This window comes from Notamacropus eugenii, chromosome 6 (genome assembly GCF_028372415.1).
Source record: "Notamacropus eugenii isolate mMacEug1 chromosome 6, mMacEug1.pri_v2, whole genome shotgun sequence".
Lineage (NCBI taxonomy): Eukaryota > Metazoa > Chordata > Mammalia > Diprotodontia > Macropodidae > Notamacropus > Notamacropus eugenii.
Genome location: NC_092877.1, coordinates 386,118,338 through 386,260,987, shown reverse-complemented (window position 1 = coordinate 386,260,987; position 142,650 = coordinate 386,118,338). Strand labels below are relative to the sequence as shown.

The window sequence follows — 142,650 nt, the reverse complement described above, 5'->3', positions numbered from 1 at the left end:
GGCTCCTTTCCCCATCAATGAGCTATGACTTTGTCCTAGTCCCTCCTCCTCTTTGGGCCTCAGTGTCCCCATCTGTAAGAGAAGGGAAATGGACTATGGCATCTCAGAGGTTCCTTCCGGATTGAGAGAGAGAAGGATTTGTCCAGTGCATCCCATGTGCCAGGCACTAACTGGGTTAAGGATGTGGAAACCAGTTTTCTCTGCCCTAAAGGAACTTATATTCTGCTGGGAGAAGACTGTGCAGGAAGGAGCAGAGGGAGGAAGGGCAGTGTGCCAAGAACGGGCATTCCTATAGCCTGTATGGCTAGCAAAGTGATCTATATGCATGTAATATACACGTATACACACATGTATTATCCATGTATACGTACACGCGCACAAGCATATAGGTACTACCTATGTGCGTATACACATGGAAGCATATATTATCTATGCCTCTGCATGCATACTATATGTACACACTATCTATGTGTGTAAATATATACACATTATTTACATGTATGTACATATGTACAAGCATAGATGTATTACCTATGTGTGTATGTGCACATGTATGCACACATGCATCATCTACATGTGGATGTGTGCGCACAGATATACACCTGGGTGTCCATCTAGATGTACCAACTGGCCCTCATGATAGCAGCCACTAGCACACATTTTGCAGATGAGTAGCCCAAGGTTCAGAGAGCCCAAGTCAGCCATCTGGGCTCAGCAGCTGCCATGTCCAATGTACCCTCCCAGTGCAGGCTTTGTGCTTCATTCAGTTTTGGGTTCTGAGTGGCGCCAAGTACAGAGTCCAAAAGCTGAGCACAGTGAGGGCGCTTGCTGCTGGTGGAAGGGAGGCAGGCCTTCTGTACTTCTCCTGCCCCCTCCAAAGAGGTTGCCCAATCTAGGCCCGGTGTCTGGCCTCCAGGCCCAGCTCCTGCCCTCCTCTGCGGGCCTGGATTTGAGGCTCCAGGGAGCTGGCTGAAAGGTCACTTTCCACGGTGCAGAAAGGAGGAGGGGCAGGTGCAGGCGGATGTTTGCTTTCTCCAGCACCTGGAATTCTCTGGCCAGGCTCCTGGGCTGTAGCTGTCTGCCCATGGCTATCGTGGGGATGGTGCCACTGAGGGGCCAGAGCCCTGGACCAGGAAGCACAGCTCAGGGGCCTCCTCCTCCACATGGCCTCTCCTGACCCCCCCTTCCCTTCCCCAACAGCTGTCAGGGCCTGGCCAACAGCCTTTGGTTTGCTTGTCTTCTGGGTGTAGCCTTGGCCCCCAGAGGGTAAGCTTCTTGTAGGCAGGCACTTACGAGCCAATCAGTGAAAGCTTGCAGAAGCCTGGATTTGGGGAGAGTGAGAGTTTATTTTCAGATCTAAAGACAACAAAGATTGTCCCTGGGAGAAGGAGAGTCTGCAATCTCTGAATAGCATTTATGGTAAGGTAAGGTAAGGCTGTTGTCCTCCAAGATGTATCACCATAATAAAGAGAAGTGTCAGTGTGTCCGACTGTGGCTGGCCAGACCAATACGAGCTCTCAATGCTCTACCACAGGTTGGGCACAGATAGTCCGTGTGAATATTTGGGGTTGATATCTCAAATTTGTGCATCCTGCATTTACCCTGTGCTATCTCAACTCTGCTTTGCTCAAAGAGCACAGCACCTTTTCTTATGTGGGCACACCATGCTGAGAAGTCCTGTGCCAGTGTCTCCCATGTTGCACAGTCAAGTCCAAAGTTCTTGAGAGAGACCTTGAGAGTGTCCTTGTATCGTTTCTTCTGGCCACCATGTGATTGCCTGCCCCATGAGAGCTCTCCATAAAACATACATTTGGCATTTGAACAACATGGCCAGCCCATCAGAGTTGCACTCTCTGAAGCATAGTTTGAATACTTGGCAGTTCAGCTCGAGCAAGGACTTCAGTGTCTGGTACCTTATCCTGCCAGGTGATCCTCAGAATCTTCCTAAGACAGTTCAAGTGGAAGCGATTCAGTTTCCTGGCATGGCGCTGGTAGACTGTCCACGTTTCACAAGTATATAACAATGAGGTCAGTACAATGGCTCCGTAGACCTTCAGTTTGGTAGTCACTCTAATACCTCTTCTCTCCTAAACTTCGGAGCATCCCAAACACTGAGCTAGCTCTGGCAATGCGTGCATCTACCTCATTGTCAATGTGAACATCCCTGGAAAGTACACTGCCAAGGTAAGTGAACTTATCCACTGCATTCAGAACTTCTCCATTTGTTGTATGTACAAGATAGATATAATGAAAATGGAAACCGATGCGGAGGCGGGGCAGCCACATGAAGTAAGGTCCCTGAGAAGGTGAAGCTTTGAACTGAGTCCTGAAAGAAGCCAGGAAGCCAAGTTTCCAAGCATGGTGGACAGCAACCGCAGGGGCCAGCCAAGGAGAAAGAATCAGTTTGGGGAATGGGATGTTAGATGTGAGCATCAGCAAGTGGGGGCAGTCAGATATGAGAAGCCTGAGGGTGGGGAGGGGGGGCAGGTGAGGAAGGCACTGGAGGCCGAACTGAGAGTTTTGTATTTTCTCCTGGAAGTCATTGGGAGAGTAGGGAGTGACATGGTCAGACCTGAGCTTTAGAAAACTCACTTTGGTGGCTGAATGGAGGCTGGCCTCGAGTGGGGAGGGCAGGGGGAGGGCGCACCTCAGGCTGGCAGAGCCCCTAGCAGCTACTGCGATGATTTGGGGGAGAGGTGATGAGGGTCTGCACCAGGGTAGGGGCAGGGTCAGAGGAGGTGTGTTCAAGAGATGTGGTGAAGGTAGAAAGGCCAGGTTTGACAATAAATTGGACTTGTAGGGTGATTTCAGGTGAGAAGTCCAGGATGATGTCTGTAAATTAGACACATATGGAGCAAGTTGGAGGCGTAGATGTTGGGGAAACAGACATCAGCTTCATCATGTCCTCCCCCTTCCCCACAAACTTGTTAGGAGACAAACTCATCACAGAGAAGCTCATCACTAGAAATCCCACAGTGTCTGTCCAGGCCCGCCACCTCCCGGGGCCCTCAGTGGCCTCTGCCCTCTGATCTCCTCCCACAGCCTTGCCTTGTGGAAGACCCCAACCCCAGCCCTCTGTTCATTTGCCACCTTCATTCTTTCCTCTGCTGCCATCATCATCATGACACCCCCAGATGGGGTCCCTTTCCTCTTCCTCCTGCCCTTTGGTTTCCTCTTCTGGACTGCCTTTACATGATGAAGCCCTTGAGGGCAAGAACGCTTTCTCATTCTCGTGTATCCTGAGCACTTAGGATAGTGGGCAGCACAGAATTTAAGCTAGTTTCTGCCCTCAAAGAACTTATATTCTATAGCTTTTAAAAAACATGAGGTAATTTCTTCTCTTTTTTGAGGTGGGGGGAAGTTGTACTAGCAGCTGGACCGGGTGGGGGTCAGGAAAGGCTTCATGTCAAAGATGGTGGAAACGAGCAGTTCTAAGAGATGAGGAAGGCATTTCTTCTAAGAGCAGCTCCTCGAATCTTTATCCCCTGGCAAAGGTGGGGGGCGCCTCATGGGAGAGTGTGATGGGCCTGGGGTCAGGAAAACTTGAGTTCAGATCTGACCTCAGACACTTCTCAGCTTTGTGACCCTGGGCAAGTCACTTCACTGCTGCCTGCCTCTGCTTCTCCATCTGCAAAAGGGGGATAACAGCCCCCACCTCCCAGAACTGTTTGCAAGGAGCAAATGAGATATTATAAAAAGTCTTAGCACAGAGCCTTGTGTGTGGTAGGTGCTGTAGACTTGTTTCTGTCACTTCTCCTTTTTCCCAAGCCTGGCACAGTTCTTAAAACAGAGTAGGTATTAAATACATACAGGTAGCTAGCTACATGACACAGTGGATAGAATGTTGGCCCTCAGGACCCAAGTTCAAGTCCAGCCTTAGACACTTCCTAGTCAGGTGACGCTACACAAATCACTTAGCACTGCTTGCCTCAGTTTCCTCATCTGTAAAATGAGCTGGAGAAGAAACGGTAAACCTCCAGTATAAGAAAACCCCAAATGGGGTCACGAAGAGTCAGAAACAACTGAATAACAACAAAATACATGCTGGGTGTGGTGCTGTGGCTTTTTACAAATATGATCTCATCTGGTCCTCACACAAGGGGGATGCTATTAATACCCCCATTTTACTGATAAGGAACTGAGGCAGGCAGTAGTGAAATGACTTGCCCAAGGTCACCCAACCAGGAAGTGACTGAGGCTGAATTTGAACTCAGGTCTTCTGGACTCCAGGTCTCACTGTCTTTCTACTGCCCTACCAGTTGCCAAGCAGAGCAAGGCTGATCCCTCTTTCACGAGGCAGCCCTTCATCCTTTTGATGTCTGTTATGTTCCATCCCAAATCTCTCCTTCTCTCCTTATTCTGAGAATGTCGCTGTGCTCTCAGACATGGAGCCAACATTTCTCTAAGATGTGGTGCTTCTTTCTGAGGCTGGGGCCTGGCTCCCATGGGCAACTTTGGGCCATGGCAAACTTATCTTTCCTCCCATCATGATAGGCACTCTGTGGATCTCCTTCGTTCATACTGGTTGAGAGAAAGAGAAAATGCAGAGTTTGTCAAACTCCAAATAGATTTTTAGTCACCTGAGGGGCAGCTCCTGTCCTGTCTGCCTGGGTGTGTCCCTTGGTCCCTTTATGCCAGATGAATAGCTGCCCTAGGACAGGGCCTTGCCCCCGTGACTAAACTTCCCTATTTCCGGATCATGTCAAATGTTGTGTTTTACCCCAGGACAGAGAGGAATCAGGAGCTTAGAGAACATGGGCCAGGTTTCCCTGACCTCCTCCCATTCCCATCTTCTCTAAGGAGGAAGTCTGGGGGGAAGGGGGCGAGGAAACTAGGGCAGTGGAAAAAGTTCTAGAAGGACTCACAAGACCTACCTGTGAGTTCTAACTGTGTCTCTTTGTGGCATGGGACAAGTGGTTCAGCCTCTGTGAGCTTAATGGAGATTTCTCTCATCAACTGGGTTACTACCCATCCCTACTATGAATGACTTAGTTGATGAGGCTGAGCTTGGACTGACTTGGACTGACTCCTGACTTGGAGGCTCATTCTCTATGGACTTGGCCCCACGGCCTCTTAGAGAGAGTATATAATACAGTGAAAAACAGGAGAAGGTGTCCCAGCCTCAGAAGGGAGGGAACCTCCTTTCTCTCTGTCAGCTTCCCCCAGGCCTACAGGGTGGGCCTGAGCTTGGCCCCAGAAAGTTCCCGATTTCATCCGAGCTGAAGTAAAAGGGGATCTCTGACATAGGGCAGCTCTGATGACGTATATGGCAGGGCAGTCATCTTGATATTGAGCATCTGGCTGCTTCTGATACTTGGGCCCCATGGAGGGAAGGTCAGAGCACGGTGCTTTACACCTAGCAAGGTTTAATGAAGTTTTCCTTCATTCACTGATGACAAACTCGAGGCCTAATGGCTCAATCCTTGTGATTGGAGCAGAATCTGGGTGTGGCAAAATCTGAGCCAGTTGGACTCTGAAGAAAGGTTTTAATGGAGAGTGAAGAGATTTAATTAGGTATTGATTAGGTGCTCCCAAAGTAAAGGATTGTCACTCACAAAAGGGGGGGGTGGAGGAGGGGATTAAAAGGAGTGGACCCCCAAGGGAGAGGTGCCCTGGCCCCAGAGAGATCCTTGGAAAGCCCTGTGGAACCTGGAACTGCCTGCACACCAAGAGATTCTCCACCAACAGCTTGGACCACTTTGAGGCACTCAGACCATGACAAGAGTGACTTTCCTCTTTCTTCTGTGTTCAGGTGAGGAGGCAGCCCCAAGCTGTAGAAAGGTTTTGGAGAAAGAAGCCTCACTGCTTCATATAGCCCCAGGCAAATGGGCCTCACTATCCTAGTCAGGTAGGCAAAGAAACTAACCTCCTAACCTCTGAGGTCCCTTCTGCTGCAGGACCAGGTGCCTCTGAATAAAGCTGCTTCTACAGTAACATGAGGCTGTGCCCCCTGGGCTGGGCTCCCCCTTCCCAAATGGCCACCTGGCTGACCCAGAGGAGCCCAGCCTGAGAATCCACATCCAACCCAACTACAGAGACCTGTTCTAATTTGTTGACATTAATTCTTCTGGTGGTCATTTTGCCTTGGGAGTGGTGCTTTTGATGAATGGAAATATTTAACTTGGAAAAGATAAATCTATGATCAGTCCAGCACTCTGCACCACACATTGCCTTTGTCACTCTCACATCTTGTCTGTCTTTTCTCCTTACAATCACATAGTCTATTAGATGCCAGTGTTTGCTGTGAGGGTGCATCCATGAAGTTTTATTGCATTTAGATAAACGGAAGACAGTGTTGGTGATGAGAAGGTCATGAGATGCACAAGTCTTCAGCAGTAAATGACTATTACTGTTGTTGTTTCCAACTCCATTCCTCCCTAGGACTCCCTGCCAAGTCTGGTAGTCTGAGCCTACTCTAGCGTTGAAGTCACCCAGAGTTATAAGCTTGTCCTCTTTTGGCACATTGACGATAAGAGTCTCTAGGTCTTCATAAAATTTGTCTTTGCCCTCATCAGGGTTCATCATGGTGGGAGCACAGGCACTGATGATGGTGGCATTGTCATGAGCCTGTCATTCACTCCTTTTGGCAGGCATACCAGCTTGCTGATGAGATTACTTTTGATTGCAAAACCCATGCCAGCTTCTGTACTGTGCCCACTCCAGGAAAAGGGATATCCAGCTCCAACTTCAGTAAGCTGGCCTTCATTTGTTCACCTTGTTTCATTCAGGGCTGCTATTTGGATGTGATAATTGTGGAGTTCTCTTGCAACAAGAGCAGTTCTTTCAGGTCTACTGGATTTTGTGTTGTCTATTGGTGCACTCATGTTCCATGTATCGATGGTGAGTGGAATCATCTTTGCAGATGTTTTTGTACATTCTGTACATTTTTGTGCGTGTTTTGACTGCATAGTGGGATTCCCTGCCTGCAGCAGTAATCAGGCCAGGTTTGGGTAAGCAGGCAATGTTTAGGGCACCTTTTCTAGCCCCCTTCCTCACACCAGGAGTGAGCAGTGCTATCCTTAAAAGGCTGCTCAGACACCCAGAGGGCTGCCCAGTCCCACTGCTGCTTCCAGTGAGAAACAACCCTATGGCCTGGGCCCCCTGTGTGCAGGGTTGTGACTACAGCTCCAAGTGTAGCTGCACCTGCTGCTTCATCACCTGCCTGTTGCCACAGGACTTTGAGGCATAATAGTGAAATGGCATGGGTGATGTCTTTTGATTCATGCGTACATTGGATTTAAGTGAGACAGAGTTGCATGAAGCTGTCAACCTCACTCCCTCCTTGAGATTCATCGTAGTCCAGTGGCAGGACAGAGTCAAGATGGCTGACGATGGCTCAGGATGCAGTGGATGACCTTAGTGTCTTCAGTGTCTAACCAAACTCTTCCATAGTGTTCTCAACAGCCCATCATCAATCAATGCTGAGGCCATTGACTGTTTACATCAGGTTGAAGTCAGTCCCTCCTTAGCTGAATTTCCAACTGAAGAAGAGGTTTTGAGGCCATTAGGCTCCTTTCATGTGGCAAAGCACCTGGTGCTGATTCTATTTCAGCTGAGATTTACAAGATAGGAACTTGTCCATCTATCATCTGCCAATCAATCTGTTTGTGATTGACCCATCCGTCATCTGTCTCCCACTGCATACAAGGCCATCATCGGTCATCCTGATCTGTGTCTGGCCAGTGGACATAGATGGCTGTGGAGGAGAAAGTGAAGCTGGTGAATCCGTAAGATGAGCTGGAGAAAGAAATGGCAAACTACTCTAGTATCTTTGCCAAGAAAGCCTCATTTGAGGCTTCTTAGCTCAGAAGGTGGAGTTCTTGGGGATAATGATAGGCTATTAAGTTCAATAGTTTCTATGTGTTATGTGCCTGATCTGTTTCGTTGATCAGCTTTTGCACTTTCTAAATCAGTAATAAACACTTTTTATTATTTCTGCTTTGTATTATAGTTTTGAGATCTGATGCTTGTAGACCTCCTTACTTCCCATTTTTTTCATTATTTCCCTTGAGATTCTTGACTTTTTATTTCTCCTCATGAATTTTACTTTGTCTAGTTCTATAGAATAATAATACCTTCATAGTTTGAGTTAAATGGCACTGAATCTATAAATTTATTTAGGTAATATTGACATTTTTATTATATCAGCATGGCCTAACCATAAACAATAAATAATCCATCTATTTAGATCTTTATTTTTATCGAGTATTTTGTACAACCAAGAGTAGGAGTAAAGTACAAAAATAAGTGTTCCTTTAACTAGAAACAGTATATGTATTTGTATTGTTAATTATTCTAATGTGATTAAAGATCTTTTCTACCCATTGATGGGCCTGGGAAGATTTGTAGGAAGGTGCACATCCTTTGTTAATGAAGCACTGGTCCTCAAGGGTTGTGATACCTTCTGGCTCTAAAAAATGTATAAATACTCTGAGGGTGAGGTTTTACTTTGGAGTTTACTGACTGGAAGTGTTTGTTTGGCCACAGGAGACTCTGGGAAGCTGCTAAAGAGCCCCGTGGCTTTGAAAACCCAGATGTTGGTGCTTTCCTCTCGGTAACTATGGTCAGAGAGCTGGATTTGTCTGTTATTCTGTGATGCATGTATTGCTTATGTCAGATGTTTAGAAGCTTGTCTGTTGATTTTTGATTTCTCTGTATTTTCTCTGAAGTTTAAGGTGCTTACTTTTCCCCTTAACTAAGTGAATGATACTTGTCCTTAATTAAAGTGATTGTTGAACACTCCAAAAAAAAGGAGTATTTTGTATTTATATAGTCATGTAAGTCCTATGTCTTGGTAGCTGGACTCCCAGATATTTTCACATTTCAATGTTATTGTGAATAGAATTTGTTTTTATCTCTTCCTGTTGCTTTTTTTGTAGTAATAGGCAACAACACTGACTTTTGTTGGTTTATGACTTTCCATGTTACTGATGCCACTAATTATTTCCATTCCTTTTAATTGAATCTTTAAGTAAACCATCATGCCTTCTGTAAATGGCAATAATTTTGTTTCCTGTTTGCCTATGCTTATTATATCTTCAATTTCTTTTACTTGTTTGTGTGTGTGTATGTGACCATCCTTCGTTGCCGAAGAAGACCACACCATCAAAGAAATAACGACATGACTTTCACTTGACTTTGATTTGAGTGAGGGAGGGCTGTGCAGGTCACCAGCCTCACTTCTCCTCCAGAGCCATCTGGATCCAGTGACCAGATATTCATCAGGATGACTGGAGATGGCCCAGGATGGGGCAATTGAGGTTAAGTGACTTGCCCAAGGTCACATAGCTAGTGAGTGTCAAGTGTCTGAGGTGAGATTTGAACTCAGGTCCTCCTGACTCCCGGAATCACAAAGACCTAAATTCAAATCCAGCCTCAGATACTTACTTAGTTGTGTGACCCTGGGCGATTCACTTAATATCTTTTGGACTTAGTTTCTTCTTGTGTAAAACGAGGATAATAGTAGCACTTACATCCCAGGGTTGTTGTGAGGATCAAGGGAGAGGATATTTATAAAGAGTTTTTTAACCCTTAAAGTGCCATGTGAAAGTAAGCTTCTATTGTTGATGTATTGCGATAGCTTAGGACTATATCAAATAATAAAGATGACAGGGGACATTTTTACTTTACCCCTAAACTTATTAGAAAAGCCTCTGCATTTCTCCGTTATAGGTATCCTTGGCTGGTCTTCACGGCTTTTCGTTTTAGGATTATGATGGTCAAGATGATAGCAGATATCTATTTAGTATTTTGCTTAAGGTTGAAGTCACGGTATATATTACTTCTGTGGTAGATGCTGGGCTATCTATCCAAATTTAATTTAGGGGTGGGTAGGGCTAGGACAGACCAGAAAATTCTAAAGGTAGATATTCCCTCTGCCAAGGCAAAGTTGGGTTCTGAAGACCTTAGAAGTGAGATTGTCTTTATAGGATCCCATGTCCAATGGACCATGTTAGAGAATTGCCTGGAGCACTGAGAGTATCTACAAAGCAGGAAAGGAGTTAAGGAATGGTTCCCTGGAAGTTGGAGGTTTAGTGGGTTTGAGCCCCTTGGCTTTCTTTTGCCTCAAGACCTTATCCATTTTGGGTCTAGAGGTAAATCACACTTGAAGACTCAACAAACGACCCATAGCTGCCCCGTCTCCAATCTGCTTTAATGACTGTAATGACTTTCTAGCTGTTGCATCAGGCCTTTGTGTCCTTTAATTCCAGCAAGTTAAAGATGGCACACAGGCAGCTCCAAACCCTGTACTGAAAAGCACCACTAAGATATCTTTAAATGAACAATTTGCTAATATGTGAATGTGCAAATAGCTGAAGCCAGGGAATATTTGGGTTCTAATTCAGCAGCAGCTAGGCAGCGTCTAGTTTGTGCTGCCTAATTTTGACTAGAGCAGAAGGTTGGCCCAGGGGATGAAGACCACCCTGTGTCCAGGTAGCACTGAAGCTTAAGCTGAAAAGTCGAGGTAAGAGTAAGAACCAGCCAGCTCAGACTGGTCTGTTGGGCATCTGACCACAGGAGCAGATGGAGGAAGGAGTTTTCTCATGGTCCTCTAGATAAGCTTGCCATGAGGAGGACATGTTGTTACCACGGAAGGAATGTCCTTTCTAGGTCCAAATCTGCTCCAAAGTTGATGAGATTGAGCTGACCAAATGAGCTCAAGAAGTCGTTTTTGAGGTCATGAAGGTCCCGGGAAAGGGAATCTAGAGGAAAGAGCAGAGAGCCAAGGAGGAACCAGCAGCAGAGCTGCAAATGTGGTAGTTTGAGGATAGGAGGTTTCAGTGGCAGAAGAAGGGCTTCTGGAGACAGAGCTGGATGTGTATATGGCTCAAACATCCACTGAGCCCCCGGACTGAGGCCAGTTCTCCTGCTAGGGATGGTGTTGGAGTACACACCATCTGTGCAGGAAGGGCCTGTTGCTATAAATTATGTGTTCCCTTTCCCCTTTTGATTTGCAGTTGTATGAAAAGTGGTTGTTTGTTACATTCCCACACTTAACTTTGAACTTGACTATTACTACCTGGTGCCAGGAATTTACCTCCTCCCTTATCTCACCCAAACTCAAGCTCAAAAGTTAATCTCTCCCCCATTCAGCCTCATGGCCCCATACTGATTCCAGAGACAGCTGTGACACAGACCATACATTCTGTGCTCCTTCGTTAATTCTGAGGTTTTGAAGGGAAGTTGGAAAAGAGCTGTTAGAGATGTGATCTAAGCCTCATTGCTGGCCTTGTCAAAAGGATGCTAGAAAATATGGGATAGGGTGGCTCATTCCAGCACAGACTCAGTGTTGGGTGCCTATGAGGTCAGGGGAAAGTGCTATATACATAGACGAGCTGGTACCGGGGAAGCTCCCACCTCATAGAGGTCAATCTAGAGTGCTGAGCCATGTTAACTTTTTGGAGGCAAAATCTTTCCTCTGGGCTTTGTATAGTGTACAAAGTGGACAACATTGGGTCCTTACTGCAGCAAAGGAGAGAAGGCTTTTGGTTTGGCCTTTGGCCGATTCTGCAAATGGGAGAAGAATGAGAGGACCAGGGGAGGCTAACTGCCTCTGGGCTCTGAAGACCTGGGAAATGAGATTGTCTTTATAGGACAGCATGTCTAGGGCTTGGCCAATCTCTTCTTCTTTCCCTCGATGTCTTGGAGTCAGCTCCACTGGATAGAATCTTGTATTTCTGGTTGATTATAACAAAGAAGAAACTGTTCTCAAATCTTCCTTCAAAAAACCAAAACCAAAGTCAATAAACTTGAACTTGTCTGGGGGGTGATTCTGAGGCACTTTCCCTGGGTTTGGGGCATCACTTCCTCTTCTTTTATTTCATTTATTACATTTCATTTCAATTATTACAGCCTTGCTATAGCAGATGAGATCCAAGCCTCTCCTAGAATCTTTGCCCATGCCAACATTATTCACACCAAAGGAGGTATTAGTGGCCACCAAATTGCATTTTGTATGAAGGGAAAGATAAAAAGACGCCAATGGACAGGGCTAAAGGGTGGGACAGAGAAGGGGGTGGTTGCTTGGAGCTGGAAGAAGTCGTAGTCTGTCCACGGAATTAGCTTCTCCTCCAGAGTTAGTCCCTCTGAAAGGGAGGAGAAATCACCTCTAAGCTTCACGACCATTACCTCTAGAGCTGGAAAGAATCTGAGAGGACATCTCGTCCAACTCTTTATCTCACAGTTGAGGAATCCGGGGCCCCAAACATTCACTGACTTGTCCAAGATTCCTCAGAGTGTCAGAGGCAGAATTTGAACTCAGGCCTTCTGTCTCTGGCCATGAAAGTGAGCTGATTTCTCATAGGCAAGTGAGTCTGAGCTCATCTGCTGATTCATTATGTGCCGTCATTCCCTTGAGAGTGTATCAGGAAGCTTATGATTCCCTTTGTTTGCAACTGGAGCTCCTGGGATTATGGAGGCAGGGGGGCAGAGGAGCAAATGCTCAGAGTGAGCATCCCCTTCAATCTTGTCCCCTTCCCCTCTACCCTTAGGTTCTGGCTTTGAACCTCTCACTCCAAGACTTCTCCCAAACCACCAGAAATCCATCATCCAAGGACCAACCACACCAGATACTGGAGATACTGGAGTCACTCTTCTCCCCAACAGCTCTATCTGGGCAAGGAGCCCAAGAAATCAGGACTCTGGCTGGGGTGGTCACAGCAGTAGGAGAGAGAAAGAATTTAAGAATATAAGCTTCCCGAGGGGATGAGTCAGTTCCTTTTTATCTTCAGGGTTTAGTTCTGCTTTTTCTTCCAGTGGACCTGGCTTGGATCTCTGCCCTCCCACCTATCCCTTTTGGCTGACTTTTGTCCTTGGCCTCCTATACCTTTGTCACAAGGACTCACAATGCCAGGAGCTTTCCTCCAGTTCTCTGGACATCAGTTGGGTACAGCCTAGGCTGGTCAATGGTTAGTGTCTTGTATTCCCATTCTCTTTCTTACATTGTGTGACACTCTGTTTGTCAGGTTCCTTGCCATAGGCTCTTTTAAAAAATAGATTTTTATTCTCTCGTGTTCAGGAAGAACCAGTACCTTTGGTGTGATGGCTGCCGAGCCCTTTTCAGGGCTGCTTTCCACCTCTGGTGTCCACCTGTTCCACCGAAGTCTCACCTGGCTCCAAGAAGCTGCAGCATGCACAGCGGCCACATCCCTGTAAACCATTTCAGCATATGGTTCAAATCAGGTTGAGGATAACCAAGGGGTACCAAACCCATTGGTGAGTTAGGGGGGTGTCTACCCCAAGCACGTGAAGACTTCTTCTGATGGAATGGGCAGATGAGAACAATTTGTTCCAATGGCCATGAAGGCAGCTGAAGCAGGTGATCTGGAGCGTTTAAGAGCTTGGTTAGACACCAAAGACACCACCGACATCCACTGCATCCTGATCCATCGTCAGCCATCTTGACTCTGTCCTGCCACTGGACTACGATGACTCTGGAGGAGGGAGTGAGGCTGACAGCTTCATGCAACTCTGTCTCACTTAAATCCGATGTACGCATGAATCAAAAGACATCACCCATGCCATTTCACTATTATACCTCAAAGTCATGTGGCGACAGGCAAATGATGAAGCAGCAGGTGCAGCTACACTTGGAGCTGTAGTCACAACCCTGCACACAGGGGGCCCAGGCCATAGGGTTGTTTCTCACTGGAAGCAGCAGTGGGACTGGGCAGCCCTCTGGGTGTCTGAGCAGCCTTTTAAGGATAGCACTGCTCACTCCTGGTGTGAGGAAGGGGGCTAGAAAAGGTGCCCTAAACATTGCCTGCTTACCCAAACCTGGCCTGATTACTGCTGCAGGCAGGGAATCCCACTATGCAGTCAAAACACGCACAAAAATGTACAGAATGTACAAAAACATCTGCAAAGATGATTCCACTCACCATCGATACATGGAACATGAGTGCACCAATAGACAACACAAAATCCAGTAGACCTGAAAGAACTGCTCTTGTTGCAAGAGAACTCCACAATTATCACATCCAAATAGCAGCCCTGAATGAAACAAGGTGAACAAATGAAGGCCAGCTTACTGAAGTTGCTGCTGGATAGACCTTTTTCTGGAGTGGCTGCACTGAAGGGGAGCACTGTGAAGAAGCTGGTATGGGTTTTGCAATCAAAACTAATCTCATCAGCAAGCTCGTATGCCTGCCAAAAGAAGGGAATGACATTCTCATGACAATGCGATTGCCAGTTGCAGGCAAGGGTGCCATGCCACCACCATCAGTGCCTATGCTCCCACCATGATGAACCCTGATGAGGTCAAAGAAAAATAATTTTATTCTCTCTTGCCTCCATTTCCCCACTATATCTCCCCCCTCCCCCCAGAAGTTCATGCTGATAATATTGTTTTTTAAGCAGAAGAAAAGAGAAAAACTAAGCAAAACCAATCAACACACTTTAAAAAAGTAACTTTACATAGAATGTTCTAGACCAGTACGGGGGGGACCCCCCAACTTTGCAAGGGAGCAGAGGGAGACTAGGAGATATTTTATCGTCTCCCTTCTACAGGGCCACACTTGGTCTTTGTAATTATCTAACACTCAGTTTCATTTGGTTTTTTTTTTTTGTTATTCTTTCTAGTTATTTTTTTTGTTGTGGTGGTTTGCTTACTTTAAAATTTTTAAATTAAGTTTTTATTGATTTATTTTGGCATCACCATAATTTCTCCCAATTTCTCTCCCTGTCCCAGAAAGGCATCCTCTCTAGCAAATTTTTTTTGTGTGTGCCCCTCCTTCATTGTCGAAGAAGACCATGCCATCACAGAAATGATGACATGACTTGCCCTTGACTTTGTTTTGAGTGAGGGAGGGCTGTGCAGGTCACCAGCCTCACTTCTCCTCCAGAGCCATCTGAATCCAGTGACTAGATATTCATCAGGATGACTGGAGATGACCCAGGATGAGGCAATTGGGGTTAAATGACCTGCCCAAGGTCACATAGCTAGTGAGCGTCAAAGTGTCTGAGGTGAGGTTTGAACTCAGGTCCTCCTCACTCCTGCACTGGTGCTCTATCCACTGTACCACCAAACTGCCCTGTCTCTAACAAATAATAGTTTTTTAAAAGAGAAAAGAAAAAGATAAGAAACAGATCAACATTATTGACCAATACATAGAAAAAATATCTGAAAATATGTGTAAACACTCTTGCAGACCCAGCACCTCTACAAAGAGGACGGGCTGGGAACGTTTTCCAATGTCTTCCTAGAAGCCAGGCTTGCATGTTGTCATTTTGCAGTATTTCCTTTGGATTCTCTTTTTGTCTGGTTCTTTCTCTTTACACTGCTGCCATCACTGGCACATTGTTTTCCTGGCTCTGCTTACCTCACTTTGCATCATCGGTTCATATAAGTCTTCCTATGCTTCCTCATTCCTTATGTTTATTATTTCTTACAGCACCAATAATCAGTGGAGGCAGCTAGGTGACGCCACATGGGACAGAGCGTTGAACATGGAATCACAAAGACCTAAATTCAAATTCAGCCTCGGATACTTACTAGTTGTGTGACCCTGGGCAAGTCACTTAATCTCTTTTGGACTTAGTTTCCTCGTGTAAAGTGAGGATAATAATAGCACTTACATCCCAGGATTGTTGTAAGGATCAAATGAGAGGATATTTATAAAGAATTTTGCCAGCCTTAAAGAGCTATGTAAATGCAAGCTTCTATTGCTGGTGTATCGTATTATATTCATGTACAATGTGTTTGGCCATTCCCTAATTGACGGGCATCCATTTTGCTTCTAATTCCCAAAAGGTGCTCTTATAAATATTTTGGGATATAGGGAGCTCTTCTTTTTGTTAGTAACCTCCTTGGTGTATATGCCAGCAGTGGAATCTCTGGGGCAAAAGGAATGACTGTTTTAGTTCCTTTATTTGCATAAATTCAGATTGCTCAGAGTGGTTGTACTAATTCACAACCTCCCCTTTCCATCAGCGTGCCTATCTTTCCAAAGGCACTTTTTCGTCTTTGTCAATGAGTGGATGTGAGTTGAAATCACAGGCTTGTTTTGATTTGAATATTTCTTATTAGTGATTTGGAACATGCTTTCATGTGCTTGTTAATAATCTTCAGTTCTTCTTTTGAGAATTGTTTTTTTCCTTTGATCATTTTTACATGGCTTGGCTTCTGGTCACATATATTTGCTTAGTTCTCCAGGTATCTTGGCTATCAATTCAGTGATTATCCAGAGATATTTTTAAAAAATATTTCTTCTTATTCAACCTCTTTTTTCTCATTTAGACATGCTAATTTTGTTGGTGCTGAGGCTTTTCAATTTCACGTCATCAAATGAGCCGTTTTGCTTTTGTAATTCTCCTTATTGCTAAGAATTAATCTCCTCATACCTGTGGAAAGTGTGTGTTTTGCTTCTCTTCTAAAATTATTTTATGTTATGATCTTTAACAGTCAAGTCATGTACATATTTTGAATTTATTTTGAAATATGGTGTAAGATGTTGGTCTAAGTCTACTTCCTTCTTTCGGACTTCTTTCCATTTCCCCTGGCAGTTATCAAATAAGGGATTCTTTTCTAGGTGACGTGTGTGTGTATGTGTGTGTGTGTTTCTACGATTGCTGCTTTATAAAATAGTTTGCTCTTCCCCTTTCGTTCCTACCTTGTTTGTTATTTTCCTTGATATTTCATATCTTTTATTTCTCCAGTGTATTTTATCCAGTTCTGTAAAGTGGCCCTTTCATAGTTTAAATGGTATAGTGCTAAATCAGTAAATTAACTTTGATCATCTTATCATTTTTATCTTTTAGCACAGTTTAGCCACAAACAGTTAATCATTGCTATTATATACCTCCCTCCCTCCATATCTAGACATACAAACACATACATATATGGTATGTATGTATTTAATATGCTTTGGTAAATGGACTTGCACATATTTTATGCAAATTGCAATTACTGTGAAAGGGACTTCCCCTTCTATGATCACTTCCTGGGTTTTGTTTTCATTGTATAGAAATGTTGTCGCTTTTTGTCAGTTTGCTTTGTAGCCTGCAACTTGAGGAAGCCATTCATTGACTCAATCAGTTTCTTTGTTGGTTTCCTAGGATTTTCTAAGTAATCTGTTATGTCACCCACAAATAGGGAGAGTTTGGGTCCTTTTTTGCCTGTGTTCATGTAATTAATTTCTTTTACTCGTCCTATTGCTTTTAGATCTCCTATGGCTGTACTTTGTAGATTTTTTTTTTTAAGCATAACTGAAGATTGTTCTTTGTCAAAGACTTTTTCTGCATCTATTAGGATAATGTGGTTTTGGATGTTTTTATTTCAATGTGATTTTTGTGTTTATTGTTTTTCTTCACAGACTCAAATGTTAAACTGAACTGAGGGAATCTGGCTGTTTTTCCTGACCTCTTCTTTTCTCAGTACTTAATGGAAAGGCTCACTCTATCTTAAAAAAACCCAAACAAACCAACAACCACTCTTTACTAAGCAATTCTTCTTCATCTTTCCAATTGGAAGGTAACCTTTGCATTAACCTTAAGATAATAAATATTTATTGCACATTTTTTTCTGCTTAATGGTATTTTATTTTTTCCAATTACGTGTAAAGATAGTTTTCAACATTCACTTTTATAAGATTTTAAGTTCCAGATTTTTCCCCTCCCCTCCATCCTTTCCACGATGGCAAGCAATCTAATATAGGCTCTATATGTACAACCGTATTATACATATTTCCATGTTAATTATGTTGTGAAAGTAGAATAAGAATAAAAGGGAAAAACCACAAGAAAGCACAAACAAGAAAAGAAAAATATTCTCCTCTTTCTCTGGATGTGGACAGCATTTTCCATCATGAGTCTGGGAGCTTTCTTAGATACCTGCACTTCAGAGAAGAGCTAAGTCTATCAAAGTTGGTCGTGGCACCCTGCGGCTGTTGTCATGTACAATGTCAGCATCAGTTCATGTAAGCCTTTCCAGGTTTTTCCAAAATCCAACTGCTCATCACCTCTTACAGAACAATAGTATTCCATTACGCTCATATATCACAATTTGTTCAGCCATCCTCCAATTGCTAGACATCTCCTCAACGTCCAATTCTTTGCCACCACAAACAGAGCTACTATACATATTTTTGTACGAGTCCTTTTTCCTTTTTAATGATCTCTTTGGGATACAGACCTAATAGTGGAATTACTGGGTCAAAGGGTATGCACAGTTTTATAGCCCTTTGGGCATAGTTCCAAATTGCTCTCTAGAATGGTTGGATCAGTTCACAACTCCACCTATTTATCGCACATTGTATGTTAACCAGTAACTCACATTTTAAAGGAGATTTTACAGTGTAGTTCATAAAGGACAGACCTCCAACAACTCTGTGGCAGTGCAAATATGATCATCCTCTGCCTCTGTGCCCATAGGCAGCTCATGTCTTTGTCTGAACTCCAATTTCCCCATCTGTAAAATGGGGGTGACAAGGCTTGCCCTGCAGGTCCCAGCCTGAAGGAAGGTGCTTTGTAGACCTTAGTGTGCTCTAGAAATGGGAGCTAAGATTCTCTTCATTTTCAAACAACTTTGCTGGGAGTTGTCCCTCCTTGCTCGCTGTGACTGCTGCAGCTGCTCTGCTCTATCCTGTCCCAGAGGGCTTTGGACTCTCATCTCAGCCTGGTAGAGATCCTTTGCAAAGCAGGAATTCTTTTTTGGAAGGTTTCTGGGCTTGTGGCTTAGTCAGAAGACGTTGGAGCTCTGGAATCTCCAGGAAGGAGATTTTAAGTCCTCCTTCTCTAAAGTGAGTTCTTTACCAGGTCCTCAGGGAAGGGAGGGAAGCGTCTCTTCAAAGGAGGATTTGTCTTTGAAAGGGCAGTGGTCAGTGGACACATACTTGTTTGTGTCCCTGCCCTCAAACAAGCTGAGGGCCAAGTTATTCTCAGGGTCCCTCGCCATCTTGGGAGATCTGTCAAAAGATACACAGCCAGCTTCCAGAGGTTAGGGCAACTGCAATGTGAAAGCTCTATGGGGTCAGAGAGAGAGAGAGAGAGAGAGAGAGAGAGAGAGAGAGCTATACAGGAGCCTGATAGAATCGACTTTGGGGGAAAACCTTGGAGAGGTTGCCAACCATAGTCACGGCCAGATCCTAGACATGGGAAGAGAGATGCCTATCCTCAATGTCTGACAGGGGACCAATGGCCCCATTAGATTTCTACTGGGAGCTTAAAATGCTCATTGGACAGAAGCTAACATGAGCCTCCAGACCTGTCATTCAGGACACATCTTAGAGCAGGTAGCTCAGCGGGTGTTCATGTCATGCTGTTTCTCCCTGACTGGCTCCATGGAGGTTCACTAGATGCTTCAGTCCCTGACTTAGGGGACTCTCCACATTTTCCTCCTGGAGGCTCCAGGCTCTGCCCTGGAAACATGGCTGGCTTCTCCTGCTATCTTCTTTCATCCCTTCAGGCTCCCATCTCTTCTTGTCTGTAAGTCATAGGGTTAAGATAGGGCAACCAGCTTTTCTCTGCTCTGGACCCCATCCTTTGGGGTCCTTTGAGCCCTGACAGACTCAGCGACCAAGCAGAGCCCACCCCAAGCTCCTCCCATGTGATGATAGCCCTTGCCAACATGAGGTCACACAAAAATGGACTGATGTTCTCCAGACTTTGCCTCTCAGACTACCATCTCTGGCTCTGCTCCCTCAGGCACCCTTTGTTCTCCCTCCCAGGGTCTCTTCTTCTAGGTGGAGCTGCCAGCCAAGGCGTTTGCTGGGGAACCAGAAGGATCCAAGTATTCCCACTGGGCATTGCCCTAAGAGAACATTTCCAGATTGTGGTAATATTTACTGCATTTGCTGGCCAAAACAAGGGACTTGGATGTTCACTCTGGGTAGGTCTTTAGCTTTGCTTAGAGGAGAAAACCAGCAAGTAGCAAGAGGGCAGACAGAGGTCCTGAGATGGTGGAAGGTGGCACGCTCTGGCCAAAGTGCAGCCGGTGATCCTTGGAATGAGCTCTTGGGGGAGGTTTTGTAGGGAAAGAAATCAGAGAATTCACACTTGTTGGAGGGAAGATTAATATGGGGGTAATAAAGAAAGAGAGAAACTTGGCATTTGGGGCATCAGAGTGGAAAAGAGCCAAGCCCAGTTTAGTTTTTAAAATCAGTGACCAAAGGTTTGATCCAGAAATGGAAACTCTAAGGTCTCTTTTCCAAACGATGTCCATACTCCTCTGAAGTGTGGGAAGGCAATGGCGGTCAGGCCTCTGCTGAAGAGCTTGTGAATGGGGGTCAGTTCTGGGGAAATGTGCTGCCACTGTGGGCCTGACCACCTTGAGGGGTATGCTAAATAGTCTACACTGGTACATTTCATGGGTCCTGCACTGCCTAATCACTACCAGTTCATCAAAGTAAGGTGTGTGTGTGTGTGTGTGTGTGTGTGTGTGTGTGTGTGTGTGTGTGTGTGTGTGTGTGTGTGTGTGTGTGTGTGTGAGCACACCCATGTCCGGGCTCCCTCTCTTTCCCCAATGCTTCCCAGAGCTTCCCTTTTTGCAAGTTCCCCCAAGACTTCCTGTCTTACAACTAACTCAGTGACCTACTGGAGGAGTCTTGGCCTCCCCGGTCTGAGGGCGCTGCCCAAGTGCCCAGGTCCAGCCCCTCCTGTCACAAGAGGGAGCTGGCAGCAGGTGGAGATGAAGCCCGGCACCGCCAGAGTGCGAGCCTTCGCTATGTCAGACTGTGCCCTAAGCTTGGCGTGACAGTCATCCTCTGCGGTCACTCTCTAGCGAAATCCCATGGTTACTGTATCACCTTGACCAGCCCGGGGCCTCTGGGCTCTGGGCACCAAGTGCTGCCGAGTCAAGCTTGTCCCACGGGCGCAGCCGCCTCGGCCGGCTGTCGGGGCCCCCTCGGCCGGCTGTCGGGGCCCCCCTCGGCCGCCTCTCGGGGGCCCCCTCGGCCGCCTCTCGGGGTCCCCCTCGGCCGGCTGTCGGGGCCCCCTCGGCCGCCTCTCGGGGTCCCCCTCGGCCGGCTGTCGGGGCCCCCCCTCGGCCGGCTGTCGGGGCCCCCCTCGGCCGCCTCTCGGGGGCCCCCTCGGCCGCCTCTCGGGGTCCCCTCGGCCGCCTCTCGGGGCCCCCTCGGCCGCCTCTCGGGGTCCCCCTCGGCCGGCTGTCGGGGCTGCAGCTCCCTGGGCGGCCCCGGGGTAAGTGCTGGGCCCTCCCCGCACGGCCTGGGGTCCCCCCACGGGGGCAGCCCCCCTCCTCCCTCGCACACGTTGGGTTCCCGATGCGGCTCAGACCCCCGGGGTTAGACCCCGGCCGGGGGCTCGGGACTCCCCTTTTCAGTGACGCTGCCGGCCTCCCCGACTGGGGTCTCTGTGTGGTGTTAGAGTGGAAGCTCCCTGGGGGCAGAGCTTTGTCCTTTCACCTCGCCACTGGGGCGGCTCAGTGCGCATGCCCGCCCTCGGTCCGCTCCGACCTCCCCCCCACCCCAGCCACGCGCCCGCGCACTCCCTCGCTCCGTCCCTCTCGCGCTCGCTCTCGCGCGCGCGCCGAGGCCTCGGAGGGGCGGGGCCCAGAAGGGGCGGAGCTCCAGGCCACGCCCCCAGCGGCGCCTGCCGCTTCCGCTCCCGCCCCCGCTCTCTGCCCTCGGGGGCTCGGGATGAGTCAATCACGTGACCTCACATCCGGCGCGGGATTCCCGAGCTCGCGCTCGCGCCCTCGTTGCCGCCGCGCCGCCGCCGCCGCTGCGTGAGCCTCCTCCGGCCCCGGCCGGGTCCCCGCCGCCGCGTCCTTGTCCCCGCCCAGCCGGGCCGGGCCCGCTGCGGCCGGATCCCGCGCCCCCGGACCCAGGGCCCGACGGACGCCCGGACGCCCGGACCGACGGCCGGACCGAGGCCCTGAGGGACGGAGCGCGCGCCCCCGCGGCCCCCGCGCGGCCCGGGGAGCCCCCGGCCCAGCGAGCCCGCCCAGGGCCCCGGGGGCGGCGGGGCGGCGGGCCCGGGCCATGGCGCTGAGCTGAGCGCGGCGGCGGGAGACGACGAGGGGGAGGAGGACGAGGAGGACGACAGGGAGGGCGAGGAGGAGGAGGAGGAGGCCGGTGAGTGAGGAGGGCGGGGGGCGCCCGGGACTACCCGAAAGGTCGTGGGGTGCGCGTGGGGGCACGCGTGGGCGCGCTGCCCGGGCCGGGGCCCTCCCCTCCTCCCCTGGCCCGTGTGTCCGGAGCCCAGAGCTCGTCCTTAGAGGACTCGGCCCGGGACGGATGTCACCCGCCTGAGCACCACGTGGCCCGGGCGGACTTCGGCTCCGGGGAAAAGGACCCCGCGGTGTCAGTGGACCCCTTAGCCGGAGCAGCCCGGTGCGTGAGCTGGGCGTTGGGGGTCGGCCCGCCGGGGGCTTCTCGCGTGATACATTGTGACTAATGAGGTTTGTCCCAGTGTTGCCGCTTGTGCCGGTCCTGAAGACGTTCCTCTCTAAGGGTTACAAAGTATCCAGCATCCCCAGAACTGGAGTGTATCACCTTCAGTGTGTGTTACGAACGTGGGGTCTGTGTGTGTGGCGGGGGGCCGGAGGCTTTAACGCCCATTGATAAACATTTGAAGAAAGCTGGTCGGTTTTTGGTCAATTTTCATTTGTTCCGTTGAGGTGTGGTCATGCCTGAAAGAAACAAGGAGTCCCTGCTAGCTCAGTAATTCATTGACTTCTGTAAAATGAGAGTCATCTTGGGACAGTCAGGGAAAGTACAGGTTAGAGAGAAAAGACTGAAGAAAATGGCCAGTGGACTCTTCGGGTCCCCGAGAGCTGTGCTCTCTGAATGACACTGGTCCTGAGGAGGAAGGGTTTTGTGGGTTATTGAATCAGGACGAGATACAGGGAAAGGGAGCCTTCGTCGGAGCTGAAGTCATCATCTCAGTACTGGGTGTAAAGAAGGAAAGGAATCGCTATATTTTAAAGATTACAAAGCATCTCCTGGGATGTTGGCTTGTTTTCCTTTGTTTATTATTAATTATTAAATTTATTTATTTAACTTTTAACATTCATTTTCACAAAATTTTGGGTTACAAATTTTCTCCCCTTTTATCCCCTCCCCCCCCAAACACCAAGCATTCTAATTGCCCTTATGACCAATCTGCTCTCTCTTCTATCATCCCTCTCTGCCCTTGTCTCCATCTTCTCTTTTGTCCTGTAGGGCCAGATAGCTTTCTATACCCCTTTACCTGTTTTTCTTATTTCCTAGTGGCAAGAACATTACCCGACAGTTGATCCTAACACTTTGAGTTCCAACTTCTCTTCCTCCCTCCCTCCCCACCCCTTCCCTTTGGAAGGCAAGTAATTCAATATAGGCCATATCTGTGTAGTTTTGCAAATGACTTCCATAATAGTTGTGTTGTATAGGACTAACTATATTTCCCTCCATCCTATCCTGTCCCCCATTACTTCTATTCTCTTTTGATCCTATCCCTCCCCATGAGTGTCGACCTCGAATTGCACTCTCCTCCTCATGCCCTGCCTTCTATCATCCCCCCCACCCTGCTTGTCCCCTTATTTTCCTTTGTCTTAAAATGTTCAAGATTGTGCTGAATGATCCACCAGCATTTTGGAGTAGAGGCTTGGGAAGGATATTGCTGGGATTTTTATGAATGGAATAGAAAAGCAAATTGACAAGTGCCCTTTGACTTTTCCTCCAAATTCTAACCTTTAGAGAGAAAAACAATGTGGACTCAACTTTTTTTTTCAACCTAAAAGGTTGTGAATTGTGAATGGAGCTGTGGGATTGATGGGGAGGATTTTAGGGATGATTTGTTTAAAAAGAAAAAAAAATTCAGTAGGTCCTTTGCCTTTTATTTAAATAAAAAACATTTTATTGATGTGCTGTTTTTATATCAAACTCATCCCTTCTAGCAGTTTAAGAAAGAAAGCGCTTTTCAGCCAAACCAGCCAACACGGCCTCTTTCTGACTGGCTGTGCAGTGCACCGTTCTGTGCCCCAGTGCAGAAGGGAGAGAGGTCGGGTCTGGGTCTTCCTCACTCTTCTCCAGGCCATTCTGGGCCATTACTCCTAGATTCAGCAGTGATGGTAGAGGAGGAGGCTGAGAACCCAAGTGGTTCTTCTTCTGCATGACTTCTTTGCAGCTTTTGACACTGTGACAGCCTCATGGGCAGAGCCTTCCCCCTTCACATCGTATCCCTGCCGTCTCTTGGTTCATCTCCTATACTCTCTAATATCACCCAGCTGCCAGCGCCTCCCCCTTTGGGCTGCCTTTATCTGCTTCTCTTGTGTCTGACTGCCTCTATATTGTGCATGGTAGAATGGAAGCTCCTTCAGGGCAGACACTTTCATTTCTAGCTTTGTCCTCCTGGAATCTAGCCTTGTACCTGACACACAGTAGGAGTTTCCGAAATCCTTGCCTCCCTGCTCTTATATTCCTTCCTATTTTCTCTGCTGGATCATCCTTTTCTTCCAGATAACTGAGAGTGATTGTTTCCCAAGGTTGGCAGGAAGCAGTTAAAGATGATTTTTCTTCAGGTATTCAGAGTCTGAGTGATCCATAGACTTGTGACTCTGTATTTCTTAATCTCGAACCCTTGTTTCCACTCGATGCTATCCTTTCCCGTTGAGATCTCCTAATTCTGAGGTAGATGCCGATTTGACTTGAAGGGATTTGGAAGATTCTGCTCATATTTCTTTCTTTTAGTCCATGGGCGTAGTTAGTTTTATGCCACTTTATGAATATTTATCTTACCAAGTAATCATCAGCTTCCAGTTGAGGGGCCCCAGATGTGTTTTCCTGAGCTCGGCCCAGATACCTTCTTTACCCTCTCTCCTGGAGAAGTTCTTTATGATTTTTTTCATTTATAGCAATGTCAACATTGATGTCAGTCAGCCAGTGAGCATTAAATGCCTACTGTGTGCTAGACACTGAGGACACAAGTACCAAGTGAGATGGTCACTTTCTTCGGGGAATGAATGAGAAAGCATTTTCTAAGTGCTTCCATGGTGCACGTGCTGGTGACCGACAGAGGCAGTCCCTGCTTCCAGAGGAAGCTGAGTCTGAACTAGTGTGGTTCAGATGCTTTGAACAGTCACCTCGCTGGTCGTTGGACCCCAGCTTCTCCCACTTAGCAGCCATTAAATATTTATTGACTGTCTAAAAATTCTTTGATTCTGTGGCTGTCTGTACCTTTCCCTGTCCCTGCTACAACCAGTTTGAAAGGGGAGGGAGAGATACGGGCGACTGAAGGGCATTTGGTAGAGCCTGGTCTCCTGGCCAGGGATGAGTCTCTTGTGCCCAGTAAGGCTGGTACTTGGCCAGTACCAGGAAGGAGTCTTTACAGGACCATGCTCCAAGCCCATCTCAATCCATAAGAGCTGCTGGAACATTTGCTCTGCTGGCATAGCCTTTGGGAAGCCTGGGTTACCTGCCCCATCTGCCGGGAAGAAGCCCAAAGTCTGACCTGAGAGTGGGGGCTAGTGAGGGAGCCAGCAGGCCCATCATTGGAGACCTCCTCCTTCTGGCCATCCATCCAGCTTTGCTGCTCACCTGGCCTCGCTCCTCCCTCACCTTCAGGGGGGCTTGGAGCTTTCTGGCTGACATCCTTTGCCTCCAGTCTCTCTGCTTGGCGCCCTCCCCTTCCTCTTCCCCCTTCTGTTTCCTTTTGTGTATTGTTGCTCCCTTAGACTCTGAGCTCTTCGAGGGTTCTCGTATCCCCAGCCCTTAGTCTAGAGCCTGGCACAGAGAGGGTGACTGGTAAATGTCTGACTGTTAATTGATGGACCAGACCATCCATATGCTGCAGGACGGGAGGAGAATATGTCACCCTCCTTTCTGTGGTGTTTCTGGTCCTGTTTCCAGAACCTCATGATAGTCTGGGGATGGGGAGGCTTTCTGCTATAGTCATCACCTCCATTTAAAAGTCCTTTCATGTTTTGACCATAATGATTTTATTACTGTTACTGTTTTTTGCTTCATAATGTTAGAGATAGAAGAGATCTTTGGAATCATTTGGTCCGAAGGTTCTTAATCAACATTAAGCACCTACTGTGTGCCAAGTAATGTGCTCAGCCCCAGGGATACAAAAAGAGGCAGAAGAGAATCCCTGCTCTCGAGGAGCTTACAGATTAACGGGAGGGACAGTATGCAAAGAACCACGACAAACTGTAGACGGGGTCAGTTGGGAATAACTATGGTTAAAGAAGACTGGGAAAAATGTCTTGGAGAAAATGAGACCTGAAGGAAGCCAGAAGGTGGGGATTCTGGGCACCCCTCCTCAGCCAGGAAGAAGAGGATTCTGGGCATGCTAAAAGTGCCCAGAATCAGGAGATGATGAAGTGTCTTGTTCCAGCAAGACAGCCAGTGTCACTGGATCCCAGAGTCCATGGAGGAGAGAAAGGCGTAAAAATGGAAAAGGTGGGGGGAGGAGGGGTGCAGGTTATGGAGGCCTTTAATAGCCAGAGTATTTTCTCTTTGATCCTTCAGGGCATAGGGAGCCCTGGAGTAGGGCTCAGTGAGTGATGTGTGCACACCTCTGCTTGAGGAGGAGCATTTTGACAGCTGAGTGTAGAATGGTCCGGAGTGGGCAGAGACGTGGCAGAGAGGGGAGGCTGAAAGCCTGCCACCAGGGAAGTGGCAGGGTCAGAGGAGAGAGGGAAGCGTAGCCAAGAGGGGTTCTGAAGGTAAAATCACACAGTAATAAGGAAGGAGGGAGGAGGAGGGGAGAGGGCTTTTTTGGGGAAAGATAATGAGGGTTTTGTAATTTAAATACTGAGTTTAAGATGTGTGTGGAACAGCCAGTTAGAAATATCCAGTGGGCAGTTGGGGTCAGCAGAGAGGTTAGGATCATCGAAGTACATTTGAGAATCATCAGCGTAGTGATAATTGAGTCCTTGGGAACTAATGATCAGCAAGTGAAATAGGATGGAGAGGGACGAGGACCCAAGAAAAAACCCTGGGGAGCCCCTGTGCCAAGGCCCAAAGCTAGCAGGAAAAGAAGGGGTGTGAGCTGGATGATGATCCAGCAAAGAAGACTTAGAAGTGTAGTGTCAGATAGGGAGGGGTGTCTAGAACCCTGGAGAAGAAATAAGATCTAGGAGGAGAGAGTGAGGATCAGAGAGGTGAAGGAGCAGGAGAATTGAGAAGAGCCATTGGGTTTGGTGATGAAGCTGATTCTAACCCTAAGTCTTTAGAAACTTTGGGAGAGATCACTTTTGTTGGAATGCTAAGATTTGAAGCCAGGCTGTGGAAAGTTAAGAGAGTGATCAGAAAGGAAGCAGAGATGCCTGTTAGACAACCTTCTGTGAAGGTCAGCCACAAAAGGGAGTGGAGACCAAAGCTAGCTGAGAAAGATGAGCAGGTGAGAACATGGACATGCTTGTAGCTAGAAGCAAAGCAGCCAGATAGAGAGGAAAGATAAGTGAGATAGTAGGGAGGATAGAGGAGAGGAGAGGATGGGATCACTTGAACAGGGAGAGAGCTTGGACTTGTTTAGGAGTAGGGTCACCTCTTTATGTGAGACCAGGGTGAAGGAATAGATGGTATGGCAGAAGGCCTCTGAGGGATATGAGATGAGGAGAAGGTAGGAGGACGTAGGGTTCCACTAGCTCTAGCCAGGCCAGGTTCTCAGCTGAGGGGGTGGACTTTGGGGAACTTTGGGAGGAGGAAAGGATAGCTAGATCTCTGTGGAAGGTTGATAAGGGAAGCAGGGTAGGATTGCCTTGAAACAGTGAGGGCCCAACTGAAGTTATGCAACAATCAGCCAGCATTTCTGTTTATTAAGCCGTACTTGTGTAGGAGCAAAAATGGTGAGCTGATGGGGGAGTGATCGTAGGTTTGGCAGGACAAGATCATTGATGTATGATAAGGAGGCAAGGGACTGAATAGAGAGCATTCATCATTGGTTTGCCAAGGGGTCACAGTGGGGAAGGGGGAATTGAAGAATTGGGAAGGGATTGAAGGATTAGGGGTCATAATGTGGACAGTGGACAGGGTTTGGGGTTTCCAGGCAGAGAGGGTAATTTGTGATCAGCTAGGGGAATTTCAAAGTTCTTCTACTTGGGAGGAGTGCACTTTTGGGTGATGGCAGGATCTTTGTGTGTGGCTGAAGTAGTTTGGAGGAGTAGGGCATGGGAAATGGTAGGGTGAAGAACTGGGAGGTTGGGATTTTTGCAGGTGTTTCAGTGTGTATGCTGAAAAGGCCCCTATTAGGAAGGCAGGAGCTGAGGAGGAGAGGCAGGCTGAGCTGGGCCTGAACTCAGTGTGGAAAGAAGGAGGCAAACAGCTACCAGTGTTTTGTTGAGGGAAAGAATCTCATAGGGGCCCTTCAGAATAATGTTTGTAGATGGAGAAGATATGAAGGATTGCAAAGGAAGCCAAGGATAGTGAAATCTTGAAAATATTTAAAAGGGAAGTCATGGACCCCAAGATGAGATCCCCTTATTTACACAGTCCAACTCCCTTGTTTTATAGATGTGGCTATTGAGATCTGAAGGAGCAATGAGTTTGCTGTTCTGGACAGTCTGAGACTTTATTTTGTCTCAGATCAACACAACGAGAGCACAGATACATAGAATGAATGCCCAGACTGACAATCTTGTTTTCACTTTTTCCCTTTCTGTGCAAACTCATAGACCCCTGGCTAATCCTGCTCAGTTCACATGTCATTTGACCATCCTAGAACACGTGGCCTTTCTTCTTTTCCTTTGCTTTCTGGGGGACAGATTTCTGCTGTTTAATGATTGGAGACCAACAGTCTGTTGGGTAAGTCGTTGCCTACAGTCTGACAGATGTTAGCACTCTGCGCTGATCTTTGGTGGCTTAGGCACCCTTGGGCAGGTGCAGCTGATGGTCTGTGCCAGGCCGTGGGGGATTATCCTGTTGAAGTTGGTGAGCAGGTTGCAGCTGGGACTACTTTTCTTGGAAGTCGAAAGGAGCATTTGCAGCCAGATGACCACAACAGCAAAGGAGCTCAAGATCTGCCTGCCTTCACTAGCCAGCCATTGAATGGAGGTGGGCAGGTGATGAAGGCTGGCACCCTGTTTGGATATCCTGCCTTGGGCTAGGGAAGGAGAGGAGACTTTGCCTTCTTTCCTGTTTCCCAAAACCAGTTCATTATGAAATTTCTAGTTCGGCAGCATTGTGGGTAAAATGAAGCAGCACTGTTGAAAGTTGTGGAACCTACCTCAACTTCTATTTAAAACATCACTTCTCTGGGAATATGTTTCTAACTCTAAATGAGCAGTTTGTAGGTGTGGGCCCAGCTCCCTGGAAATTGGGGATTATCCTCAGGTGATAGGACTTTGAATGTGGAAAATGTGCTTACCTCCTTGCTGAGGGTACTAGGTAAGGGCTCCTTGAGAGTGATAAGTGCTCCCAGGAATGTTCTGATCGTTTGTATTTCTGTCTCCACTTGGTTACGCTGGCTGGCACAGATTAGACATTGACTCTAGTAAGTCCTTGTAGATTGGTGACTCACAGTCTTTATTTCCAGTCAGTCCCTGAGCATTTATTAAACACTTACTCTGAGCCAGGTGCTAGGCTAAGGCCCCAACAGCCTGGGGCCTCTCTCCTTAGCTTCAGACCCCTATATTCAACTGGTTCTTAGAATCTTGGAGTGGAAGAACTGGCTAAGACACGGAGCTCATTCAGTCCAGCCTGGATTTGATGGGTAACCTTCCTTGGCCTCCCTCCACCCCCAGTGGGCCATCCGTCCAGCCTTTTTGTCTAGACAGGTTTCCTGGGAGGGAGAGTCCTGCTCACTGGCTAGGAAGTGGACAGTGAGTCTTCCCACATGGCTTATGCTTTCTGGGCCCCTCACCTAGCTCCCCCTAGCTCTCCTATGGGCCCTGTTGTGAGCGCTTTCTGCAGAGGTTTCTGTTGAGTTTCCTCATGGCTGTCCACTTCTTCTGGAGCCTTTCTGTGACTTGGCTAATAGCAGGCACAGACTGGGCCCAGGGCCTTCTGCCTTGCTGGGCCCTGGCCAGGCCTGAACACCATAGGGTGCTGGACCCCAGGTTCTTTGATTTTTAAAAATATTATGAATTAAATAGTTCAGTACACAGAGAACAAGGAAGAGGCTTCTGTGTGAAGGTGCTGGCTTTTACTGTGTTTTAGAAGAGTGTATTCAGTTAAACAAGGTGTCTACCAAAAAAGGGCTTGTTTTGTATGTTTTGTGACTAGATCCCTGGTTCTTTTCTTTTCCCTGGGCTTTTTCCTTGGTGGCCCCACCCCCATTCCTGTTCAGAGCAGTAGTATCACCTCAGCTGGGTTTCTCTCAGTGGCCTCATTTCTGGTGGACTGCTTAGTTATGTCTCTACTGACTTCTCATTATTTCTTACATCTGGGAAAGGAATGAGCATTTATTAACCACCTACTGTGTGTCAAGCACTAAGTTCAGGAAGTAACTGCTGTTACGGTCTCCATTTTACAGTTGAGGAAACTGAGGCAAGCAGAAATGACATGATTTGTCTGAGGTCAGATTTGAACTGAGTCCTTCCTGCCTCCAGGGCCAGGGCTCTGTCCCACTGGGCCACTTCTTGAGAGGGGAAATGCTTTGATCATTTGTATTTCTTTCCCCGCTTAGTCTCTTAGGTGCCTGAATCTAGTAAGTCCTTGTGGACTGGTGACGTAGCCGTTCTTTTCAGTCAGTCCCCAAGCCTTTATCAAACACTTACTCTGAGCCAGGTGCTGGAGCGCTAGGACATCTAGCCCACCATGGATTTAGTGACTTAGGACAGACAGGCTTCCAGCTTCTCTGCTGTCGAACTTCATGGGAGTTTCTCTTGGAGATGGGTAAAAAGCAGCTAGCATTTTCTGCTGCTGTTGTACATTTCTGTGTGTTTACATTTATCATACGGTTTGAGCCTCACAGGCGGTATTTCCTCAGCCTGCTCCCTGTTCAGCACGCGTTGTTCTTCCCCTTTGGAGCAGGCCGGGTCAGGGCTTGTCTGCGAGTTCCCAAAGAATTCAGTCCCGCTCTTACTTCCATCTGTCACTGCCAGCCTCAGCTCCTTTTGCCTCTGGAGCTGCTTTTATGGGGTGGCCACGTGTTTGCATCTCTTGTCTGACATCTGCTGTCCCGCCTGTGTGCCTCAGTGGTGGCCAGAACGGTGTCCAGAGAGCCAGCGGGGAGCCTCTCGCTCTCCCTTAATTCTAGGGCCTTTCCTCCCTCCATCGTTTTCTATCCAGCCTTCTTAGAACTTCCTTGAATTTGTTCGCTTCTTGTCTTCCCCGCCTGCACCTAGGGCTCTGTCTGAGCTCCTCTTTGGCCTTTCCCTGTATCCTGAGCACTTTGTATGGTGCTGGGCACACAGTAGGTGCTTCATGATGCATCTTGCCTAACTGTGTGAACTAGGCCTATGCAGAGGGGATAGACCCTACAGATGAGTCGCTTTTGGAGGAGATGAACACCTGCCCTGGTGAGCTGAGGCCACTGAACCTTGGGAGTTTTGAAGGATTGCCTGGCCAGGCTTCTCACATCTGTGTCTTTTAAACATGTGAGTTGGAGAGTTGCTTGTGTGGCGCCACGCACATTTCTTTAGACAGTTTCTTTTTGCTTATATGAATTTGTCCTTTGAGCTTTCAGAATTTAATTTACAAAATAGTTTTATTGATGCTTTTGGCTTTAAAAAAAAAAACCCAAACCCAGTCATTTCTCGCTATGTCCCCTGTCCCCAACCCTTCCAACTCCCTCTGCCTTCTACCAAAGGAAAATAGCCAGGCAAAACCAACTGCCAAAATGACCCTAACATTCCACACCCTTAGCTCCCCATCTCTGTTGAAGGAGGGAGGTGCATCTTTTCTTTTCTCCAGGGCCAAGTCAGAGCATGTTTGTAAAGAGCTTAGCCTAGTTTCTGGCACATAGTAGGTGCTCTGTAACTGCTAGCTACTAATTAGCTGTTAAGTTTGATGTGACTATGAAACATCCACTTGGAAATGAACAAAAGACAGTTGGTGATGTGGAACTGGAGCTCAGGAGGGAGTCTAGAGGGCTGCATCTCCTAATCGGGAGTCCTCTGAAGGGGCTGCTAAATTGGTACCTCCTGGGAGTGCTCTCAGGCTCGTGTGATTCCACTGCCCTAAGGCAGCATGTCCTTTAGACAAAGTAAACAAATATCCACTGGACTGGTGGTAAAGGTAAGTGGCTTTGCAGCTGATTGAAAAACTGCTCCAAGAATTTTCATTAGTGCAGTGATGACAACTTGAAGGGGTGGGGGGAGTATCCAGTAACATGGGGGACAGGGCTGCCTCTGCCCTTCGTCTGTTTACTAGAATTGGTAGGCAGTGGCCAGGGCAAGGTGGCGCATGCCTTTGGCACCAAGATGGTGAGCTTTTGAGAGGTGGTGGAGCCTGGGCAGGACAGGGAGGCCCAGTGTCGTAAAGAATTAGTGGGCAGTGAAGAACCAGGAAAGGTTTCTGAGCAGTGGAGTAAGGTAAACAGTTCAGATCTTGGCTTCCCAAAACAAAGACCTGACCGTATGTTTCAGGCTGGGGGGGAGCTGCAGAGTCCCTGATAGGAGGCTGTAAAATATTTTCCAAATGAGTAAGTTAGGAGAGAGTTTTTGTTTTTGTTTTTTGGTCTAGAGGACCAAAGGGTGGGTGAGGGCCTTGTTCTGCTAGGCCGTGGCTGGGACGGGGGCTGCAGCAGAGGAGAGACAGCTGGAGGGCAGAGGCCAGACACCTCTTGCTCATCTGAGGTCCTAAAGCAAAGATTCTTTTTCACATGTTGGTTGGACTAGATAGAGGCCCCCTGCAGTCCCTTCCAGCTCTGGAATCCTGTGATTCTGTGTTGGTAGCCTGGAAGTGCTCTGGCCACAATCCCTTGAGTTTGTCAGCAAGTAGATTGACTGCCTTGGAGTCCCAGAAGAGGGCACTGGTTGTCAGAATGGCATCTAGCACAGTGCCACCTAGTATATGGTAGGTAGTAGACACTGAATAGATGCTTATTGACTGATTCATCCACCCCTGGCTTCTGGTGTAAACAAGGAGTCCAGAGGATGAGGGTCGAGAGATTCAAAAGACCATAAATCTGAGGTCATCTGGGCACAGGGTGATAATGGGGGTAACTGAGCATAGCTGCTGTGCTTCCTGGGTAACAGAGGGGCCCCGTTTCTCCCTCTGGGGTGGGAGTGTTCAGAAGAGAAACAGAATGGGCAAACAAGTGTCATTGGGGTTTGCATCAGCTTTAAAAAATATCTGAAGGGCTATTTCAGTGATTTCCAGCAAATGCCAACATTTTGAATCACAGGATTTTGAGTTGATTTGGATCTTGGAGATCATTGAGTGAAAGCCCTTCATTTTGCAGGAAGGGACATGGAAGTCTTGAGAAGTTACTGGACTTGTCCAAGGTTTCTGAGGTGATGAGTATCAGATTGGAGATTGGAGCTGTGTTCTGACTCCCCAGAGAGAGAATGCTGGCTGGCCCAGTGTGGGCTGTGTTGGCTTCTGATTGGCAGGCCACAACCTTTACTGTGTGCATGTGCATGACTCTGGGAGCCTTGGGTGCCTTACTTGACCTTCCCAGCTCTCAGGTTTTTCATCTATAAAATAAAACAAGGGGCAGTTGCCCTTTCCCAGTTCTAAATTTATGATCCTTCAATGAAAAAATTTGTTAATTGGAAATAGCTGTACACACTCAGGTTCCTTATATTGTAAAATGAGGGCCTCACCTATTTCTCAGGGCTCAGATGGGAGTTGTGCTTACTTGGTGCTTGTTGTCAGTTTGCTTCTGCAAGGTCAGTTTTCCCCACAAGGACAGAAGACCTGACCATAGGTAGGGCCTGTAACTTGCATAAACCTTCTAAAAGTGCCTTGTAGCCTCCACAGGCTCACCTTAACATTGTTAACTCCTTCCTCTCTGACCACTCCTTCTCTGTCTCCTTTGCTGGACTCTTCTCCTGATCCCACCCTCTAGCCCTAGGTAACCCTTCAGCTTCTGTCCCTCTAGGCTATTTTACTTGGGGATTTATCAGCCCCCAGGAATTTAACGACTTTCTCTGTGCTGATGATTTCCAAATCTCCCTATCGTACCCTGAACCCTCTGCTGATCCCCAATCTCACATCTCCAACTGGATGTCCAGTAGACATCTTAAAATGTCCAAAACAGAGCTCACATCTGTAGATATGATGTGATCTATAGATATAGATATGACGCAGAACTCACAACTTTCCCCTAAGCCCTTAACCACTGTCTTCACTTCCTCCTCATTTTCCTGTCCCTCAGGCTCCCAACTTGGGTCTCATCCTGGATTCCTCACTATCTCTCACTCTCCATATTCAGTATGGTGCCAATATGCCCCCTTTTCTCTTTGGACTGCCCCCACTCTGATGGTAGACCCTTGTCACCTCACACCAGAACTGTCACAGTAGCTGCTGGCTAGAGTGGAGATGTGGGGAGGGGTCTTCCTAGTCATCCTCCATTCATTCACCAGAGTGATTTTCTTGAAGTGCAGATCTGACCGTGTCATCCTACCCCTTCCCCACAAGATCTAGTGGCTCCCTATTGCTGTCAGGAGCAAATACAAAATGCTGGTTGACATTCAAGACCCTTCGTAATCTACTTCCTTCCTCCTTTTCCAGTCATCTTTTCGTCTCACTCCCCTGCATGTCCTCTTCTGACCTTGGCCTCCTGGATGGTCCTCAAAGAAGACCTTCAGTCTCTTGGCTCTGAGCATTTTCTCTGGCCATCCTCCACACTTGGAATGCTCTCCCTTCTCCTCTGTTTCCCTCCTACTAGCATACTGATGGCAAGTTCTTCAATTTGAAAAGGCTCCAAGCCAAGACCAAAGTGGAGGGAGTGTTGGTGCATGATTTTCTGTTTGCAGATGATTGTGCACTCAATGCAGCCTCTGAAGCTGAGGCGCAACAAAGTATGGATCAGTTCTCTGCTGCCTGTGCTAGTTTTGGCCTAATAATTAACACCAAGAAAACACAGGTTCTCCATCAGCCACCAGCACACCATCCACACGTGGAACCATCAGTTACAAGAAATGGAGAAGTTCTGAATGCTGTGGATAAGCTCCCTTACCTTGGTAGTGCACTTTCCAGGGATGTGCACACTGACAACAAGGTTGAAGCACGCACTGCCAGAGCTAGCTCATTGTTTGGGAGGCTCCGAAGAAAAGTTTGGGAGAGAAAAGCACCAAACTGAAGGTCTACGGAGCTGTTGTGCTGACCTCATTGTTGCATGCCTGTGAAACCTGGACAGCCTACCAGCGCCATGGCAGGAAACTGAACCGCTTCCACTTGAACTGTCTTGGGAAGATTCTGAGGATCACCTGGCAGGATAAAGGACCAGACACTGAAGTCCTTGCTCGAGCTGAACTGCCAAGCATTCAAACTATGCTTCAGAGAGTGCAGCTCTGATGGGCTGGCCATGTTGTTCAAATGCCAAATGTATGTTTTATGGAGAGCTCTCATGGGGCAGGCGATCACATGGTGGCCAGAAGAAACGATACAAGGACACTCTCAAGGTCTCTCTCAAGAACTTTGGACTTGACTATGCAACATGGGAGACACTGGCGCAGGCCTGCTCAGCATGGCGTGCCCGCATCAGAAAAGGTGCTGTGCTCCATGAGCAAAGCAGTATTGAGACAGCGCAAAGTAAACGCAGGATGCCCAAATTTGGGATATCCACCCCAAAGGTTCACGTGGACTTTCTGTGCCCACCCTGTGGTAGAGCATTCTGGGCTCATATTGGTCTGGCCAGCCACAGTCGAACACACTGACATTTCACTTTATTGTGGTGATGTCATTTCGGTCCTCTTTGAGAACGAAGGACAACAGCCATCCAGCCATCTCCCTCCTCTGACTATTGACCTCCCTTGGCTTTCTTCAGATCCTATTAGAGGAAGCCTCAGTAGTCTCTCTTCATTGAAAGGAAGGTAACTTTTGATGGCTGAAAGCTGCCTTGTTCATTTGGGCTTTACTGGCTAGATCTCTTTCTCCAAGATCAAACCTTAAGCCCATTTCACTTTGGAATGCGTAGATTGGACCACAATAGCTCCACTTAATGGATGTTTTTTGGACCCTCCTGGCTCAGAGTGAATGTCAGTAGTAACTGTTTTTCTCTTGCCTAGCAACCCTGAGGGTCTTCCCCTCCCAGTTTGACCTTTTTTTCTCCCTTTATTAAAAGGGGGCCATCCCTTGACTCACTTCTTAAAGAAGCCTATTCACAGAATGGGCCTTACCGCACTCAAAGTGAGAATCTGATAGAGACCTTAGTCTAAAGGGGCATCCTGGGCCATCTCCAGTCATATCCTGATGGATATCTGGCCACTGGACCCAGGTGGCTCTGGGGGAGAAGTGAGGCTGGTGACCTGCACAGCCCTCCCTCCCTCAAATGAAAGTCAAGTGCCAGCCATGTCATCATTTCTCAGGTGTCACGGTCCTCTTGGAGAATGAAGGACAAACAGCAGTATTTCCTGTTTGCATGTAGATCTCTGTGTGTGTTGGTTAGACTGTGAGCTCCTTGGGGGCAGGGCCTTCTCTCGTTGACCCGGGGGCACTGCGCGCTGGGCCTGACACCTGGCACATACTTGATGATGGATCCCCATCGGGCTCCCAGACTTTACTAGAGGATGGCATGTGGAAGACTGAAGCTCCTTGCAAACTTCCCAGGCTAATTTTTGTGTTCTTGCGCTGGGCCTCCACGTGGTTCTCTGTCCTGGTGCGCCCTCTGATGGAGGAAGAGGAGGTAGCAGTAAAGCACTGAACTACTGCTCTATCACATTTTTCTCCTAAAGCTTTGTGCTGGTGTCTCCATGGCAGGGCCCATTGTGGTTTTGTCTGTGTGCCCTCAGCACCCAGTAGCACAGAGGCTTTCATACAGGAGGGGCCTGTGTTGGATTCCTGTTGGACCAGACACTTGGGCACATTTGAAATCAGTGCAGTGGGGAGTGTCTGCCGGTGCGAAGTCCACCTGGACTTGAAATGCCAGGGGTGATTGTTCTGACTACAAACTGGGTCAGCCTTCTCTCAGCGGTGGCAGTCTTACAAAGTATAAGATCTTGGCATAATGTGGCAGTCGAGTTGTATGATTAAACCCTTGAGGATGCTGCTGGTGGAAAGTTGTCATCTTAACTCTTAGAACCATGCTTCTCATTTTGAGAGGATCATTTAAGTATCTTTCCTAATTATAGCTTATTTTATTAGCACCATCGAATTGTTTGACCGCATACAAAAAGTCTACTTATGCAAAGAATGTATGTTCCAAATGTAAATACAATGTTGGTTTGGGCTGTGCTGTGTACAATGGTCTTCCTCAAGCCTAAACACAGGAACAAAAGGCTGTATTATAAGAGACAGCCTGAGATGGGAAGTGATAAAATGGCCATTCACTAAAGCTTTGTTGAGACTTTGCTGGTAGACTTGTAAAATTTCCATGTATTCATGAAATTTTATTATGTCATTCTCATTGTTAGGGTCTTGGGACTGGCCTCAGCCTGGTAATGGTTGTTTTATATATTTAAAAAGCTGTCAGTTCAGTTTGCTAAATGTTTAAGTGCCCACCCTGAGATGGATTCCAGGAATCATAGGTGAAGCAAAAAAAGAAATGATGAGGATGTTACAAGGAATTAAAGGCTCCTGTGTAGATGACTTGAAACAGGTACCAGAGGCTTCCAGCACCCAGGGCACTTCATTCCATGCATCATTTCCTATGTGATCTAATTTGGGTATACCTCACATCACCTGGCTTCTAATAGAATGTAAGTTCCTTGACACTCAGAGATGTTTCCTGTTTTATCTTTGCACCCACGGTAAGGTTTAATATGGAAAAGGTGCTTAATCAGTGCCTTGTGAGCAAAGGAATGAGTGCAGGATGGAATGTGTGAGTGCAAAGAAATCCAGAGAAAATGATTTCAGGAGAAATGCCCTGAGGCTGTACATCAGCACAAAGGTAGCATGCTTCTGTAGGTGCCCACTATGTGCCAAGGATTGTGCTACACTCTGGGGATACAAATATGAAAAAGAAAGACATTCCCTGCCCTGAAGGAGCTTAGTCTTAATGGGGGAAAACCAAACAAGAAAAAGCTTTAGGGCAGGGAGGGTGGGTTACCTGGTGTGGACTGCAGGTGATGATGGGGAAATGAAGAATGACTGTCTTCCTTAAGTGAGATGCTGCAGGATTGACAGGAAGGAATCTGATTGACCCGGGTCTTCTCCCTCATGTGCCCAAACACTGCCTGGCTAGGCTGCAAGCTGAAGGCTTTAGTTAGTTATTTGCCATTACAATTTAAAGTGGAGGCACAGTGCCCTTTCCGTGTTGCCTGAGGTTTCCATGAGCACCTTTCTCCTTTCTTTCCCCTTCTTCCTCAGAAGCAACAAAGACAAAAGTGGGGACGAGCAACTTCTCTCTTTCTTTTCCTTTAACTCAGTCTCTTGGCTCTCCATTTTCCAGTTGTGGTAGGGCCAGCTTGGTGACAACTTCCTGCAGAGAAGGAAGGCTGTGCCCACTCCCCTGACCAAGGCAGTGGGAGCTAAGCTTCCTCTGGTAGCCCTCTCCTTAAAGGTGTTTCCTTACATACACTCAGAGACGAAGAGAGTGCACCTTTGGGCTCCTTCCTTTTTGCCTCTTCTGGGTTCAGCACTTTGGCCTGCCTTGAGGCCTTGAGCTTGTGTGTGGCCCAGGGAGCATTGGCCCCAGAGTAGCTGGGGCTCTCAAATAGCATTGTTCGTGCAAAACAATTTTTTCCCCCCAAAAACAACCAAAAAAGCCTCTAGTTTGGAGGCCCTTAAATGCCTTTATTAGGCAGGGATTGTTGTTGGCAGGTATAATGGGATTTGTAGAATTTAGATAGCCAGTTTAGATAACCATTTCCTAAAGGTACTGCCCTCCTGATTTTCCTCATTGTCTGCCCTGTGAGGATGTGAGCTCTTTGTCCACAGGGACTGGGCTTACCTTTCTTTCTATCCCCAGTGCTTAGTCCATGTCAAGAAATGCTTGTTGACTGACTGACCAGTCCATAACTGAAGGTCTGTTTATTCTGTTTCAGGATGCCTGGGTTTTGTCCAGACTTAGACACTTATTAGCTGATGACCTTGGCCTGGCTTCTCACTTCCTAATGAACCTCAGTTTCCCAGTATGTAAAACGGAGACAGAAATAATTTGTGACCTATTTCAGTCAGTCATTTAACCCTGTTTGCCTCAGTTTCCTCATCCAGCTGGGGAAGGAACTGGCAAGCCTCTCTAGTGTGATTGCTAAGAAAACCCCAAGTGGGGTCATGAAGAGTAGGACACGATTGAAATGACAACCACAAAACCTTTCAAGTTGCAAAGAGTGATGGGAATTGAAAGGTGCCCAGTTTGGCTGGGGTGGAGAGTATTCTGTTTGGGGGATCAGAAAGGAAGGTTGCTGATTGCAAGCTCTCTGGTACATTCTGGAAGGCTTTTAAAAGGATCTGTGCTTTGGAGAAATGAATACAGATCTGTGGATCAGCACAAACCAAGATTGGAGTGTGATGCTCTGGGCATCCTTGTGAAGTTGAAGATCATCCTGTTAGAGCCATGGTGGTATCCATTGCCAGAATCACCAGCTTCCCCCAGACAGACAGGCCCTCCTGAGGCCTTCGCTCAGAGCTGGTTATGATCGTGACCCTGAGTTCTTGGATGCTTCCCCTGAGTGGGCTCATTGAAAAATGAAAGCATTTTTTTATTTTGGAAGAATTTTGTTTTATTGATGACCTTTGCCTTTGTAATGCAGTTGTTAAAACACTTTCCCTTTCCCCTTGAACCTTTCTTTGTAACAAACAAACACAATTAAACAGACAACAACCAAAAGCCTCCTCAGGGCCTGGCCCAAAGTCCCACATCTCCCTGAAATGAAGGAGCAAGTTTCATCCGCTCTCCTCTATGGACTTTGTTGTTTTTCAGTTTCTCAGAAATTCCTTCTTTTCCCTTCACATTGTTTCTTATCACTGTGTTTCATTAGCTCACACCAGTCCTTCTCTGTTTCCCTGAAGTTCTTTATTGTTCTGGAAGAGCCCAAATTCTACATCACAGATAAATACAAAGGAAGTAGTTTGGGGAAAAGGACACTAACAGCTAAAGATAAGGAAAGGGAGTCTTGAAGGGGAGCTCGGGGAGAGGGGAAGGTTCCAAGAGAGGCAGAAATGGGATCTGGAGGTGGGATCTGAAATGTTCTCTATGAGGAACACCCAGTAGGTTGGTTGACCAGAGTGCTCTGTGAAGGAGAGCAACATTTGGCCACTTGGGAAGGGCGGACTTCAAGTCAAATGGTGAAGAGAGGTGAACATTCCTGTGGGATGACCAGAATGTACTAGAACACAGTGAGCCTTAAGGGCTAGAGAGAGGCGATTTGAGGGTCATTTGCACTTGAGAACAGTGAGGGACAGTTTAGAGAGAGAACACACAGGGGAGAACTGGAGGAGCAATGGTGGGAGCAGGGAGAAAGTACCCAGCAGTCACAGAAAAGGCCATTGGACTTAGCCATAAAGAGGTCATTGATAAACTTGGAGAGAGCTCATGTGCATAGGGCAAGGCATTGAGAAGAGAGGAGGTAAGCAGGGGAGACCACCGGTGGAGTGACGAGAAGCCAATGGCTAGAGAAGCAGAAACTGAGAAACGGGAGGAAAAGGAGATTCTGGGAGGTGGTTTGCCTTTGGCAAAGAAGGGTTTCCTTCATGTAGACTAACCTAGAAGAGAAGGGAAAGGGGGGGAGGGGGGGGCTGTTGGTGCTGAGAATAGGGTTTTGCTTTGTTTTTTAAATATGGCAGTGATTTTTTTTCTCCCAGGAACTGATGCAATAATCCCTCTGCTAAGTGTGGAGACAGCAGCCCTCACCCTGACAATAGAAGGTGTGTACACACTTGGGAAGTCACCGGTCCTTGAAGGAAACACGCAGGGGTGCCAGTTAACTATGAAGAAAGCCTAGTAATTGGCATTTGGGGAAGGGAAAGCCATTTCAGATATACACACAGTTTTTTCCTTTGTCTTGATTTTGAACTTACACACCAAATAAAACCAGTATTCCCATATCCATTTTACATGGAAATAAGTCTCCGTTATTGGGAGCTTGCTTTCCTTGTCCTTTTTGATGTTCTTTCTCTTACGAGGGCTTGGGAGCATTTGCTAGGACTGCTCGTAGCTTGTGCTTCTTCGTTTGGCAATCGCTTGTTCCTTCTCTTTGACCACCTTTCAGCGGGCGAGTGTCTTTTTGTCTTTTGTGTCTTGTTTACATGTCTTGGATACTAAGCCCTTATTGGAGAAGTTTGAGACGACAGCATTTTCCCAGCTGACCTCTGTCTTTGGTCCGTGAATGCTGTCTGTGCAGAACATTTTCAGTAATGTGTAATCACGATGATCTGTTTTATCTTTTGTAATTCCTCTGTTCCCTGTCCTGCCCATATCTACGAGAGGTCTATGGTCTGTTTCTCACTCCCCGCCCCCACCCCATGAAGCGTGGTGTGAGGTGTTGGTCTAAGCCTAATTTCTGCCAGTTCATTTTCCAGTTTTCCCAATGGTTTTTATCAAAGAGGGAAGGAGTTTACTTTTCTTCTTAAGTGTATAGTGCTTTGTGAACTTTCAAGTGCTACATGAATGTGCCCTATTCCTATTAACTTATTATAACTGCCTCATTTGCCTGCGATGCCTTCTAGCCTCCCTTCTGGGGTGTGTGCACGCATGTGTGTGTTTGAGCCCAAGCCTGAGCTTACCAGGGAGGCCCACCCTTTGAGGCTGACTGGTGGCACAGTGGTTGGAAGACTGGGGCTGGAGCAGGAAGCCCTGAGTTCAAATCCTCCCTCAGCACATTTCTCAGCTGTATCACCTTCTGCATGGAGTGCTTTGCTTCAGTTTCCTCATCTGTAAAATGAGGATAAAAATAGCGCCTCCCTCCCATGGCTCTTGTGAGGATCGATGGAGTGCAGTCGGGGTCTGCCACGTAGTAGGTGCTGTATTAGTGCTTCCTCTCATCCCTTCTCCACCATCCCTTTCTCACCTCCCCCGTTGAAGGAAAAGGAAAATAAAGCCCTTGTTAACAAACATGAGCAGACAAATAAAATCTCCCCATTGATCGTGTTTGAACTGTATGACCTGAGGTGGGTGGCCAGTGCCTTCATCTGCGCGCTGGAATCTGCCGACAGTGATGTTTGCAGGTGAGTGACATTATCCTGTGCTTTACCCAGATATGCAGAGAGGATTGAACCTGGGGTCACAAGTCCCTGGGTTCCAGTCTTGTGCCTGCTGCTTGTGGGACAATGGAATCTCTCTGGCCTTTCTTTGGTTTACTTGCTGCAAAATGGGCATTGATGGGAATGAATCTTGTTACCCTCAAAGGTCTCTTCCCACTCTGACGTTATCTTGTTAGAATTTGATGTGGAGCATGCCCCCAAAGGGATGTGTAGGTGTGAGAGGGGGAAACTTGGGGTGTGCACCCCTGCTGTTTGGTGGGTGACACTGGACTTGCCCGGCTCCCTCCAGAATGCTGTGTTGGTGAGATGTTTTCTCACTCTCTGTACATCTGTCCGTATGTAACATACATGATACATGTGTTTTTGTGTATACACATCCGTATGGATACATGAACTTAATTTTTGAAGACCATTTGTCCAAAAAAGCTTCATTTCTTTGAAACTGATTGTTTTCTTTTAATAGATTTCCCAGACTTGTCCCTAGTCTTCTTCCCTTCTTTTCTATCTTAGAAGAAAGGCCAGGAAGGCTTTGTGCAGTGCACAGGTGGGGCCTGGGAGTTCTGTCTGACAGCAGGCCTCGGTGAGGTTCTGCTGGCTCTGGGCCCAGGCTGGAGCCCGTGTTACCTTTTACTTGGTATTTGCATATTAAGGGAGAAAAACTTCCAGTGGACTTTGTGGAGCCATCATTGGTAAAGTTCCGGATCCTTTCCATTTGGGATGAACATTCTTGGCTTGTTTTTGCTGGTGCTATAGAATAGCCGGCAGTTTTTCACTGTAAATACTAGGAAGGGTTTGGTCAGTAGCCTAATATCCTATAAGCTTCTTGCCATGTAGATAACGTCCAGGGTCAGGCTTGCTGGGTCGCATTGGGACCCCGGTGAACTGAGCTGTGTCCTGGACAGCTGACAGTGGCTTCAGGCTCGGCTGCAGAGAATCCAGTGAACATTTTCAATTGTTCAAAAATAGAGAAGTGCCAGATTTCTTTGATATTTTAATCTTTTGATAAGCACTTTTGGGAAAGCCCTTGGAGACTTTTTTTTTTTTTTTTTTTTTTTTAAGATTTTGTACAAAACCGTTCAGGCAGCAGCAGCAGCAGCACTGGCCTCCTGGCCCTTGTTTTCAGGGGATCTTTGAAAACATCTGCCAGCCCAGCCTGGGGAGGACTGAGCCACAGGTGCTTGTGGTAAGAACAGTGGCTTTATTTTCTGGTTTGTGATTTGAAAATTGAGTTTTAAAAAAAGAAATCTGAAGTCACTTTTAAAAAGAGGAACCAGAAAGATGTACCTGGAAGTCAGTCCTTTTTAAAATTGGCATGCTAATTCTTAAGAGGAAATTTGTCTGAATGAGTTAATGTTGGAAGGATTTATTAGAATTGAGTATTTTTGTGTGTAATTGGAACATTTTAGTATGTTTAACTATGTGATCTTTCTTTGCTTCATTTTATATGAATGGTGACTTACCAAATAAGGGTGTGGACATCTGACTCTTTTCTGTTGCTTTGATGGACTTAGAACTTGAGAATTTTAAAAAGAGGAGTCTTTCCTTTCAGTGGACAATTCCCCTCATTCTTTGCTTCTGATTTGCTTGACTGATTTTATCATATTTTACTCTGGAAGGTGAATTTTACCTGACCTTCCTCCCTAGCTTAGTATGGTAGAGTATTTAGACCCATGATCTAAAACATTCTTAATTTAAATTGAGATAAATTTCTAATTCATTTGGGTTTTAGCTTTTAAAAATTGCTTTTGTAAAACAAACCCAAATATCTCATATGAAGAGAGATCTAGCCACAGGATAGGTTATATTACCTGAGTTACCATGCCATTAAGGCTGTATTATAACTTCCTAAGGAAAATTTTGTCTAGAGCTTTCAACCGAGTAGAACTTAGTTCTTACTGATAAGGGATAAAGGCAAGAAAAAGGAATCAGTCCCACCCAAAGCTCTAGTCACTGAGATGAAGTGCAGCTTTTTTATGAGTAGCAATACTTTCTGTAGGGCAGGAAGGATGTTTTAATTTGGACAAATTAATTCCAAATGAAAAAGTAGAAAGCTTCTGCTGTTTCTTCAAATTGAAAAGGAAGTGAAGACTGAACTAACTTCATAATCTGATCCTTAGCCAGTTGGTATTTATTTAAAAAGAGTTTAAGTGGTGCCTAAACTGTGGAAGAAGTCACACATATGGGGCTGGAAGGATGCAGAGAGGCTGCCCCTGATCTCATGGGATCTGTAGTCAACATCCTATGGCTAATTTTTGGTTCAACCTCTTCCCTGCTGTGCTTGTGAAAACAGAGCCCAGCCCGAGTGGCCCTCGGTGCCATTCAGGAAGTCCACAAGGGGAGGTTATGTGGGGGTTGAAGCAACAGCTCAGTGGGTTTTTTCTCTCAAAGCAAAAAATGCTAGGCTGAATTCCCTCCCTCCCTCCCAAACAGATCCGGGAATGTTTGACTTGTGACTCAGGAATTGTTAGAAGTAAGCTTGGGCTCTGGAAGCCTAAGAAACTTCTTTTAAGCCTCCATTCGGTTCAGAGCTGCCCAGGCTGAATAATGATCACACAGTGACTGGCCTGTGGACGACGAGCTTCCAGACTTTGAGGCAGAGACCTTTGGACAGTCTGCTTAAGCCTGTGGACCCTTCTCAGAATATTTTTAAATGAATAAAATGCATAAGATGACAAAGGAAAAAACTATATTGAAATAGTTATTAACGTATTTTAAAAGTTCAGATCAGATGCCCCTGGATAACTCCAGGTCCAGAGGATCCCCCATCACATTGAGCAGCAAGCATGAAACAGCTTCAGAATGAAACCAGAAAAGCCAGCCTGTTGTTCTTTTAAACATTAAATGGGTGTCTCAGAATTTCCAAGAACGTGGGAAGGCTGAAGGTATGCTCTGCAGAAACCTTTCTACTTGATTTGATGGACGTTCCATTGCTAGGCCCCACGTGGAGGTGGCATCCCTGCCCTGTGCTTCTGCTCAGTTTCCAGCCTGGTTGTGGTCCTGAGGCTGCCTTTAGGGACTCCTTCTCGGCCTCCAGACTGTCTCCCATCTCTGGTCCCTCCCCATCTGAGTCCTCCCTAATGCACAACTGCTGCTCTGAGCACTTCTTTCCTTCTGGTGGCCTCCAGGCTCAAGTACCACCACCTTCCTATCATCCGGGCATGGTCTCTCCTCCATTATCATTCTACCAGAGCCTTGCTTGTGGCAATGCTGGTTCTGCCTCACACTTAGATCTGTGTCCCTGGGCAGGTCCCAGCTCCTGTGCCTCAGGGTGATAAGAGCACGCCCTCGCTGGGCCGGGGGGAGCCTCCAGTGAGATCGTCAGTGCCAAGTGCTTTGCAGACTGTTAGCTGTTGTGAATGTCTTGTTCAGAGGTATTTGTTTGACTTTCCCCCCAGTCTCCTTGGGGAGTCTAGCAGTGTTAATCTGGGTCTTGATTTGGTTCTTTGCTGGCGGGTCCTCAGGTAAACAAGTCAACTGTTAGCTCCTGCTTACTGTTTGAATTCATCCTCTGCTTGGCCTTCAAAGCCCCTCCCGCCCCTCCTATCTCCTCTACAGTGGCATCCTGGACGCAACACCACAAAGATGCTCCACCCTCTGACTCTCCTTCATACCTGGAGTGCAGAGTCCCTCCTCACAGAGGGAGACTCCCTGATCTCTCCCCCACTTCCCCCACCTGGGTGATTTTCAGTGTATCCTGATTGTAAGTAGTTGTTTGCATGTGGTCTCCCCCATTAGACTGTGAGCTTCTTCTGAGCCAGGGAAGGGCATACGGCTTCCTCGAGTGGCTCCCCTGCGCTCTGGCGGAGCTCCGCATAAACATTATCTCATTTTATCCTCACAATAACCCTGGGAGTTGGTATTCCCCAAACAGAGAGACAGAAGTGGCGTGACTTGCCCAGGGACACACAGCTGAATTTGCACTCAGATTTGAACTCTAGGCCCTGCTCTCTGTGGTGCCTGCCAGCATTGTCCTAGACACTAGGGACAGAAAAACGACAAGAGTCATCCCCTGCCCCACAGGAGGAGTCTTTGAGGATACCTCCTTGGGAGGGATGCCTCTGTCTTCCTCTGCCTCCTCTAGCCACTGAGGACTGCTCAGATTGCTCCCTTTTCTTACTCAAGTCTCACCAGGCAGGCCCTGGCCTGGTCTGTCTTTGACAGCCTACGAGCCAGCTGAGCCTCAGTCCAGGTGCCATCCCCTCTGCCTCTCCCACCTGTTAGTGCCTGGCCGTGGGTTTGTCTCTATGTCCATCACATTCCACTTGTTTTCTTCTTTCCTGTTTCCCTATCCTGTGTCTAGGCTCCCATCTCCCTGGGGGCCTTAACATTTCATGAGAGTACAGTGTATTGTAGGGCTGAAGCAAGGACTTTCAGGCGTGTGGCAGGCTCTGCCAGTCTCTGCAGTCCACGACCATTGGCAGTAGAGTTGCCTGACTGCAGCCCAGTGAGTCGGATAGCATTTGATTCTGGGCCTTCCTGACTCAGTAGCAGGTACTGTAGCCATGCCTTCCCTTGCCTGCTGTCTGATGACAGTGTGAATTGGTCAGAACTCTTCCCTACAAACTCCCCTGAAACTGGGACTGGTGGTTTTTTGGGTGTTGGATTCTGAAAGGTGGGGAGGGGCAAGGTCATTGAAAGAAAGGACACATTAGGGCTTGGCCCACCATATGGGAGGGACTCAGTGAGAGAGAAGTGTTTCTTTTCTCCCAGGGCTGATCTGCCTGGTTCTACCTCTTGCCTCTGCTGATGGTGACCGTTTCCATGACCCAAAGCCCTTGTGAGCCCTGGCTTCCCAGCCCCAGTTTTTAGTATGGAGTATGGAGTGCTCATTTCCCTCCTTGCCTGCTTGAGAAAGGAGATGGATGGACCTGCTTCCTCTTGCCTCAGAGCTGCTTCATTCAGCTTTGGGAGGGAAGAAATAATCTAATAGTCCCTAATGTAAAAGTCTTAGAAGTCTCTGCTTCTGCTCCCTTTGACCCAATCTCCAATTGGTGGTTGGTGGTAGGAGCATGCAAGTGGATGGTCCCTTGTTGCCACAGGAACAGGGCACAACAGACTTGGGAGCATCATCCCATTAATGAGTATTCATGATTGGTTGAATTTGCTCCCAGGGCACTGAGAGACCCTGGCGCTCAAGAACTAGAGTAGAGGGCTGCTAACCTGATTGTTAAAAAATGGCCAGGGGAGGGGACACATCATGGAACTTGGTGTTGGTTCCTGGCAGGATTCCAGGATGCATAACATTGAGCAGATTGCCCAGGATTGGCCGGTGGGGCTGCACCCACCCACTGTTTCCAGAGGGCCTTGTGGCAGGACTCTGGTCCTCACTCTCTTGTAGTCCACGAAGTTATCATGGACTCACTTGTGTCTGAACACTGGAGATTGACGGAGGGGCCACAGAAGGCTTGGCCCTTCTTCTTTTTTGGTCTCCCCTTTTGTTGTCTTGCCTCCATTTGCCAATCACTGCTTCTCTTTCCTAGCCAAAAAGCCCTCCTGTGGGACGAGGAATCCAAAAAGGAGAAGAGGGAACTTTAACCCAAGGCAGAGGAATCTGGGGCCAGTAACAGTTCTTGGGAAAAGAAGTGAACCTTTTAGGAGATTCATACTAGTAGCTGTCTCAAGCATTCCTGCACCAGTTTTCTTATACACGCAGTACTGGTGTTTCTGTCGATAACCTTCTAATAAAGGAGGAGATGGAGGCATCAGAAGTGCCTGTGGTTCCATAACAAGGAAATACCTGAGGCAGAATTGAACCCAGCTCTTTGTGGCTCCAAGTGCAGTCCCTTGGTATGAATGAATGAATGAATAAATGGATGAGTGAGGGGAAAAAGCATTAAGTGAAAAGAGAAAAGTGGAATGCTGATGATGTGCCAAGCACAGTGCTGAGCTCCAAGGGCAGAGATGGTACCTGCCCTTGGGAGGGCTGTCTGTGCTCTTAGAGGGATGTGAGGGGAGAGTGTGGATGTTCCCTCATCAGGAGCAGGGAGCCGGGGAAGGAGAAGGGACTCAAGGGGCCTCAGGCTTCTGGGCTGGCTGAGATATGACTGTAGACAGGACTCTCTGTCCTTCGCCTGCCATGGTGCCTGTTCCCATGCCTGGAATGTTCTCGCTGCTTGTCTCTCTTGTCCTCCAACCACTTGCGACCTTCCCAACAAAGCCCGGCTTGTTTAACCACTTTTTATTTGGTATTTCCTACATCGGAGCCACTTCATTTTCAATGGACTTGCTTCCCTCAGATTAGGTTATAAAGTACTGGGGACAACTTGGGGGTTAGTTTATTCTTCCCATTTATGCTTCTAGTCCCTAGTACAGTGCCGGGAACATAGTAGGTGCTTAATAAAAACTGGTTGATTGGTAATCCTACTTTAATCTTTTCTGTTACTTATACCAGCCTGAATCCTAAGTTCCATGAGGGCATCTCAGTATCTTCCATGTGAAATGTGCCAGTCCCCCGTGTTTCTGCCCCTTTTTCTGTGTGGCCTTGTCTTGGGTGGTGGATCAAGCTCAGGCTACTTTGTATAACCTGAGAGGCTGAAGAGATGACCCACGTGAACCCATGTCAGGATTGATGGGATTCTCCTAGAGAGCAGGCTGGGCCCATGTCTGAAACTTTAGTGGGGAGAAGGTAAAATGCAGCAGGACCAAGCGTGTTGGAGGACACCGTCAGTCCCATGCTTCAGGAAGATGCGAGCAGAGACCCGGCGGGTCCCCCGTAAGAGAAGTCAGGGAGAGGATTTGCACTGCTTTATTCCTTACAGTAAAGTGGGGTGATGTTAGGACCCAAACATGCTCGTGTGATTTCTTCAAGTGAGGGGAATCCCCTTCCTCCAGTGTGAGACTTTGTCACTAAGTCCTGGGGAGCAGGAGGGGTTCAGTCACTGGCCTGGTGGGGGGAGCCCACTTAGGAGTGCCCAGGTGGCATCTGTGACCCCTTGGCCTGTGAGGGCCTCATACCAGAGCTTGTCAAAGTGAACATTGTTGAGTGTGGCCACAGCTACTGGCTTCACTCGACAGCTCAGCACAAAGGATCACTTCAGTTCTTGTTCTTTTTCTCTAGTTATCTCCAAGTGTTCTGAAGCAGAGAAGTAATTTCCTAACGCAGTAAAAATGGACAAAGAAGAAAAGAAGACCATTAATCAAGGCCAGGAGGATGAAATGGTAATCCCATTTTCTGGTCCAGGCAGCTGGGAAGCAGTAGGCAGTTTTGGCTGGAGGAGTGGGGCAGGGGCTCAGCCATCACTTTGGTGCCTTGTGGGAGTGGGGCAGGATCAGCCATTGCAGGCTGCCAGAGATCTTAGCATCCATAGTTTTCATTTAGAGGGAGACTCTTTGGGTACCAATGTGTTCATGGGACGAGTGGCCCAGGCAGCCCTTGGAGCATGGACAGGCACAGCCAGGGGGCAGCAGGCAGTGTGTCTCCATGCCTTTTTGGAGGCTGGAGTTTTTATCTTGCTGATATTCTGTGATCTAGGGTGTGGGATAGCAAACAGGATGGACCTCGTTTGGGAGGGCTCCATGACAGGAGCAAAGATTGCCGCTCAGTAGTCAAGGAGAAGGATGGCCTCCCGAGGTCTTCCAAGCAGGGGATGGTCAGAGTCAGGCTCAGTTTCCCTGGACCGAGCCAAAGAACAGCCTTGCTGACATTTCCCAGCATGACAGCAAGGAGCCTTTTTCTGGTTCTAACGCTCCTCACTATAACTTACTGTAAACACAGACTGAAGGAGTGAAGGTGACATGTAGGGCAAATGTTTAAGAACAGCCTTGACACGAATCCTGGGCTTTGGAGCCCAGAACCAGCTCAGACATGTTTGAGAGATTTGCAGTGGGGGGAACCAGAGGTTTGGAGCAGGCTTCCCCCATACCCATCATTTGACAGATGGGGAAGTGGAGGCCCCAAGAACGGATGGAACTTGCCCATGTTCTCAGAGTTTAAATTCAGGCCCTCTGACTTAAAATCAAACCCAGTTTTTTCCCTGCTGCATTTTTTGGGTAATGTTGATGGGCATGGACAAGTTACTTGTGGTTTTGTGCCTTTTCTGTTCAGATTTAGAATTTCACAGCCCTATCATGATCTGGAAAATAATGCTTTGTATTTTCAAGTTAGTAGGGTTGTCAGGTCATTTTTCAGTCGTGCCCCACTCTTCATGGCCCCCTTTGGGGTTTTCTTGGCAGAGATACTGGAGTGGTTTCCATTTCCTTCTTCAGCTCATTTTAAAGATGAGGAAACTGAAGCCAACACGGTGAAGTGACTTGCCCAGGGTCACCCAGCTGTTGTCCATGGCCAGATTTGAATTGAGGAAGATAAGGCCTGGCCCTCTGTCTGCTGTGCCATCCGGCTGGTTTTAATGGTAGACAGCATTTAAAGTGTAGAAAACACTTCTCTTTTCATCTTCACATCACCCCTGGGAGGGAAGGGCTGTTGTCATCATCCCCATTTTTCAGATGAGGAAACTGAGGCAGGCAGAAGTGAAATGACTTGCCCAGGATCGCAGAGCTCTAGTAAGGCAGCGTTTGAGCTGAGGTTTTCCGACACCAGGTGCAGCCTCCAGAAGGGATCCCAACTTGTGTGCCCCACACACCACCTTTTCTAGGGTGGAGCACTGGCAGAGTGCCATAGTAGAATGGAAGCAGAGGGGGCATGGTCTGTGACAACCACTTCCAAAGCTGCATTTGCTTTATACCTCGGGCCTCCCTTGCACTCTTTTCTGTGCGTTTTTAAAAATGCTTCAGTAACCCTAGAAAGGGGTAGCCTTCTCTCCCCATTCTGCTCCCCATTCATTCCTTAGGTGGCTGATTGATTTAGGAAACAATACTTCAGATTTTGAAGCTTCCAGCCACACAGCCCCAAACCCATCCCAGTTCCCTCTGCACCCCCCCCCCCCAAATTCTCAAATGTTTGGCTCCCCAAGTGTGCCAGAGGGGAGTACTGAGAGAGCGATGAAGGGTATATTCAGTACAGGACAGATGGAGTTGCACAACCAGTCTTTTTCTGTGGATCTTTGAAAAGGAACCTAGCTGAGAATCCATCCATCACTGGTGTTGGGGAAATGTGGATTATGGATTCAGCAGTCACTGTTTGTGTAATCTCTCTAAGCTTGGCTCACACCACCAAGGCTCCCTCTCCCAAGAGAAGATGGACTGGCATTTTTCACTTGCTACGTTCTCTGCTTTCTAGGCAAACTTGCCCTTGGTGAGCTGGGAGCCCCATACCTAGAGTGCCCAACCTCCAGGCCTTTGCCTCCTTCTTCCCTCAGGGTGCAGCTTGGGAGCCTTTAGGGGATGGTAGCTTCCTCCTTGACTGACCATGGACTAGATTTATGTCAGGGCTGTGTCCTGCAATGGAAAGTGAACTTCCTGAGGGCAAGGATTAGTTTCATTTTTGTCTTAATATTCTTGGAGACTAGCACAGTCCTTTGTGTGTAGTCGGTGCTTAATAAATGTTTGAATTTAGTACAGATGATGTCACTATTGTCCCAATTGTTTGGCATTTCTCTTAAATGGTGCACAGACTATGCACGTGCCATGTATTGAGCTGTGCTGATCTCAGCTTGGTAGGCAGTCCATAGGAAGAGATGTCCCTCAGCCAGGGGACTTGAAGCCTGCCCCTAGTTTACTTTGTCAGAGCCGTGAGCAAAAAAGACAGCCGGACATGGGTGGAAGCCGTTCCCCTCTGTGCTCCAGCCACAGAAGAGGCCATCGAGCGTGTTTGTCATGGAACTGTGGACACTGTAGGGGGATCTTCACCCAGAGGAATCACCACAAAGACAGGTCGATGGAGTGCCTGTTATGTGCCTAGGGTGGGTAGCCCAGGGGAAACTGATTGGACCCAGCCTGTGAAAGCGAGAACAAGAATTGCTTTGAATTTAACAGTTCGATTGGTCAGATACTCCAGGATTTGGTTGGCCACAATTTGTTTTCCCATTTGCACACAGGAGATTTATGGTTACAATCTGAGTCGTTGGAAGCTGCTTGTAGTTGCATTTGGGGTCGTCTGTACTGGTGGCTTCCTCCTCCTCCTCCTCTACTGGATGCCCGAGTGGCGAGTGAAAGCCACCTGCTTCCGAACAGCTCTCAAAGACTGCGAGGTGGTGCTGCTGAGGTCCACGGTAAGTGTGTCTGGTGCCTGCTCCTCAAAAGGTGCCATGTCCTCAAATGGTTCCTGCCATCCTTCTCTGACTGACTAGAATAAGCTTTACTCATTCTGAACTGAGAGGATAGTGTTGGTAAGGTACAGCTCTGACTGACCAGTGTCTCTTCTCAAAAACTTTCTCCTTCCACATTGGCTCCAGGCCTTCCATGAGACCCCCAGGGTCCTCCATGGGACGCACTTGACTTTCCAGCCAAGCTGGCCCTCAGCAGTTTCTCTTCCTCTGGGCCCAGAATTTCAGGGTCTTTTATCCTCTGCTTCCAGAATCTTTTCTTCCTTCAGGAGCCAAGCCTCGTGTGACCAGGATTCTCTCTTTGCTGGTTGCTCTGTGTTTACTGGGTTCCTTGTTTATCTCCCAGTCAGGGCTGGCTCCAAGCTCGGGCCTTTGTATGTATGGAGCAATCACTTGTGTAGTGTTTATTGAGTTAAATCTTATCCGGATTTTATGTTCATATGTGCCTTGATTCTCACCTCCTTGAGGATGCATGCAGAGGCCTGGGGAGGCAGAGTGAAGCTTCTGCACAGCCTGCCCCAGCCTTTACCGGGCCTGCTGGTGCCTCTTCTTGGTTCTTATTTTCCCAATTGAAAATGACAGAGTATCCTTTGGTTTGGCAGGGGATCGTTTTACAAACTGCAAAATTCAGAAATTGTTTTTGTCCGCCTGAGATCTGATGTCATGAAGCTGCCAGAAAAGCAACGGCAGAGGTCCTCGTGAAGAAGCTTTGCCTTAGGGGATGTTAGGTCTGGCTGCTGTGGCAGCTGAGGAGTCACTGACCCTCTGAGCGTCAGGCTCCTGAGGGCAGGCGGCTTGGGCTTCAGTGTGAGGGGAGGATGTTTTCTTTTTCTTTTTAAAAAATTTATTTGTTTTCAGTTTTCTCTACTCGCTTCCATAAGTCTTAGGTTTTCTCCCCCTCTCTCCCTGAGATGGCATGCGATCTTATATGGGCTCTACACATACATTCTTATTAAACATATTCACATTAGTCATGTTGCATAGAAGAATTAAAAGAATTGAGAGAAATCACGAGAAAAAACCAAACCAAACCAAACCAAAACATAACACAAGAGAAAACGGTCTGCTTGATTCTGCCTTCCGATTCCATAGTTCTTTCTCTGGATGTGGACGGCATTTTGCCTCGAGTCCTTTGGGAATGTTTTAGGTCCTTGCATTTTTGAGATGGGCTATGTCTACCAGAAACAGTCCTCGCACCCTGTGGTGGTTGCTGTGTAGCGTTCTCCTGGTTCTGCTCCTTTTACTCAGCATCAGTTCAGTCTTTCTAGACCTCTCTGAAGTCTTCCTGTTCATCATTTCTTATAGCACAATAATATTCCATGACATTCAAATACCATAGCTTATCCAGCCATTCCCCAATGAGACGATGTTTTCATACGGTGGAAATCACAGAACCTTGACCATATTGCCTCCTCTGCTCTGCACACTTCAGTTTCTTCACCTGTAAAACAGGAATAGTAAGAGCACCCTTCTTCCAGGATTAGTGCAAGGACCAAATGAAGTCACAGAGGTTTTGCAAACCTTCAAGTGCCTCGGGGCAATTCCTGTTACCCTCATGGTCAACTCAGACCATCCCCCTCCCCGTCATGGTCAACAACGACCATCCCCCTCCCCCTCATGGTCAGCGCTGACCATCACCCTCCTCTTCGTGGTCAGTGTTGGCCATTCCCCCTCCCCTTTGTGGTCAGTACTGGCCATCCCTCTCATGGTCAGTGGTAACCATTCCCTTCCTCCTCATGATCAACACTGACCATCCCCCTCCCCCTCGTGGTCAGTTCTGGCCATTCTCCTTACCCTCTCTTCTTCTTGATCTGGGAAGTAACAGGGTTTGAACTGTCTTGAATGTTCTGGAGCTTTCGTCAGAGTGAAGAAGAGTGGGGAAAGGCTGAGTTCTGACAATGTAAGTGGGAAACCATGTTTTGTCAGATGGCCTGTAGGACTGCAGGGTTCAGGGCTAAGAGGAGTCCACAGCACCTGGACCTGTCACTCCCCAGGCCCCCTCTCTGCCCGTGTCTCCGAGGCCACAGGCCCTCAGCATTCCGTCTTCCCCGGCTTTGTTGAGCGATCGTCCCACAGTGTGCAGACAAGAAGGCTGCAATGACAAACTTTGTTTTTCTCTTTTTTCCAAGGACGAATTCAGGATATGGTTTTGTGCAAAAGTTCGCTTTCTTTCTCTAGAAAACTGCTCATTCTCAAGCCCTAAAACAGGAACTAAAACAGTGTCCAATGGCCATGCTGCTCATTTCCATCTCCCTGAGGACCTGCCTGAGGAGGCCCAGCCCCGAGAGGTACGGTCCCCTCTACCTGCCTGCCATTCCTGAGAGCTTGGTGGGCGGGAGTCTGGCAGGGTCTGCCAGAGTCAGCTTTCTTGGCTTTGTCAATGAACATTTGTTAGTCACTTGAAATGTCGAGGACCAGGATCTTTGGTGCCCATCTGTCTGATGCTTTATGTTTTGCAGATTCCTTATTTCACGCACCACAGCGTGAGATACTTCTGGAACGACTCCCTCCAGAATTTTGATGTGTTAAAGTAAGTGGGGTTTTTTCCCTTTGACGTTAGATCAGATCACATCCTGTAATTATGTCCAAAAGTGGAGGAGACTCCTGGTGCTTCTCTTTCCTTCCTGACTGTGACCTGTACAAATGCTCTTCAGGGACAGCATTCCTGAACCGATTCTTTACAGAGCTCTGTGGGCGTGGTTGGTGGCTAGGTGAGAAGGGAGCAGAGTGGCGTGGGTGGCAGAGGGATGCCATGTTGGTCTGCAGTCTTCTCTTAGAGGGCCCCTGTTGTGACCTTCTGTTAAACTGCTTGAATGTGGTCTAGGAAGTGGCAGAGGGTATCTGTCTGTCTGTCTGTCTGTGTCTCTGTCTCTCTCACATTGTTCACAGATAGTCATTAAAATATCTGTGCTGGTGAGTTCGGTGACCTAAGAAGTTAAAGGCATTTTAGTAGAAATGAAAATGGAGTGATAGATCAGGCTTGATATTACTTGGAAACAACTCAGAATTCACCCTCTTTGGGGAGGATCCCCTCCTATGGGGTAGGGTTTGTGAAGACATTTTTTTTTCTTTAGCCATTCCAAATATTTTAGTAAGGCAAGGCATATAAAACACCAGTTTGTGAGGGTAGACTCCATTAGAGAAAGAATACAGAGCTCAGTAGCCATGGAACTGAGAAATTTTCTTGATTTGGGGCAGGATCTGAGAGTCCACTGTTTTCTGATCAGCCTTACACTGCTCTGTAATCTCATATTTCTCTTTTTCTGTATCAAAAAATCTCTCCTTCTTGGTGTCTGGGTTTACGGAGCCTCTTCTTGAAGTAAGCATCAGTAAGATGATTTGGAGTTTTTACACCCAAAAGGTTAAACCCCGGTAGACATGGCAAAGATGGATTTCTGATGTGTCCTTCTCAGAGGAAGACAGTTGATGGTCAGAGGTCCAGTCACCAGTAGCAAACCACTAGCCAGCTGGTTGCCCTCATGGCAGCCAGTGAGCATGATCAGAACAGTGCCTGGGGGGATGCTTGCTCGAAGTCTCCTCACATGCTGGCTGAAGGGCATTTGCCGTGACTGGGCAGCTTTCTAGGCGCATCCTCGGTAGGGGAATACTTAGGCAGTTTGCAAATCTTTACCACACAGGTTCCTCCACCAACTGGCTTTGAGGTAGTAGCAGGCACCCTTCTCTTTTTCCTTTCAATTTGGGTTTTTGGTGTAGCGTATTTCTGCCTGTACAGTACCTTACTGATCCCTTGGGCCAGGCCTGGGTTCTGAGTGCAATGCTTTTAAGGCTTTTTCACCACCTTTTCAGCTGTATATTCCTTTTTGACCTTCTTTTCCTCTGATTTCTTTGGAGGCTTTTCGTCCACCATCTTGAGAGAAGGGAAAGAGAATTATCATCTGGACTTGTGGTCTATAGGCAGGGTTTGTGAAGACATTTTTAAAGTTCTCTTTGATCCTGGAAACCCAGTTAAGGATTTGTATTTAGAATGGGATTTGCAGACTTTTAAACAAAGCATTAAAATAATTTTGAATTTCCCATTTCTTTAGGGGTCTGGATGAAGGTGTTTCTTGTACTTCAATTTATGAACAGCACAGCTCAGGGTTGGCGAAGGACACGCACGCCTACAGGTACAGAGACTCCAGACGCCGTTGAGTGTTCCTGCCCATTCCTGGTTTTCTCCCCCTCAGACCTGACTTTGACCCCAAGTTGATGTTAAGCTGTGCTGAGCTGCAGTCTGATTAGCACATTGATTTTGATTTTGGTAAAACATTGACACGTGATCTTGAAAGTGTCATGCTTCACTGAATGCACTAAATGAATGAAATGTGTACGTGAAGAAAGTACCGTAAAGTGAAATGTAAATATTATCAGAGAAAAGTTACAGCATTTTCTACAGGAACTCAAGTTTGTCCTTTAACTCATTTAAACTTCTGATTTGCTGTAGGGAAAAGCTTTTAGTTTTTTCTTGCAAATTGGGATACTGAGGCAAGGACATGAAGTATATCCTCAGCCAAATGGCCTTCAGTGTCTCCTTTTTCTCAGTACACAGTTCTAGTCCATGCGATGTTACTTGGCTATGCAAATGGATTTGTTTCATCTTTTGCCAAAAGTAGTCCATTTCTTTGGCTTTATATTTGGAGTAGAGTGTCTGGAGATTCTGGCTCTTGTCATTTGTCAGGGAATGAGAGGGATCAGCATGGTTCTGTGGACACTGAAGCTCCTGATGCTCACGTGTGGCTCCCCATATGTCCTGCATCACACAGATGCTTGCCTCAGATTCTGAACGTTGAGACCTAGGTAGGTGGGAAGGCCAGAGTTTGCACTAACACCTAGGCTTTTCTCCTTTCATACAGAAAATTGATGTATGGAATGAATGAGATTGCTGTCAAAGTGCCTTCTGTCCTTAAACTTCTGGTTAAAGAGGTAAGGCCACCTGCTGGTTGGTCTGGCCCAGACTGGGGAAGTCTGTCCTCTCCCCCCCTCCCTCCCTGGGCTTGGTATTTTCTGCCCAGATCGCCTGGACAGACCCTCCCACTACCACTCTTCACTTCACTGTCTCTCTGTCTCTGAGCCTTTGGTTACACAATATTTCCCCAGCTTCGAATTCTCCTGACAAGGCCAGTCAAGGCAGTGCACCTTGCCCTTGTCACTGCTGATCTTCCCCGCAGAGCAGCTGCCCATTCACTTGTTGCTCATATGTCTTTGATGCACCTGTTTTACACATGAGGAATTTTAGTTGTGTGTGTCTTCCCTCTGCCAGACTTAAAGCTCTGGGATGCTGAGGGATCACGTGTCATTTCCCCAGACTTCCCATTTTCTCTGGTGTCTCACTTGGATCCCTGCAGATAGCACCTAATGGTTCTTGAACTAAATTGGGTTGGTTTGGATTGAAATCAAGCACGCTTTAAATTACGTTTCCCCTTAAGAGCCAGAGATTTCCCAGTAAGCCGCGCTATCTGTGTCTGCTGGGAAATACTGATCTGATTTTTGGGAACAATGATTTTGAGGAAAACACATCGGAAAACTGACAGATGACTGGATTATTTGTCTGTTAATTAAAGTAGGGCGTGTGAAATCCTATGCTCTAACAACGCATACTGTTTAAAATCGGAGGATACTTGGCTGGGTGTGGCAATCTGTAGCTGTCGTCACCCATCGTAGTTCCAGTATTAGAAGGAGAATGAGAACCATAGAGCTGGGATGAATTTTTCCTAATGGGGCTCACAATCAATCAGAGTTGTCCACAGCAGGAATTTCAGCTTTGTTAGATACCATACGAGTTAGTTAGTTGCTAAAAATCCAAAGATACACAAATTATTCCAACATAGGAGGGCTAAAGGGTTAAAGAATTAAGTTCAAGCTATCTTTTAGTGATTTGGGATTTTTTTAGTGTTTTGTGCAAAAAATGGACATGATACAAGGCAAAAATGGTAGGGACTGAGCAGAAGTAGAAGAGATGAAAAAGAGGTGACAAGAATGTGCAGAAGAATGAGGCAAGAACGATCTTCACTTCTCGCTAATCACAATGGGAAGTGACTGATCTGGAGCCCAACATCCTGGGGAATGAAGTCCGGTGGGCTTTAGGAAGCCTGTCTCACAGCCTAGTGGAGGTGAGAGAGCCCTAAGAGATGATGCTGCCCAGTGCCTGCACTCAGCATGCCAACCACTTTGGATGATTCAGTAGTGGCTGCTGGATTGGAAAAGATCAGTTAATGTGCCGAACTGAAAGAGGGGCAATGCCAGAGGGTGTTCAGAAGACCGAGCAGCTCTGCTCATTAAGAGTCTGCAGGCCAAGCTTCAGTGATGTGTGAACCAAGAATGACCAGAAGAGCAGAGGAACTAGAGATCAAATTGCCAACATTCGCTGGACTATGGAGAAAATTAGAGAATTCTTGAAAAGCATTTTGACTACTCAAGCCTTTGGCTGTGTAGATCACAACGAAACTTGGCAAGTCCTCAGAGAGATGGGAGGATCAGATCATCTGATTTGTCTCCTGAGGAGCTTGTATGCAGGTCAAGAAGCAAATTAGAACTGAACATGGAACTCCTGATTGGTTTAGAATTGGGGAAGGCATAGCACAAGGCCGTGCATTATCACTGGGTTTATTTAATTTATATGCAGAGTACATCGCACAAAATGCCAAGCTGGATGAATCCAAAGCTGGAATGAAGGTTCCTGGGGAAAATATCAAGTCTCAGATACAGATGACACCACTTTGAAGGCAGAACGTGAAGAAGAAACAGGGATCCTTTGGATTAGAGTGAAGAGGAGCATAAAAGCTGCCTTGAAACCTAACATCAGGAAAAACTAAGACCTTGGCAACTAGTCTCATGACTTCCTTCCGCATCATAGAAGAAATGGAGGTAGTGTCAGATTTTATGTTCTTGGGGCTCCTTGGAAGGAGAACTGGCCAGCGTGGACAGCAGACTGAACACCAGACTGCCTTGCTGACAGAGGTCCGTACAGTCAAAGCTGTGGTTTTTCCAGTAGTGATGTATGGCGAGGTGGGCCACGAGGAAAGCTGAGCCACAGAAGAGACACTTGAATGGTGGTGCTGGAGGCAACTTTGGAGAGTCACTTGGAGAGCAAGGAGATCAGTCAGTCTGGTCCCTGGAAGGTCACATGCTGAAGCTGAAGCTTAAATACTTTGACCACATCATGAGAAGACAGGACTCCTTGGAAAAGACCCAGATGTTGGGCAAGTTAGAAGGCAAAAGGAAAAGGGGACTACAGAGAAACAATGGGTGTGAGCGTGGAGGATGGGAGGGCCTGGGGTCACGAACGACTGAACAACAACACAGCATCCTTGTGGAGGACAGAGGGAGAGGGGTTCATGACTTAGTTTTGCAGTTTCCTGAGAATCTTAGACTTCACAACTTTGGGAAGGTGGGCTGCTGCTTTTCTGTGGAGGTTTTGATTTTTGTAGCTGGGGTTGCTTGGCCATCTTCTTGTTCAATAATAGAAAAAAAAAGGTTTTCTGCTTTTTCGTTATACCTTCTGTCAGTTTGGGATGGATTAGTTTTCAGAAACGCTGCTGTTCCAGCCCCATTCTTGTTTTAGTGACGTGTGACGGAGTGCATGGGCAGTCACAGGAGGCACTTGTCCTTGCTGGGCGCAGGAGGCAGGTCCAGCCTGGAGTCACCTCAGGAACCTTCTTGATGTGTGCAGCAGTGAATGAGAGTGTCTGCATTGGAACCCAAGTGTCTTCTGACTCTACACTGCCCCCCAGTGGAGCTGACTATATAGTACAGTGTTCTTTGTTCAGCCTATTAGGAAGTACCAGAAATGCTGGATCGAAGAGTTTTCTGTTCATTAAATACCAGATGAACTTTTGTTTTTTACTGTGATTAGAATTTGTTTTCCCTGGTTTATTGTGGTGAAAAACTCAAAACTGAACTGCATGATTTTCCTTCCAGTTTGTAGGGTTACATATAGCTATGAACTTAAAAAAGGAATCTCATGTAGATGAAAGAAGCCCAGTTACAAGATTACTAGAAATCTGGACAGTTTGGAAAGAGATCCCGAGTCTCTTAGCATCAGCTCAAATAGGGTTTGGTGCTTTTGCTTCTTTTTAGTCTGCGGTTTCATTTGTCAAAGATTTGCTCTCCCCAGCCCCATTATGGCCTGGCGCTCCTCCGGGCTTCTGGCCTGACTCCACACAGGCCGTCACTTTGCTTCTTAGAGCTGTTTTATGATGGTGACCCCCCAGACAGTGCAGGGAGCGGATCCAGTTCTAGCCAGTGCTGTTGGAAAAGCTGCTTGAGCCAGATGTCCTGGCGGTGACACTGGGGCATCTCTTATCTTCCGATTTGCTTATTGGGAATAGTGAACTCCACAAAGTGGTTTGTTGGGAAGCTCTAGATAGTGATGATTGGTTAAATGGGGAGCTTGGGTGAGCAGCTTCCCTAGCATCTGGACAGATGAGCCTGCCAGGAAAAGGGCAGCACAAGCTTGCATTCTTAATCCTCCTGTAAGCAGCTTGTGAGACCCTGGCCTGCTCATTTCATTCGGTGGTCTGTTTTTTCATCTAAAATGGGTTAGTGATCAGCCCTACTTCTCTTATCTAACACCAGTCTTCCAGTACCGCAAAGGCAAGTCCAGTGGAGGTGGCAGTTGGTTGTGGTTGGTGACACTCTGTTTATTATATTGCTTGGAAGCTGATGAAAGCGTTTTGCTGCCTGAGTTTGCCCTCATTCCAGCTGTCTTTGAGCTTGATTCCCCCCAGAGGATGCTGATCAGTGCAGGGTGTTATCTGGCACTCATTCTTCTTTCGCTTACCAACCTTTACATTTGTCAGCTGATCCCTCAAATGAGCAAAAGGCAGCATTTTGAAGTGTCCCCTGACAAACATGTTGGAGTTCCAGCAGGGCATCCAAAGGAAAGGCCCCCTGCCCCAGGCCCAGCCCGGGGGGGTGCACTGGCATTGAGGACGTTTCTGCTAAGATGGTCTTTGGGAGCAGATGCCCATGTGGGTGGAGCATAGGCTGATGACCAGGGGCCCAGCGGCTGGTCCTGATTAACTTGCATCTTGTTTTTCAGGTTCTCAATCCTTTCTACGTTTTCCAGCTGTTCAGTGTGATCCTGTGGAGTACAGATGAATATTACTACTACGCCCTAGCCATTGTGATCATGTCTGTGATCTCCGTTGTGAGTTCCTTGTACACCATTAGGAAGGTGAGCATGTGCCCTGGATGTGGCAGAGGCTGCTCCAGTCTTCTAACGGATTCTTCACAGCTGCTGGGACTCCTCCCCTCAGGTTATAGCTTTCTGTGATGACTTCATAGATTCAGGGAGCAATTGCCAAGATGCAGAAACATAGAAGTTTGAGGGAGCTGGTCAGGGACCTGTTGAGGCAGGGCACAAGGCCAGGTCCTCCTGATTCCAAACTGGCTCTTATAATTCCTGCCTGTTGAATTTCTGTCAGCTAAATCTAATGGGCCACTCAAGTTTTTGGCATCTCTTTGCAATGTAAGAAAACCTGGGAATTTATGATTATCTGTTTTGTAAATACCTTTGTGTAAAAGTGAGGCCTTGGGCTCATGGTGAACTTGTCCTAGTATAGAAGCTCTTTGTGCTGGGGTTAAGGAGGTGGGAAAAAGATGAGCACAGCATGCCTAGAGGAGGCTGCCCCACTGCTTTTGGGGGGACGTTCTCCTTTGTGCTGCCTGTGGGGGGTGGGTCGGAGGTGAACATAGCACTCCCAGAGGAGTATGGTCTTTGATCTCTTTGGGGTATCTGTTTCATTTTATGATAATCACCCAGCACTCCTTCGAGCTTTGATAGTTTGTTTGTCTATGCTTCCTTCCAGCAATACATCATGTTGCATGATATGGTAGCCGCTCACAGCACTGTGAGAGTTTCCGTCTGCAGAGTCGGTGGAGGTAGGTAGTCCAGGACGTGTTTGGCCCTTGGAGAGGTCGAAGATTGGAAGTATGAGTCCAAAAGTGACCGACCCCCCTCACCCCAGGTGCCTATGCCGAGAACATCCAGGGAGCTTTTATTTCTGATTTCTCTCTGAACGTGACTTGGAGTGCGATTATTATGTGCATGGAGGATAGTTGACCACTTTTCAGAATGTAGGATGAGACATGTTTCTCTCAGCTCTCAGAGTTCCTGTCGTAAATATTCTCCCCAGACAGATGCCCCTCCTCTCCATGTTCCAGTCTGCTTGGTGATCAGGTAGCACTTGGCGAGTTATGTGACCCAGCTGGGTCACGGCTACCTGAGGTTTGGGGGGAATGTCACCGGCACAACTCCTTCAGGTTCATTTTCATGCTGGAGCTCACGTGGGGGAATCTCCCAGCCATGGTAGGAGCTCTCTAAGTTCATGTGTCCTGAGCCCCTTGAGTGTGGCCAGAACCTTTGGAAACCATCCAAGAATCATGGAATTTTTGCCCTCCCCAAAATTCATAATTGAGGGAAGGTCAAATTTCAATTAGAGGTTAGTGAGATTGAAGATGCCATTTTTTTTTTCCTCAGCCAGGGTTATGAAATCTCTGAAATTTATTCGCGCATCCTTTGGTGGGGGAAGGGAGTGTCCATAGACCCAAGGTGACAAACCCCTGAGTTATGGAAAGTTAGCTTTCTTAACTTGTGTATACATTTGTACTTGAAAACAGTTCTTTGAGTAGGAGAAGCTAAGAGGGATCTGGAGAGTTGTTGCCAATCAGTAAGCTCTTATGGTGAAAGGTCCTCACAGTGCTCAGTTCTGCACACATTAAGCTCCTGTTGTGTCCCATGGTAGGCCCTGTCCATAGAAAGAGAAGTGGAAGCATTCCAGTGGGGTTGAGGAGGGGCTGGTCTTGGCTTGGGGAGATCATTCCTGTAAGTCATCTGCACCCCATCGAGGAAGGGCAGTGGATCATGTGGGTTTTTATTTTCTGTTGATGTCATTTTCCTCTAGTGTAGATGTTGCGTCCTCTTTTGTTAGTAAAAGCAGAGGTCTAACTCTGGTAGCCCAGCCATGGGTGGTGGGCAGGCTCCTTGTCCTCTGCTGTCTGTCCTACGTCATAGCCATTCACTTACAGGTGGCCTGTTCCTCTGGGTAGTCTCTGCACACTCACTCAGGCAGACAGCTGCTTTGGAACGCAGTTGTTGTCACCCAGTTATATCTGTCCATATGTCGCATAAAAACTTTCTCCATGACTTCTCTTACACAGTATTCTTCTTGATCCCTTGACCCAATAGTGCCTGGTACTTCTCTTTTTGGTACAACCTTGGGTTATTATGAGCATGATGAGGGGAGGGTCATTGTGTGTGAGCCTTCCTCCCTCTCCAGTGGTTGTTGTTCATGGTTCTGAGAGAAAGCATTTTGATAGGCCTCCCCTTCTTCCCTTGGAGCACTGGTGTCTGTCTGCTGGTCAAATTGGGCAAGGTCCTTTTGGAGATGGGTGTCTTGAGCTGCTGTACTATTGCTGCTCCATGTAAAGCAGCATTAAAAAAGCCAGCAAACCTCTGATGCTTTCAGAAACGGAAGAGATTTTTTCCACGGACCTTGTACCTGGAGACATCATGGTCATCCCGATGAATGGAACGGTCATGCCTTGTGATGCAGTCCTCATTAGTGGTACCTGCATTGTAAATGAGAGCATGCTTACAGGTAAACAGATGGGAAGTGATCTCAGAGCACGGCAAGGTGAAGTCCTCAGGAAATAGGATAGAATACGATCTCAAGGGATTAACATGGCTAAGAGTAAGCATTATAAAAATAACCTGTTCTAGTGAATCAGTGGATCTCCCCTAGGAATTGTGAAAATGGGAAGATTTGTTTTTTAGCCTGACATGTTGGAAAGAATGTTGATCTTGGACACAGGAGAGCCTTGGCTTTGGAGCTTGGTTCTTGTCACCCTCTGTGTGACCAGAGGCCAGGTAATTAAACTGGCCCAACGCTCCATTTCCTCATTTCTAAAGGGATCAGTGTGGTTCGTCCTCCCCACCAGGCAGTTGTTAGGATCGAAACATAGGTCACGTAAAGAAGTGCTCCGTCAATGCTGGGGGTGGCCGTTGGTCTTCCCCTATCAGTTACCCCTTCTGCCTTTCTGCTTTGATGTGGTAGTGGATGGGCTTTGGTCCTGGTCTAGGCCAGCCTCAGCTCCCACTGACAGCTTTTTATCAGCTGGAATCACTTGGGTGAAATGAGGACTTTTCCTATGTCCAGCTACTTCCCAAGGCTGGAGGATGGGAAGATGTATGTATGTTTAATAATGCCATCATTAGTATACCAATAATAATGATGAAATTACTGGCAGGCAAAAGCCAACAATTTGAGATAAAACTCAGCTCTCTGCATGTGGTTATAGAATCACCAACCTTTTGTTGAGCTAAATTAAAATCTAAAACATTTAATGTCTTTGAGAATTGATTTTAGCATGTTAAAGCTTTCTGTGCTGAGGATTTAAGCTTTTTTTGTTGAAGGTGAAAGTGTTCCTGTAACAAAGACTAATTTGCCAAACCCTTCAGTGGATGTGAAAGGAAAGGCAGATGAAGTGTACAGCCCAGAGCTCCATAAGCGGCACACTTTGTTTTGTGGGACCACCGTCATTCAGACTCGCTTCTACACCGGAGAACTTGTGAAAGCAGTTGTGGTCAGGACAGGTAGATGGCATTTCATTGAACTACCAGACATATTTTAAGCTATTAAACATTTCCAAATGATGCGTATGTGGGTGGACTAGGGATGTACTTTTGGTTAGCCGAATGAGATTTCCCTTTTTAGAAAATAGATTATTCCTTTGGGTGGCTCATTTTCCCTCATTCCTTCATTCCTTTAGCTTACCTTCTGGTCTCTGTTTGGAGTTAAGACTTAGTTCTTGGATGTTCTGCCCTCTCTGAAGCTCATGTGTTTTCCACTTACAAGTAACAAATTTAAAAACCTTTGGGCATATGGTTTAGTCCTTCAGGTGTCACTGCCATTTCAATTAAGAAATGTTAGGGACAGGTGGAAGAAAACTTGAGGATGATGGGGAGGGAATGATTGAGATGATCTGTGTCAGGAAATTTAGAAGTATTTTTCTTGTTGCTGTTTCAGATATGAGTAAATACTTGATTTTATGTGTGTGTAACATATATACATATATATAGTATGTATGTATGTATGTATGTATGTGTGTATGTATTGCCAGTCATTCTGAGTGTGGTCTAAATAGGGTAGAGAGTTTCTGCTTCAGCTGTTTTGGACCTTGGATTTGACTGTATTCACTTGTTTAAAACATTCTGTCTCCAGGATTTAGTACTTCTAAAGGCCAACTTGTACGTTCCATACTGTATCCCAAGCCAACGGATTTTAAACTCTACAGAGACGCCTACATGTTTCTGCTCTGTCTTGTAGTGGTGGCTGGCATTGGATTTATTTACACCATCGTCCATAGCATACTGAATAAGGTACGGAAGGGTTGGGCAATGGCCTTGTTCTTCCATGGGAGGGAGTCCAGAGCTGCTGTCTGGGGTAATTAGGTTAAATTGGTTTGATTTCCTACTGGCTCTTCTCAAGAGACTACTGGCTAGGTACAACATTCATTGGCATGTAATGGAAGCTGAATCAAGAGAGAGGAGTTGTTTAGATGTACCCCCTTGCACAAACAGAACATTTTGGATAGTTTATTATTGTAGAGGCCTCTGAAGCAGTCCCAGCTGGTATTACAGGTCCTTTCCCTGGCCTCACCCTAGGTACCGGCTGGCGTTATAGTCATCGAATCTCTGGATATCATCACAATTACTGTCCCTCCTGCACTTCCGGCTGCAATGACGGCTGGCATTGTGTATGCGCAAAGGAGACTGAAAAAGATTGGAATCTTTTGTATCAGCCCCCAGCGGATAAACATCTGCGGACAGCTCAACCTGGTGTGTTTTGACAAGGTAAGGCCAGTTTTATATGTATTGCCTTTTTGTCTTCGTAGCTTCAAGTTTGATATTAAATGCAGTTCTAAATTCCATTAGTGGAGTCCACCCCCCCCCCCCTTAATTATTGTACTTTTTTTTTCTCCTTTTGAGTATTTTTCTGATCAATCTTTCCATTTTGAAAATTTTGTTGCTCTTTTGGCTTAATTGCTTGAAGAAGGTTACAGATGAAGTTTGTTTTGGTGGAGTAGATATTGACCAATGAGTAGCCCCTCCCAAAACCTTTTCACCAAGGTCTCGATGTACCCTCATGACCTTCCCATGTGATGGATGGACCCCAGGTAGGTAGGTAGGCTACACTGGGCAATTGTCCAGCCTCTGTTTCCTCCTAGTGAGTGGCTAACCCTAGCTAATCCTAGTGATCTCTCATAGGGTGGTCAACTCTAAATGGTTCCCCCAGCACCTGTGATTATTAATTACTTTGGATTTTTTGTGAAGAACGTCTTTGTTGAGGAGGAGAATTAGAGTGTCACAACCGCGGGATTGCTTCTCCATGGATTTCCCTTGTCATCGTTGCCATAAACATTTCAGTTGGCATCCATTCCCATTCACTGAGGATCTTTGAAGCTTTTCTTTCCTCAGGATTGATTGGGATTGACCTTTTGTTGTTGGATGATGAAAAGAGTTGAATTTGGAGGATTTGCAGATGGCAAGTGTTCCTGCTCAGAATTTAAGGAAATTGAGAATCTGACACTCAGAGCCCCAAGAGCATGAGCACTGATTAAGCACCTGCTGTGTGCTAGGTCTTATTCTAAGTGTGGGTGATACAATATAGAAACTAAAAGATAATCCACACCCTGCTAGGAGTGCCCATTCTAATGGGAGAAGATAATATTCAGAAAGAGGGGCTCACCAGCCTTCAGAGCCTTGGGGCTGGGTGAAAGTATTTAAAGAAATGGCAAATCTTATGCCTCAGGGAAGAATTTTTTTGCCAGGATAAATCACTTTTTGCTTTGACCCTCATGTACTTTCTTTAGAGACCTTCTCTGACAAGGGAGTTCCCACGTGGGGAAATCCCAGACCCTAGGCCTAGTAGTTACCCAGAGCTGTGAGCACACATTCTTCCTGAAATGAAACTTGTTCTTCAAGTTTTTCCAGAAGGCTTTCACATAAAGTATTTCTACCCATCTCTGAGAAGTAATTAACAGATTATGGGAAGGGGACCATATTATATTCTTAAGAAAATGTGTTAATGTATAGGACCAAAATACATATGCTCTTGAATTTGTACTCACAAAATTTATTAGATGGTGCCTGGTGATTGGAGACTTTGTCTTTCAGACTGGAACACTTACTGAAGATGGCTTGGACCTTTGGGGCATCCAGAGAGCAGAAAATGCACAGTAAGAATTCATTCGGTTTCCTACTTTGGGATTCTGATAAGTTTTCTACTCTTGTCTGATTATTCATCATGTTCTAAAGTAAATGCATCATCAGGCCTTTTGTGTTGCCCTTTGAAGATTTGCAGGCTGGAGGAAGAATGGAATTTGCATGGAGAGAAAAGGTGTGGAATGAGCACATTGTTAGATACTTAAAGATGGATGCCCTGGCCCTCAGTGGAACTCTGGGTCTCCATTGGAGGCCCCTCTGAGTAACTGGTCTTCGCTTTGGTTCCTTGGAGAACCCAAGGGGATGTCCCCCCTTGCAGTCCATCCCCCCAATTAGGACTGAGTGAAAGAGAGTTTCCCCAGAGTTTTCTGCTTTCCAGATTTAAAGGGCATTTAGAACAGCCTTTGCAGATTCCTGGAGTAATGGTTTGGAGGGCCAGGCCTTTCTTACGTGTTTTTGCTTTTTCAGTTTCCAAATGCCTGAGGAGAAAGCATGCAGCGAAAGCCTGGTAAAATCACATTTTGTCGCTTGCATGGCCACTTGCCATTCCCTGACCAAAATCGAAGGGCTACTTTCTGGTGACCCGCTCGATTTGAAGATGTTTGAAGCTGTTGGATGGGTAAGACGAGCCTTCCTCAAACTGTGTAGTATATGATTCCAAGGTGTCTCACACACTGTTGCTGAGAACCAAGCCCAGAGTAAAATTTCCCCTTTTGAGTCTCTTGGCCTTTCCAGACAGATGTTGTGTTTGGGAGGTACCTGAAAGAGGGCAAGTGCGTCACACCTTCTCACCAGCCTTGGGGCATGTGCCCCAGGTTTCTCTGGTTCTGTTCCTTGTCTTTTTTTGGTGCTTCCTCACTTGGGATGGGCAGGATGGGATGGGGTGGAGTGTCTTTACTTGCCTTTGTTAGCCTTTGTTTTCCTCTGTACTCCTGTATTTGATGCATTGAAAAACATGGTTTGGAGAAGAGTCCTGGGGTGGGTGAAGCAGCCCTGCTCTCTGTGGTCTAGGTTTTTCTGCTGTCCATGGTGCTAGAATGCTCCCAGCCCTTCCCTGGACAATGAGACCCTCATCCACCTCAGTGTTACTGGATGTGAGCTCCCCTTCCTTTGACCCATTCTCTGGGCTTGTTCTGCACTGACACCTGAGGGCCGGTGGCAGGACTGGGGTTTAGTTCTGGTTTCCTCATGAACTCTTGTTGCCTTGAGCTCCCAGGGCCTCCTCCACGTTCCTCCTACGTTCTGTCTGCTCTCTGTGGTGTCTGGTTGGGAGACGGGCAGTTTTCTCTCCTCCTTCCTTTTCAGTTGAGTCCTTTAGATCTGATCTGCCAAATTCCTGGCAATTCCCTTCTTACCAGTCTGATTAGTTAGGCCGTTTACTTACCAACACCCTTTCATTCCTGTGTTAAATTGTGGTGCAGAAAACCAGATCATGTCCTCAAGACCTGGTCTGTCTGTCTGACTCTGTGCTTTTCATTTTTCTTTTTTTATAATGAACTTAAAACCAATAAGCATTTATACAAAGAACAGAAGAGAGGATTTTTGAGATTGGAAATTTTTTTTTTAAGTCAAACATCTTCTTTTCAGCGGCCAGCCATTCACTCGCTCTGGTCAGCACAGGACAGCCCTAGCTTTGATTGAGGAGCGCCCAGGATCTAAGGAGTGTTATGCTGGAAGTCACATTCTTGGCTCTTCTCAAGCCAAGCCAGGCTTGCTGGTCTCCCGCTGGCCCTTGGCCAGGGCCCTCCTGCGCCAGGAGTTAAAGTCCCTCTGTAGATAGCAGATTTTAGGTGGTCCGATTCACTGAAGTCACAGTTAAGTTTGGAGAAACAATAGGCTTGCGCCTCCATGTTTATGCTTAAAAAGAATTTGTTCAGCTGATCTGGGGAGGGGGAGAGAAAGTCACATCTAACGTTAGACGGCTGTTTGGGATGTCAGCTCATCCTGCAGTGGTTTGAAGGCATTCCTCCTCCTTGCCCACAATGCTGACTTCCCTTCCAATGAGGAAAAGCCCTGGGGCCCCAAGAGTCTGTGGCAGCCCTCCCTGACAGCGGGGCTCTGCCACCTGGGGAACAGAAGCTGGACTCGACTTTGATTCTCTCTCCTCCTTCTTCTTAGATTCTAGAAGAAGCAACTGAAGAAGAGACAGCCCTTCACAATCGGATCATGCCCACTGTTGTGCGTCCTCCAAAACAGCTTCTTCCTGAACCCAAACCTGTAACACACCAGTCAATGGTAGGAGGGCGCTGCATGTCAGGCTTCCACTTGGTGGGACTGTATTTGCTGCTATTCGTGTGTTTGAAGTTAGAAAGCGTTCCCTTCTACTAGAACCCCAGTCCTCTATTAGCCTGACAGAGCCTTGTGGCATCTCCATGGTAGGCGTCCATCCACTGGGCTATACTTGGGTCTGGGGAGCCTCGCCCTGCCTGTTGCTTTCTATTTATGTGGCGTTTTATCATGATTTTCTGCACTCAGAAGTGAATCAGTGGGATAGAAATGACTGTCCAGCAGCTTTCTGACAATCAATGTGTCTGGCACAAGGCACAAAGCAGGGAGAGGCGTGCTTGGCCCAGGTGTGACCCGCTGTGAAGGAGAGAGTCCACACAGCGCCCAAGCCCAGCAAGGAATGCCATCAGTGCTGAGGTTGAGTCCTAGAGCGTGGCAGTCTCCTGGAAGAGATGTGTGATTATGTTCTATCCTTCCATCCATCCAGGCCTGACTGGGCCTGTGGGGGCAGGAGGGCCATCCCGTTCCATTGGCCTTCCTTTCTCAGTCACATGGCTGAGCCTCCCTGCATGGATGCCTCTCTTTCCCCATCTCTCTTCCCCTTCCAGCTATACACTGCTGTCTAATGGACTCTTCCAGAGGGCTCTGTCCAGAGGCTGCACCTTGAGGGATGTGGGTGACTTCCCAGACCTCCTCCTTCAAACCCATCCTCTGTCCACTGCTACTTGCTCCCTGCTCCCTTGTGCCTTTCCCCGCTTTGCCATCCTCAGACATCCCACTCTGAAACTGGACTGCCTGCCTCAGAGGTGACAGATTTGCTTTCTTTTAAACCTTCTCCTTTCCCTCTTCCTCCTGATCACACAACCCCCCCAGACGCCCTTTCTTGCCCCCATTATGTTTTCCCTCAGACATACTTGCTGATGGAGGTGGAGGGATCAGGATACTCCATGCTCCATGCTCCCCTCCCATCACACGAGCTCCATGTTGGAGGCTCATACTATCCACGCTTACCATTCCATCAAAGGTCAGGTCATTGTTGTCTGCTGACCTCCAGGATACCTGCCTTTCTTTGGTGAGTCCAGAGCATGGCTGGCAGTCTTCCTCTTGTTCCTTTCTCTTGTCCTCTTACTTGGGGCCTTGAGCAGAGACACTGACACTCCCTCCAACAACCAACTTCCCCATTCCCTTGACCTCACCATGACTCACATATTCCACGTTCATGAGCTCTGCCCCTAATCCGTTGGCCTTCTCCAAACCCTGGCCTTTGTCTTCCCCACGATCTCTGTTCCTTCAGCCCCTCTGTTGTTTCTGCAGTCAGCACTGCTCTCCTGACTCCACTCTCCACACTGTCCTCCTCTAACCATTGACAATCAGGCCTTGCCAAGCCCCAGCCTCCCACTACTGCTGAATGAAGTTGGGGAACGGTTACTGAACTGGACTACCTGGCTCCACTATAGATTGACATTACACAATCTCCCTAGGACCCTCAATCTGACAAGTTAGTCTTTTCATGTTTCCTTAATTAACTCAGCTGGGGCAGCTGGGTGGTGCAGTGGATAGAGCGCCAGGCCTGGAGTCAGGAAGACTCATCCTTCTGAGTTTAAATCAGGCCTCAAACACTTACTAGCCTTGTGACCCTGAGCACATCACTTCACCCTGTTTGCCTCAGATTCCTCATCTGTAAAATGAGCTGGAGAGAGGGCAGTGGTAAATCACTCTGGTATCCTTGCTGTGAAAACCCCAGATGGCTTCTTGAAGAGTTGACTGAAAATGACTGAATGACAAATGAACAAACCATCTTCCCTTCCACAGCAGCTCTTGCACTCCTCATCCCTCGTCAGATCTCCCATGGTGCCCCTCTCCCCACAGTCCCAGCAGTCAGAGTGATCTTCATAAAGTACAGGCCTGATCAAGGCCCACCCCATCCCCTAACCCCATTCAGTAAATGCCTGAGGCTCTGTTGTTGGGCACTCATCACCTGCCCTCTCCTGCATTTGCCTCGACTCTTGATTCTGAGACCTGGCCTCCTGGCAGTCCTCCTCTCTCCCTCACTCTCAGTTGAATGCTCCCTCCTCCAAGAACACTACTCATTGTCCTCCCTCAGAGGTTGGCTGCAGCTTATCCTCGCCAGCTCTTTTGTGCACACAGCTGTGACCACGATGTGTCAAGGTGTGAACCGTGAGCTTCTCAAGGTCAGGGATGGGCTGGTTGTTGCCCTGTGTAGCGCCAGTGTGATACAGCCACCATGGAAGTGCAGGTGTATTTCCACGGTAAATTTGCAAAATATAAAGTTTCTTCCTCAAAGACAAAACCAAAACATTTATTCAGATACCAGAAAGCCAGTTCCACCATGGTGACAAGGAAGTTTGTACATATTACCAATAGAAGGAGGACCACCAATCCCAAGCCTTCCTTCCATCAGGCTTCCCCACAGTCAAGCTCCCTTAGGCACAATGCCCCTCTGCCCCCAGGCTAACTGCTCTGCTGTTCTTCCTGCTCCCTCTCTCAGCTCCACCTCACTCTCTCTTCCTGCTCCACCCCTTTGGCAAGTTCCTTTCTTCGTGGGCTTCATGTGACTCAGGCTTTGGGCTGGGCCAGAGCTCAAAGCAGGTCACATGGGCCTATTAAGGGGCAGGGAAGATCTTCAAATTCCCTTAACATAATACCTTGCTTTGTTTACCCCCAGCACTCAGCACATAGTATATGCCTGTTGACCCATAGACCAAGTGGATAAAGAATCCAGATTCCAGTGTATTAGAAGTAGGATACCCACCCTTAGACAGTTTGTCTGTGACATTGTGTAAGTGGGACTCAGTGCCTATGTGGGCCATGAGGTGGGCCCCGACTTCAGTGGGAGAGGAGAGGCCATCTTGTCTTCAGGAAATGGTAGGGCTCCTTGGCTGACCCCCTGAAAGCCAAGGCTCATCTCTTAGATGTGGACAGTGTACTGGCATTGTGCCATGGTGTGGAATGCCTGTGCTTTTGTAGAAGGAAGATGAATCAGGTGGAGGACCCCCAGGCTCCTCTCTAGCACTTTGAGAGCCCCGGGAGGGCTGGGGCAAGAACTGTCTCCAGTGCCCCCAGAAGGGGTGGCTTGTGCTCATCCTCACTGGAGGCTTCCTGAATGCTTGGCTTCGTTGCAGAGATGGGAGTGAAAGAAAGTTCTAGGTGTGAAACATTTCGCTGTGAGCCTCCTTAGCACCAAGTCTCATTGGCCCTGCCCCCTTCTCATGCACTGGGCAAGTCTGGGCCTGGGTCTGTCTGGCTTTGTTTTCTCTTCATATTTTTGGTCCCTCCCGATACTTCCCAAATGAAGGACATTTGTGAACATTTATGGTGGCACTTGTGCCCCAAGTAATACCTGATTTTTCTCTTTCTCTTTTCAGGAGCTATTCGAGCTTTCCGTAAGTGTTGTCCTTCTTTCTTTCTCCCTGAGTCATTTGTTGGGGGTGGGGCTTGGGGGCTGGGGGTGGTGGCTGTGGGGTGATGCCCACTGTGTATTTTTCACAGGCCAACTATGAGATAGGAATTGTTCGGCAGTTCCCATTTTCTTCTGCCTTGCAACGAATGAGCGTGGTGGCCCGAATTCTGGGGGACAAAAAAATGGACGCTTACATGAAGGGGGCCCCTGAGGTCATCGCCAGCCTTTGTAAACCAGAGACGGGTAAGGCAGATGTGCAGTGGGTTGAGGAGCCCAGGGCTGACTCTCAGACAGTCAGACAAACGTGAAACCTCTGGTTTTTCTTTCAGTTCCCTGTGATTTTGAAAAAGTGTTGGAAGACTATACAAAGCAGGGCTTCCGGGTGATTGCTTTGGCACACCGGAAACTGGAAGCCAAGTTGACATGGCACAAGATTCAGAACATTAATAGGTGAGAGGGATTGGCTATGGCAAGCGGTGTTTTACTGGGGCAAATTTAGCACAAATGATATGCCGTTTTCTTTTAAATGCTGGTATTGAGGTTAAAGCCCTGTCTTTGGGGCCCCTTGCTCATTCATGTTATTGGGCAGCAGGGGAGCTTCCCCTTCCTAGCTGGCCTTCTGCTTACTCCCCCACTGTGGGGTGTCTACCTCTTGCCTTGGTACCAACAGTGTTCCCAGGCCTGCAAGGGTTTTCCTTCTCATAGTTTCCCTTCCAGTTTCAGCTGTAGCATGATCACAACCTCCCTCACTACCTTCTGTTCATTTTATATATGTTCTCCCCTATTTTCATTTGGTTTTATAGTCCCACCATGTTGCACAGTGCCTGGCCCTTTCAAATCAATGTTTGTGTATTGAGTGATGCCTAATGGGTAGAAGAGAAATAATGTCTCTTCATTTGCTGGAATGAATTTTTTCGTTAGGATGGTGATTTAAATTTAAAGTATAGCAAGGCAAAATGACTCTGGCCATGTGTGTGTGGTGTGTGTATGTGTGCGTGTGCGTGTGTGTGTGTGTGTGTGTGTGCGCGTGTGTGTGTGTGTGTGTGTGTGTGTTTGCACACCTCATCCCTGGTCAGATTTCTCAGTCTCTCGAGCTCAGCATCTCCCTCATCAGGCTCTGGCTCTTGGGCACATAGAAAGGGCAGTTCAAATGAAGACCTTGAACTATATCAGTTGAGTGAACCCAGGTGCAGTGAAGACCACAGAAAGAGAGGCAGTGCCTGGTGTAGGGACGGTCCCCCAGGAGAAGGGAAAGGGGTGAGAAGAGAGTCCAAGTAGAGGCGCCAAGGCAAAGAGAAGGTAGAATGGTAGAAGGGAGGCTCATGGCCCAGAGCAAGGAGTGAGTCAGCCAGTTGGGGTAGTCGGTGACTCCTGTGCCTGCCAGGTACCAGATATGGGCTGCCTACCCACCATCTGCCTCCATCGATTCCTTCAGCTTTCCCTCACTTCTCAATCGCCTGCAGGCTGGTTTACGGCTCAGCTGCTCTCTCCAGCGCTGTCAGAGCTTTTGCACACTCCGTTCTCAGCTACTGATAGGGGTAGACCATCTTCTGACTTTCCTCTTTTCTTTTTCCTGGACTGCTAGGAGAGTGTTCTTTCTTGGTTCTTCTCTGTTTCATTATCTTTTGTGAGATCATTCTGTCTCACAAGTATCGGTGGTTCCTCAAGGCGGGGCTTTTTTATCTTCATCCTTATTTGTTTCCTATGAATTCTGTTATCTCTCTGCATCCCTCTCTAGCTCTCCACATCTCTATGCTAACCACTCCCAAGTATCTCTAGGCCCTTATGACCGGCTTCCACCTTTATCTCCTGGAGATATCTCCGGGTTAAACCTTCCAAACCCATCACTCCTCTCAGTTTGGTCCCCCAGATTTCAGACCTGAAGACTTCACTGTCCCATACCATCTCATACAATCAATTGCCAAATCTTATTGATTCTAATTGGACAGCATCCCTTCTCATCAGTCAGTCAATAAACAGAGCAAAGATGTAAATATGGACATGTTCTAAGTGTGTGCGGTCTAATGAGGAAGAATCGAAAATCAGCAAGTAGACACAAAGCAAACTTGGTACAGGATCAATAGGAAACATTAATATAGAGTTAAAGGGTTGGGAAGGGCCTTCTGTAGAAGGTAAGGTTTTACCTGGGACTTAAAGGAAGCCATGGAAGCCAGGAGGTGGAGATGAGGAGGGAGAGCATTCCAGGCAGGGGAATGGCCAGAACATGGCCAGAGCTGAGAGATAGAAGGTCTAGTTGGTGGAACAGCCAGGAGGCCAGGGTCACTGGATCAAAGAGTATGGGAGTAAGGGGAGGGAATAAGGTGTAAATAGACTGGAAAGGGTGGGGGCAGATTATGAAGGGCTTCGAGTGCCAAGTAGAAGATTTTGTATTTGATCCTGGAGGTTATAGGGAACTACTGGGGCTGACCCCCCCACTCCCTTCTAGCACCTGTTGCCATAGTCAAGGTATGAGGTGAGGAGGGCCTATACCAGGGTAGGGGCAGAATCAGGAGAGGAAAGGGGGATATTGAAGAGCTGCTGCAGAGGTGAAGTTGACAAGCTTTGGCCACAGCTTGGCTACAGGGGGTGAGAGAGTGAGGGGTTCAGCATGATTTCTAGGTTGTGAGCTGGAGGGTATAGAAGGAGGGCATTGCCCTGTATAGTATTAATATGGAAGGTGGAAGTGGGTGGGGGGCCAGTTTGCAAGGAAGAAGGAGTTCTGTTTTGGACATGTTGAGAGTTTAACTACTGGATCTCCGGTTTGAGATATCGGGAGAGAGGGGAAGGGAAGGGTAAATGTGAGAGTCAGTGTAGAGATGGTAATTAAATCCATGTGAGCTGATGAGATCACCAAGTAGACTAGAGGGAGAAAAGAAGAGGGCCCAGGACAGATCCCGAGGGACACCTGTGGTTAGAAGGCATGATCTGGAGGAGGATCCGGATCGCAAAGGAGACAGAAGGAGAATTCAGAGAGGGAGGAAGAGAACTAGGAGGGTGGGGGTCCTGAGGACAAACAGGAGAAGAAAGTGTCGGAGGAGAGGGTGGTGGACTGTGGCAGAGGCTGAGGAGAGGTCAAGGAGAATTAGAATTGAGAAAAAGGCCATTGGATTTGGTGATTAAGAGATCACTGTTAACTGGAGAGAAGTTCCAGTGGCATGATGAGGTCAGAAGTTAAGCAGAGGAAGGGGAGAGACAGTAGAGGGGCCTGCTGGCTTTTAGCCACAAAAGGCACAAGAGACATAGGACCATAGTTAGGTATGAAAAGACCCAAGAGAGGTTTTGTCAGGATGGGGGAGACTCAGGAATGTTCGTGGGGGATGACAGGAGGGGGCGCTCTGTGGAAGAGACGGGCTGGAAGGGGATCATTGGTCCAGGTAGAGGGTAAAGTATGAGGCAAGAAGAGGGAGCCATGGAGGAGAGATGAGGAGCTTTGGAAGAGCCTCAGTGGAGAGGGATTAGTGAGCTCATTAGGGAGGGGTAAAAGGATTGCCTAGCTGCCTCGAGGGCCCATTGAGGCAGGGTGTGACTGAGAAGAGCTGTGTAAGAAAGGCCTTAGGAAGACATGGGAAGCCTCTAGGTGATGGTTGGATAAGGTAGGCCCACACATCAGCTCCTCATTGTCTCCTTTCTCAGCATGTCAGATAAAACGCAAAGCCCTCCTCCCACCCCAAGTCTGCCCCCAGCCACTCTGCTCCCCAAGCTCCAGTCCAGCAGACTCAGTTACCCCTTTGGCATTTCCATACATCCATTAATAATATCCATATGGTGCTTTTACTAAGCTTTTTATAATAGGATCTCATTTGATGCTCACAACAACTCTGGGAGGTAGCCGCCGTTATGATTCTCATTTTACAAATGAGCAAACTGAGGCAGACTGGCTAAGTGACTTTGCCTGTGGTCACACAGAAAGCCAGTGCCGAAAAATAAGTGTGAATTGAGATGTTCTTGTCTCCAAGTTCATTACTCACTCCATCTGCTGTGCCTCCTGCTTTCACAGACCCTTCCCATGGTAGGAATGTTCTCCCTGCCTCTTATGATCCCTTCCCCAAAGACTCAGCTCAGCTCCTTACCCCAGTCTTTAGCCACACCCTTCCCACCTCATTTAAGCTTCTGGCAGCAGCCCAGGCCTCTACCCCCAACTGTGGGAGACCATGGCACAGACATCTTTCCTCCCCTTCCCTGAAGATGAGCTTCCCACAGCGCCCTCTGTGATGCCTCCCTCCACAGGACAAGGACTTTCCCTCTTCCTGTCCTTCCTCTGTGTCTCTTCTCTCCACTCACGTGGCCCCTTCCAGTTCATACCCTCCTGCCTCTCCCTGGCATTGGTACAATAGCCAACCTCAATTACTCAACCTCAGGCCACTCTCTTTTCCATGTTATCAGCACCCAAACCTGCCCATGCTGTCCTCCAACGCCCTCCTCAAATTCCAAGGGGTCCTTTGTTACCTGGAAGATCAAATATTAAGTTCTTTGGTATTTCAGTTCAAAACTAGGTGCCAGGCACTGTGCTAAGTGCTGGGGATACAGAGGAGAGTAAAAGACAGTCCCTGGCCTCGAGGGGCTCCTCGTCTAATGAGGGAGACAGCCAACTGTGTCCCGTACCCTCCAAGCATTCTGTGCCCTTTCTGCTCCTCCGTCCCTGGATCAGGAATGCTTTTCCTTCTCACCTCACCTCTTTGAATCCCTGCACCCTTCAGGACTCAGCTCAAGGGCCCCTTGTGCAGGTGGGGCATTTCCCCCAGCATTTCCCATCAGCCCTGCCCACCTGCTGGGGTTTGGTGCTGCCCCTGAAGAGCAGGAGGCTCCTTTTCTTCCTTTCTCTCCCTACCCCAGAGCTGGCAGCAGCTGCTCCATTGAGGGTGAGCTCTGGAGGAGAGAGGCAGACCCAGCTGAGCGTCCAGGCGACATTCTGGCTTCCATGCCGTATCAAAGGAAGACCGAGTCATTGAGTTCATCTTTATTACGAACGTAGCAGTCACCAGCGAATGGGAACGTTTCACGATAGAGCCAAGAGGCGGATTCCCAGGAAGCTCAAGTGGTTGATTTTGAAAGTGTTTCTTCCTGTAGCGTGGTAGTTAGACAGTGGCCTTGGAGCAGAGCTGTTTTAACAACTTATTAAAAAATAATTTACTTTTTAATTCACAGCATTCACTTTCTCACGATTTTGAATTCCAGACTTTTCCCCATCTCTCTCCTTCCCACAGCTCAGGACAGCGTATACCCCAACCACCCCTTTCCCCAATTTCCCCTCCCTTCTATCACCCCCTCCCCTCTCATTCCCCCCCATTTCCTGTAGGGCAAGATAGATTTCCATACCCCGTTTTCTGTACAACTGACTTCCCAATGGCATGCAAAAACAATTTGTACCATTCATTTTTAAAGCTTCGAGTTCCACATTCTCTCTCCCCACCCACCCTCACTGACAAAGCAAGCAGTTTGATACAGGTCATACATGTGTAGCCATGCAAAACATGAAGTGTCTTGTTGAGACGTCCTTCTGTCTTCCTTTGTCTCTCACTCCCCATTCTCCTCCCACTGACTGTGGCAGACCGTGTATGTTTTGCAACCTTTTCATGTGTTCATCTCCATCAATGCATACATTGACTTGTATAACTGAGCATTTTCATTGATCTAGTACATGAGACAATTCTAAGTCGATTTGCCCTGTGCCTGCCTCCTTCCGGGCACCCACGATTTCCTTCTGACCTCCTCCCCCCTCTCCCTACTTGTTTGTGCCACCTCCTCCTCAGAAGGCTGGCATTGATTTTTTATATACTCTGTGTTCCCTTCTTTTACCCACATTTCACATTGATAGGATGAAGACTTATGTGGGGCACAGCATGCGTCCTTTTGTCTGTCTCCATCCCAGGGCCCGGCATGGACCAGTGCTTAATTTAAACCTTGTGCTGCTTTCTTGATTCATTAGAGAACAAGGAAATCTAATGAGCAACTTCCATTTGACAGAGATGCCATCGAAAGCAACATGGATTTTATGGGATTAATTATAATGCAGAACAAACTGAAAAAAGAAACCCCTGCTGTGCTTGAAGATTTGCGTAAAGCCAGAATTCGCACGGTCATGGTCACAGGTGAGCTGACGCGCAGACCTGCCAGCATTCTGAGGAGTATTTTGCTCTGCCCCGCTGGGTCTCCATTTAGTCAGGATTGGAGTCTTCCTCTAAGAAGTTACTGTCTCATTCTGGTGTAGGCAGTGAGGTCCTGCCGTAGCGTTCCCATTGCAGCTCTGCAGGTCACATGGCTGTTCCGCAGGCTTGATGGTGACCATGGAGAAGTCTGGGGCTGTTGTTAGGCACGGGTGGCCCACGGTGCAACTCACTGGAAGGAACTTCCCAATCTGGGTACTGAAAGGGAGGGTTTGGTAAAGAGGGGATGATGGTGTACCTTTCACACTTTGGCCTCTCCTTCTTTCAATCTAAACTGGGAAAACAAAGGAAAGTCTTAAGAATATTAGAAATTACAGGAAGACAGAGCACAACATAAGGTGGTCTAAAGGCCTCGGAGATGAAAAGATTCAGATGATGTCTGCCTTCCTCCCTGGCTACCTTTCTTTCTATAGAGTGGGATGGTGTTATTCTTGATGTGGAGGGATGAGGTCAAGCATCACCTAGTTCGTAGGGTTGATTTTTTATTGAGCCTGTGGAAGCTGGGCAGCCCTTCTGTTTCAGCTTGACTCTTATGTCTTGGTAACCAGGTGACAACATGTTGACTGCTATCTCCGTGGCCAGAGACTGTGGAATGATTCTACCTCAGGATAAAGTGATTATTGCGGATGGACTACCTCCCAAGGATGGACAAGTGGCCAAAATAAATTGGCATTATGCAGACACTCTAGCCACAAAATGCACTAGCTCTCCAGAGATCGATTCTGAGGTGATTGTAGAGGAAGGCTTTTTGATGAGGAGTAGTTCTGATCCTAGTCTGTCCCTGTATAGGGGAAAAACCCACACCCTGTTTAGTCTTCAGTAGGTCATGTTTTAGCCCTGAGTCTTTATTTTCCTTTTTTATCTGTAAAACCAAGAGCACTTTTTTTCTTTTTAAAATTAATTTATTTTTAGTTTTCAACATTTACTTCCATGAGATTTTGAGTTCCACCTTTTTTCACTATCTCTCCCCTCCCCCCATCCCAAGACAGCATGCATTCTTATTACCCCTTCCCCCAATCTGACTTTCCTTCTATCCTATCTTCTCCTTCCCTCCCCCTCTTCTCTTATCCCCTTCCCTTCTATTTTCCTGTAGGGCAAGATAGATTTCTGTACCCCATTACCTGTATGTCTTATTTCCCAGGTGCATGTAAAAATAATTTTTAGCTTTTTTTTTTTTAATTTGAGTTCCAAATTCACTCCCTTCCTCCTTCCCCACCCACCCCCATTGAGACGGCAAACAATTTTTGATGTAGGTTGTACATGTGTAGTCATGTAAAACACTTCCATAGCAGTCATGTTGTGAAAGACTAACTATATTTCCCTCCATCCTATCCCACCACTCCATTTATTCTGTTCTCTCCTTTGACCCTGTCCCTCCTCAAAGGCATTTGCTTCTGATTACCTCCTCCTCTCATTTGCCTTTCCTTCTACCATCCGCCCCCCACCCCCCACTCCACCCCCTCTTCCCCATTCCCTTAATCCCTGCTTTCCTGTAGGGTAAGATAGATTTTCATACCCAATTGAGTGTGTATGTTATTCCCTCCTTAAGCCAAACCTGATGAGAGTAAAGTTCACTCATTCCCTCTCACCTCCCCCCACTTCCCTTCCATTGTGAAAGCTTTTTCTTTCCTCTTTTATGTGAGATAATTTACCCCATTCTATTTCTCCTCCCAATGTATTCCTCTCTCACCCCTTAATTTTATTTTTTAGATATCATCCTTTTAATCCTTTCATATTCAACTCACCCTGTGCCCTCTGTCTATATCTATATATCTATATCTATCTATCTGTCTGTCTCTGTCTGTCCATCCATCCATCCATCCATCCATCCATCCATCCATCCATCCATCCATCCATCTATCCTCTCCAGCTACCCTAATACTGAGAAAAGTCTTAAGAGTTACAAATGTTATCTTTCCATGAATGTGAACAGTTTGGCTTGAGTAAGTCCCTTAGGGTTTCTCTTTGCTGTTCACCTTTTCATGCTTCTCTTGATTCCTGCGTTTGGAAGTCAGATTTTCTGTTCCGCTCCGGTCTTTTCCACAAGCCTGCTTGGAAGCCCTCTGTTTCATTGAATGTCTGTTTTTTCCCCTGAAGTGTTGCACTGAGCTTTGCTGGGTAGATGATCCTTGGTTTTAGTCCTAGCTCCTTTGACCTCCGAAGTATCCTGTTCCACGCCCTTCGACCCCCTAATGTAGAGGGTGCTAGATCCTGTGTTGTCCTGATTGTATTCCCACAACACTTGAATTGCTTCTTTCTGGCTGCTTGCACTACTTTCTCCTTGACCTGGGAGCTCTGGAGTTTGGCCACGACGCTCCCAGGAGCTTTCATCTGGGATCCCTCTCAGGAGGCGGTCGGCGGGTCCTTCAGCGTCTGTTTGACCCTCTGGTTCCAGAGGAAAGCTCTTGTTTATTTTTTGTTGTTCATTCACTTACTGATTTAAAAAACTTCCCCCGGCGACATCTCAAGATAGTTTTTAACACGCTTTTTGGAGACTTTGAGTTCCCAATTCTCTCCCTCCCTCCTTGAGAAGGCAAGCAGTTTGATATGGGTTGTACATGTGCATGGAGTCATGCACAACATCCATGATAGTCGTGTTTAGAAGAAGACAAAAAAATCCTCAGGCAAAGTCAAGCTACAGAGCACGCTTAAGGCTGCGTTCACACGCTGGCTGTTCTCCTGGGGATGGCAGACATTTCCCATCCTGAGCCCTTCAGGGCTGTCTTGTCGTTGTGTTCCCAGCTGCTGTCCCTGTGTACCCACACATTTCACACATCAGCTTATGTGAGTCTTCCCAGGTTTTCTGAGAGCATCCTTCTCCTCCTTTCTTGTAATCCCACACCACAGCTCGTTTGGCCATTCCCCAGTGGACGGGTGTCCTTTCAGTTTCTAGTTCTTTGCCACCTGAAAAGAGCTGCTGTAAATGTTTTTGTACATCTGGGTCTGCCTTCCCGGCTTTTTAGTCTCTTTTGGGATACCGACCTAGTAGGTATTGCTGGGTCAAAGGGGTGTGCATGGTTTTATAGCCCTTTGGACAGAGTTAGACAATTGTTGGAGGTCCTGGGGTGGGAGGGCAAAGCCTTCTTATGGGATGCATTCTTTCCATCAGTGACTGAACATTTTTTGAATGTGCAGGAAATCCCCATTAAGTTGGCTCACGACAGTCTAGAGGATCTTCAGATGACTCCCTATCATTTTGCAATGAACGGAAAGTCATTCTCGGTAATCCTGGAGCATTTTCAGGACCTAGTGCCCAAGGTGAGTGACCTGTGTGTGGGCACCTGGCGTGGGGGTGCTTTTGTGGAGGCAGAGCCAGAGAATTGTAAGAAATCATTTCTTCCAGTTGGTGTTGCATGGCACTGTGTTCGCTCGCATGGCCCCAGACCAGAAGACGCAGCTGGTTGAAGCGTTGCAGAATGTGGAGTGAGTCACCCTGGCTTTTTAAAACGTCCCAGCCCTGTGCAGGCCAGCCTCGCGGGCGCCACCCTCACAGGAGCTCTTGATAGAGCACCCCCTGCTGGGGTTTGTCTGCAGACCCCAGATCAGGCTGTGGAGCGCCACGCAGTGTAGAATCATTTATATTCAGTTACTCTTATTTAACTAAAAAAAAAACCTGTTATTTTTTAAGTTTGTGAAGAAAGTATCTTTATTTCCCTTAAAAGGTTTTAGGAAAAAACAGCAACTTTCTTTGTAAATACTTTTACACACGTGAGTTTGGCTACTACGTGTTTGTAACATGTCCGGAAGACTTCTCTGCTTTAAAAGCAGTTTTTTGTTCAACTCTGCAGAGTTTAGCACAGTTCCTGGAAGTAGTAGGCCTCTCATCAGTGCAGGTGTGTTCCTTGTCCTGTTAGCCCTTCTTGAGGGAGAAGGGACTCAGCCTGAGCAGAAGCATCTTAGCTAGCTGGTGGCCAGGAGGGCCCAGAGTGGGGCAAGGCCTGGTACGAGAGCCAGCCTGCTCTCCGCTGCCTTGATCCACCCTCAGTCAGAGAGTCTGGAGAGTCAGTGGGCCTCGGAGGGAATGGATCCCGCAGGGCTTCAGAGGGCTTTGTGAGAGAGGACGCCCCGACAGCCCAGGCATAAGCTCTTGTCCACAACCATGTTAGCGGATGCTGAAGTTCTGTGTCTCTGTTGTAGTTACTACGTGGGAATGTGCGGCGACGGTGCCAACGATTGTGGGGTAAGTGTCTGCTCAGTGTGTGGAGCTGCCTTCACTTAGATGTCTGCTTCATAACAACCCAACTGACCAGTCTTCTCCTGCTGGGCAGGCCTTGAAGAGGGCCCATGGAGGCATATCCCTGTCGGAGCTAGAGGCTTCAGTGGCATCCCCCTTCACTTCCAGGACCCCTAGTATTGCTTGTGTGCCAAACCTCATCAGGTAAGTGTGTCTCCATAGAGTCCTTGCCCAGGGAAGCAGGGCATGGGGAGGGCTGAGACCCCGCTGCCCAGCTTTCTGCTCCCTGGTTCTTGGAGGGTTCTTGGTGTAGCTGGGACCCTAGTATGGTACGAGGAGGTCCAAGGCCCAAGGGGCTTTTTTCCCAAGCAGGTGTTTCTTTCTTTTCCTTCTACAGGGAAGGCCGGGCAGCTCTGATAACTTCCTTCTGTGTGTTTAAATTCATGGCCTTGTATAGCATCATCCAGTATTGTAGCGTCACTTTGTTGTATTCGGTGAGTGAACGGGCTGGGGCAGAATCGGGTGGGTGTGGGCGTGGGGGAGCACACATGGGGCACGTATTGTTGTGATCCTTTTCCTTTTGGTAGCACAGGTTGTGGGCCCTGCCCCCTTGCCCCATGTCCCTTAATATATCCTTTTACTGAAGCTAAGGCCTGTTAAATAGGGGAAGAGTGGGAGAGAGGCTTTCTGCTTCTGCTTCCTGCCCTGCCCACTCCTCCGTCCACCCACCATCTGGTTAGCATATGTGGGATTCTGCCCGTAAAGGTGAAATGCTTTGTGTGAGATATCACTCGCTCCCTTTGCTCGTCCTGGTCCCTAGGTGGCAGGGAATCCCCAGAATTCTGGGGGCGCAAGACACCCCATTCACATTTGATAGACCTGGAGGGAAATGTCTGTGTGGGTGAGCACCACGTTGTGTTGGAGTTAGAGCTGCTAAAAACATCCATTCTTTTCAGTAGAAGCCCACACCCTCCTTCCCAGACCAATATTCCAAGTTATATTTGATTTTGACTCTTCACATCTAAGATACGTTTTAAGTTTGTAGATTAATGTTTAAAACTCACTGTGCCTGGAGTTGGTTTTACTGGGCGCATGGCAGTGTCGTTGATTACAAATAATCTGAGAATGATTTCCTTAGATCCTGAGTAACTTGGGAGATTTCCAGTTCCTCTTTATTGATCTGGCCATCATCTTGGTAGTGGTGTTTACAAGTGAGTATTTGTTCTTATTTTTAAAAACCTTGAATTGTATACTTTACTGAAGTTGTTTTCTAAATAAGGTTACTGCCAACTTTAAAATTAAAGTGGAATATAGAAACGGTGACTTGGTTGTTTGCTCGATGCTGGGGCCAGGACAAGCCGTGGGCTGTGGTTGGGGGTTCTTTCCTTTGAGATTTTAGGTTTTTAATGGAAGCCCCTCCTGCTTCCAGAATCTCTGCCTGGAGATTGGCCTTGGTGGTTCTTTACCCTCAGTTCATGGTCAGGCATCAGCCTTGTAACTTTTCTCCTGTCCCCTCATCCCTTCTCCCTCAGGCCCTCCCAATCCCTCCCATGGACATCCTTTGTCCCCTTAGGACTCACTTCACTGGATCCCACCTGTCCCTCCAGCAGCCTTCTCAGTGCCTCCACTTCTCCTCCTCCCCTCTCTCACTCCTTTCCGACCTCTCAGTAACATTTGAGGCTGCTGATCATCCCCTGCTCTCTCCTGCCCACCTTCCCACTCTCAGTCTCCTTTGCTGGCTTCTCCCCTGAGGCTCCATTCTGGGCCCTCCTATCTCCATTCTGTACTGTCTCAGGTGATCTTCTCACCCACTGTGTGCACACATCTGTTGAGGTGACTACTGCAGCTGTCTGTCCATCTGTCTGTCTAGCTAGCCTTGGTCTCTCTCCTGATCTCTGGTATTGGATCATCGGTGTCCTTGTGGGCAGATTTCCCCTGGTAGCCTGGGATGCTCTGTCCAAAGCAGAGCAGGTGTTCCTCCCCCACTTCCCTTCTTTCAGCACCAGCCCCCAGGCCCGCATCTGTGTTGGCATTGTCAGAGATTCTCTTCTCCCAGATGTCCCATACGTTGAAGGAGAGGGAGCAGTGAAAGCTCTCTTACAAACAGGATCTCGTTGGGAGGTTGGCGTTGCCTCCTTTACAGTGGGAAAACCTGAGGCAGACCAGGAAGCAGCCTAGTGATGTACCAGAAGTGTTTGAGGCGGCCCAGCGCCCTGGGCGTCACGCCTTCATTCAGCTTTGTCACTCTAGCCTGCGCACTGTTCTGGCACCTCTTCTCCACTCGCGTGGCCACATCCCCTTTCCTCCTCTGGACTCCCAGGAGCTTCCTAGCTGGCCTCTTGCTTCCCGTGTCTCCCCGTTCAGTGGCCAGGCGACATTCCCTCCTTAGGCAACTGCATTGCTCCCTGCTGCGTCCAGGGCTGCTCAGGCCCTTCCCAAACTGGCTCTGTTGCCTTTTTAGTCTGGTCACTCTTTAATCCCTTGTGTGTTCTCTCTAAACTGTCCCTGCTGGTCTGCTTGCTTTGGCTTGAATGTGAAATTCCCCTCTTCTGCACCTTTGCCTAGGCTGTGCCTTGCTCCTAGAGTGCTCTGCCCCTTTCTCTCCATCTCCTTGTTCCCCTGTAAGACTCATCTCAAATGCCACCTTCTGCAGGAAGTCCTTGGCAGCCTGCTGGCCCCCCGCCTGGTCCCCAGCAGTACTGTGAGGTCTCTGAGGAGCCGTTTCCCTTGTTAGAGTACGAGCTTCTTGAGGATAAAGGCTAGCGTATTTGTCTTTCTATCCCTTTATGCACAACAGGCGCCTGGCATACAGGGAGTGCTTAGTGAAAACTGAATTTAAAATAGAAAAACTTTTCAGTCTTCTGAATTCACACATTGATTGCATTTTCTCCTCCTGAATATCTTTTAGACAATTCATTGTAGGCATTGCTGACTCAGCAGCAGAGCCCTTGGGGCCTGGGAGGCCCTGGGTCTCTGTGCCTTGGTGCCTTCAGCACTTTCTGCGCTGGTAGCCTGCTTCTGGGGGTGGGGCTCTGGGAACGTCTCGGGCATCTGGATCACAAATAATACCTGGGTGGGCCAGAAAGGACTGAGCAGCTGAACATTTTCCATTCTTTCACACAGTGAGTTTAAATCCGGCCTGGAAGGAACTTGTCGCCCAAAGACCACCCTCGGGCCTCATCTCTGGGGCTCTTCTCTTCTCCGTTCTCTCTCAGATCATCATTTCCATCGGCTTCCAGTGTTTTGGCTTTTTTTGGGTTAGACAACAGCCTTGGTATGAACATTGGACTCCACATTCAAAGTAAGTTGACCCATGATTTTAAGACATAATTCAAGATGGCAGTTGGATATAAATGATCAGAAATTTGCTAGTTGCATCTTCCCTTGTCCTCCTCTCCAACATCCCTTCCCCTTCCAAATTCCCACTACAGAAAAGGTTCCCATATAATACCATTTGTAGACTTTAGCCAGTGTCCCTTTTATGAAATGAGGGGTTTGGTATGACAGTTTCAGTACCCATGGGGGCCCCCCAATTTGCAGTCTTCTGGGTTTCCTATAATGGCCTCTCTCAGTGTCTGTGTCTCTGCCTGTTTCCCTGATCTGGGCCAGCTTCTCCTTATTTGAGACCAAAGGCTTTTAGCCTAAAAAATGGAGAAATAGATAAACAGGTCATTCTTCCAACATACTGTGTTTTACTGTGTGTATGTAAATGGGTGTTGCATGATGCCCACTCCCTCCTGGAGGGTCAGAGCCATTTGCTTATGGGCACTGCTTGGTCTGGAGCACATTAACCCCCACCAGCTTCTCCTTCCAGACTTTCAGAATGACTTCTGAGGTGAACCGGAGATTGTGACATTGTTAAAGTGATTTCTTAATTGTCTGTGTTTGACCCCTGCTGAGCAGCCTTGGGGCCGGTCCAGTTTCATTCCTTTTTCCTGTTGCTTCTCATTTGCCCTCCATGGGGATGCTGAGCTTTGAACTGGTTTTCTGAGAGCTGATGTTCAGCACAGACGCGAGACCTGGGGCAGCGGCCGTCTTGTGTAAAAGGCGACCTTGTAAGACTTTGCCGAGAATGTGTTTGCAGGGACCCTCCTGTGTTAGCTTTCAGTGAAGATTTCCTTCTGTTTCCTTGTACCTCTGACTGTTGAATCATAGTGTGCATAATTTTATAAAGAAATGAACATTTCTCATGCACTCAGCTCTAGAGATGGAGCATGAATGTTCCCCCTTTGTGCCTCTCTGAATTTCAGACTTGCATTTGGAACATTGCTTATTACCCTGCCTGTCACTGAGAAGCCTCCAGTTTTCTCATAGATAGTTCTCATAGTTCTTCCTACTTTAGGCAAACTCAGTACTAGAATACCCCCAAGAGGGCAGTGACTTTAGCCCTGATGGTGGGCATCGTCCTTGAGCCCCACATCGGCCAGTAGTGAGTCGATGGCACGGTCTTTCCAGTTAGACATTTCCAGTCTCTTTTATTCTTAGAGTAGATGTTACATCTGTGCTCTGTGTCACTGAGCCTTGAAGAAGCTTGTCTGAGGACTTCTTGACCTGAAAAGTCCCCCTTACAGGGGGTTGGCATTTCCTGCGTTGAAGAGGAGCCAGGGCCAGAGCTGCAGGAGAGGGCAGGCGGGCAGAGGTGTGGGGTACAAGGTATCACTTGGGAAGTGACAGTGTCTTGGCTTCCTTTCTAGTGCTTGTAACCTGTCTGGAAGCTTCTCCAACTCATCCCACTCTGACAATGACACCGAACATGATGAGCACAATATCAGAAATTATGAAAATACCACGGTGTTTTTTATCTCCTGCTTCCAGTATCTCATTGTGGCAATCGCTTTTTCTAAAGGAAAGCCCTTCAGGCAGCCCTGCTACAAGAATGGTGAGTTGACCGTCCTTGATTAGAAGTGATCTTCAGACAGACTGGACTTGTGTTTGGTGCTGGAGCTGACCACTCCTGGCTCATTCGGGCCCTCATCTTAAAACAAGACTAGCTGCGTTAGGGACACACTGTGTAATTTCCCTCTTTGGTTCTTTGACTTCTGTCACCTCCATGACCTCCTTTCCTGTCTCTGCCAGAGATGGAGTGGGAGAGAGACAGGAGGCAGATGAAAGAGGACAGGTATGACTTCTGGGAGCTGAGAACCCTGGCTTTTTGGATAGTCAAGACAATTGGGGTTAATGGTGTCAACAGTAAGTCTGTCATGGTACCAGAACAGAAGGATCTATAAATGACCTTTGTGTCATAAGTAGTAAGGCTATTTATTGCTAATTGTACACACAGATTCAGATTTTCAGAGCACAGGAACATATGCATGAAATGGTGTTCATCTTTGATTCAGAAGGTCCTTCCAAGTCTCAGAGGGCCCTTGTCACATGATGAGGAGGGTTTGGGGTTGCCCTGACTCATCTCACTTGTTGGGGTCCCCAAGTTTGCTTAGATTCTGTGCCTTTAAAGGTTAAACATCAAAGAGGTCCCAGGCCCCTGGCCCAGCCCCACTGAGACATGCTCACCACACTCGCAGTGCTCCTGTTTGTGGGAGGGAATGTTGGGAAACGTCTGGGGTTCTCTAAGCTTCCAAGTGTTGGGAAAGGGTCTGTTGTGGTCATATCTCTGAAATGCTGAGTCAGCAAGCATTTATTAAGGGCCCTCTGTGTGCAGACACAGGCTGATGGTAGGGGGACAAACAAGCTCTCCACGGGTAACGTTAGAGATGACCTCAGAGGGGAGATGCAGCCTGTGCTGTATCTGGGAAGGCTTCTTGTAGGAGGAGGCCAAAGACAGGGAAGGAGAGCTTTCTAGTCATGGGGCCACAGTCAGAGTGGGAGCAGTGATGAGGCCAGTCCTTGGATTGTGGGAGTGAGGAATAAGAAGCCGGGTTCAAAGGGCCCCAGAAAGGATCCCGGAGGCAAGAGGGAGCCACTGGACTGAGCAGAGGAGCTGGACTGGAGGCAGGCAGGCTCAGTAGCTGCTGTTGGCACAGTACAGATGTGAGGGGAGCAGGGTATGCCCCAGGAGAAAAGGGGACATGGCCTATGTAGAGCTGGCAGATCTAGGGAGGGGGAGAGGGTGATGACTCCTGGTCTGAGTGCTGGAGGATGACAAGAGGGGAGGGCTCAGGGAGAGAGAGGGGAGGAGGTCCATTTTTGACCTGCTGAGCTTATGACATTTACTGGATATGCAGTTAAAGATGTGCATTTGGGAAGTGGAGGGTTGAGACTGGAGATGAATGGAAGGGCTGGATCACCAGATCTGGGAATGGTTTACATAGAAGTGACCACGGAATCTACAGGGGCTGGTGAGATGACCAGGTGTGGGATCCTGGTGGGAGAAGTGGTCCCACAACGGTGCCTGCCTCGTCAGCTGAGGATCCAGTGACGGAGACTGAGGAATGGTCAGGTCATGGAGAGAGAGAGAGAGACAGAGAGAGATGGAGAGACAGAGACAGAGATGGAGAGACGGAGACAGAGACAGACAGAAACAGACAGAGATGGAGAGATGGAGACCGAGAGAGAGAGAAGCATGGAGGAGAAGGCAGGAGTGGTCAGTGGGGTCAGCATGGTCAGTCTTTAGCACTTTGTACGTACAAGAAAAGGCCAGAATGGCTCAGGGAGCTGCCACACTAGTGGGGGAGGCCTGGGCCCAGCACACATGATGTGGCCCGAGGTGGGCTTGGTATTGTTGTGATGTTGTTACTGTTAAGCCCTGAGTGGTTTGGCTTGGTGGGAGGGCTGGCGTTATATCCCCATTCTCCAGATAAAAAAGTAGAGGCAGCTGAGAGCAGGTTGTGACTTTGCCCAGTGTCCCAAACTACGTGAGTGGCAGAGTGGGGGAGGAGAGAGTCCAACTCTCCAGACTCTGGAATGCTGTGTGAGTCATTACTGGGGAATTTGCCAGCTCCATCGTGACACCGATTGTTGGCCAGCCTTGCGCCAGCTTCCCTTCTCCCTCCCTCCCTCCCTCCCATATAAAGGTAACTAAGCACCAGGGTGGTTTCTGCTGCAAGCCATGCTTGCACACAGTCAGACCATTCTGCCGACATCCGTTTTCCAGACTGTCTGTATTTCAGAAGTCCACAAGGATTCAGTCACCAATAGCCTGCAGAACCCTGAAGCCTTCTGGGTAAAACAAGCAGATCCAGCAGGGCTTCCTCACCTCCAAACGGGGGACTCCCTTCTGCCTGCATTTCAGGTACTTCCCTATCCTGCCAGTGAACCATGTAACAGAGAATGAAAAAACGAGGCAGTGACTGTCTGTGGGGCTTCAATAGTGCCCCAAGCAGGGTCACTGTCATTACCCATCATTGAGCCTCCTCTTTATAGGGGTTCCCCACTGTCTTGGATGTGGTTTCCTTGTTCTAATCCCTCCCATGGACACAGAGCAAACTTCTTCGATTCTGCACATGCTGCTTGTCAGGGCCCAGCAACGTCCCACTCTCTGAATGGCCCGTTTGGTCAGCCCCTCCCCAAGAGCTGGCCGTGCTCTTGGCCCCTCGCAGTATTGTGAGATTGTATGTCTGTACATAGACACACACTTAAAAGTTGGAGATGTGTTTCCCTCCTTTCCCCTTCATTCCCTTCAAAGCCGTAGTAGGCAGAGGACGTGTTGAATCCCATAGGGAGAGCAGCCAGTTTGGGACCGGTGCACTCAGCCCTCCCTCCCTCCCACTCTTGTCTCATTTCTTTCCCACTCAGCTTAGCAGACTGGACTAAGAGTCAGAAGTTCCGAGATGGTGTAATTAATTAGCTGGGTGGTGTTTGTGGCTCCTGTTTTCTCATCTGTGAAATGGGGGAGGCAGGCTAGATGGTGCCTCGGGTTGCTTTAAATTGTGGGACTCCTTCTGTCTTTGGCTTCTCCCCAGCCTCTTTCTTGAGCTGGCAGCAATTGCTAACATAGTTTTCCTTGTTACATTCTTAGGAAAGTTTAATCTGTTTTAAAATGCTGCATTTTTGGAAAATCTTAGTCTAAAACAGTCAAGTTCCTGCTTACAAACATGCTCAGCACCAGCTTTTAGAGGATGGAGAAATTTTGGACATTCTGATTGAGATGAACTTTGTGGGGGTAGAAGACCTGAGTTCACATCTGGTGGAATGACCCTGAACAAATCTTCACCTGCCTGACTCAGGTTCCTCATCTGTAAAATGGAGATGAGTAGCACCCACCTTCCAGGGTTGTGAACATCAAATGAGATCCTCCCTTTAAAGTGCCTAAGTGCTTGGCACACAGTAAGCATTCTCCCATCCCCACCCCCAGTTTGAAGGAAACTAATGATTCAAAGAGGTGAGGAGGATGTCTGATGTTTGTCCTGGTGCTTGTGAAGGGGGTGATACGTGCCCAGCTGGGAAGGTCTTCTGGAAGCAGGGTGGGCACACTGACCCATGGCCTGCTCATGACGTGGTTGGTGATGGCAGTCATGTCTTCTCTCTCCTCTCTCAACCACACTGAGGTTGGGCTGCCATCTTGAGTCTTGTCCCACGAAAAGCTTCCCATTTAGCTTGTTTTCTGAGCAACTTTTCCTTTCCAAAGTCCTTTGAGATTTCATGAGTAAAGTAAATTGGATAGAGGGGGTTTATTTGGGCTATTTGGTGAAACTGGCTGTTGCTTCTAGAGCATACAACTTAATCTGGATATTTGGCATTTTGGTCGTTGGTGGAGCTTGTCAGTGTCAAGAGCTCATCTGATTTAATAATAAAAATTCTGTCTCATTCTACCAAACCTGTTCATTGTTATTACGTTTTGGGGAAATGCCAGTGGCTTTATTACAAATCGCATGCATTCTGGGTTTGTCTTAATTTGTGGAAGTTTACAGAATCTACACCTCTGTCATGAAAGAGACCTGCAGTGCAGATAGAAGTATTTATTGTGAGAGAACATGATCTCACCAACACCTGGGCAGGCTTGATGTTAAAGCTGAAGCTGCTCAAAGTCTGGAGGAGCTAATGGTACCAGGAACCTGGCAGGAGCCAACTGGTGACCTAATACTGGTTTTCTTTTTCAGGTTTTTTTGTTGTGTCTGTGATTATTTTGTATATCTTCATATTTTTCATCATGTTGCATCCTGTCACCTATATTGACCAGGTTCTTGAGGTAAGAGTTCGTATCTTTGGCACAAAGCCCTTTCCTGAATGTTCATTTTGCTCCTAGTGGTGATTAGGTGAGGAAGACCAGCCCAAGCCAGTAGGCAGGAGGGTCCTAACCTCACAGCTCACTGCTCGCTGTCCTCTGTGGGATGCAAACAGGCGAGCAGCTACTCCCATTTCAGATGTGCCTTGAAAGATTGGCCCTTTTCTGGTGCTTTGGTGCTTGGCTGAGCAGCGGAGGTGTCCAGCCTCTCTCTATCCACTGACATGTCAGCCCTTTGGGACCCAGTGAAAGAAGCCTGAGGAGGCATTCTGAGCACCACTGAGAAAATGCTCAAGGTGTGGCTGCTTAGAAAGCCTGCTTCGGGGTGTCTAGGTCCAGGCTGAGCTTTTTGAGCAATCCTGTTTCAGAAGATTTCAGTTTTCTGTTGTGGTGTGAGGGCAGTTCCTGGGCTGTCAGTCTTGGGGAGGAGCTGAGTGATGCAGGTGCTCATCTGCAACCTGGTTCTTTGACTGAGAGGGAAATCCTGGTGGGGGGCTGGGAGGGTGACTCGTTGAAGCCAGCTGCACCATCATTATAAAGAGAGGCTTTTTCCTGTCCTTTCCTTCATTCATGATTTTTGAGTTCATGCGCTTGTGCCTGGGGCATTAGAGGGGTACTGGAGCTACTTTCCCTGTGACATTTTGGGGAGATAAAGGGGCCTGTTAACTCATAATTTCACCAGCAGCACAGTCCCGGAAGGGGCCAATGAGGTGATCACCCCCCAGCAGGATTGTCAACTGTCTGTTCCGAAGAGGAAGGGATTTTATTTATAACCTGATGTTTTCATTCATTTAGAAAGACCTCTTCCAGCCAAATGTGTCTGTTCTAGATTTAATGCAACACTTCTGTGCAATAAATGTTTGTGTTAACACCTACCTTGTGCACGCAGGCAGCCCTGCAGGCTGTGGCTAACGATAGGAATTGTGATGGAATGTAGAACACACACACACACACACACACACACACACACACACACACACAGAGACACACACACACAGACACACACACACACACAGACACACAGACACACACACACACACCCACCCACACCCCTGCCCTCCATGAAATGGATCATAACTGCTGGCCTTGTGTCTCGTAGATCGTCTGTGTTCCCTATCAGTGGCGTATAACGATGCTCATCATCATCCTCGTCAATGCGCTCGTCTCTATCTTGGCTGAGGTAAGTCAGGCAGATTCTCAGATGTTATCCGAGTGGTCTGGGTTTTGGTGCTGATGACATAGCCAGCGCTCCATTAACCAGGGTGCTGGAGGAAGGGGCTGGGAGAATGGCGAGGAAGTTCATAATAAGAATTCTCGGATGTCTTTTATTTCTCAGTTTCACGTTCTCCTCTCATGCTAGTGACTCTGTTGGCTAGCTGTGGCTCTTCCTCCTCCAGCTCCTCTCATCTCTTGCTGTCCCAGAGTTCCTAATAAGACATGAGACCTCCCAAAGGTTGGAGCCAGGGGATGCCAAGAGCATGGGCAGTTTCAATAATCTAGAGTTGGTGGTTTTTCTCTGGAAATCAGTAGTTACGTTTTTCTAACAATGAGGAGAAAATGTTGCCAATAGCAAGAAAGTATAAATGAGGGTGGGTTTTTTTGAAACCATATTTTTATATAGTAAACATAAAATGCATTAAAGTGACTTTTGGTCACTTTCCCCAGAGCCCAATAGAGGATTGGCCTTCCTCTTCTGCTCAATGATTTTCTGAGGGATGGACATTTAAGTTCTCCTTGGATGGGAGCAGACAGAATTTGAAGTAGAGAGGCATGCCAGGAGGAGTGGATTTCCCAGTCTTTTTTTAAAGAACTGCCTCCAGACACCCTGCTTGGGGGCAGTGTGTCACATGATCTGCCCTCTGAAAGGAGAATTCTTTGCAGTCAGGGCCACTCTTGGCTTTGGGGCCTTGGGAATGCTTTGCTCATTTTTAGTTGGTATGGGGAGGTATGGATGTGATGACTCTGGTCTGCCTCTTCACTTGATAGCTGAGTGGATATTTCTCTGCCCTTCTCAGGGTTTCTGGAGGAAGCAAAACCAGAAAAATATAAGCTTCCGGAAAGGGGTGTCAACCGCCAATAGAGGTGGGGACCCCTCTGCACATAGGGATCCCTGTGGGCTGCACACTGAATTGGTTTTAGAATGGAATGTTATCTGTGTTTTATTGTATTGTTAAGTATTTCCCACTTTCACTGTAATCTGTTCTGGCCACACGCCAGCGTTGGGGCCACATCTTTGACAGTTGTTTGAAATTGTGTTTTTTTCTTTCCACCCTGATTCTGTTTATTTCCTTGTGAAATTTAACAAAATGCTCAAGGAGTCCTTTCCGGTTGCTGTTCTCGTACTTTTTAAAAGTTTCAGAATAAAAAACATTTATGGTGAGGTACAGTGAAAAGAATGCTGGCTGAACTTGGAATTAGGAAAGACCTGGATCCCAATTCCACCTCAGGTGCTTAGATCTCTGTGCCCCTGGCTATTGACTTCACTTCTCAGCCTCTGTTATCCTATCCATAAAATGGACACAACCATACCAATGTCACTGACTCCCAGGGGGTTGTGATTATCCAGGGAAACTTTACCATCCCTTGTCCTAGGGATTTCTGAGCACAGATGTTCTCCTGTGGGTTTGCTCAGGACCAGCCGAGGTGATCAGGGTCCCTGGCCGAGCTCCCAGAGGGTTAGCGCCCTTAGCATGGTTCTTGTTCTATCGTGTTCTGCTACAGTGTTTGAGATTTGTGCAATGTACACCTGCCTAAAGAATGACTGCTAGTCCTTTTTCATTCTTCCACCCCCGGAATGTGTCTCAGAGCTTCCTCCTGGACACGGTCCTTTGGAAGGTTGTGTTCAATCGAGACAAACCAGGAGAGTGTCGCCTCACCACCACACAGCCGCCACAGGTTGGAAATCACCACTTACTCTCAATTCTTCTTGAGTCTCCAGGCTCTTGTATGTCCTTGGCATTCTGGGTGGGGGGAGGGTGGGCGGGGGCAGGCAGGGGTGGGCTAGGGGGTGTCTTCCCTTCCATCTGCCATCGTTCCTCCTTTGGAATACCCCAGACATCCGTGTGTTTTAGCATCCATGAGTCTCTTCTCCTTTCCAACCCTCAGTGTTTCTGTCAAGTTCTTAATTTCAGTCTTGAGATTTAAACGTGATTTCTCCTGTTTTCAGTTTTGTTTTTACTTTAGCTTTTTTTTCAAGAAATTAAGAATTGCTCCTAGCGTCCGTGAGGCGGAGGCCTGCTTGTGCCCCGCCCGCACTCACACTCAGATGCACAGACACATGTGGGCACACTGATGGCACAAGTCGTGTTCAGATTTTCCATAGCCCGCATTTGGAGAAGGTGAAGTTTGTGCCAATAAGGTGACTCAGTGATCCAGAGGGTTCCTTACTGGTAAAAGCTGTAGCACTTTTGTGGTCCCTTGGCTTAGATACAGGAAACATTGAAACCTCAGTCCTCTGACCAATACCAGAATTTCCAGAGGAAATACTCAAGAATCTGTTGGTCAAATCTGACGTCACGGAACTCTGTAAAGCATTGCTGCCTAGCCTTTGCCTGTCCCTCTAAAAAAGCGGACCTGGCACCTTTCTTTCCTCAGAAAGGAGTGTCTGAATATCTGATCAGGTCAAAGCAGCAACACCCCCACCCCCAGTGAGGCCCTTTCTGACACCAATGATTCTGCTTCCTTTCTGTTTTCCCCAGTTTTATTGCTGTCTGATTGAAATAACTTGATCTTTAAAATGATTTTTAAAGAATTTATTATTACCAATAATCTTTAATGATCAATTTATCTAATCACAGATTAATTTAACTGTTAATTGTTCATTATTATTAATAACATAGTTATGAATGTTACTAATGTTCTTTATCCTTCATGGACAAAGAACAGAAAATGGTGGGGCAGGGGCACCAACACATCCGGCATGCCCAATTCAGCACTTACCTGAGAATTCAAGGTGATTATGAAAGTCACATGCGTGACCTTTGCCACCCACTGAAGCCGGGGCTCTGATACTGAACACAGCGTCAAGTGTGTGGATGATGTGAAAGACCAACCTTCTATGTGTTAACACTTAAACATGCATGTGCATCTTAGGGCAGCACTTTGATTTTTGTTATCCTTTACAAGCCACTCTGTGAGCCATGGCCATCTCCAGAAGGGGACGGAGACTCCTGGTCCAGTCCAGCCTTCCTTCTCAATTTCTGCCTCCATCCCAGCAAGTCTGCTGAGCTCTGTGGCCAAGAGCTGGGGGATCCACAGTCCCCAAGTGGAGAGGGCGCAGATATACTGCCCAGCGTTTCCCTTATGGCTGCTGGCAGACACAGACATGTATCCATGGGGCTGAGCCCTCTCCTGCACCGTCCACCTTCACACCCTCGGTCTTTTATAGAATTCCAAGGGGAGACCAGTGAGTGCTATCTCTTTAAACAACCTGACGTTTAGGAAGCTCAGACATTCACACCATGTCTGTGATGTGAATTCTTTTTTAAATTCTAGAAAATGAATTTTTGCCCAGCCACATCCTCAGTGATTTCAGGTTGTGCCAGTGTGTTCTTTACGAGACTGTGTCACCGTTGGGTGGTGATTGGCAAGCTGCTCAACCTCCTTGGGCCTTGGTTTCCTCATTTACAAAATGAGATGGCCCTTGAGAGGGATCTGATGGTGAGCTGGATGCAGCGGTGCATTTGCTGCCTCCATGAAGACTATGTCTCAAGGATAGGTAATGCATGATACAGTTCATCTGTCTCCCCATGTTGAGGCCATCAGGGAGAGCCAACACTGTCCTGGATTCATAGTTGGCTTATGCTTAGGAGCAGGTTGAGTTTGAGTCTGTGCTAATCAGAACAGGAATTACCCACATTTATGCAGGCTTGGCAGTTATAGGATAGACACTGTTCTATTACCTGTTAATTCGGGGAGATGATCCGCTTTAAAAAATACTTAGTATTGACATAGAACACCTGGAAAAAGCACAATGCTGCCAGAATCCATTCCTGATGCATGATCATGGCCGTGTGATCTCAGGTGCCACTCAGAGGCTTCTGTTTCTAAACGACTCCGGGCTGAAGGCAGGGAGATCTCTTGGGTCCAGAGGACAAAGGAAGAGAAAGGCGTGCTGGCTCCGGCAGCATCTGACCAGCTTGCTCTCCTTTTGGATAGGCCCCTTTCTTCCTTGGTCCTTAGAGTGCCCGCTTTGAGTGCTCTGAAAATGTCCTTTGGGACAGGCTCCTGCCCCAGTTCTGGGCAGCTCGGGCCTCTCTGCCTCCTCCTCTCGCTTTCTGCCCAGTGTCTGTGAACTGTCAGTGCTTTGTCAAATGTTTGCTTTCAGGCTGTTAGCACGTAAGCTTTTTTTTTTTTTGGTTGGTCCATTTGTGTATGTGGTTTTTGGGAAGGTGAAGAGACATTTAGCTGGGTGAATCGGTTTTAGTGAGACTCGATGGCCAAGCCCTTCTGTCTAGAGAAAGGCGTGTTTGCTTCTTGAGTGCAAATCCATCCTCACAGAACTTGCTGAGCATTTTCAGCCTTTGATCTGGTTCCATGTCAGCTCCTGCAGGATCAGTGAAAAGAGTGGATGCAGATAATCTTTTTTTTAGCTTTGATTCTTGATGACAAATTCTCCTTTTCAGTTTGTCACATTGTAAAACCTGCTCATATAATCCCTTCTCCTCTCTAATTCCACCTTCCATTCTTCTCCCCACTAAAAAGTTTTATCCATGTAGAGCCTAGAGGTGAGTAACCCCTTCCCCCACACTGGTTCTGATTCAGAACTTTATACAATGTGGGTTTGGTGTTACTGGGCTGGAGTGTGAATTCCCAAATCAAGAACAACTCACCACATTTTTCAAAAAACAAAAGCAAATCTGGGACCTTTCTCATCTTCACTGTCAATCCTGACTTGTACAATTACCCTTGTTCTCCTGAATCAGTTAGTTTTATAGCCAGTCTTTCTCACTAGTAGGCCTCTTTTTGGCTAATAGACGTTGAAACTCATTTGAATTTCTTGACTAACCAACAGCCAGTTCTTGACAACCCTTGAAATGCCGTATTACATGTTGGCCACAGAGAGCCTGTGTGTAATGTTACCAGTGTCTCACACTGTGCCTGTGACCTTTGACGTCTGCCAAGAAGTCTCCAGCCATCTTGAAGAGTGTCCCTCATGTGAGCTGGGTACCATATTTGGTGCTTCTCTGACCTTTTCCTCCAAAGGAAGAGCCTTGACATTTTCTGGGGCCAGTTGCTTAAAGTTTCCCATTTAATAATGCCACATTTATCATTTAACATGTAGTATATGTTCCAGGCACTGAGAATACAAGAAAAAGAGCTGCTTCTCTCATAGTCTAATGGAAGAGTCACTATGGAAAAAAAAAAATCTGTCCATTTTGTACAAACAATATAGACAGAATAAATTGGGGAATGCCCTTCCATATGGAACGATGCAGAGGAATCTCCTGTGCCCTCTGTCACAGACCAGAACATCAAGGGGGAAGCTCTACATTCCTTTTGGTTTGGATTTCCCCAGAGGAAGACTTTGGTGCTGTATCAAGAGGGCAGAGAGAGCACTGGCCCGTGCTACTCCTTCTGATGACCAAAAGCTCAGGGCAACAAGGCTTCTGGGAGCCTGAGTTCCAAAGGTGTCCACTTGGCACCTTCAGCCTCCTTCATAATTCAGGATTGTTTTCAGCCAGTTGGCAGAATGTTAAGTTCTTATTTAGCAAAGGAGCTTTTTGAGATAGATAGGAGTCATTCATGCCTTTACAAGTAATTTTTATTACATAGAAAGGAGAAACACTCCCAGAGAATTCTTGGTAACAGAGACCATTAAATTCATTCATCACCCTAACCATTCATTGCCAGCTTCACCACCTTTGGAGGGAAGGGGAAGGTGGAAATAGGATGACACCAGCATGGAAAACCCATCCTCTCTCCTTGAGGAGAGGAGAGCAGACTCATTTTTCTGAAATGAGTTTTGCTTGTTGGGGGCGGTTTCCCTCTATTTCTTGGAGTCAGTCTCAGAACTGAATGTGGCTCAGATGGAATGTTTTAGCTGCTAAGCTTTTAAAAAGCGCATTTAAAGATTGCTTTTGTATGTCATATTTTTCTTCCCTTTCTTAGGAGTCAGTGGATCGTTGGGGTAAGTGCTGCATATCATCGGTGCTTGGCTGTCGAAAGGAGTTTCCCAAAGCCAAGTACATGCATCTGGCTCAGGAGCTGCTGATTGACCCTGAGTGGCCACCGAAACCCAGCACCACCACAGAAGCTAAAGCCTTAGTGAAGGAGAACGGACCCTGTCAAGTCATCACTGTCACGTAGCAGTGACTCTCAATGGCCTGCACTAAAGCAGTGTTGGGGGGTGGGGTGGGAAGACTTCCTGGCAACATGTGCAGAACATAGGCCCCTTGGGGTGATTAGATTAGAGCTTTGGTAAAAGTGTGTGTAGGGGGGTTCTAAGTCTTGTATTCTCAAACAGCGACTTTACATCAGGCCCTGGTGGGAGGCATTGGCCTGACTATTTTAGGCCCCATCCTGGATGCTAAGGTGATGAGGGGTGCTGCTGGGGGTGTTGTTTGGCTGCCGAGGCTACTGGCCCTGCCTCTGGAGGTCGCTGCCCTGACTCAGTGGGACCTCTTGCAAACTCTTGTCCACTTAAACCTTGGCTCTCCTAGGAGGTGCCTCATGTTTTTGCTCCCCGAGGCAGTCTCTGATGGGACGCTTCTCAGAGCTGTTACATCTGGCCTGTGGCATGTGCCCGCAACATTGTGAGCCAGAGCAGCTGCTTCTGCCTTCCCTTTTGACTCATGTGAGCAAGCGTTTTGTGTCAGCGAGGCCTTTGTTCTGCATCGTTCATCAAACAGTGAGACGATGAGGACTTGAGCCACCTTAGTCCTGGTTTTTGTTTTTGTTTTTGTTTTTTTTAATATATATTATGTCTTAGACTTGCAAGGTTTGCCCCTAATGGCTGAGCGGCTAAAAGCTCACCTGCCTGGCAGTTCTTGTAGCCACATACTTGGCAGCTGGTGTGTTGTGGCCATGAGGTGGCAGCCGTGGTCATGAAGAATGAGAAGGGCTGAATTGGGGGATGGTGAGAGGGGGGTGATCCTCCAGATGTCCTTCTGAAGCCAGGGGGGCAGGGGACCTTTGTGATGCACCCATTCTTAATGGAGTGTGTCTAGGCCCCTGGATCGGTCAGGCCACGCTCTGATGGAAGGTGAGGTCAGCCATGAATCAGGAGCGTGTGTGGCTTTCAGCCTTGTGAGGTCCCTCCCCAGGCCAGCAGAGCCAAATGGTTCTCATTCCAGCCTCTCCTTAGGGCAGAAAGACCTGAAAGATGCTGGCGAAGTAGAGAAGATGGCAAAGTCCATCCTGCCACACTGTCACCGACGTGGCCATTGGGGCTCCCAGTCCTGTTAGGGATGCTTTCCGTAGAGAAGAGATAACGGAATAGGAATACACTGCTAATGACTTTTTAAAAAGGATTTGTTCCATGGAATGATTCTGCGAAGCTATCTATGCATCTTAGACCTTTGGAGCTGTGATTTTACGCTGTCTGTTTTCATTTCCATTGCTTTAATCCTTCGTGATTCGCTTGTTCAAGGTGCCCAGCATGCACAGGTGTTACCTAAAGAGTAGGTCCTGACTGCTTTTATCAGTCGCTCCTTTGTTTCGTGGTTCACATGCAGAAGTATCTAATTACACAAGGATGGGTCAGAAGCAGCTTAAAAATTCTCCTCGTCCAATCACATCAGATGTCTCTGAAAGCCCCTTTTGTAACGTGCTAGGGCTTGGAAGGTTTTCTGTTGCATCTGTCCACATAGCTCTGTGGAAGACGCTTTGGAGGAAGTTAGCATTGACTGGAGGATGTGTGGTGGTCTGTCAGTTGTTTCCAGAATGTGGAAGAGTGCTTGTTGTGGATCCCGGGGAGCCCTGCTATGTGCCCTGGATAGACGAACATCCTTTGTGCTGCGTGGGCCGCCGTGCCATGGAAATTGTGATTCTGAATTTCATATTAAATTATTTGAGTGTGTACATACCTAAGATTGAAAGTCTGTACATGTCTTATTTTGATGTAATAAGATTTTATAAATATGGTGGATTTAAATTTTATTTATGCACATACTGAAGGGGCTGCTCTGTCCAAGAAAGTAACTGTTAAATAATGATGTGTAACTTTTTTACTTTTTTTAATAAATAACCAGATTTTTAAAGTGTGTCCCTCAGGGTTGTCGAAAGGTCCCCAATGGAATTGATAACTGGATGTTTTCTGTTCTCTAGCACCGTCTGCCGCGAAAACAAGGCTGCAAGTAACATAGGGATCAAAGTGGCCGAGCCAAGCGCAAAGGAAATGGTGCTTCAGGTTCCCTGTGAAATCTTTCACTTAGAACAGTTTTTCCAAAACACTTTTGATTTGAACAAAACCATTCACATTTTCATTCTTTTGAGTTTGTTTTGTTTTCCCTTATTTATAGAAAGCTCTGACTAGTTAAAGGCATGGTAAATAATAATTTAATATGTTTGTACTCTGTGTTCCCCAAACCATCATTAGATGCACTGTCCAGACAGGATTAGAATTCACACTTTGGAAAACGTTCTAGGATTTTGTGCATGCACTGTTGACATTGTAACCTAGATTTTGTATATTTGGGGGGAGGGGAGGGTGGTTTTGAACACTTTTTAAAATCCTGGATGTTAATTTTGTACAGTTTATGGGCATTTACAACTATTTTTAACGTACTAGAATTTGATAATTATGTGCACATGAAATTAATAGAAATAAAGTTATTTCCTGTTAGATTACAGAATTTCCTGAAAACTTGGCTTAAACAAGAAAGTTGGTTTATATCAGAGAAATGATACTGCATCTTTATATTTTAAAACATGTATTGCTGCTCTAGAATGGTACCCTGTTGTCAAAAAGGTATACGTACAGAATTGTAAATAGCCTGCTTAGATCTTTGGATTAAAGCAATTCAAAATTTAAAAAACTGAAATGAATAAAATATATTTTCTTTTTTTTCTGTGATTGTGAGTTTGTTTGTGGTTTGTCTGAATTCAGCTTTGTAGTGATGCTTAGCATTTCTGTGGCACCATGTGCCTGGACCTGTGGAGAGCAGGCATATGCCACTGTTTTATTTTACCATTTTCCTTCCTTCCCACTTCCACTTCCATGGGGTGGGGGGAAGACCTTTGCAGGAAGCACATAGTTAAGCAGAATCAGCTTCTGCATGGATCATGTCCAAGGTGTTTCTCAGCCTTTACCCTGAATTGATTGCCTGCTGTCTTTTGGAGCTGTTTGACTTCACAGAGCTGTGGACAGTGTGTAAAGTGTTTTCCTCACTTGATTGTGCATCAGTTCATTTAAGTTTTCCTAAGTTTCTCTGCCATAATTCCCTTTGTCATTTCTTAGAGCCTGTTAATATGCCCTAACTTGTTCAGTCATTCCCCAATTGGTACCTCTACCTCTCCAGGAAAAGATCTGCTCTGTCTATTTTTGTGCATATGGATCCTTTTTCCTCTTTCTTTGATCTCTTTGGGGGCGTAGAGATAATAGTGAAATTGTTGAGTCAAAGGTTGTGCACAGTTGCACAGTTCAGTGACTTGTTGGGTGTAGCTTCTGCTCTCCAAAACGGTGAGGCCACTTCCCCACCACCCATCCAACATCTAGCATTTTCATTTTTTTGTCAGTTTTGCCAATTTGATGTTTAATAATAACTTTGAAAGAAATAATTCCTGGCCTGGAGTGCTGCATTTCCTCAGTTCAGTTAAAAATCAGTGCATATTGTTTTTACATTTGTGTATTTATATTATTAAGTGTCTGTTATCTATATTACTATTACGACTTGGATGAAGTCACATCAGTGTCATATTCCTAGCTAGGCAGATGATGCAACTTAGAGGTTCAGCTCATGGCGGGAATTACAGAAAAATCAGAAAAGTTCCTGACCTGCCAAGACAGTGGCATGCATGTGACAAGATAAAACTGATCAGAAATGTCTGATAGTGAAGGTGTGACGGCATGGGACATTCCTGTCCCCAGCTGCTGCCAAGAGCTTCCTTCTCTGCGCTGATTTGGCTGCCTTTCATTGATGGAATTGCAGACACCGGCAGTTTTGTTGCTTCCCCCATACAAATCTTCCTCTGCTTTTCAGATTCTTTATGTTTGCCCTCGTACTATGCAGTACCATTTCATTGTGTCTACACAGCAGTTCAGCCGTTCTCCATTCTTCTATGAGCACATCTGCGATTTTGATGTTAGGGTTCAGGGGTGGTGGGCCCCCCATCCTTGATGAGGAAAAAACAAGTTAAAATAGTTCTCTAAAAGTTTCCATTTTTCTTCTGTTTGATATCCTTCCATTTTTATCAATGAATGTCTTTGGGTTGACTTAGTTGAGTATCTTAAGACAAGTTTTCTTTAAACTGGTTTTTACCTATCACTTCTTCCTGCTTAACGGCTTGATGCCACCATATTGTAGCCTGGTATCTCCTTTGGGTCAGTAGGTCAGATGGTTGCTTGCTAAAGTGCTTCCTAGGCTCTTCAGTGTCTACTGTGAAAGTTAATTTCCATAATACATTTCCGGATGACGCTATAAGTGGTGTTGCTGTTATTTCCATTGTCCATTCCCATTCCTGATTTTCAGTTACTTAATTCAGGATATGCATTGTCATCTCACCTTTGCAATACATCTTTTCCTCATACTTCTGATTTTATCTCCAGTGAGTTGATGTGATTACGCAGATGATTCAGGACCAACTCACATCGAAATCAAATTTTCCCCTGGCTTAAAATGTAACCTTTTTTCCCCCTTTATATTCTTTGATACTTTACCAGTTTTCTCAAAGAAAGTTCATAAAATAGAAACATGGAGTTTCTATTACTACTTACTTTTACAAGTCTTTAGCCTCTCGTTTATTATTGGGGAACCTTCTTTTCCTCTGTTTTCCTCCATGTTCACTTTATCACTCTTCTGTTGAAGTCACTGCTACCCTTGGATGAGAAAATACAGGAATGTTTTGAAAGTACTGAAAAGGAACCAGTTAGTAAGGAGGGACTGAAGATGGGAGAGATGAAATACAAGATGTGCAGGGGTTTACTTTGGCAAGAAGGGACGCCTCATTATCAGAGACCAAAGTAAAGGAAGAGAATGAAAAGAGTGGGAGGAAAAAGACCTTCCACAGAATGGTCTCAGTTCGCTTAGTAAATTAAGATGTCAGGTCCTCACCTGAGGGGATGGAGAAGGTGCTGGAGGCTTGAGGAGGTAAGAATTTTTGTAGTAACTTCCCATGAGGTATGAGATGGATGATGAGCCGGGAGGAGTGAAGGGGACCCACTTGAGGTTCCCCTAGATGACCATCACCTCCTCAGCCTGAGTCTCCTGAGCCTTGCCATCCTATCCAGATCCCTCCACCCTCCATGCTTTCTCAGACTGTTCCCCTGCCCCAACTCCAGCCTCAACCTCATCCTCAGCCATTTCAACTTGACACCATTTGCTGTTCTGGAATCCTTGGCCTTCTTGTCCTGTTGTCTGACTCCCACCTGACACCTGTCGTATGATCGGTCAGGTCAACTTTGACTTGTATCAGGGGCCACGTATTCCTTGACCAAGTTCTTATTGGAAGACTTTGTCTTCACCTTTCTGTTTTCTTCTTTTTCACCAGATAAGTTTAATAAATGGACAGAAATTAAAACTCCCATCTGGAGGAAGGATGAGAGGGACCAATGGAAAGGAAGGAGGGAAGGAGGCAAGGGAAGAGTTTTGAGGGAAACAAAGGACCCAGTTCCCACCACTGCTCTGGGGAAGCTGGGCCAATAGATTCTTCTCTACAAAACCTCAGCCTCAGATTACTTCCATCATCTGCCTCCTCTGCTCCTCACAAGCCACTGAAGGAAGTCAGAGGAAGGTTCATAACCAAGCTGGCTGGGTGCATTCCAGGCAGGGGGCAATGCCTGGGAACCAGAGAAAGTACCTGGAAGAGGGAGAATGAAGCATTTTGGTCCAGGAACAGCCAGGATGACCCAGTGTCACTGCATCGAAGAATACGCACTCCAGGCACTATAATGAACACAATTACAAAACACTACACACAAAGTCAGATATAAATTGAAAAAAAAAAACCAGTAGCTCATAAGTAGGCTGAGCTAATATAATAAAAATGACAATTCTACCTAAATTAATTTACTTATTCAATGCCATACCAAATCAACTACTAAATTATAGAGCCTGAAAAAATAATAATTCATTTGGAAGAACAAAGGGTCAAGAATATCAGGGAGTTAGTGAAAAAATGCAAAGGTAGCCTGGCTGTCCCAGATCTAATGCTACATTGTAAAGTGGCAATCATTAAAGTTATCTGGTACTGTCTGAGAAGTAGAATGGTGGATCAGTAGGATAGGTTAAGTACACAAGACAGCAGTCAGTGACATAGTAATCTACTGTTTGATAAACCCAAAGACCCCACCTTCTGGGATAAGAACTTGGGAAAACTGGAAAACAGTATGGCAGAAACTAGGCTTCCCACACCATATACCAAGCTAAGGTACATAATTTAGACATAAAGGGTGATACTATAAGGAAATTAGGAGAGTAAGGAATAGTTTACCTGTCGGATCTATAAAGAAAGGAAGAATTTATGATCAAACAAGAGAGAACATTATGAAATGCAAAATGAGTAATTTTGATTACATTAAATTAAAAAGCTTTTTCACAAAGCCAATGCAACCAAGATGAGAAGGAAAGCAAAAAGCTGGGAAATAATATTTACAGCCTCACATCTCAAATATATAGAGAACTGAGTCAAATTTATAAGAACACAAGACATTCCTCAATTGATATATGGCCAAAGAATATGGACAGTCAGTATTCAGATGAAGAGATTAAAGCTATCTGCAGTCATATGAAAAAATGCTCTAAATCACTATTGATTAGAGAAATGCAAATTAAAACAACTCTGAGGTGCCACTTCACACCTATCAGATTGATTAATATGACAGAAAAGGAAAATAATACTGGAGAAGATATGGGAAAATTGGAATACTAATACATTGTTGGTGGAGTTGTGAACTGATCCAACCATTCTGGAAAGCAATTTGGTACTGTGCTCAAAGGACTATAAAACTGTGCATACTCTTTGATCCAGATATACCACAACTAGATCTGTATCCCAAATAGATCATTAAAAAGGGAAAAGGACCCACATGTACAAAAATATTTATAGCACCTCTTTTAGTGATGACCAAGAATTGGAAATTGAGGGAATGCCCATTAACTGGAGAATGGCTGAACAAGTTGTGGTATATGAATGCAGTGGAATACTATTATGAAATAAAAATATGATGAGCAGGCAGATTTCAGAAAAACCTGGACTTAGATGAACTGATGCTGAGTGAAATGAGCAGAACCAGGAGAACATTGTACACAGAACACTGTACCAGACATATTGTGTGATGATCAACTTTGATAGACTTGGGTCTTCTCAGTAATGCAAGGATTCCAAAAGACTCATAATGGGAAATACTATCCACCTCCAGAGAAAGAACTATGGAGTGTGAATGAAAATTGAAGCAGAATATTTTCAGCGTTGTTTTTGTTTTTTTCTTTCTTGTGGTTTTCCCCTTTTGTTCTGATTTTTTTTAACAATATGACGAATGTAGATATATGATTAATATGATTGTTCATGTATAACCTGTACAAATTGCTGTCTTGGGGAGAAGGGAGGGAGGGAGAAAAAACTGGAGCTCAAAATCTTATAAAAGTGATTGTTGAAAACTATGTTTACATATAATTGGAAAAAAAATTAAAAACTAGTAAGTGGGGGTGGGGGAAGAATATACAGGAGAAGTAAGATGTAAAAAGACTAGAAGGGATGGAGGAGCTCAGGTCCTGTGGGGGAGGGGAGGTTCTTTGACCACCAAACACAGGGGTTTAAATTTGATCCTGAAGTTAGTTCACTAGTAGACATGAGCTGGGTGGGGATAGACGATGGAGAGGCAAGGATTGAGCGAGATGGAAATAACAGGATGGCAGAAAGGGGCTTCAAGAGAAAGCTCTGCTTTGAACCTTATGGACAGAGAAGCATTGACATACAGCCAGTATGAGGTACAAGGGAAGTGGTTACATGTTATGTGGCAGAATCCATGACTTCACGGACTTGGGGCCACGCCAAGCCTTGGAGCACGGTTGGTGTACTTTGTAGATGTCAGTGTTGCACATGGATATTTGTGCAGAAAGCAGAAAAGGGTGTGTGTGTGTGTGTGTGTGTGTGTGTGTGTGTGCGTGTGTGTGCGTGTGTGTGCATATGTATGTGTTCATGCTTAAGTATGTATTGTGGAACAGATCTCAGCTGGGCTGCTGGTGACCCTCAGACCCAGTGAGGCTGCCACGGAGACTGCAGGTCACTCCAAACAAGGACCAGTGACTTTTATAGCTGCTCACATTACCTCCCCATTGTGCTCTTTGTCACTGTAGTGCAAAGCCATCCAGGAGGGTTTGATTGGATCAGTGCCCTTCCCTCTCAGTCTGTAAATTAAATTACACTGTGTGAGTCAGTCAGGGTGCATGTTCTACTTTTACATTTTTTTAAAAAGTAAATACCACTAACAAACTTCTCTTCCCTTTCTTTGCTTTCTCTTTTCCTTTCCTCTCCTTTTCCTTCTCCTTGGCCTGTCCTTTCTTCTCTCCTTCCCATTTCCCTCTTCTCTCTTCCTCTCTCCCTCTTCTCCCTCCTTTCTTCCTTCCTCCCTTCCTTTCCTTCTGAAACTCAACATGTGCTTTCTAGGGTTCTAGGGAGGAAGGGACTCTCCTTCTCAAACTACCCTTGGTATACCTTCCTTCCCCTAGTCAGCTCTACACTCAGTCAGAACAGACAGAATGGTTGGAGGTGAGCATGGATCCAATGACCAAGGCCAAGGTTTGGCCTTGGAGAGTCCTGGGGAGGGCTTAGGGAGGAAGGAGGTGGCCCTGGAGCTGGCTGCCAACAGTGAGGTGATCCTTGGAGACATCTACTCCAAGTGGTGGCTGTGGGTCTCTTCATCCTCACCGTTCCTACCTCAATAATCCCCTTCCCCTTTGCTACTGTTGGTCTTTCATTCTTTCATGAATAGCAGTTGAGTGTCGAGTGTGTGCTAAGTTGTGGGGAAGGGGGCACAAAAAGAGAGAAGTCCTATTTCCTTGTCCCAAGGACGCCTCAAGACAAAGTATGGCTTGGTAGCTGCTGCCAGGTCTAAAGAGTGGCTCTATCCCTGCCAGCCTGGTAGTTCCTGGTAGGACTTGGGGAGGGGACACCAGTGTTTCTAGTGGATCAATGGTTCTCATTCATCTGTATGTTCAGAGGAGAAAAGGCTAACCTGGGGTAGAGAGAGTACGGATGTCTTCTGTTCTGAAGGCCCCTTAACCCCGAGCATCCTTCAGGTTCTATCTTGGATGATGGCAGGAGACACAGATGGGAGGTCAGCTCGTGGGGGATCCTGTGTCTTCCAGGCACCTTCACAGTGATACCCGCCAGGCCCATCCTTCCCTGCAGTGTCCCGAGCTCCTGACCAAAATCTTTTCTCAAAATCATCTAAGCTTTCCCGCTGGGGTCCTATTCTTTTGTGGCCCTGCTGGACGGCTGGAGGCAGAACAAGACCTAAGTCCATCAGAGCCCTCTCTGCTCATTCATCCTATGTCCTCCCAAGACCCGTTGTGTCTGGGTGGTTCAGCACCATGAAGCATTCCTCTAGAAAGCCCATCAAGAACACATTCTATTTGTAGGGGAATCTGTGCTAGAGAGGTGGGATCTGGGCCTTGACATGAAGGTGGAGGGAGGGGAGGGACATGGGAAAAGGGGGAGCGATGACTGTCTTCAGGTATTAGAAGGGCATCTATGGGAGAGACCTGCCAGACTCTGCTCTGCCCCGCGAGGCTGGATTGAGAGCAAGGGAGAGATGCTAGGAAAGACTTCTGAACCACTGACACTGCCTTGGAGAGGAGGGGTATGGTTCCCCTCCCTGGAGGCCTTTGAGCAAAGGGAAGGGATGCTCTAGAGGGGCTTCCTGGCTGGGCATGCTTTGAACCTGGGCCTGGGGGCTCCCTCTCAGCTCTGGCAAGCTGTGACTCTGGTTTCTGGGCTAAGAAGGAAGCCTGCCAGATTGCCTTCAGACACACGTTGAGCATTCCATGTTACACAAGACCCACACCCTTCCCCAAATGAAGAGAAAGGTCAATCCAATCCACCAAGCATGTATGAGCTGCCAGACACTACTCAGGTGCTGAGATGCACATGGAAAAGAGAGCATCCTCGGGAAACTTTGCCAAAGCAGAAAGGTCTGGGAAAACAGACCTTAAGATATGGAGATGTAAGATAAAGTCTTCAGAAATAAAATCCACATTCTGCACCTTTGAAAGGATTGCAGACTGGGAGGCCTTAACTGTATATGAAGAGACCAGCAAACAATGAACCTGCCCCAGGGCACAGACTGCACCCATCCCCAAGTGCCCCTAGCTGCTCCTCTGTGGGAGACCCCCAAAGAAGTGGGGCAAGGGTCCCTGACAGAATCAGGACTGATCATTATGTCACAGAAAAATACCTGCCTGATGGAACTGTTCCTGAAGCCCAAAGGACAGTCTGACAGGATACCTCCTACTTGGGGATGACCAGCCTTAGTATGGAGACTGAGTCAAAGAGAAGAGGCTTCTGCCAAGCCTAGGTCAGCAGTCAATCACTTACCTAGACAGGCAAGACCACTGTAACCCTTCAGCTGAACACAGTGCATTAGCTGAGCCAGCTACTGGAGGTGGTGAAAGAGTGGGGTCACCCATCAAACAGGAAGCCGAGGGGTCCAGAGGACTAGGCCCTGTCCAGCAGAGACTCTGCCCTCTTAGAGGATCCCAGTGGCCCATCAACCTGCCCAGCCCAACCTGGTAGCATTCTAGGGAATAAGTGGCCTGTTCATAGCAGTCCCGCAGTAGATGGACCTTTCTGGTGGAGGCCAATGAGGAGCCAGACCAGCAGACCATTACTATCAACACCACACCTAGCAGCAAATGTCTCGAGGACCTTCCTGAAAAAGGCCTTGGATGTCTTGCATGTCGGGCTGGGAGAACCCCAACCGCATGTTCCCTCCATATATCTGGGTGCCCCATTCCCATTGCTCTGAGTTTGGGCCATGGACATATTAATGGGACAGTATGTCCCAGGTGGTTTTTCTTTTGGGGTGGGGGGGAGAAATGCTTGCTAATTACTGTTCTTTCTATATGCTATTGGAGTGAATGTTTTTGCTAAAGAATTAACTCAGTCTGACTGGCTGATATGCATAGGTATGTATACATATCCATATGTAATATATATGGAACAAATCAACTTTTTATTTCAAATGAAAGGAATTGTCAGAAATTAAATTACATGACAGTCATACACATTCATTCAGCAAACATTTATTGGGTACTTCCTGTGTACAAGGTGCTATTTTAGGTACTGTGAGGATCACCGTGATGAAGACCTTGTATTGGCCATAAAATGCAATTTGTGGATGAATGGTCTCTCCTTTGGCTCCATAACTTTGTTAGGCACTCGATATAATAGCAGCAGCTGCTATATAGGACTTGACAGTTGGCAGGGCATTCTCTCTGCCTTAAGTCATTTGGTCTTCACAACCCTCTTCTGCTGATCTCATTGGGATCAGCCATTTTATGAATGAGGAAGTTAAAATTTAGAGATGAAGTTATTTGCTGAAAGTCATTCATTAGTAAATGTTGGGGTCAGGACTTGAATCCAGGTCAGTAATTGAGTGCTGCTTCTTGAGGGAATAATTTTGCTTGGCCGCAGAGGGCAGACCCAAAAGTCAACATTCCTGGGTCCCCACTCTACTCACTGCACCACTAATCCATCTAGAATGAGAGTGCCAACTCAAATCCTATGATTCAGTGTGGAATTGTAATGAAATGTGCTCACACATCTCCTCTCTTTTCTTCTCTAGGTCCTAGCTCTCCCAGGTCAAGCTGGGGCATGGCTGCCCTCACAAGATGGCAGCTCCCATTGAGGTGCCTGACAGCCTGTGTGTCCTTCAACCCCACATGTGGCCAGGGAGCCCTATGCCTATGGAAATATGTACATATGTGCTCCTCCCAACCGGTAGATTGTTATGGTGGTAGGAAGTTCTCCTTTCTGAGTTACCCCTCAAAACCTGCAAGTTGTTGTGAGGACCCAGCCTGCCAGGGGAAGGGAAGTGTAGACAGAGGGAGTCAGCAGAGAGAGGGATGTCACTGAAAAACAAAATGATAAATGGTACCTTCCCTCCTTCACCTAATGCGTTGAAAAAAAAATGACTTTCCTATTAAACATCTTATTGAGGGAGTTGGATGACCAGTGGGTAGAGAAGAGCACTGGACTTGATGTCAGGAAGACCTGAGTTCAGATCCTGCCTCAGATGTACCTACTTGCTGTATAGAGCTGGGCATATCACTTAACATTTGTCTGCCTCAATTTTCTCCACTATAAAATGAGGATAATAATGATATTGACCTCTTTGGGCTTTGGTGAGGCACGCAGGAGATGATATTGATAAGAGCACTCCAGTCCCTTGCACGTAGTTGGTGCTGTATAAACACTTAATTCCCCTCCTTCCTGAAGACACTGCTTCCCTTTCCAGTACTGCATGTACTTTTTCCCCATACCCCTCTCCCATTCATTGTTTGTGGTTGGGGAATTAGAATATTCCTGGCTTCCCATGGCTACTTCTGGACTCTGTCCACCCTCATCACTTAGTAGCTTCCCCTCTGAGCCTCAGACCAGATTTCGGTGGCCAGTACGTGTTGACTTGCAGGACACTTGCTCCTTTCTCAAAGAGTTCAATGCCTGATTCCCAGACTTTCTACCCCAACTCCTGCTCTCATTCAAAGGCACTTCAACATGTGTACTGATTCTCTTTCAAACACGCTGAACCTCCCAGTTCCTTAGACTACTTAGTTCCCAGGACCTGCTCCTCCATTTATGCTCCATATATGCAAGGATGGTCACACCCTTGATCTAGCCATCATGCACAACTATTCTACTTCCACATTCAAGAATGACTGCATTCCTTTTTTTGAGGGAGGGAGGACTAAGCCTGGGAGGATCAGCAAGGAGTTCCTCTAGGAGGTGTAAAGCCTTGAAGGAAGATCAGGAGCCAAAGAGGTGGAGGGGAGGAGGGAAGGCCCTCCTGGCATGGAATTCCAGGGACAGCTTGTTGCAGGGGCAGGAGATAGAAGACAAGGTTGGGGAACAGCCAGTCTGACTATGCTATAGAAAACACAAGGGAGAGAAATATTCAGTCGGGAGAGACAGGTCAGGAGATGCTAAGATGAGAGGCCACCCAAGGCCTCTGACAACCCAAAATACATGTCACCAAATTGGTGCACCAAAGCATGTGCCCGTCACTCATTGGTCTATTACATTTCTTTTATATATATGTATGTGGAGAGACTCTGAGTCTTACGACTCTTAATTACTCTGTTGAGACTCTGACACTCTTCTCTCTGGATTATAGCTTCTAATGAGCCTGAGCTTTGGGTTTTTGGCTCATAGCAGATTTGAAGCAACAAATCAGAAGGGGCTGAGGGAAGACATTGAGGTGTGGAGCTATGCTAGAAGCAGCCATGATGATAGCAGCCAAATGGGATGGTAAGTTAGTCACTAGGAATTGACTAAAGATTGACAAGCCAACAACAAATGAAGACTTAGAACTATCCATGGTGGACATAAGAATGGCTGAGGTACTGTAGTTCAGGGCCACTGAGTACAGGGACAAACTGCCTACTCAGCTCCATAGTCCTGGAGCTAGTAATATAGCATGACTCAATGACTCTGAGGTCTCAGTCTGCCCTCTCTTTCCTAATCAGCTGTGAGCTCAGTTTGTTGTCTATCTGCAGTGTCTGTCCAAGATAGTATGTATACACAATACCTATGCATGTACATACATATGTAAATATGCAATTGTACACATGTATACATACGTACACACCAATGGGCATATTCCATGGGATAGCCATTCAATTGTGTGCCATTAGCTGGATAGCAGAGATTCTTCATTGCTTTATTTTTCTTGTGTGGATTGCTAGGCAGGTGTAATAGTGTGATTATGGATCTCACTCAGGAGTCCCTGCCATGTTTAGGGGGTGTGGTGTAATCAGCACACTGTTGTTCACAAATAGGAGATCCAGAGGACTTCATTATCCATTGGAAATCCCTTTTTCATTTGGACTTTGCTCTGGAGGGTCCTTATGGTTATAGCAAATACGTTTGGTGAGTGAAAGACTCCTTGATCTATGTATGCCTCACTTCATATGTATGATCAGAAAGAAGTCAAACAAGTTATCTTTCAAATTTGAAAAAATTAGCATATACTTGGAAGACATTCTTTTGGAGGAGAGATTCTGAGGAGTTTTATTTTACTAAAAACTAAGTCATCTTTCATCCACTTGTACGGTAAACAGCTGTGAGCTACAGAAAACTCTGGGAATGTCTTCTGGTATTCTCTTTGTACTTGTATTCTCAAATAACATTGACACATGTATAAAATTTTTGCAAAGGTGGGACAATGGTCACATGACTGGTAATTATTGTTTTGTTTCCTGCACAAACCACAAACACAGTCATCTGTGTGTACGTAGTCTGAAAAGTTACCTTTGTTTTCTCCACAGACTTTTCTACTTCCTCATGCAGAGCATCTGGAACCAAGATGTGGTGACTCTGCTGTCATTGAGGGAATCCTCACAAATCTTTTCCATTATCATGTCCTTGTTTTGGTACGATCATTTAATGCTCTGTTCATGATGTGGCTTAATTGGATTGCTTGTCACATTTTCCTCCACTTCATTTTAGTTTTAAGAGATGATTGTGTTCAGAACCATTCACCATTCTGTTTCATTAAATTTTACTGATGAACTTGTGTTCTGGACCAGCAGTGTGCTTGGCATCCTTGTTTTGACACTTGGGAACCAGATCAAAGGAATGGCAGACAACATGATTTTCTTCACTTTTTTGATTTTCTCATGGGGCGATTCAATTACTTCAGTTAAATTTTCTCAGCAAATGATAACGAAAATTGTAAATGTCTACTCCTTTATCTATTTTCCATTTTGAATTTCAAAAGTGTGTTTAAATAGTTTAGTTTGGAGTTTTTTTAATTGTATGGCATATCTTTGAATTTTTGCTTTTCTAACAGTATCAGTTTTGCTCTTTGCTCTCACAAATTGATTGTCTGACTGTATGGAGATAACTGATTTAGAAAGCAATGCAATAAGTATTTGTTAAGCACTTCCTATGTGGAAAAGGACCCACATATACAAAAATATTTATAGGAGATCTTTTTGTGGTGGCAAAGAATTGGAAACTGAGGGGATGTCCATTCATTGGGGAATGGCTGAATAAGTTGTAATATATGGAATACTATTGTGCTTTAGGAAATGATGAGCAGGTGGACTTCAGAAAAACCTGGAAAGACTTATATGGACTGATGCTGAGTGAAGTGAGTAGATCCAGAAGAACACTGTACACAGAAACAGAAACATTGTGCTGTGATCAACTTTGATATACTTAGCTCTTCTCTGTGATACAAGGATCTAAAGCTCATGATGGAAAGTGCTATTCTATTCAAGAGAAAGAAATTTGGCATACTATCAGCTCTCTCTTTTTTGTTGTTTTGTTTTGTTTCTTCTTTCTCATCGTTACTCCCATTTGTTCTAATTCTCATTTACATTGTGACTGCTGTGATAAGGTGTTTGATATGAGTGTATAGGTGGTGCCCATATTGGATTGCACACCATCTTGGGGAGGGAGGAGGGGAATGAGGGGAAGAAAATTTCTAGCTCAAGATCTTGTGAAAGTGAATGTTGAAAACTAAAAATAAATAAATTGATTAAAAAAAGAAATGATAGTGGAAAACTGCCCTGATATTCTCGAACCAGAGGGCAAATAGAAATGGAAAGAATCCATCTGAAAGAAACCTCCTGAATGAGATTCCAGAATGAAAACTCCCAGGAATATTACAGCCAAATTCTAGAGCTCCCAGATCAAGGAGAAAATACTGCAAGCAGCCAGAAAGAAACAATTCCAATATTGTGTTGCCACAGTTAGGTTAACACAAGATTTAGCAGCTTCTAACACTGAAGGATCATAGGGTTTGGAATATAATATTCTGGAGGGCAAAAGAGCCAGGATTAAAACCAAGAATCACCAACCCAGCAAAGCTAAGTATAACCCTTCAGGGGAAAAAATGAATATTCAATGAAATAAAGGACTTTCAAGCATTCCTGATGTAAAGACCAGAACTGAACAGAAAACTGGATGTTCAAATACAAGATGCAAAAGAAGCATGAAAAGGAAAGAGAAATCCTAAGAGATTCAGTAAGGTTAGACTGTTTGTATTCTGCATGGCGAAATAGTGTTTATACGTCCTGAAACTCTCTGGTTATTAGGGCAGTTAGAAGGAGCACAGAGACAGAAGACAGGTGTGTGAACTGAATTCGATGGTAGAATTGTATAAAAAACAATTAAGGAATTAGAAAGAAGAATGAACTGGAAAAATTGGAGAGAAGTGGAATGGGATAAATTATTTGACATAGAAGAAGCCTGAAAGAGATTTTACAGTGGAAGGGAAAATGGAGGAAGCAGGTGAGAGAGCACATGAATCTTACTCCCATTGGAATTGGCTCAAAGAAGGAATAATATGCACACTCAGTTAAGTATAGAAATCTATCTTGCTATACAGGAAAGTAGAAAGGAAAGAGGATAAGAGAAGGGGGGAGCTAATAGAAGGGACAGAGGTTTGGGGGATGTAAAAGTCAGAAGCAAAGCACTTTTGAGAATGGAAAGAGTGAAAGGAGAGAGGAAGAGAGTAGGACAGATGGGGAAAAAAGATGGAGGGAAATACATAGTTGATAATCATTACTGTGAAAAAAATTAATGGAGAGTTTCTCTGATAAAGATGTCATTTCTCAAACATATAGAAAACTGAGTCAAATTTATAGAAATAAGAGCCATTCCTCAACTGAAAAATGGTCAAAGGATACGAACAGGCAGTTTTCAGACAACGCAATCAAAACTATCTATAGTCATATAAAAATGCTCTAAATTACTACTGATGAGAGAAATGCAAAACAAAACTCTGAGCTACAACCTCACACCTGTCAAACTGGCTAATGACAGAAGAGGAAAATGACAAATGTTGGAGGGAATATGGGAAAATTAAAACACTAATGTGCTATTGGTGAATACCTAATTTAATCATTCTGGAGGACAATTTGGAACTATGCCCAAAAGGTTATAAAACCAGGCATACCCTTTACCACTAATATTCCCTTCAGGGGAAAAAATAAATATTCAATCAAATAGAGGACTTTCAAGCATTCCTGATTCTAATACCAGAGCTGAATAGAAAATGTGACTTTCGAATACCACTGCATCCCAAAGAGATACAAAGCAAAGAGGAAAAGATCTATGTATACAAAAACATTTGTAGCAGCTCTTTTAGTAGTGACAAAGAGTTGGAAATTGAGGCAATGCCCATCAACTGGGGAATGCCTGAACAAGTTGTTGTATATGATTGTGATGTAATATGATTGTCCTTTAAGAAATGATAAACAAAATGCCCTTAGAAAAGCATGAAAAGACTTAGATGAACTGATGCAAATTGAAATGAGCAGAACCAGGAGAACATTGTACATAGTAACAGCAACATTGTATGATGATCTCCTGTGAATAACTTAGCTATTGTCAGCAATACAAGGATCCGAAACAATTCTGTAAGACTTATGATCAAAGGTGCTGTCCATCTCCAGGGAAAAAAACACAACTTTTAGACCCTGAATATAAAACAAAGATACTTTTTCTTTACTTTCTTTATTTTTCCATTTTTTCCTTTGTCTGTGCTTTCTTTCTCAGAATGACTTACATGGAAATGTGACTCCACATATATAACTTATGTCGAATTGCTTGCCTTCTCAATAAGGGGCTGAGGAGGAGAGGGAGGGAGAGAACTTGGAACTTAAAATTTGAAAAAAAGGTTTACAATTGTTTTTACATGTAATTGGGAAAAAATAAACTAGGAAATTAAGATTCAAAACAGAGTATGTTCAGTCTATTGTTACTGGATAAGGAGCCTCCCTCTAGAGCGCAGATGGAGTGATTCAAGTCAAAGGGGATGTAGGACCCTTCACCCTCCCCCACTGTCCCTTCAGCAGGCCTGAAGACCACACATAGCCTCGTTTTGTGGATTTCCTTGTTTTATGGCTGCCATGGACCAAGAATTTCTCCCAAAATGGCCACCAGTCTGCTGGTCATGTGTCTCCCCATCCTCAGCTGAAGCAGATCTTGCTGTTTCTCTGCTGGTCCCTGAAACCATTCTGGTCTTTATGGATTGCCCTCTTTTTCTTCCTCTTTTTGTACCTTGTGAAGTAAATTTTTGATAAAAGATACAATGACAGGGGCAGCAAGAAGGGAGAGGGTCAGGCTAATTCCTCTGGGTGATGCACATTAAGGATGGCTTTAGAATTCTAATAGTGGAAGGAAGGACCTTCTGCAGCCTCCCATGAAACCAGGAAAGAAAAGGGGGCGCCAGCCTTCTTGGAGTTGCTGGGGGAGGAAGGGGAGCCTGAAACCTGGGGCTCCTGCTGGCAGACGCTTCACAGCATACACAGGAAATGCCCTGGGTGGACCTGGGCTGAACCATCACTGCCTTTGTGTGACAGACTCACAGCAGGGGCCAGAGCAGTGTGCTTGGGATGTCAATGGAAGCACAGGCTAGGCCTCCCAAGCAAATCAGGGTAAAACTAGCTCCTGCTGAGCCAATAACCAGAGCTTTGGAGTGGGCTGTGCCAAGTTGCTGCTTCCTGCTGGCTAGTCAAAAGGTCACTGCATTTTATAGAATGAGCCGGCTTTGGGGAAGGTTACCAGCTCTTGCCTGACATATAAATGACCCTCAATAAGAGTCATCCAGTTCTCCTTCATCTCTGTGCCCTTCTGGTCATCCTGCCCTTGGGGACTCAGAGTCCTCAGGATGACCCCTGGCTTCCCAAATGTCCCCACCATCCAGCCACTCCTGGGGCTTCCTCCCTCCAGACAGACGCTCTCCAAGCAATTTCCATTCTATAGAGACCCCCCTTTCTAAAGTTCCCTGTTCAATCTCCAATTCCCACTTAGCTAACAAATCAGAAGTCAGACCTGGGTTCAAATCCCCACTGCGCCATTTACCTTGGACAACTCAACCTCTCCAAACCTTTTCTTCATCTATAAAATGAGGGACCCTTACAGTCCAAACTCCCTGATTCTGCTTGTTGGAGAGAAATCTCATGGAATCACAGAACGTTAGAATATGTTACAGAGTGCAGGTCAATCATTAATTTTTAAAAAAATTATTTTTAATGAACAACAATCGATTTTCTTTCACTCTCACTTCAGCTTCTCCTCCTCTCCCACTCCCACATTGCAAAAAAGAGAAAAAGAAAATCCTTGCACAAACACGCAGAGTCACTATTGGCCATGTCCAACCACAATCGTCTCCTTCTGAAGCATCCTTCCTCTGCCGAGGGGGGTGGGGGAGGTGGGGGGGGGCAGTAAGTAGCGAGCAGGCTTTCTCAGCAGCCCGGAGGATTCACGGTTGGACTTGCAAAGACTCTTGGTTGTCCGGACTGTTGTGTTCGCTTGGTTTTGCTCCGTCTTTTGGGGAGCTCCTAGAGGGCGGGGTAGGTCTTGTTTTCCTTTTTCTTAACCTGTTCTGTCCCGCAGCACTCAGGCTTTGAGCATCCCCGCTCTGGTGCTCTCTGCCCCTCCTCCCTGGCCTCCGTGCCACGCCTCCGCCCCCCGCGATGAGGGATTTGGACGCCTCGGACCCCAGCCGGCAGACGGCGGTGCTGCGGCCCCTCCGCTTTCTGAGTCTTGGCTTGCCTCAGGCGGCTCCGGGTCCTGCTGGTTCTACAAGCCGGGGCAGCGAGTGGGGCCCCACGATCCTGCCGAGCCACTTAGCGTATGAATGCGGGGCGGGGAGGGAGGGGGTCCCAGATATTTGGATCCGTCAGAGACGATAGGCTCGATACCCTGGAGGTCAGGCTTGGCTGCTCTTTGGTTCTTTGCAGCCTAACAACTAGCCCAGATGCACCCGAATAAAGTCTAATAAGTGCCTGCTGACTGGGGGACGGATAAAGATGGCCCTGGGTAGCTGGTGAGGGCACCTCTCCCAGCCTGGGTCCATTTGGAGCTGGGTGAACAAGCAGGACAGATACCTCGTCTGGAGGAGAGGACACCTCTCGATGGGCGGGGTTGGATGCTACCCTTCAATGAGAATTTTGGAGCGCAAGGCAAGGTTCTGAGTGGGGGGAGTGCATCGAGGCGCGGCAGAGGACACCAGGGAAATTGCATTCTGGGGTCGACTTGGCTGTCCTCCCTTGCCCCGTGCCATGATGGCGGGGCTCCCAGGACAGCTGGGAGCTGACCTGAAGATGCAAGACTCTCTCTAACTGCCCATGGGACCCCTGCTAGTTCCCGCTCACCCAGAAGAATTTATACCGGGGCCTGGTGGGAGCCACAGTCTGTCCAGGGAGCTCCCCAAACGGGCAGAGTCCTGCTCTTAACCACCAGGGCAGTCACCATCCTATCTGAGATGAGGAGATGAGGTCCTTCTGTCTCAGCGCCAAGGCCTGACCCAGTCCTGGGGGATGGGGGTGGGGTGATGAGTTAGCCCCGGAATGCTTCCGAAGTCATCTAGTCCAAGCCCCTCCTGGCATAGAGGAGCAGTCAGGTGAAGCCCCGAGATGGCAAGGGAATTGCCCACAGATGCATAGCCTATTAGTGGAAGCAGTAGGATTTGAATTCAGGCCTTCTATCTCTAAGTCCAGAGTCTTCCACACCACTCTGCTCTCTTATTACTTGCCGTTTTGAATATACATGGAATAGACTGCCTCAACAGATGATGAGCTCCCCATTCCTGGAGGTATTCAAGGCAAAATCGATAATCACTTGGCAGGGCTGGGTGGTGTGGAGGTATGAAGACTAGATTACCTCTGGCTCACTTTTAGCTTCTGGGATTGATTCCTCTTCATCCTAAAGTCTCCCTCCAGCCCTCCACACATCATTGGACGTACTCTCTGTTCCTGCAGTCCCTCCTCTGATTGGACTGCTCCCCCAAGAGCTCCCACACCTGGACGGCTTCCTGTCCCCCCTTTTCAGCTTCCTTTGAGTGGAAACTGCCTGAGGGCAGGGGCTGCCTTCCTTTCTACTTGGGTTTATATTCTCAGTGCTCAGCACAGAGCCTGCCACACCAGAAGCACTTTATGGAGGCTTCTGGATTGGAATTGACTTGGGAATCAATCTTGTTCACCCACTTTTCCCCACCCCTAGCATCTTTATTTCTTCCTGACCAGTGCCCCGATACCTGGAGCAGCTTCCACCCCAGAACTAATAGCTTGCGGAGACACCCTCTAAACTTCACCTCTGGGCTCATTCTCATGCACCTTAACATCTCATCTTATTGACATAGCTGTCACTTCCCAATACACCACCCTCCCCCTCTCCCTCATGGTGTCTCCCTCCCTCTAAGAGAACCCCCACCCCCACCCCTGTGACAAAGACACACAGTTAAATATAATAACAAATCGCTGCATTATCTAGTAGCACATGCCCTGCTCCATACCTGGAGTACATCAGCCCTCTAGAAGAAAGTATGTTTCATCATTGGTCCTCCTGAGTCATGTATGGTCATTACATTGATTAGAATCCTAAGCCTTCTCAGAGTAAGGAGACCACCTGGACCAACTCAGACCTTAAGAATCCTCAGACACAGCCTGTCCTCTGGTGCGTTTGCCTTTGCATTGGGCAGCCACACTCAACTCTGAGCTCCTTCTTGGAGGAGTGTGGACAGATGGGAGCCCCGCTTCCTCTCCTAATAGCCAAGATCTATATTTGTGTGGAGGGCAGGATTTGAATTCAGCTCTCTCCTGATCTTCAGATTGCCTGCCCTCTAAGGCAGGGATTCTTTTTTAAAGACTTTCTTCCTAGCTTGCTCATGCTGGAAGAGCAGGGGCTGCTCAGAGGCCTTGACTTTCTCTCTTTCTAGCCTTGACTGGTTCAACCCTCCTTAGAGAAGAACCTACGGTCCTCTGCTCCTGGGGGCGCATGTGTTCATGACTCATTTAGCACAGATAGACAACTGGTTCAGCCCACTGAAACTCAACACGATTGAACTCCTGAGTCCTACCAATCTCACCTCCCTGTGAGCAAGGAGTATGGCAGCCCTGGTGGTGAACTCTCCCTCTCCCTCTCTGTCATTCTCCCTGCCCTTCTTTCTACCCATCTCTCTTCCTCTATCCCTCTCTCTTCTGTCTCCCTCCTTTTCCTTTCTCTCTCCCTCCCCCCCATCTCTACACACACACACACACACGCGCGCGCGCGCACGCACGCACACAACATATATATGTGTACAAATGTATTATGTGGATAGACAAATACAGAACTGTATTTCAGTAAAATGGATTTTGTCATCATGTTGTAACATCTTTCTCTGGCTCCACTGTCTGCAGATGAGGTGAAATCACCACCTCCCAGGTTTCTCCAGAACCTTTGGGGTTTGGGGGAGTTTCTGGAGCCTCCAACAATTGTGTTTCCCCAACTTGAAGGGTCCAAGGACTGGCACCTTCAGTTTCCTTCGATCACTTAGATTAATTTTTTAAAATTTCTTTTTAAAAAGCTTTCATTATTTTATTTTCCTCAGTTACATGTAAAACATTTAACATTGTTTTTAAAATATTGAGATCCAAATTCTCTCCCTTTCTCCTTCCTACCCCCCTCATTGAGAAGCCAAGCAATTCAATATAGGTTATACATGTGTAGTCATGCAAGACATATCCATAATAATGTTGTGAAAAACAGGTAGACAAGAAAAAAAAAGAAAAAGTCAAAAAAGCATGCTTCAGTGTGTATTCGATGCCGTCAGTTCTTTCTCAGAAGCTGGGGAGCATTTTTCATCCTCATTCCTTCTGAATTGTCTTGGATCACTGCATTGATGAGAACAGCTAAGTCCCCCAGCTGATCGTCCCACACTGTGGCTATTACTTTGTATACAGTACATGTCACTTTGCATCATCAGCTCATTTAAGTCTTCCCAGGTTTCCCTGAGAGCATCCTGCTCATCATTTCTCATAGTACAATATCACCTTAGTCTCTTAGAGGGGATTAGGTGATTAGTCCTTCTCAGAGTGAAGGACTTCACTACTAGCAGAGTTTTTTCCCCTATAGATAATAGGGAGTTAGAGGAGGCTATTGAGCAGGAGAGGGGGGAGGTACCAAGTGTGCCTTAAAAACCCATGCAGATAATCCAGGGATCACTGAAGACAGGGCTCTCGAAAAGGAGACTATAATCTGCTCATAAGGCCAGGAAAGCCTGAATAATAGTGGAGATCATGGGAGTAGAGAAAAAGCTGTAAGTGGGAAGATATGTCAGTGGGCAGGACTTAGCAGCTGATTAGATGGGGGAAGGAGAATGAGTCAAAAATGTTTCCAAGTTCATAGTTCCAGGGGCCTGGGTGGATAGTAGTGCCCCCAGCAGAAATGAGCAATATGGGAGGAGGGGGGATTTGAAGTAGGGTGGGGAAGGTGAACTTTCAGGTGGAGGTGTCCTGCACCAGTTCGGATATGCAGGATGGGAGCTGCAGATGTAAATCTGGGAGGTGTCTGCCTTGGGTGACAAATCCATGAGAGAGGGTAGTACCACCCAGGTAATGAGAGTGGGCAGGTAGGAGGACCCAGGAGAAAAAAAGGTGGGTGAAGAATGACAAAAATCATTCAGAGGAGGCCAAGTGGGCAGGAGAGCAGTGTCCCTGAAACCAGGAGGAGCATCCATCCAGGAGCTGGGGGCAGGTGGCAGGGAAGGCCCGAGGATTCTGTCCAAGTCCAGTGTTTCTGATTGCTGGTTCAAATGAGATCACGTAGGGCAAGCCCCTGGCTAATCTCCCACTGTGCTTATTACATCCCTTCAGGAGCCCAGTTCTGTCTTGGAGGTACCTTGGGCCCTGGGAACATGGGAGTTCAGCTCTCACGTCTTGGTGTGAGTGTCACTGGTTTGAGTTCTGTGAGGAGCTGAAAAATACCTGGATGGCAGATGACCACACTTCTGTGCCCAGCTTGCTCATTAACATGGGTCCTTACTCACCAGAAGGGCCAGATGTCAGGGTGTGGTTGGCTTGTTGTGATCCAGACTGGCAAAACAATTCCAAGATCACGTCCTCCTGATGGGTCAGCAGCGTCACTTTCATAAATAGACCACAGGATAATGAATTCATTTTATAGATGGAGTTATGGGAGCTCATTCAAATTCCAATTGAAGACAATCCCTATATTTTCCTCCCCTCCTGAGCAATCCCTAGCTTGATTTGGACTAACCAGAAACGTTCCATTGAGGGTCTCAAAGCGTCTGTTCATCACTGGGAGCCAAATCTGATCCTTGGCACTGACTCCCTGGATTCTCTCCCTATGCTCTCATTTGGGGTCTCATCAGTTTCCATGAATAATTATTTCTATGCCAGTCACCCCCAAATCTATAAATCCAGTCTCAGCTTCCAGGTCTTCCTTACCAGCTGTCTGGTAGATCTTTTAGCATGAATGTCTCATTGACATTTTAAACTCCATATGTTCAAAAGAGAACTCATTTTCTGCCCTCTCCCCAATTCCCAAAGCCAAGCCCCCTCTGAACATCCCTTTTTCTGTCAAGGGCACCTACTTCCTTTAAGTCAACCTCAGTCATCCTGGACTACTCACTCTCCCCCACTTCCAAACAGTTGCCAAATCTTGTTGATTTTACTGTCTCTTCCCGGCCCCCAGTGTATCATACATTCTTTCTTTTCTCTGCGCAAACTCAGCTTCTAGCCCAAATCAAGTCCTCACTGCTTTTTGTTTCAGTTATTAGCATAACTTCCTAATTGGATTCCTGATATCAATTCTCTTCCCTTTCTTTTCTAAAGAAATTTCATTTTAATTTTCATCCCTTTCCAGTCCATCTTTCACACAGCTGCCTAATTGACAGTTCTAAAATGTCACCCCCTCCTCAAGAATTTCTAGGGGCTCACTATTGCCTTTATGATAAAATACAAAAAGCCCATGTTGACCTTGTCTACCCTCCATGATCTGGTTTCACACGCCTTTCCACTGCTCTCTCCTCCTGAAGTCCTCTCCATCCAATCCAACTGGTTGGCTGTTCCTATCACTTGAAGTTCTACTATACACCTTCATGTCTTCACACATTTGGTCCATGCCTAGAACACCCTCCTGTCTCACGCCCCCATTGTACCATCTCTCTCAAGTTTCCTTCAAACCACAGCTTGGGGGACATTCTACAAGAGTGGTCCCTATTTCCCGTTAGACTTGTAGCTCTCTGTCTCTGTCTCTCTGTCTCTGTCTCTCTGTCTCTGTCTTTCTCTTTGAAAGGACCTTGAGAAAAAAGAAAATCAACAAGCATTCATCAAGCACGTATTGTATGCCAGGCACCATTCTAGGTGATGAGGATAACAAAAGTGAAATAGTCCTTTTCCTCAAGGAGCACAATTTGATTGCAATGCAAATGTAGTATGTCTGTACAGGTACATATTACGCGTGTGTATGTAATACATGAACCATGTAATATAATGGGCAGCCCACATGTAATAAGGATCTATAAAAAGATGATGGAGATTCCAGCTTTCTGTTCTCTCCACCCCCACCATGTCTCCATGGGATTTGGATCTCCACCTTTCTGGGTAGAGGAGGACAGACATCTGCTCCCTCACTCTCCTTGGGCTTGGAATTCTATCTATTGCACTCAGATGGAGGGGCATGATTCTTTGGGGTTCATGTTGACCCCCTTTCCCTAGTCCTGGTGTCTCCCCTGCAGGTCACTAAGGAAGGAGGAAGGTAATGGCTTAATCCTGACCAGTTTGCTCTCTCCCACTATGCATGTATTGTACAAAAGGTAACCATGGACAGTAACCCAAAGTGATCAAATAAAAACAGGAATTGGGAGAACTCTGCAGATTGGCATAGGCAATGGATTATACAAGACTTAGGGGGCTCTGGGCCCCAAGCTCAAGCTGGGAGAGAATGAACTCACCTCTGGGAGCACAGGGGCTGGGAATTGTGGGACATATCAGGAAGCTGAATTTTCTCTATGTGCCTTTGGCTCCACAGGGCCCAGATCTTCTCTCCTCTTCTCCCTGTCTCTCCCAGAAGTCCCTCAGCCCATCTGGAGCTGTATCTCTCTACATACAGACCGACAGTGTTACAGGGCTGACTGTTCTCCAGGTGACTGGCACAGGGGGCTCCACAGGCTGAGACTGAGAGGGGCCCCAGCCGATGAGGCAATCAGTTTGCATAAGTGCTCTGTAGAAACTAATACATATGTAATATATACAGCCATACTATACATGGAGACACACGTACACACCCACACATATACATACACACATAGAGGTTATTTCCCTAAAAATAATGTCAGCTGCTTGAGGAGGGGGACTGGATTTCATTCTTGTATCTCCACTGTCTAACAATGGCTGGCACATAGTAGGTGCTTGTTGAATTGAATTGACTTGAGAGATGTGGCCTCAATGTGTGGGCTCAGGGGCCAAGGTTAGGGCCCCTCAGTTTCCATCCATTTCTGCCCACTAGAGTCCAGCAGCTTCACCCACTCTCATGCTTTCCAGTGAGTGGAGAGCTAGGTCAGCTCCTCCAAACTGTTAACCTACTTCTGTCTTCTGCCTTCCATTCACTGCTAATGACAGTGAGGAGCACTCCGCAGCTTTTTTCATCTTCAAAGCATTTTACTGTAAGAATTAATTGTTGGTAAATTTCCTCATTTCCCAAATGGAGAAACTGAACCAGAGCTGTTAAGTGATGACAGCCAGGCTCCAGGGGGACGGGCTGGGTGGCGGAGGTCATCGCTATTATTTGGCATTTATTAAGTAGCCAAATGGGTGAGGCAGGGAAAACACCAATAAAAGATGAGGCTGTTTTCTGTTTCTGTCTTCCCTCCCTCCCTCCCTCCCTCCCTCCCTCCCTCCCTCCCTCCCTCCCTTCCTTCCTTCCTTCCTTCCTTCCTTCCTTCCTTCCTTCCTTCCTTCCTTCCTTCCTTCCTTCCTTCCTTCCCTTCCACCTCTTCTGTGCCCTGCTGGGAGGGTTCCAAAGATTTTGATCCTTGCTCTCACGGAGCTCAGTATTGGAGTTTGAGCTGGAAAGAACCACAGAGACTATCTCCTCCAACCCCATATTCTACACACAAGAAAACTGAGACCCAGAACCGAGAAGGGCCTTGCCCAAGGTCCCGTGGGTAGTAAGAACCTCTTGTCTATGACACCACTTTGAGGATCCAGGACTCCTCTGTATCCCGCGCTCCTTCTTCGCTCACTCAGATGATTCTTGTCTTGCCCCAGACTGTCTCTTCTCCCCTCAGCGCCCCCATATCTGTGGCTCGAGGGCGCTTGGTCCTCCTCCGCGATCCCGGCTCATAGCCTCAGAATTCCCCGACTCCTTCCTCTCCCTTAAACCCTTCCCCCTATCTGTTGTGAAGCCGTTGAGGACGATGCTGTCTCCATGGTAGCTCTCTGACTCTCCCCTTCCGTGCCTCTGCCCAGGCTGCCCCCAATTCAGGCTTTTATTGCCGCTTCCCTAGATAGTCGTTCCCATCTTCCTGGGTCGTCTTCTGCCTTCACTCTCTGGTTATCCCCACCTCCCCTGCTCAGAGACCCTTTCTGGCTCCCTAGTGTCTTCAGGGTTAAACGCCAGCTTCTTGAGCTTTGAGGGCCTCGCACAGTGCGGCCCCGACCACCTTTCTGGGACTTGCGTCAGATGGGATCACCAGCCATCGTTTGCTCTGACCCCGACCTCTCTGGAACTCTCTTTGTTCTCCATTCCAGACTCGAACCCTTTCTACACCACCTCCTGCTGAATTCTTCTGAGCCCCACGCGGGTGCTGCATAGACCTAGAGGCCTCTGCTGATGCCCCCATCTCTTCAGGTGTGAAATTCAATCCCAGTACACCCCGGGTTGCCTGGTACATCAGAAGTGCTTAATTAGTGCTTCTTCATCCACGGAGCGATTGAGCATCACAAGTATTTCTACCTGTATTTTACAGTTGAGGAAACGGATGTAGAGAAGCAATGACTTGCCCAAGGTCACGTCACTAGCTGAGTGTCAAAGCCAGCACTGATAGCTTTGAAGCCTCCCACAGACATTGCATGTGTGCTTCCTTTGCAGTGATATAGGGTTAGGCGGTGAAGGCACCATTGTTCCCGTTTCTCAGATGAGCAAACCTGAATTTTGGTATTATCTCAACCTATAGAAGGTCACAGGAAAGTGTGGACTCTGACTGAGGCTCTTTTTTCCTGACCTGGGATGTTAACAGGGATGGGGCAGTAGGAACAGAAAGTGTTACGAGAGATCAAAGAATCTAAGAGGGTCCCTTTGGACAGAACCAGGTGGTCAGCTGGTCCAGCACCATCATTTCACAAGAGAGGAAACTTAGACTGGGGAGGGGGCATGGCTGCAGGGCTGGGGGAGCAAGGAAGGTTTCAAGGAGAAGTTGTTTCTTGAGCTCTGCTCACAAATAGGAAGCCTGGTGATAGTGCTGGATGACAGAGTATGCTCAGTCCCACTGGTCCTTGCTTCCCTCATCTTTTTCTAGGGGAGCTAGGGTAGATGCAGGCTAGTATGAGGCAGGAGAGAGGGGGGTGGTTTTTCATGGTGCCAGGACTTTAGACATCATCTTGTCCTATCTTCTCTTTTCTGAGGTGGAAGCTGAGGCAGCCCAGAGATGGGCATTGACTTGCCCAAGGCCAGGAATCATGGCACTCAGATTCCCACTATGATTGGTGCTGGTTCTCAGGTGATTCCCTTCCTTCTTTCCTGTTCTCTCAGTGGTGTTGCAGACCCAGAGAAAGAGGATGATGCCAGCCATGTTCCAGGCAGCTCATCAGCCTTCCTGGTCTGGGCCCCACGTGGTGCTGTGTGTACATGTAACCTTTCGTCATGCAGTGCATTCCAAAGGGATCTGTCCATTCCTGCAGCGTGACTGCCCCAACCCTGGGCTCCTCCAGCAGGGATCTGGCCCTTCCCAAACCTATCCCTGACCTTTAATTAAAGCCGACAAGGCTCAGGAAGTGCTGTCAGCCCCAGGCACCCGGTTGAGCCTGGCAGGGCTGGCCCTCTTTTACTGCCCTATAAACATGGGGGAGTCTCACATGAAATAGGGTGAGTCGGGGGTTGAATCAGCTGCTTTAGGCCAGAAGGCTCCTTTTCCTCCAACCCCATCCCTTGGCTTGTTCATTGTCTCCATTCAAACTGTCCAGGGGCTGGCCAGGTGAATCACTGTGTTTCCCAGACTGGAGGGGCGGGTGCTGCCTGGGTGTGTCTGTCCATATGTCCCATGTTTACATGGGTGTGAGGCAGGCTTCTCTGGATGAATCCATCTGAGACACCAGGTTAAGTACCTTCTCTGTTCACAAGGGGATGGAGACCCCAAATCTATGAGGCCTCAAGTGGCAAAGAGGAGCCTGAAGAAGAGACGTAATCCAGTAGGGATACTCTGTCCTGCTGACATGTAGTCATTTAAACCCTGCCACTTCCCCCATGAGGCTGTAAAATCCATGAAAGCAAGCACTTAGCTGGCTCCTGGCATAGAGTGGGCACTTCATCAATGCATGTTGGCTGACTGTTATGTGGCCATCTCCTATATTTTCCTTGTGAATTTGATTTTTTTGACTCAAGTGTTGAACTCTGTATTTCATTAGATTTCACGCCAGTAGATTCAGCCAGCTGCTATGGCCCATCAAGAACTTCTCCATGGGACTTCCAGTTCTAGTGTAGCATGTCAGCTCTCCCTCCCAGCATGCCCTCTGTGCCTCTGTACAAGTTACTGAATGGCTGTGCTCATCATACAACTCAACCTGCTCTCTCCAAAGTGACCGTGATCTCTTCATGGAAAACTTCTCATTTCCTCCATCTTCATCCTTCATGACCTCTGGGCAGCCCTTGACACCCTTGAGTACTGAATGCTCCTGGGCACTTTCCCCTTTCTAGATTTTTGTGATACTTCTCTTTGTTAGACTACTCCCCAGACTCCTTTGCTGGTTGTGGTCCTTTGGTCAGATACCCTGACTGTGGGTATTCCCCAAGGTTTTGTCCTAGGCTCTCCTCTCTAGTCTCTCTATATACTCCCGCTTGGCGATGTAGGTTCAGTGGATTCAGTGGGTTCAGTGATCACCTCTATGTAGCTGATTTCTAGATCTATTTACCCATCCCTAGAATCTCTCCTAAACCTTAGCTCCATATCAATAATTGCCTATTGGGTGTCCTGGACATCTCCCTGTCAACAAGTTCAAAAGAGAACTCATTATCTTCCCTCAAACCAATGCTTGCCTCAAAAGAGCACCATCATCTTCCTCAACCCTTGGGAGATTTTTAACCTCATTGTGACCTTGGATTCTTCACTTTCATTTGCCCCATGTATCTGAGCAGTCCCTGTACATTGTCATTTCTTTCTCTATGGTATGTCTCATCTCTCAGCTCTCATAGTTATACCCAGCTCAGACCCTCATTCCCTCTGCCCTAGACTATTGCAGTATCCTCCTTGGTGGTCTGCCTCCTCATCTCTGCTGTCCCCCCCAACCCCCACAATTCAGTCTTCACACAATTGATGAAATGATTCTCCTGAAGGATAGATCTGACCCTGTCACCTGTCACTTCTCTTCCAACAAACCTCCATTTAACAACCTTATTCAACAATACCCTTCACCCAACAAACTCTAGTGGATGCCTCTTGCCTCCAAGATCAAGTATAAACCCACATGTTTGTCATGGAAAGCCTCCTCCCAGCTGACCCTTCCCTACGCTGCCAGTCTTCTTGTCTATCCCTCCCCTTTATGAATGCACTCCACAGTACAGCCACATAAGCCTCTTTCTCGCATGTGATAGATGCTCAATTTCCTCTCTCCATGCCTTTATACTCTGTCTCCCATGTCTGGAATGTTCCCTCTTCCCCTTCTTCTCTTGAAATCAGATTTCCTTCAAGACTCAAGCATCACCTTTTGTAAGAAACCTTTTTCTGCCCCTCTCCTGGCTGCTTGCATTTCCCCTCTTATGTTATCTTCAATTTAATCCTTATGCAGCTTGTATATACCTACTTCTTTACATGTTGCTTTCCCCATTAGAATGTAAGCTCCTTAGCCACTTTGGCTTCCTCTTTTTGGAACACCCAGTGCTTAGCATGGTGCCTGACCATTAATATGTGTTTATTGATTGATTGCTCATTGGCTCTAAGCTCTTTTTTCCCCTAAGAATTTGTTTCTTTTATTCTCTTTTATGTTTATATAATATTTTTTGTAATAATTTTTCCCCTCAATTACATGTAAATTTTTTAATTCATTTTTTTTCCATTTTGAGCTCCAAATCCTCTTTCTCCCCACCCCCATCCTCTTCCCTAAGGTGGTAAGCAATCTGATATAAGTTATATGTGGACAATCATCCATATTAGTCATTTTGTGGAAGAAAACTTGAACCAGAAAGAATGAAAGAAGTAAAGGAAGGAAGGAAAGAAGGGAGGAGAAAAGGAAGGAAGAGAATAAGAAAGTAAGTGAAAAATAGTATACTTTAGTCTGCATTCAGACTCCATCAGTTCTTCCTTTAGAGGTGGACAGCATTTTTCATTATGTGTCCTTTGGGATTATTTTCGATCATTGTATCGCTGAGAATAGCTGTCACTCCCAGCTGATCATCATGTAATACGGCTGTTACTTTGTACAAAGTTCTCCTGGTTCTGCTCACTTCACTTTGCATCAGTCTATGAAAGTCTTCCCAGGTTTTTTTGCAATCATTCTGCAGATCATTTCTTAAAGCACAATAATATTCCATCACAATTGTATGTTACATCTTGTTTAGCCATTCTCCAATGGATGGGCATTCCCTCGATTTCCAATTTTTTGTCATTACAAAAAACTACTATAAATATTTTTGTACAAATCAGTCCTTTTGCTTTTTTAAAATCTCTTTGGCTACAGACCTAGCAATGGTATTTTGGGTCAAAAGGTATGTACAATTTTATTGCCCTTTGGGCATAGTTCCAGATTGATCTCCAGAATGGCTGGTTGAGTTAAAAACTCCACTAACAGTGCATCAATGTCTCAGTTTTCCCGCATTCCTTCCAACATTTATCATTTTCCTTTTCTGTCATATTAGCTTATCTGCTAGGTTGTTTTAATTTGCATTTTCCCAACAAATAGTGATTTAGAACACTTCTTCATATGACTATAGATGGCTTTGATTTCTTATGAAAACTACCTGTTTATGTCCTCTGACCATTTATTGATTGAAGAATGACTTGTATTCTTATAAATTCAGTTCAGTTCCCTATATATTTGAGAAATTAGTGCCTAAGCTTTTAATGAATACAAGTTGATTATTATTCTTAATTATTGTTGATAGTGAGTGTTGATGTAGGTGATAGGATACTATCTGAGGCTAGTGCAGAAAGCCTCAGTTGGTTGATGTGAGGTACTAGGGAAGAATTGGTGTGGAGGAACAGATTATGGATTCTATTTTAAATGTGCTGAGTTTGAGATGTCTAAGACAGGGACATTCAACTTGAGATATTCAACAGGCAATTGTGGATATGGGACTAAAGTTTAGGGAAGATACCAGGGTTGGATAAATCTGGATAAGATCTAGAAATCAGCTGCATAGAGTTGATCATTGAAGCCCTGGGAGCTGATGACATCAAGTGGGAGACTATAGAGACACTACAGAGGAATGCCTAGGACAGAGGTTGGGTGAATTATTGTTGATTTTTAATAAAAATTCTGTCAGCTATAAGATTGAGGGCAGATCCCTGTCGGTACTCAAGTGTAGACCTTCAGATCTGACATCAAGCATTAGTGATCACTTATTGGTTGCGTCCATCCAACCAGTCACAAATCTATCTGTGCATAACTATCATCTGTCCTTGCCTGTCCACAAGGAGAGCATAAGAGAATTTCTTGAACTAGATAAATCATGTATGTTTGCAGAAGCTCCCTCATCTGTCAATCTAGTAACTCTCAAAAAGGGAAATCCCAAGGCATCTTTAATGAGATTTTTCATGGGAAGTCATAGTCAATAAATCTTTATTGAGAGTCTGCTATGTTCCAGGCATTGGCTTAAGACTGAGGAGAGTCGCTTCTTTTGGATGACCAGTTCTATGCATCTAAATGGTTCCTTTGCAAATAGCTCTAGAGAGCCAGAGAGGTAGAGACTGTAAATTTCTAAGGATTCTCTCAGCAGTGTGGTCTGCAGGGGAGTGGGTGGGATCTCTTCCTCTGAAGATCTCTTTACCAAACCTAGAAGCTACATCTATCCAGCACAACTTTATAATCGACCTGACTGACAGCAGAGGGATTGACTATAATATCTCTCAAAGTCTTTTGCAAAGTCTAGGACTGTAGAATTTATTTTTTAGAGGAAGAAGCTTGCGACCCTTCATTAGAAAAATATTGAACCCTGGAGCTGAAAGGGACCTTTCAGGGCTCTTGTTTAACCATTGTAGACATTCCCCAAGTCAAATTGACAGCTGTATCTAATATAGTCCATATTTCAGCAAAATCCTGGAGTCTGAGTTAGGAGAGTCCTCCGAGACCTCTAGTCTTAAGTCACATCTGACCCAGTCTCCTATTTCCAATACCCCCAGAAATGATCATTCAGCCTTGATTTGAAGCCCTCCTGTGATGGGGAGCTCACTACCTCCTGAAGCAGATGGTGCTTCTCTGGGGCAGAACTCATGGAAGGAGGCTTTACTTTCTTCAAGCTTAACGTTGCTTTTTCACAGCTTCTACTCATGGCTCCTCCTATTTTCCTTTGGGACTGAATAGAACAAGCCTAATCCTTCTTCTACACCATAGTCTTTTAAATTCTTGCAGAGTATCTGAGGTATCAGGTCCCCCTGAAGTGTTCTTGACACCTCTGTTCCTCCAACCATTTCTCATGTGATAGACAGAAGACTCTGCATCATCTTGGTTCCCTTTTCTGGACACTCATCAGCCTATTAATGTCCTTCCTCAGAGTGGGCAACCAGACATAATGGCCCAGGTGTGATCTGACTAAGGCAGCATACAGGAGGATTCTTCTGTTCTTATTCCTAGAGATGAGAGGCAGTGTGGTGCAGTGGTCACAATATCTGGGGCCAAGTCTCACCTCTGACCCAAACTGGTTGTGGGCACTCAGAAAAGTCATTATAACTCTTCATGCTCTCAGCACCTTTCTAAGACCAGAAGTAGAGAAGGTTCTGACCTGCCTTGGCAGAGGGACTTTCCTCCTGTGGAAGTTCCCTATCCCAAAGCAATCCCAGGTCAATTTCCTATCCCTAGTCTTGGAAGCTATGCCTCCAATGCAGCACAACATCCTATTAGCTCCCTTGGCCTCCATTTTCCACTGCTGACTCATATTGACTCATTATCCTCTCTCCCATCTTTTTCAGATGAATGATTGTGGTCATTTATGCCTTCTTTATCTTGGACTTGTGGAACTGATTTCTCATTTACCTTGGCACACAAAAATGGAGAGGGGAGGAAGGAGGATGGGATGTGGATACAAAGGTTCAGAGCTCTTTGAGTCAATACATTTAAGGCAATCCAAGAATCCAAGGCATTTTGTTCTCACAGGGAGACTAGACAGGAGCAGGAGAGGTGATAAAAGACTTAATGATGATGAAACTTAATGGGTGCAGGAACGTGGGCATTGGTCTAGTGATGAAAGTTCTAGACATATCATTGTTATCAACAACCAGGCATTGTTACTGGCAATACTATTATTTAATACTCAGTGTGCCAGACACTGTCTGAGGTGCTGAGGACCAGTGACAAAGAATGAAACAATTCCTAATTGTAAGAACTTTATGTTCTAGTGGAGAAGACAGAAAAGCATCTATAAAGAAGAAATATGAAGAGAAGGGACACAAATTATTCTAAGGCAGAGAAATACCAGGTCTCCACCGCCCATCGGACCTGGGAAAGCTTCAGACAGAAGACGGTGCCCAGGCTTCATCTTCAAGAATGGAAGAGGGTCTGTGGGAAATCTCAGCAATGGGAATTGCTGTGGTCTCTGCCATTCTCTTTTGTAGAAAGAGAAGTCCTAGGCTCTCCCTGAGGTAGTGGACTAGCTAAGTTGGCACCAATTAGTGGCAGTTAACAGGGAGTTGATGAGTCACAGGTGCCACTTTGTCAGGTGTATGGGGCACAGACTGATAATCTGTCCTCAAAGGCAGTATCACTGGATGCATTGCAATGGGGTCTGTGCCTTTTTAAACTGTTTGCAATGTGCCAAACATGCTAAGTATCGGGGTTACAAATACAAAGAGACGTCAACCCTTATGGACCTTCCATTCTAATGGGGGAGGGCAAGGTGGCCCAAGAAGGGCCCTTAGCTGTGAGAAGTCACAAAGATGAGAAGTTGAGCACAGGATACAGTGGGCTTTCCAGGAGCACTGGCAGCATCCATCTGATTCCACTTCCAGGACTAGCAGTAGGTGATGGGAGGTTCTCCACCCCCACCTTCTGCAAGTATGAGCTCTCTGACTTCTGAGGAATGGGTGCCACAGCTCTTCGTGTTCATCTTCTCTTCAAGACTCCAAGGACAGAGAGTGGTTTACTGTCGGTTTGGGAGAAGCAGAGATGAAGTAGTTTTCTATTTAGAACGCCAGCTGGGGAGGAAGGGAGTGGTTGAGACCATGGTGGAGGGAGTAGGAAACAAAGAAATCCAATTTGCCTGCATGTCCCAGACCCATGTCATTTTATGCCTGTGTACTTTTCATTTTTGGCTGTGAATCATGGACCAAAATGCCCAAGAATGTTGCATGATTCAAACCTTATGGCTTGACAGTGGCAAGCCACCAACCAACCATTTCAGTAATAACACTATGCACTTTTATGTCTTTCCTTTCATCCAGAGATCTCAAAGCACAAGACAAACATTAATTAAACCCCTTGCCATTCCAATAAGTCACTACAGGTAAATATTACTCTCCACATTTTACAGAGCAGGCAAACCAAGCCAGGGAAGGGCAGAGCATCTTTGTCCAAGGCAAGAAGCCAGGTGAATTGAGGTTGCATCTAGGAACAAAACCTTGGTGTAATGGAAGTACTCAATCCCCAGAACTCTAACCTTCACACTTCTCCAAATAATAGAAATTGTTTCTTGTCCCACCAGGGAATTCTTGGAATGTTGGTTGCAGAGGTGGTGTTGGGAGACATTCCGGGTCTTGAACCCTTTCTCTCCCTGCTTTCTGCATTAGCCTCAGGTAGAAATATCAGGTTCTGAGACTACTTTCTTTAGAGCCCTGCTCTAGCCCCATGTCATCTGTGCAAGTGGGCTAAAGAGAAGATGTGTGGGTTCTGCAAAGAGTCAGAAAGAACCATGATCAGGAGTTGAAGGTCCTGGGTTCTGATCCTGGCTGATTTTCCTGGGCAGATCTTGTGACCTCAGTTATATAAAATGTGAGGACTGAATGAGCTTCTCCCCAGGCTCTTTAAGCTCAAAGCTCTGAGATGATGTTGCTGCTCCCAGCTTCCTGTCCCTGGGATCAGTGCACGAGTTTATGGTGGCAATGGGAACAGAATCTGCAAGAGGAGACTGGAATGTTAAACAAATGACTTTTCTATAAATAAAATGAGTACAATGTGTTGTTAATTATCTGAACTCCAAAGCACCACTCTCTGTAGTGATAGCAGAACCCTCTGGCAACATTCCCCAATGGGGGTCTCAGTCAATTCAAGTATTTACTAAGCACCTACTCTGTGCTAGACTCTGTGCAAAACACTGAGGATATAGAGAAGGCAAAAGACAAGCCCTGTCCTCAAGGAACTCACCCTCTAATGGGGTAGACTGCAGGCAAGGGATCAGGTACAAACATATTCCATTCAGGATAAACTGGAGATGACCAATAGATGAAAGGGGGATCATGAAAGACTTCTTGGAGAAGATGGAGTTTTAGCGGAGACTTGAAGAAAGCCAGGAAGGAAGGCCAAGAGGAAGATTGGAGGAGGGAGAGCATCCCGTGCATGAGAGAAGACAAGTGAACATTCCCAAAGTAGGAAGACAGATGACCTTGTTCAAGGGCTAGCTGGGAGGCTGGGATCGCTGATGTGAGAAGCAAGAAGACTACAAAGGTACGAAGGTACAGGTTAGGAAGGATTTTGAAAATCAAACAGGATTTTGTATTTGATCCTGGAGGAAGCCCCCAGAATGTAGAGTATGAGACTAACATAGTCAGACTTGTGTTTTTGGAAAATCACTTTGGTGGCTGAACAGAGTATGAGTTGGAGTGGAAGGAGACTTGGGGCAAGGAGACATCCCCCAGCAGGTATTGCAATGGTTCAGGGGTGAGGTGATGAGGATCTGTACTAAGGTGGGGCAAGGTCAGAGGAGGGAAAGGAGCCCATATGAGAGAGGTTTCAATGGCAACATCAGGTGGTGACAGACTGCAGGGTCTAGGATGACACCAAAGTGGTGGGCCTGGGGAATGGGGTGGGTGGGTTGATGGCACCCTTGACAGTATTGAGGAAGTTAGAGAGAAAGGAGAATACTGAGTTTAGTTGTCAACATATTGAGTTTGAGATTTCTCCAGAATATCCAGTTCAAGCTGTCCAATGGAAACTGAAGATCAGGAAAGAGGCTATGACTGAATAAAAAGATCTGAGGGAGAGAAAAATAAATATTGAAAGAATCCAAGAGAAACTCCTAGAAATATTGTAGCCAAATTCTAGAGTTCCCAGGTCAAGGAGAAAATATTGCAAGCAGCCAGAAAGAAACAATTCAAGTATTGTGGAAATACAATCAGGATTACACAGGATCTGGCAACTTCTACATATCAAAGGGCTTGGAATATGATATTCCAGAAGTCAAAGGAACTGGGATTAAAACCAAGAATCACCTACCCAGCAAAATTGAGTATAATACTTCAGGGGGAAAATGATCATTCAGTGATAGGACTTTCAAGCATTGTTGATGAAAAGACCAGAAGTGAACAGAAAATTTGACTTTCAAACACAAGAATGAAGAGAAGCAGGAAAAGGTAAACAGGAAAGAGAAATCATAAAGGACTTTCTAAAGTTGAACTCTTTACATTCCTACATGGAAAGATAATATTTGTAACGTGAGACTTTTCTCAGTATTTGGGTAGTTGGAGGAATTATACACACACACACACACAAACACACACATGCATGCACATGATGAGTTGAATAAGGGATATCTAAAAAAAATTAAGGGGTGAGAGAGGAATACATTGGGAGGAGAAAGGGAGAAATGGAATGGGGCAAATTATCACTCATAAAAGAGGCAAGAAAAAGCTTTTTCAATGGAGAAGAAAAGGGAGGAGGTGAGAGGGAAAAAGTGAAGCTTACTCCCATCACATTTCTCTCAAGGAAGGAACAACATGCACACTCAATTTGGTATGAAAATCTATCTTACACTACAGGAAAGTAGGGCAGAAAGGGACAAGTGGGATGAGGAGGATGATAGAAAGGAGGGCGAATGGGAGAAGGGTGTAATTAGAAGGAAACACTTTTGGGGAGGGACAAAGTCAAAAGAAAGAATAGAATAAATGAGGGGCAGGATAGGATGGAGGGAAATATAGTTAGTCTTACACAACATGACTTTTATGGAAGTCTTTTGCAAAACTACACATACATAACCTATATTGAATTGCTTGCCTTCTGAGTGGGGATGGGTGGGGAGAGAGGAAGGGAGAGAAGTTGGAATTCAAAGTATTAGAAATGAATGTTGAGAATTGTTTTTTGTATACAACTGGGAAATAAGAGATACAGGTAATGGGGTATAGAAATCTATCTTGCCCTACAAGAAAAGAGAGAAGATGGGGATGATGGAAGGGAGGGGTGTGATAGAAGGGAGGGCATATTGAGGGAAAGGGTAATCAGAATGCAAGGCACTATGGGGTGGGGGGAGGGGAGAGATGGGGAGAAAATTTGGAACTCCAAATTTTGTGGAAATGAATGTCTAAAACTAAAAATAAATAAACAAAATAATATAGAAAAAATAAAAAGATCTGAGAACTGTCTGCATCGAATTGATGAATGAACCCGTGGGAGATGATGTGGTGAACAAGTAATGTCATCTAGAGGGAGAAGACAAGGAGTCTTATCTCAGAGCTTGCTTTGTGGGCTGCACCTCTGATAAGGATCCAGCAAAGGAGACTCAGGAGGAGCTATCTGAGAGGTAGGAGGAGAATCGGAGCAGGAGGTGGGGGGAGAGAGAGACAAAAAGAGAGAAAGAGAGAGAGAGAGAGACAAAGAGACAGAGAGACAGAGACAGAGAGAGACAAAGGAGAGGGGGATGTCCTGAAAACCTAGCGATAAGAGAGTGTCTAGGAGAGGAGGGGGACTGGCCATGTCCAAGGATGAAGACTGAGAAAAGGCCATTGGATTTGACCCTTAGGAGTTCCTAAGCAAGGATCCAGCATGGCTCTTTTCTCTGAAAGGTGTGTCTGTGCACATCCTTAGACAGGTCCTTCTCTGATATGAAAGGTGATAGCTCCTCGATCTTGGCAAGGAATTCTGAGAGTGAGGGAGAGGAAGTGAAAAAGGAAGAAAGGAAAAAGAAAGGAGAGGAATAAAAGGAGGAAGGAAGGAAAGAGAGAAGGAAGGAAAGAAGGGAGCAAGAAAGACAAGCAGGGGTGTCCAGGTGGTGTAAAGAGAACTGGATTTGTCAATGAGAAGACCTGAGCTCAGATTCAAGCTTTGCCTCTTTCTGTTTCACCTTGGACAAGTCATTTCTCTCTGGGCCTCAGTTCCTTTTGGAAATGAAGGCTTAGATGAGGTGACCATTAAGGATACTTAAGCCTCTAGAAGATCTTTGATCCTAAGTGATGGATAGGAGGGGGGAAAGGGGAGGGAACCAAGAAAGATCAAGAAGTAAAGGAAAAAAAGAGAAGAGAGAACAAGAAAGAATAAAGAGAAGGAAAGACAACAAAGAGAGGAAGAGAGGGAAGAGAAGAGAAAGAAAAAGAGAGCGGAAGGAGGGAGGAAGAAGGAAGAGAAGGGGAGTGCTTCTCGGTGTCACTTGGACAGCCCCCACCCGCCAGCCAAGTGGGGAGAGGTAGGGAGCAGCCCAGGCTGGGAGCTCCCCCTGGCTCCCTGCACACGCCTGCTCTGCTAACCTCTGACACTGCCCCTCTGCTGATTCATTGCTTTGGACCGTTTAAATAGGGGGACGACCCAGCTTCTCCACACTCATGAAGCAGCGCTGAGCCATCCCACATCTCTGGACTGCCTCTTCTCAGCAGCTGTCCCAGAAGAGGAGCTGGTAAGTGGTGCCTTGTCCTCCCCAATTAGCCGGCCCAGAGCAGCCACCAGTGCTGGCTTGGGGCAGCCTTGGATGCCCTCTCACTCTCCCCTCCCTTTGTCCTTTCTTTCCCTCATGGACAGTGTAGCTCTGACACCCCCCCCCCCCCGCTCCGTGGGGATTCTTTATTGTGCTGGGGAGGTGCCCCAAATTACTCCAAGATTCTTTGGCAGAAGAGTTGGGGCAATGAGAGCACGGTCCTGAAGCTCTCCAGTGCGGGCGGAGGCCAGGACCTGGCTCACTTCTTCACTGAGTGCTTCTGAGTGTAGATTCTCTGACTTTAACTGGGCATCTGAGTGGAGATCCAGGATTTTCTTTGGGATTTGGATCTTTCCTTACTTTTTTCCTGCCAGAACTCTCCTCTATTATTCAATGATGAAGGATTTCCAGGGCAGTATTTGGGGAAAGATGAGACAATTTGGATGGAGAAGAAAGCTTTCAAAAATATCCACAAATATCCGTGGTCTTTACTTTTGTGTCTGGAGGGGAGAGAATTCTTTCTTCAAGCGGACAGTTTTTCATTCTTTCTGCTTAGGAACTGTTGAAAATCACTCTGCCTGTATTTACAACCACTGAAGGGTTTTTAGAACAGAAAACAGAAAGTGAGAGCTTAAATATGAAACTTAGAGCCTAGAATATCATATGTGTGAAAGGTCTCAGAACATGAAACATTGAATGCTAGAACTGGATTACAGAGTGTAGAAGAGGGAATGTCAGAGTTAGGAGGGAGCTTAGAATACAGAGCCGACAGTGTAGTTACAGCCCAAGTCTGAATCCCTCATTCAATAAAGGAGGAAGCCGTGCACCTTCCTTCCTTGTCACAGCCTGGGGATTGGCTCTTTCAGACACTGGATTTACTAGGTAAATGGTGTGGGTCAGACCTCTTTTTGTGGGAGATGTTCTTTCCCAATTTCAGATGCCACTCTCCCAAGTCAAGTGGCGTAGCTCAGTGCCTAGGCACTCCTCTTGTTCCCAGAGTCTGGCAGACCAAGGATAGCTTGCTAGGAATGAGTTCTGTCTCCTACACCAGAAGCCTCATTCTTGGATCTCAGAGACCCAGGGTTAGTTGCTGGGTCTTTGTGGGTCATTCCTTCCACATTCACCTGAAATGTTCATGGAATCCTGGTCATCCATCAAACTCAGAGCAATCTGGGCTTTCATTAGTGGATCATTCGTTTTGAAATGACCTTCTTGGGTTGTTGGGGTTTCTGCTCTGTTACCTGGAAACTTTGAGTCAGGGGCTGAGCTTGGACTGAGGGCTGAGAGGAGGGGAGGGTGCTCAGCCCTGAGGGTGGGGATGCTGCAGAACCCCTCTGCTTGGGCTTTCACATCATTGGGAAATAGAGGCCTCAAAAGTGTTTGAATAGGCACTGGAAGGAAAGGTGAGCTGAGATTGTCAGCCACCAGAGAAGTAAGAGGAAAGGAGAGAGCGAGGGAGCCCCTTGGGGCTGGTACCAAAAGGAGAAGAGAGGTGGCTTGTGCCAGTAGGGATAGATCTCAAGGGACAAGGTTAGGCAAGGGAAGTGCTGGAAAGCTGGCTGGCGCCTGCTTTCCCAGGGAGAGCTCAGGGACTGGGAGCCAGGATTCTGGTGGCGGTCGCCTCCTCCTCTGAGGTCTCTACATCCTCCAGCTCCACAAACTGCCCTGGGACTTTGGGGTCCAAGGTCAGGAAACTATCCTCATAGGCTTTGACCAAGTCAAGTTCTGTTTCAGCCTCACTGAGGGGCTGTGGAGCCCTGAGGAGCCATTGGCTGGATAGGTCAGGGACTTCTTTTGGAAAACTTTACTTCAATCCTTCTCCTTGCCTTGCCGGGAAATGCCTGAAAGTCTTTCTCCCCCAAGCTCTCTTGCCAAGTTAATTGTATGTCTGCACAGACTTCTACCCAAAGCCACAGTCAACCCTTTTCTCTAGAGTTCAGAAAAGGAGGGAGAGGGAAGAAGAAGGAGGGTTAGCCAGAAAAATACAAAAAGACAGAGGTGAACAGAGATAGAGAGAGGGAGGGGGGGGCAAAGGAGGAGAGAGAGACAGAGAGGAGAAGGAAGTGAGGGAGGGAGGGAGAGAGAGAAGGAAGGAGGGAAAGAGAGAAAAAGCGAGAGAGACAGAGACAGAGAGAGAGACAGAGAGAGAGAGAGAGAGAGAGAAAGGCAAGGAAATGCAGACAGACAGATCAACTGAGATCAGGGCAGAGACAGAGGCAGAGAGACCTAGAGGAAAAGAAACAGAAAACAGAAGGCCATCTGGATGTGAGTCTGGGCTGGGCAAGCTGGAGTACACCAGACACACTGGGGGTGCTGATGAATGAGCCCCAGGTGACCCCGGGGCCCTTGCCTGGCTTGGCCTGCTGAGCCGTCTCCTCCTCTGGCCTCTTCCTTCCATTCTGTGCCATCTTTGGGCCTTGCAGGGAGCCTCCTTTGTCCAAAGACTAGAGCTGGTCAAGATCTGCCAGCCCCATTAAGATGCTGTCTCTGAAGTAATGTGACCAGGTGGTCTTTGAGTGGGGTAGACACCCAGACAAACCTAGGCCCCATGGACAGAACATGGAAGTGTGCCCAGTCTCCTCCTCCCACACCTAGGGCTTGTCTGCTCAGTCTCATGCAGTCCCTCTCCTCCATACTCCCATACCTCCTCAGTGTCCTCAGAGATCCCTTGCTTTGTCATGGGTACCGTTGGCACCCTGAGCCTTGTTTTCCTCATCTGTGCAATCAGGGCTTTCCAGCTCTGAGAGTCTATGAGTCTTTGTCTTCAGGTAGAAAGG

General features: G+C 46.8%; 1 protein-coding gene across 5 annotated transcripts; it reads left to right on the top strand.

The window, feature by feature from the left end:
- The first annotated feature begins 21,906 nt into the window (after nt 1-21,906).
- Nucleotides 21,907-102,578, top strand: ATP13A3 (ATPase 13A3). 5 transcript variants are annotated; one of them, XM_072618899.1, is made up of 34 exons: nt 21,972-22,028; nt 40,674-40,736; nt 49,129-49,229; nt 52,004-52,177; nt 54,361-54,519; nt 54,691-54,761; nt 56,278-56,358; nt 57,085-57,154; nt 61,272-61,406; nt 62,041-62,113; nt 63,700-63,831; nt 64,647-64,826; nt 65,455-65,612; nt 65,898-66,086; nt 67,410-67,471; nt 67,926-68,076; nt 69,576-69,692; nt 73,070-73,087; nt 73,194-73,347; nt 73,434-73,554; nt 79,069-79,193; nt 79,817-79,995; nt 82,404-82,526; nt 82,612-82,691; nt 83,406-83,448; nt 83,537-83,646; nt 83,840-83,936; nt 84,581-84,653; nt 86,566-86,743; nt 88,137-88,321; nt 92,439-92,527; nt 93,663-93,743; nt 95,369-95,458; nt 99,674-102,578. In XM_072618899.1, exons 3-34 carry the CDS (start codon nt 49,179-49,181, stop codon nt 99,869-99,871), a joined length of 3,747 nt encoding a protein of 1,248 aa, XP_072475000.1. In that variant the 5' UTR covers nt 21,972-22,028; nt 40,674-40,736; nt 49,129-49,178; the 3' UTR covers nt 99,872-102,578. The 5 variants fall into 5 exon arrangements, with proteins under 5 accessions (XP_072474999.1, XP_072475002.1, XP_072475003.1 ...); XM_072618898.1 differs by lacking the exon at nt 40,674-40,736 and having other exon boundaries at nt 21,907-22,028; XM_072618900.1 differs by lacking the exons at nt 21,972-22,028; nt 40,674-40,736 and adding an exon at nt 43,131-43,254.
- The last annotated feature ends 40,072 nt before the right edge of the window (nt 102,579-142,650 follow it).

Bases quoted from the DNA above. Each gene is read 5' to 3' on its own strand.
- ATP13A3 (XM_072618898.1), top strand. From the start codon at position 49,179: ATGGACAAAGAAGAAAAGAAGACCATTAATCAAGGCCAGGAGGATGAA. The intron at 64,827-65,454 runs GTAGATGGCATT...TTCTGTCTCCAG, and splicing joins AGCAGTTGTGGTCAGGACAG to GATTTAGTACTTCTAAAGGC. The intron at 84,654-86,565 runs GTGAGTATTTGT...TCTTTCACACAG, and splicing joins CTTGGTAGTGGTGTTTACAA to TGAGTTTAAATCCGGCCTGG.